General features: G+C 41.3%; 4 protein-coding genes and 1 long non-coding RNA gene across 8 annotated transcripts; 2 read left to right on the plus strand and 3 right to left on the minus strand.

Moving 5' to 3' along the window:
• Positions 1-3,005: 3,005 nt before the first annotated feature.
• On the minus strand, positions 3,006-71,795 carry LOC128460227 (uncharacterized). The gene is made up of 4 exons (XR_008342188.1): positions 71,688-71,795; positions 68,456-68,579; positions 20,342-20,431; positions 3,006-3,073 (listed from the first exon to the last, which is right to left on the minus strand). It is a non-coding gene; the product is annotated as an uncharacterized LOC128460227 (long non-coding RNA).
• On the plus strand, positions 9,386-18,307 carry tbx18 (T-box transcription factor 18). The gene is made up of 8 exons (XM_053445306.1): positions 9,386-9,620; positions 11,029-11,191; positions 11,514-11,615; positions 13,003-13,174; positions 13,542-13,709; positions 14,542-14,606; positions 15,945-16,039; positions 16,438-18,307. The coding sequence occupies exons 1-8, from the start codon at positions 9,386-9,388 to the stop codon at positions 16,974-16,976; spliced, it is 1,539 nt and encodes a 512-aa protein (XP_053301281.1). The 3' UTR covers positions 16,977-18,307.
• A 485-nt stretch (positions 71,796-72,280) lies between the features above and the next one.
• irak1bp1 (interleukin-1 receptor-associated kinase 1 binding protein 1) lies at positions 72,281-77,067 on the plus strand. Its single transcript, XM_053444547.1, has 4 exons — positions 72,281-72,594; positions 73,567-73,648; positions 75,410-75,540; positions 75,643-77,067. Exons 1-4 carry the CDS (start codon positions 72,320-72,322, stop codon positions 75,878-75,880), a joined length of 726 nt encoding a protein of 241 aa, XP_053300522.1. The 5' UTR covers positions 72,281-72,319; the 3' UTR covers positions 75,881-77,067.
• si:dkey-261l7.2 (uncharacterized protein LOC569751 homolog) lies at positions 75,922-78,520 on the minus strand. 3 transcript variants are annotated; one of them, XM_053444549.1, is made up of 7 exons: positions 78,363-78,520; positions 78,019-78,258; positions 77,782-77,871; positions 77,379-77,467; positions 76,668-76,828; positions 76,436-76,552; positions 75,922-76,340 (listed from the first exon to the last, which is right to left on the minus strand). In XM_053444549.1, exons 2-7 carry the CDS (start codon positions 78,141-78,143, stop codon positions 76,230-76,232), a joined length of 693 nt encoding a protein of 230 aa, XP_053300524.1. In that variant the 5' UTR covers positions 78,144-78,258; positions 78,363-78,520; the 3' UTR covers positions 75,922-76,229. The 3 variants fall into 3 exon arrangements, with proteins under 3 accessions (XP_053300524.1, XP_053300523.1, XP_053300525.1); XM_053444548.1 differs by having other exon boundaries at positions 78,019-78,261; positions 78,363-78,519; XM_053444550.1 differs by lacking the exon at positions 78,363-78,520 and having other exon boundaries at positions 78,019-78,281.
• Positions 78,521-79,402: 882 nt separating this feature from the next.
• phip (pleckstrin homology domain interacting protein) lies at positions 79,403-120,183 on the minus strand. Of its 2 annotated transcripts, none has more exons than XM_053444546.1 (40): positions 120,029-120,183; positions 119,848-119,906; positions 119,730-119,759; positions 119,512-119,571; positions 116,062-116,212; positions 115,711-115,809; positions 115,260-115,420; positions 107,907-108,128; positions 106,165-106,265; positions 105,654-105,724; positions 105,030-105,130; positions 104,555-104,595; positions 103,998-104,096; positions 102,470-102,626; positions 101,491-101,625; positions 98,921-99,049; positions 98,527-98,752; positions 97,526-97,672; positions 95,680-95,863; positions 95,452-95,554; positions 94,910-95,047; positions 94,662-94,759; positions 94,317-94,524; positions 93,498-93,608; positions 93,097-93,204; positions 90,816-90,940; positions 89,944-90,026; positions 89,719-89,830; positions 88,248-88,309; positions 87,980-88,135; positions 87,087-87,207; positions 86,847-86,972; positions 86,533-86,608; positions 85,588-85,647; positions 85,341-85,493; positions 84,895-85,047; positions 84,579-84,787; positions 84,264-84,487; positions 83,937-84,083; positions 79,403-83,819 (listed from the first exon to the last, which is right to left on the minus strand). In XM_053444546.1, the coding sequence occupies exons 1-40, from the start codon at positions 120,168-120,170 to the stop codon at positions 83,104-83,106; spliced, it is 5,604 nt and encodes a 1,867-aa protein (XP_053300521.1). In that variant the 5' UTR covers positions 120,171-120,183; the 3' UTR covers positions 79,403-83,103. The 2 variants fall into 2 exon arrangements, with proteins under 2 accessions (XP_053300521.1, XP_053300520.1); XM_053444545.1 differs by having other exon boundaries at positions 89,719-89,857.
• Positions 120,184-123,425: the final 3,242 nt, after the last annotated feature.

The raw sequence follows: 123,425 nt of genomic DNA on the forward strand, positions 1-123,425 counted from the left end.
TGTATAAAACACATACACACATGTGCACTCGCTACGAGGCTGTAATATGTTTGGACAGAGCAGGATGCCAGGCATTGCCCGTTAAAGGCTCTAATGTGGCAGTGGTTTCATGGTGGTTGGCACAGATCAGCAGGAAGAGGGCAAAAAGAGGGATATAAAAAAAACGAGGGAGTGATGGGGTAAGAGGGAGGGAGGTCTGGAAATGGAAGGGAAAGAGCAAGAGCAAGCTAAAGAAAGAGGGCTATAGTTACAGAGGCACACCGCAGGCATCAAACAGCGGTAGATGTATGAATTCTCTTTCTCTCTCACTCGCGCTGTGTCCTCACTTCATCCCTCTCTTTCTCCCCCCTTTCTCTCCCTCTGGGGGAACGGCCCATTCACAGTATGGTCCCAGGATAATCAGAGTGGACCCTGCCCTCTCTCGCTCTGCCGTCACTCTCTCCTGCTCTTTCATCCTGTCTTTTCCTGATGGATCAAAACAGTCGTACTTCCGCAGAACTCGCCTTTTATTAATCAGACCTCAGCGCAGTGTGTTAGGGGGGAGAGTGACGCACGGGGGTTTGTGAGTGTAAAATGTGCTTAGTGAACAGACACACATGCACATGAGTAAAGGAGCAAGAAAATGCAACTGACCGCTGACAAATGCCTAAGGGTGTTTCATATTTCCTTTTCTGCAGAGCAGGCCATCGCATGAAAGGCCAGTATCGTGTCTGAGTATGTGTCAAAGAGAAAGAGAGAGAGAATAATGGAAGAGAAAAATAAATTAGCGAGACAAACGATTTGACTGTACCACACAACCTCCTTTTCTCGATCATTCATAAAGCCTCTCTCCTCCTCCCATCTCCCTCTCCCTCACACACACACACATACACACACCGGTTCACAAGCAGAGCGGAGCGGATATTCTGGGTGGTGTTATTCCAGGTGTGGAGTCGTTGAGGTCTCCATGCTGTGACCCTGTTATCCTGGGAAGAAGGAGAGTATTAGAGGCATGCCGGGAGAGGAAGAGACTCTATATCAAAAACACATTTTGCCCCGAGGCTGTATCACTGCAGCTATATGACTACAAACACAGGCATGTGCTCATGCAGATATAAAAGTATATATACATATATATATATATACACAAACACGCACAGATGTTTGTACTTCAAAGCAGACAGGCACTTGAAATACATACAATACACAAATATAAATACTGTATATGAGTATAACAGGTTGACATTACATTAAAAACTCAAAACATTACATTAAAAACTCAAAATACACAGAAAATTGTTTGTTGAAAGTCGTACGGTTCTATTTGCCGCCTTAAAGTTATATTCTATTAAGCAAGTTACTTGTCACTTTAAAATTTGAAAGCCTGTTCTCTTCTCTGTCGAACAGAAACAGAACAAACCACGTGTACTGAAATTATTGTATTAAATATAATAACTGTTCATAATAACTAATACATTATCTGAATCTGACGGATGTTTTAACATTTGCGTCAACTTGATGTAACATTTCATTATTTGGAAATTTCTCAGCAGAACAAATACCAAGTCTAAAACTGCTAACTAACATCCATAGTATTTATGGCATCATCAAGTTAGTCTTATTTTTGTATCCATTCCAGTAAATGCATTTTATGTTTTAATCCATACCTGTATATTATAAATTATATTTCCTTGATCATTTAAAATGTCCATTGCCACCACAACTATTAAGGATTCCTGTGGGCTCAATGGAATTAAAAAAAATGCATTTAAGAAGCAGAATAACACCATGTAAAAAAAAAAGGAATAAATTAAACAGTCAGGAACATGTAGGATAAATCCTTGATTCTGTATTTCCTGCTCTAGACGTTGTGATTGTCCTTTGAACAGTTACTAATTTATATAAGACCACCAACAAATGGTCTATGGTGTCATATACTGTGTCAATGGTTGTGTATTATTGTGAATCATTTTGCTAAATGCTTCCTAAAAGCTTTGATATCCTAACTCCAGATTTAGAGTTGGTTCTTTCTCTCCGTAATTAAAACAAAGTGATTTCAACCAATTAAAAGCTCAGAAAGGCAAAAAAAAAATTGTGACTGGCACCAGTGAGGACACAGATATACTGAAACATTTTCATAATAGGGTATATAACGAAATAATTGTCATATAATGTACATATATATGTTTTGTGCATTCTTTAACACAGCCATTCCTTAAATAGAGAAATATAACAACATTCCTCAAATCTGCACTAAATGCTAGTTGGCGCTGGCTGGACGTTGAATGTAGGCAGGGAGGAAAGACGGGCTTTCTGGACGCCTTCACCGCTAAATTCTAACGACTTCGTTCTTTGATTAAAAAAAACGCCTAAACGATTCCAGTTGAGCCAGAGAGAAAGAGAAAAGAAATAAAACTCCGACATCTAAGAGATGAAAATAACCGTTGTTCTCCAGTTTTAAGAGGCACGTGTGCTGGGGTTGGCCTGAGACTTCAGTTACGAGCTGCAGATGTTTGTATGGTTTTTTATGATTGTTGTTATTTTCAAATTGCGGCGTTTCCGTGATGAGTTTGCACTCGTTAGGAGAGTGTGTGCGCTTGCATGTTAGTGTGGATGAATGAGACAGAAACATCTGAGGAAGAGGTCTGGAGAACTTAATTAACCATAGTTCTTTTGTCTGTGCTTTTAGCAGGTCATCATGCAGTCTGATCACAGGAAATACAGCGGCTATTATCACAATGATAGACTACACACTCACATACACAAACACACACACTCACCTGCGAATTGAAGAATTGTCTGGCCGTGAACAATAGAGGGTGATCAAAACCTCCGTGCACACAATCCTGCTTTTTAATGACCTCATGCACAAACTCACAAACACACACACGCACACACACACACACACACACACACGCACACACACACGCACACGCACACACACACACACAGCCTAGACCGACTCTTCATGTGGTTTCAAGGGTTATGAGAGGAGAAAATGTTTTCACCTCTCCTTCGCTGGATAAAGAAAGCCATAAAAACAACACCTGCTTGCTTGTTCTCTGTCCATCATGTCTGCCACTCCTCCTTCTGTCTTTGAAGAGAGAGAGAGAAAAAAAGAGGAGGTGAGGTAATGAGATAAGTTGTTTTGTTGTGGTGTCACAAAATGAAACACATCACACAGGCATTTTTAGCCCGTTCTCACCAATAGCATCTTGGGTGTAATGCTTGGGTCTATTCCGCCAAGTCCAAGCAGCCTTAACCAGTATAGGCCACCCTGCAACTTTATCTCCAAATCATCCAGATGATGAGGTGATGACACTGATAGTGGAGCATCTTCTGGGCACAGAACTGGTTTTACAGTGTGTTCACTGCCAACCAATGTATACTACACTTCTGCATATTGACTCCGCGTTGTAATTAATGGAGCTTTAGACCAGCGTGACAAAATGTAAGGGTGTCTCCTGCTGCTTCGGGTACATGTAGCTGGAGCCAGACCGGCAGAGTGTTTGACCTCTGCTGACCTAAGTTCAAAGTTAATTATTTACAACACTGCTGCATAAAGCATTGGAGAGATTATCAGGAAAGACTCCTAACATCGTTAATTTTCCTCATTTATATACAAAACCCAACCCTGGGTAGTCCTTTTGGTTCCTCAGCCAATATAAACACTGGAGATTAATTTGCCCTAAATCAAAAGACATATTCTTAATTTAAACTAAACTTATTTTGACCATAAAGGCACCTTTTTTTACCTTATACATCTGCTAAGGTAATGTTTTCACGCCTTTCAGTTCATTTATTAGTGGGTTTGTATATTTGTTTGATTGAATGCACTTGTTAGGAGAGTGTGTGCGCTTGCATGTTAGTGTGGGTGAATGAGTCAGAAACCTCTGGACTGGAGAACTTAATTAACCATAGTTCTATTGTCTGTGCTTTAAGCAGCTCATCATGCAGTCTGATCAAAGAAAACTACAGCGGCTATTATCACACTGATAGACTACACACCCATATACACAAACACACACACTTACCTGTAAATTGAAGAATTGTCTGGCAGTGAACAATACGGGGTGATCAATCCTGCTTTCTAATGACCTCATGCACACACACACAAACACACACACGGCTTAGATTGACTCTTCATGTGGTTTCAAGGGTTATGAGAGGAGAAAATGTTTTTCTTCTTCGCTGGATGGAGAAAGCAATAAAAACAACACCTGCTTGCTTGTTCATTTGTTGGTTGGTTGTATATGTGTATTTGTATATTTGTTGGATTGAATACAAGATTACGCCAAACAACTGAACGGATTTAAATGCAACTTGTTAAAAGGATGTGGTATGGGTCAGGGAAGAACATGTTTGTTTTTGGTGCCGATTTATCTACAGCATTGTGAGATCTTCAGATATTTCCCAGGGAGTAATGAATGGATCTTGATGACATAAAATCATTCAAATATATATCTGAGTGTATACAAAATGTTGTGACTTGATTTGATTCAAGGGGTCTTGGGCTGTGGTGGAGGTATGAGCCACTAAGTCCCACTCTGTGATACAAACTGCAACCTCCAAAATGATGATATGATATATGACTTGTTTTCTATTGGATTGCATTAGTTTCAGCCAGATGTACCTATTAAATTGTCAACTGAGTGTACACCTATGCAGAGTAAAAGCTTGTAAAAGAGGGTGAATGGTTCCTGCCTACGCCAACCCTTAACTCTAATGACTCCTATAAACACTTTACTTCGCAATAGTTAACTATGACAAGAAATACTTGATCCGTGAAATTCATAAAGTGGTGAGAGAGAAAAAAAGAGTATCACTTTCTTTAAATGTTTCTTATTCTCCACAATGAAACAGCATATACCTGTTAAGTGACTTGTGAATGAACATGTTTCATCATCAGATATTGGTCAGCCGTTCTTCCCGTTTTACCTTACAGCCGTCACCTATAGTGTATCTAAACATTTATGGATAGAGGAGAAGTATCCTATGCATTGATCAGACATATATCTGCAGTGAATAGTAGAATCAATCATCCTAAATGTATTTCAGTTTGATCTCTTCAAAATAATGATGAGATATGGGCCATGGAATTACAGGCAACAACCTGGCTTGGCTCAGCAAAGCATTTTTGATCGGGGAATAAGAGGATGAATCCAACGTCCAGTGCTTACAGGCTGTAACTCAGAGCTGCACCAAGCTTGATTCATCTGTGTGTCTCCCTCTCTGTCTGTGTATGTCTTTGTGCATAAGTGTGCATGTATGTGCATGCGCTCATGTGTAGAAGACATACTATGGCAGCCAGTGCAGGAGTTCAACTTGAATAACATCCGCGGCGCAAAGAGGCCCGAATAAACGGCGTCAAGACCAGAACCGGCTCGTAAAAGATTCAATAAATGTCTTAGATCCATCAATTTCTATCAAGCATGTCAGTAAATACCAGGTTTCCAATGGAAGGTTAACTTTATGAAAGGGAGCAGGGGTCACTTCACTTGGATGATGAGTGACTCTCAGCCAGCATAAGCAGGATATGCTCATTTGCTCTGCAGCGCTGGCACAACTGCAGATCGGCATGGAGTTCAAGTTATGATTTTCCCCAGCGGAGCCATAGGGAGGATCCGGCGGTTCTGGTCTGGGATTCACCCTCCCAGGACAAGCAGCCAGGGGCCCTGAGGGACTCCTGAATCTGCAGCGAGGCAGATGGACGAAGCTGGAGAAAGTCCGGAGAAAGTATGTACACAATTGTGCGGACATGCTCCCTGGAGTTCAAGTCTGAAAACAGCTCTAGATGCTTTCCCCAGGTTTGCCTCAGGAAATATCAAATCAAACAATGCAAGGAATCAATCCTAAAATCCCCAAAAAAAAACGTAAATACTATGTAACTATTGAATGTAGGTCTCTCTCTCTCTCTCTCTCTCTCTCTCTCTCTCTCTCTCACACTCACACTCACACACACAAACACACACACATACTCACAAACATACACACACACCCCTTCATGCCACTTCCGCCATAAAAGCCCTGGCAGTGATCCACGTGCCCATTAGCACGCGCTAAATAACTGTTAACAATGTATTACCCAGACTCCCCTGCACCGCCACTTCTCCCCTGCCCCGCGTCCCTTCAAAGCTCCCAGGCAATTATGTCAAAGGTTTTTAATAAACAGCCTATTCAGTGCGCAGTGGGTTACGCCTCCTTCACTGTTACTAAATGAGAGTTTTGAAACGACACTCGTTCAGAGGAACTGGCCTCCGATTGGTTGAATTACGAACAAAGCTGTGGGAAAAAAGCCAACGCGCAGGTAAACGCGCACACGTGGATGCATCATTAAGGCTGATTCAAAACTAATGCTCCTCGCTTTTATGGAGAATCTATCGTTTGAGTAAATTATACAAGATGTTATTATTATTGCTTTTTTTCCAATTGGATTTATGCTTTATTATTCAATATCCCAACATGTGTGGTTTAAGACTACGCGCCGTTTCAAATAGGGTGCTCGCACTGGCAAAATTTGTACAGTAATTTCATAAAACAAAAATAGCTACTTAAAAAAATTCAGTGCAATATTAAATGCTGCGGGCTTTTGCCGAGCTTTACGGTTTTCAGAGTTAAAGACAACGTGGCAAGAAATAACAGAATAATGTGATAAATAAAACACATTCAAGGCCCGAGAATTGTTTTCTGCTTCTTTTGTTTTCATTACGAGCTGCCAGACATTCAACAGAGTTTCCCACTTTTCTTTTTTTTTTTTACAGCCAATGCATGTGCACAGTCAGACTGTGAGTCATGGCCTGAAAGACAGAAAGAAATAAAACAAATAGCCTCTGTGTTTTACAGATACACTTATTCCACAATCCCGCTGCTGCTGAAGGCTTTGACTTCCTCGGACACGAGCCGTTCAACTTAGTTTGTTTCATGAAGTCAGGGGTGTGAGGCAACTTACAATTGGAGTCATTATTGAAGTTTTCCACATTTTAGCAAGTCAAATTGATTTTCTTTTATGTTTATATTCTGTACCAATATTTCCGGACGGTTACACTGTGGTTGTTGATATTTACTTAGGTTAAGAGATATTAAAGAGGCTTAACCAACGGCAGATGGCACAGGGATCTCTAAGATGCACGGACTATTGCACCTGCTAACGAAGAGATTAGAGAATTACAATAAAAACGGTGTCATTCACAAATAGCCTGTAAATGTTTCTGCAACCAAGATGTATTTATAGATGACGACTGATTATAATGTTAATTATATTTATATGAATTCCTATTCCTATTATTGTTATTATTATTGTTTTATTAATGAAACAGTGCCAAATAATATCTATGAGGTTATACAGGCCTGTGTGTTCATCTGCAGATACCATTTATCCAGATGATTAAAAGGCAATGATAGATAAAAGTTCATGCAATATTAGATCATTATTGTACGCCATTTATTAGTTGATGTATGTTAGTTAATTGCAAAACAATTTGTTTTATTAATATTATCATATGAGACACTTTTGAATTGATTTTATTTGATATTATACAAATCCTAATAAATCAAAAAATGTTATCTTAATTTCATCTAATAATAATGATGGTCCATACAGCAATTTATTTTTTTGAAACTATCAAATATGACGGAACACCAGATAACAATGATGCTTTCAACTCAACCTTTTCCACATTGATTGTGTGTTGAAATAAAGCTAATTAACTAAAATAGTATTCAATTGTGTTAAAAGTGGCCCTCGGTGTGCAGGCTTATTGTAAAACAGAAATTGTTGAAATGTCATTTAAAAAAAGACAATATAAAAACCCACGGGAAACACATGTCTTTTGATCTGATAACTCAAGCGGAGCATCGCTTACTGAGTTCACACCAATAACCGATGGCGACGGACAAACCACAAGAGGCCTTCAGCTTTACACAGAGGTCTGAGTGGAGGAGGTGGTCACCGAGGCAACAAGGAACCTTTAAAAACACAATCAAATTTTGAGTGTTAAAATTGAGGTTCCAGCAGGTTAATTAATTCACTTCTTATTAATGATGCAAATGTTGCATATTAAACTCATATTAAACGCATATTAGCACGAACGCACTGTCTTGTTTATTTAGCTTCTCCTCCTCCGTGTGTTCCAGCCTACACACGCACGCTCCCACACCTACACGCATTCCCCGAGTCCACAATGCTATTTAGCTGCCATGAAAGTGCACAGGATCATTTCCAAACGTGCACAGAGGAGAAATCCAGCTCATCCCTTAATTCACATTCATCATATCTGTATAGATTATGTATTGAGTCAAGCGGATTGAGGTCGATCTATCGCAGGCTTATTTACAGACTGTATTACGCTAAAACAACAGAGAGAATATAGGTCTTTAATGACAAGTGTATTATCATCTAATTTATATCTAATGTATTTACATTAGCCTAAATGTTCCTTAGGCCTTTTTAACATTGCATGGCTTCAGATTTTTTTCTAGAAAACATTTGTCTTATTGCGGTGAAACAGCTGGAATGGGTTTGAGCACAACTTCCAATGCACTTGTAGCATCAATAATGTTATAATGTATAATTTAATAAATGTTTGTATTAATAATTTGATTATGATTTATTCCTTGTTGCTTTATCATAAAGCAGAGATTATGTTATAGGGGAATGGGTCTGCTGTTTAAATATTGAGATTCTGACATTGGAATGGCAGATGTTTCGTGAAAACGTTTGGATAATACATTACTCATTTAGTTCAAATATTAGAAATCAGAAAAATATACAAAAAGTAAAACTAACACAAAATGTACGTTTTCCTTGTAGGCCGAGTACCAGCAGCCTATTAAATATGTTGGTAACGCCCAGTCTAATGGTGATCGCATGCACGAACACATTTTGAGGTCAGTCACTCTTGATGTTGCAGGATGATGGCTGCAGCGGGGACTCGTGTAAAGCATGTAGGGTCGCTGTGTGAAAATGCGCACAATGCCACAGAGGGATGCTCCTCGCGCTCCTCAGCCTGAAGACATGATTCATTCTCGAGCTCCACTTTGACCACATAAGGCGGCACGAGCGGGCCCCACAGCAGGCGGGACCAGGGGGATAGTTCCGGGGGGCTGTGACCACTTGTGATTGGTTCCCCCTTGCTGTGATTGACAGGTCGCCTACCCCGGCGATCCTCTAAACTCCAAGTAGTTGACACTCTCCAAAAGTGCGCACGGCTCTCACGGATAACGGAGACAGCGATACATCTCCCGGCTCCCCGCGCTCCCTCTGCTGTCCCGGCCGGAGGACGGTGACGCAGACCCGCACAGAGCTCCAGGCTGTCCCCGTGGATTCTCTTATTTTTCCGTTTTGAACTTTTCTTGCTCCCTGAAAACTCGTGACGCCGTCTCGCTCTGTCACAACCAAGAGAGAGACATGGCAGAGAAGCGGCGGTCCCCGTGCGCACTGAGCGTCAAGGCGCACGCCTTCTCCGTGGAGGCGCTAATCGGAGCGGAGAAGAGGCGCAGGACGGACGGAGAAGATGCTGTGTCCCCCGGCTACGAGGACGGGACCGATGTCTCTGATCTGACCGGGAGCCCGGTGCCGAGGGTTGACCGAGCGTGCACCAAGGAGCAGGGCAGCGAGGCCGAGTGTGCGAGTGACGGATCCCGTAAGTAAACATCAACAAATAAAAACAATTGTAGCAAACAGAATTATTAAAATGGGTTCGCTAACTGGTTGAAATTGGCCTTTAAATAAGGCAACATTACCAAATCAGTTGAAATCACTAAAATGGTCAAATAAATATTTTAAAAATGTTTATCTGTTAGAACAAATTATGTAACTTGCCAATATGAGCTGTGGCTTTGTATGTCTTACCTTTCAAATTAGACAATGCACATTTGCTGTCATATTCTTATTCTTATGGGGAAAATAAACTTGCATTTATAGCAACTTGCACATTTACCTTCCAAAATGAGAAGCACAGTTCTTTGTGGCAGGCTTGCGCACTTTCCTCTGTTTGCAGCCCATGGAAACCTCAGTACTAATCGTGGCTGAAAAGATGCAGATCATGTAGTAAAACAAGGACAGGCTACATGGTCAGAGCCGCACAGTGGAAATGTGATATCATATCACGGCCCTGCTCTTGTAAATATGAGTGTGACAAATGTGAGACGCTTTATGAGTTGTGTTGCAATCATAAACACGGCAATTAGCAGCGTATAAAGGCAGAGAGACTCCCCCGGTAAGAGGATCTTGAGAGGTCTGCAGCAGAGGGTAAACCGACTGGCCCTGACGAATTAGGATTTAAAAAAATCCGTTGCAAATTGTAAAAATGCCCCTTGGCTGGGGGGTTTGCCTCTGTGTTACAGTTTGGCTCGTTAGGCCCAAGTCTAATGTGCATAAATTTCCATTACTCTGTGAGGCCATGTGTTGAGCAGCCCAAATAACAAAAGCAGTGAGACACATAAACTCTAGTGGAGTGTCTAAACGTGCTCTCTCTTTATTAAAACTGATTTTAACCCAAGGACTTCATTATGAAAATCATTATGAAAACCATTGCTGTGCTGTGACGGATGCAGCTATATTTCTAATATATGATGGTGTATATATTCAGTAATAAGTGCAGAGTACCTTAGTCTTAAGAGACATATATTTTCTTTCAGCCTTTTAGGGCACCAGAATTCAACATGAACACAATTATAGGTCTACTTAAAACATTTCACCTGCTTGAAGTAATGACTGTGAAATAAATTGTGTAGTAAAATTTGTCGTTTTCTTCGTATTGCTGCTGAAAATAGTCATTGCAAAAATGACCGTTGCAATAACTCCTATTCATATATAGACTATAGGCCTAAATGTGAATTGATGGAGTTTAAAACATCTTCTGTCCAGTATATATATCATAGCCCTGCTGTAATGTGTGTGTTTACAATGTTATGCATTCAAACTTGTTTTTTTCTACGAATCACACAACAACAGCACGTTCACCTTGACGGAGAATAATTCTTGGCTCTGGGTGATTTGTTGTGTTTGTATCCAAACGTGTCATAATCTCTCGCCTCTTTCCGGTGCAGCGGAGAGCGAGGACGCGCTGCTGGAGAGCCCGCAGCCCGCCGCTGTGTGCACGGCGCCGGTCACAGCCACCGGAGACGAGGCCCGCGTGGACCTGCAGGGATCCGACCTGTGGAAACGGTTCCACGAGATTGGCACGGAGATGATCATCACCAAGGCTGGACGGTGAGAAGGAGATCATATTGAAATGGGTTGTTTAATGGCCGAAGATGCTCAGACATGAAATTAGATTTATAAAGAATAATGTTATTATACTGAGGGAAATTAAAATATGCCTACAGTAAAAGTGATATATAATCATTATAAATATTAAACAAATAGTTTGAATTGACAATAATATAAGAGTTATAAGTAAGCCAAATCGACTGGATTGGCAAAATTGATAGTAAAATAATGATTAAATAATCAACATTTTTACCGTTGTTAAATGATTGTAGTTTAGTAAAAACCTCGTGTTTATAGATGATTTATTTGCTTTCTTTGTCAGGCGGATGTTCCCCGCAATGCGCGTGAAGATCACGGGCTTGGACCCACACCAGCAGTATTACATAGCCATGGATATAATCCCCGTGGACAACAAACGATACAGGTAAGAGAGCACGCGCGCTCACACTGCACAGTGCGAGCCAATGCAAACAAGGATGACAGAAACATGCACTCTGTCACTTTCAGGGCTTTAAAATTGACATTTAAATGGCTGCAGCTGCAAGTAAATATCATGAAGCTTTTATTGGTGGCAGATAACTTCACATGCACGTCCTGCAGCAACGGGGATGTTGCGTTAATGTTCGTCTTAATTTAGACTCACGCACGCTGCTGCTGCATGGGACAACCCTTTTTTTCCCTTTCAAATGTGCAACCCCAGCTCTCCCTCTCCCTCCCTCCACAAATGGCGCCTGGCACCGGTGCTTTGTCACGGTGGTTTTGTCGTCCCTTTTGGAAAAGGCCTTTTGGAGGACTCGCATCTCCAACCTCGAAGGTCAAACCAACAAATGTTATAATGCACAAGTAAACAAGCGCGCAACTGCGATGGCACAAATGCAGCCAAGTCTTCGCATGCCATACACAGTGGCTCTATCATTTGTAAAGGCGTTTTTAGCCGTATGGTGGAGTAACAGCCTTTCATAGGAACATGCAGTCGCTCTGATAAGATATTTCATCTGAGCATAAAGGTTTGTGCGCACACAGTTCAGAGGAGGAAGAGTCTGGAGCTTTAATCCCGACACAGCAGGTGATGATAGGTAAAGGTCATTGAAGATATAACCTATAACCTGCGATGTGCATGTTACATCGTTTGAATTATTCAATGACAAATATCCGTTGTAAAAAGGGATTGGACTGTACTTGAGAAATGCACGATTTAGGGATTTGGCAGGAACATTTTTTTTTTATATCTTAAAATAAATGTTGTGATAAGTGTTGCAAAAGAGAAAAGATGTTTAATTGATTGATGTTTATTATTCCCCTTTTAATAGGGCTTTTTTTGTTATTTTTTTCTGACTCTTGTTGAGGGTTAAGGAGAGGGGAAGTCCCACCTTGTATAGCCCTATGAGACAAAATGTGATTTGTGAATATGGGCTATGCAAATCAAATGGGATTGAATTTTATCTTTTAACTATATTCAAGGGATTTATCTGTGTAACTATTAGCATTATTATGTATGTACTTCCTTCTGTATTTAACCAATTGTTTTCTGGTTGTGCAGCACTTTGTACTTTTTGTACTTTTGTACTTTCAGATAGGTTGTCTGCAGTCAAATTAGATAAGGGCAATCAGATATCAAACAAGAGTTAAATAGTCTCAATCTTTAAAAATCGCTTATATGGATTACCTATAATTATAATTGATGAAAATTTGTCATGTTTCTTGTCAAATCCTGCTGTTGTGTGAAGTTAAACGAGCAGCTATAAAATTGTAACCGTGTGACATTATGCTCATTTTAAATGCCTGTGTGTTTTTTTGTGTGCATTGGGAAGGTATGTGTACCACAGCTCCAAGTGGATGGTAGCGGGGAATGCGGACTCCCCTGTGCCGCCCAGAGTGTACATTCACCCGGACTCCCCGGCCTCAGGAGAGACGTGGATGCGTCAGGTGGTCAGCTTCGACAAACTCAAACTGACCAACAATGAGCTCGATGACCAGGGACACGTAAGTGCCACGAAAGAGCCTTCAAACGTATCCCTTTGTTATTATAGGCTATGTTTATAATATTCATATTTTCACACTTTAATCTTTCCTCAATTTCCAGACATGCTCTTTTTATTATCAACAGAAAATCGAATTTTACAAGACAATAAAAGACGCCACCTCTATTTTGGTGCAGCATTTTCCTAATGATTGCACGTACAATATATTAAAGTAAAAAGTGTGTGTGTTTCTATGTTTGTACATGCATCTAGCATCTCTGTTTCCCACTTATGTTCATTAACCAATAATCATGTTTTATAGTTGTAAATTATCTTAAATTGATGTTAAAGTAATTTCAAATTAAGAGTAATTTTCTCTTCTTGTTCAGATCATTCTACACTCCATGCACAAGTACCAGCCGCGGGTCCACGTGATCCGAAAAGAGTGTGGAGAGGAGCTCTCCCCAGTGAGAAGCGTTCCTGCTGGGGAAGGCACTCGCACCCTCTCCTTCCCCGAGACTGTGTTCACCACAGTCACAGCATATCAGAATCAACAGGTAGCACAACCCACGTCAACATGACTTACATTTCCCCTTAAAAGCAAAACTTAAATCATTGTTGTATAGTTTTGTGGTTGCTTCCTCCAGCAACGTCTCATAAGGTTGACAATACACTTCTCACACTGTTCTCTTTAGCTATACTTTCCAGACAGAACAGGACTACCCAATTTAGAATAAGAAATAGTTTCAATTTCTGCATGATGTTAATTTTATGATTTTCACCTTGGTCGGGTTTGCATTTTAAGAACAGTCCACAAACATGACTGTGTTTGTGTGTGTGTGTGGGTGTGGGTTTGCTTATTACACAACACAGGCCTCCAGTTCATTAATTTGTTCAAGAGGCAGTTCTACTGACCAACTGTTTCATATTTTCTGGATTTTCCCTACAAATTTGTTTTTAGAATCATTGTCTTCATCTCTGGGAAAATAAAGTGTTTGTATTCTTGCACTGGACCAGTCAAAATAAGCTTTGAGTTAGTTAGTTGGGATTGTCTGACCCTACAATGATGGCGGGAGTCGGAACATGGTGGCGATGCCTATAAAAGTCCCTTTGGACATGGGTCACAGAGCTGGGCCTTAAACACCACCCACAGCCTGAGCAGCCCCACAGACATTAACCGACACGAATACTCATTCACAAATTCACATGTAAGTGTAGGAAAATACTAGAACACATGCAAACATGTGGCACAATAAAGAGCTAACTATGCCCATGAATGTATTTATTGATAGACTTGATGAAAAATTATGATTTCCACTCCACTGTTACAATGGAATTTGTGCAAACTAAATGTTTGGAAATAATCAAGACTTTTATTTTGCCTTTCAGATAACAAGGCTGAAAATTGACAGAAACCCATTTGCCAAAGGCTTCAGAGACTCTGGCAGAAACCGGTGAGTTAATTTCGACCATAGAGATTTTCACATTATCTACTGCATTAAGGATTATATGGGATGCATGGCTGCATTATATTCTGGCTTCTCTGTGGTTTTTGTCACGGATATTTCAGTGTTTTAATGGGGAGCAAAGGTTTTTTTTTTTTTTATGGAAAATATGCTATGGCTTCCCATTAAATCTGTGCTAACTGGCAGAAAAGAAAAATACTTATGTGGCATATATTATTATGGTTTCATCGTATTAATTGGTGATGCATTTTCTTTTAAATGTGCTAACTTTAAAGCCACGTTAATTCCTACAATCGCATAGTTAGAGGAACATGCTCTGACGGGGAAAAATCTAACCTCAACTGCAAACCTAAATGGAGCGTCAGATTCCAGCCTGCCTCGAAACATAAACATCAACAGCAAAATAATAAAAGTCAAGAGTCTCCTGAAGAAAATCTGTATAAACACATTTCTAAATATATATAAACACAGCATTAAAACAACACGGCAGTAAAACTCTCCAAAACAGTCTCCAAACAGCTACTCCCCTGAGGCCTCATAGAAATCATTAGAGAGGAGAGGAGAGCAATGGGGGAGAGCAGGAGAGAGGGGAGGAGACGGAACGTATGAGACAGAGCGTTAGGAAGGTAAAGAACGGCCAACGGGACAACCGAGGGACCGTGACAGCTGACCCTATAAAAGTAAACCTCAGGAAGGCCGAAAAAAATCTTCCCCTTAAATATTACAGGAAGAGTTAAACAGTTTGCTAAATAAACTTCGGCTCTGATAGGCTACTCCAATGCACACCAGAGTCGCTCCGGGCAGCTTGTCTAAATTATCACCGTGGCTACAACCCTGCGGGGGGGAGGACTTTTATCCTCACGCTAACGAGGGGTAACAGAGCACTTGCATTACTCCGCCACAGCAACCTTCTGCCCCACCTAGAGGAGGAGGGCGACGCAGATTTTGGGGGAAGGGGAGTCCCACCTCATAAATCCTTGCTGCGGCTTCCTGCTCCTTCGTCCTGATTCGCCCGTAAAAGCCGTGTGAAAGCAATTACCTCAGAGCACCCGGCTGGCGGCAGCCAATCGCAACACAGCGTTTATGCTCCTCATTACCTGCAGTCTCCATGGAGATGGAGAGTGAGGCCCCACAGACTAAGATGGCCGCCAGGTGTTGGGCGTAATGTAAGACCCAGAAAACATGTTGGGAACAAGCAGCTGCAGCTGCATCAGTGACTGATCACAGAGTGCAGGACTGGAATTTCCGATCCAAAGGATTCTGTGATGATTTGTCTGTATTTCTGATGTACGTGTGTTAACGAGTGCATTTGTGTGTGTTCTGCAGGATGGGTCTGGAGGCTTTGGTCGAGTCTTATGCCTTCTGGCGTCCTTCTCTGCGAACGCTCACATTTGAAGACATCCCTGGCATGGCCAAGCAAGGTAGAGTGAAGTAACACTAGTGTTCTAGATACTGAGGACAAGTCAACTCATACAAGGAACTCAAGCTATTTAGGGACATTGCGTAATCAACATTACCATCTGCAATCTGATGCCTAACCAACAGAAAATGTTCCAGCAATCGCATTAGAGGGGTGTGATTTACGTGTTTAATCATCCAGTCTGACCCTAGATCTTATAAAAATGTAAATGGCCATTTATAGGAAAACGGTTCCTCACTCGATATGCTAATACCTCATCTCAGGGCATAATTTCATTCTAACTGTTGATTCCTGTATCTGTAGTTGATTTAAGCATTGGGAGCAACGACCAACTCTGAGTGGTTGATGTGGTGGATGAGTTGATTTCATTCTTCTGTTTCTCTGGCTCTGTTTCTGTAGGAATCCCAGGAGCTCATGGAGGGCTCGGAGCAACATCTCACTTGCTCTCCGCGTCCCCATGCTCCTCACCTTTCCAAGTTTGCCCTCTCAGCCCACCTGAATACACCTGCAGTCGACCTACACACCCCCTCCATCGGTTCAGCAGCGGCCCCGAGCCATACCCCCATCCCAGAGGTCCATCGGCGTATGACAGTGAAGGATTCTGTACCCTGCCTCTTCCTGCTTCTCAACTTGGCTATCTATCCAACCACAACCCGCAGGGTTACGCTGGTCTTCGCCTCCATTCACCGCCCTACAGCCTGTATGGTTACACATTCCCTCCGTCACCGCGCCTCGCTGCCAGCCCTGATAAAATGGCTGCTGCAACTGCCAATCATCAGAGTCCCTTCCTTGGCTCGTCTCCTAGTGGGACTCTAACGGACAGTCTGGGTATGCTCAGTGGAGGACAGCAGGGTTTTTTGTTTGACTCTCGGACTTTAGGACTAGCAGGTACTCAACCAGGAGGTGGGGCCTCACAGGTCACTGCCCACATGGGTTGAATTTGATACTGGATGTCTAGGTTGTCGCGAAAAACTAAATGACACCCTGGAATGGGTGTAAGTTGCTTTTGGTTGAGACAGTTCTACAAATGAATCATCCATGTGCTGAACAGGCATTGAGCTGGGGTGGACTAAGAGAAGATTGACATATCAAGCTATCGTTTCTGTGATCATGCAAGCTTGTCAAAGCTTCTTTAACTGCATGTGCAGCTGCAGTGTTCACTAAACGAAGAAATATCCTGCAGCTTTGATTAAGGAGTCCAAGCAATGCAACTCAGAGACTGAACTGGGACTGAATATGGATAGGGCCGACAGAGAGCTGGCCCAGACACTCAAAGCAAGCACTTCAACCCCTGGCAGGAGGCCCTGAAGCAGTATTATACTCACACAGCATTCTGCACGGCCTCTATGATCTCCCCTTCTTTGAAAGGAGTAACTGAACACTATTTTTTTACTTTCTTTTTAAAGGGATATTTCGACTGATTTCCTTTAGCCAATTAAATTATCTGTCTCAGTAAATGCCTGCCAGTGTTCTTGATCAATTCTTTGAATTAATCAAATGTCCACTTAGTAATATGCACTACAGCCAGGGTCTTTTCACCACTCAGACTGAGGCAAACACAAAACTTTTACAAACATCACCAGTAGCCTGTCACATACTAACACGATGACATCACTGCCATAAGAAATCAAGGGAGATATGTCAGTGACAGTTATGGTCTGACAAGGTTAAAGCTGTGGGAGAGCGACCGATGACGGACCGATCTATAAATTCTATGTCTGGTTGGACAGATGATGCAGCTGTTTGGAAGTCAGGCTGAAGAACGTCTTTCCGTATGTGACACAGATGTAACTGCACATGATGGCTCTGTATATAGCGGGTTGGAGAGGAGAGATGTGTATATAAAAGGCTGTGTGACCCTTCGCACTTAAAAACCCCAACGCACCTGCTTCTGCTCTTTAGACTGGGTCAGGTACATCCAGCCCTGAACCTGACTGAAAAGCTTTTTTGTTTCTTTGCAAATATGGGAGATATCGGCACGCTGTTTGGCCGAGGACATTAACGTGATCTTTGACCTTCTTGAGCCAAATAAAATATATCTATTCATAAGACAATGTTTATATGTAGCCTGATCAATATTTTCTAACTTAACTGATTTCAGATGCTGTAGTGATGATTATAAGTGTATGTGAATTTTTGGCACATATTGTTTCACTAAAGTTATCACAATATTTACATATGAAACAACATATGCTCATGTATTTGCTGGGTTGCGTTTTGTTAGTGTGTGTTTGTCTGCGTGTGTGTGACGCTATAGATGCCAGACAAATGAAAAAATACCACAGGGGACAAAAACAGTTCCCAGGCACACGTAAACACACACACACACACACTCACACACACACACAAACCAACCGATTTTTAAAAAATATTTCATCATCTTTATGTGTAATGGCCATACAAATTAAACTTATAAGTACACATCCGCTGAATTGACTGGTCACATGATTTACATGACACGTTTTGGTTTGGTTAGCCAACACAATTATTTGGTGGTTAAGAATTGGTTTTAAGGTCAGAAATAGATGTATGTTGTTAGGAATTTTCATGATCAGGACATTTAAACGTGATGTTTAAGGTTAGGTAATTATATCAATTAGTGTCCTCAAAACCATATAAAGACTAGCATGCACGTGTGTGGTGTGTGTATGTGTGTGTGTGGCAACAGGTGGTTGAGTTGTCAGCGAGTGTGTGACCTCACAGTCTCAAAGTTCATGTCGATCCCTGAGAATGGACCCCCCCGCACCCTCCTTGACCCAATTTCATACTACTCTGCTGAAAGCATAAGCCAAGACTTTTCAGAGAGCTGCCACTCAAACTTTGTAATTTGAACCTATTTTAACACCTGAACAAGCACACTCACCAAAGTCTACGAAAAAAAAACATAAGAGAAACAGAGAGAAACCTCTGGATCCGTCAAAACCATTTCTTCTGTACATTGGTTCTCGAAATCGGATATGAAAATGATAAATCATGCACAACACACTGGCTACTATCATATTTGGTATTAAAGGGGCTTTGTAGTAAACCTACTAATACAAGGATGAAATATAACAGAAGACTGCACATATTTAAATCACAACTGGAATGGAAGCTATGGGGTTCAAAATACAGTTTTGGATGTAAAGGTGAAATCACTTTTGTCTGAACAGAGGCCATTTTACACTCTATGAAGCCGCTATATAAGTCTCAGTAATTAATTTCCGATAAACTCAAAACAAAACACATTAACAGTCCTGGAGCCGACAAACACAGTAGTTAGTGTCCTCAGTTAGTTTGGGACCACCATTACAAAAATAGGCCACTTTCTGTCTTGATCCAAATATATATGGTGGCACGTCAAAATATGAAACTGAATCTTCTGCATTTTAAAGATGCAGGTCATTTTTTCTTGTGGGCACTGCGCAATTCAAATTCTCATGACACGAATCTTGATATACATTCCAACGTGGTGGAGCTGCCCTTGTTCTTAAATTTCCCCTCGACTGCAAAGTAGATCTGTTGATCTGCAGCTCCTAACTGATTTCTCACGAACAGATTATTCACCTTCCCCAATTATTCATCTCAATATTTGCTGAGTCCTCTCTCCTGCCCCCCACCCTCAGGTGTCTACTAAGGAGAGGAACACATGTGAGGAGGGAGAGGAGGGGAGAGAGGACGGAAGCGGGGGGAGGAGAGCTTATTTTAGAACCCAGGAATGATTGGCTTGTTGTTTCTGAGTGACAGGGGATGGGACCCCTGCCTGGTGCATCCGTACCACACACACAGACACACACACAGTGCAATGGAGACAGAAACATGCACATTTTAACACCAAAGCACAAATGGCTCAGTGTCCTTCTCACTTTTACATCCTTTAAAAACTTGGTAGACGTTCTAACTGAAAGATAAAAGTTTGAACTGCTGAACAGACATGCCCATATATTCACGCGACACACTCCAGCATGGTGTCAGTGTTGCAGTGATTCCCGGCTGAGGTGGGGACATTAACACTTGTGTACGACCAGGTGCCGACGTGACAGAACTGTCACGCTATCCTTCTGGAGGGGGAGGACGGGAGGAGTTGGAAAAGGAGAGCAGGGAGCAGAGAGCAGGAGCAGCATGTGCGTGTTCAGGATTTGTACAACGGTTGTTTTCCTATTAGTGACTCTGGGCATTTTTAGGATGATATTCAAGCTTAAATCAGAATTAACATGTTCCCTCAAACAAGAGTCTTCCTTATGGGTTACCACTAATCCAAACTGGCAGAAGCATATGGATGTCAGTGCCATGGGTAATATTTCAGTGCATCTGTCACACTAACCTCGGAATTTATGTAGAGATGGAAACTTTGGTGTGAAGGTGGCGAAAGAGAAAAGGTCAGTAGGTCGCCACAGTCAGCGCAATGCATCCCCTGGAGACGAGAAAGATTCCCATCACATTTAATGTCAACCTTACCATGACGTGGCTGTACTATAGCTTATAAACAACTTGGCCTGGCTTTTGAGGGGAATCTAAACATTACATTATATAATAATAATTAAATAAATAATCAGCCTACAGCAAAAGTGAGTATTTATTGTATAACTCAAAATGTATCAAAATAGTGGACAAACAAACCCCCCTAAGGCCTCATCATCTTCCATACATCCATACACTTATATACCACCTACACCACTGTCCTTTTCAAAATACTTTTTTATACATGTAAATTTATTAACAAAAATTAACAAAGAGATACAACGTTAATCCCAAACAACAAACAACAAAAACTTGATCATCTAAAAAGGGCCTCTTTCTAATGCAGGACATTCATCCACTTTAAATGTAAAATGATGCATTGCTGAATTGCATCGTGGTTCTGTCATGATGCGTTGCTTACACTCTGTACGGCAGCAGTTGAGAAGACCTCAAATCTCAATGCGGCAACATAGGCACCAGCCAATTAAAACGGGTTTAAGCAAATACTCAAGCACAGGCGCTAGCCAATCAAATCGAAAGAGGAGGCAGACAGCTGCCTAATGTGTGTTCATCTGGTTATGGATTTTATTTCCCTGCATACTTCTCTTTAGCGTTGAATTAATAGCTAGCAAGGCATGTTAGCCTTAGGCCAGCTATGTTATATGTACCACGCATGGCACTGGGGTTTTTGTCATTATTAGGTTCGTACCAGCACCAAGCATCAGGCGCGCCAAAGTGTTACTGCGGCGCATACAAATGATTCCAGCATAATGGACAAAAGAAAGATTATATCTGACACACAACCAGAACTATTAGGTAAAGCAGTTCTTCAAACAGTTGTGTTCATTTACAGCCTTTTTGCACAAAAATATTTTGCTTGAAATGTAATGCCACTGAAATTTTGTTTAGTTTTCTCATCAGCATATTAAACAAAATATTTCCACAGCAAAAATAAAAAGCAGGACCCCCCTGTGGTAAGTAAAGCTCTCTTAGGATAAGTAGATGCCATTTGGCAATACTAAAACTACAACCTAGCAGCAACACTATGTTTTAAGATACAGTTTGTCTAAGGTTAGGCCACAGAAGACTTGGTTTAGCGAAAGATGTTTATTTTTGTTACTGAAAAAGTTAAGGGTGATTTAAAGCAAGAGCTGCGGTGCGAACATGGTTCCACAGTATAGAAGTCAAACTCCTCAATCAACTCTCTGGAGAAGAGAGCGGGGTTTGGCTGATAACCTAAAGGCATTTTTGTTTGTTGACTGGTATTTTAATGTGTCATCACAATGGATGTCATAGTAATATGAATCACTATGTTTCGGGTCTCATCTTTACATGTAATGTCTATTATTATCTAAAGTAGACTATGTTGATTCACCGTTAACATTAGCTGCATATAAATACACATTTGGCCGCGCTGCATTCAGGACACTGAATATTCCCAAAGCTCGGAGGCATCAAATGTAAGCTGAAAGATATCGGGCTTAATGATAGATGTGTTTGCATGTGTGTATTTTCAAGCCAGCTCAGGCTTACAAATGTAGACGTACACTATTAAATTAATGAGTGAGAGCCAGCGAAGGAGAATGTTCGGGGGTGCACTGGATCATGTACACACACACCAGGGCTTTGCCTCGTTGCATTGTTAGAACATGAAGTCTTTTATTTTGCTCTTGTTGCTTGGCACTGATTATTACAAGCAGCAGCACTTCTGACCTTTCCTTCCACAGTGTTTACACAAACAGTAACAGTTCACACATTAACTCCACAAACCATCATGAAGGGCACCGCACTTTAATATGATAATACTGTACAAATTTGGATTAAAAGACTGTGTGCTACGTTAATTATGAGCTCTAAGGGGAAAACAAATGTAAGGAATAACGCTGCTAAGTTGGAAAAACTGCTTTAAAATGTTTACCATGTCCAGTATGGTCTGTATTGCATTCTCAAAGACTGAGCCTTGGCAAGTGGAATAAACCTATTTACCATTTCTTTCTCCAACACCCGCCTCCCCCATTCCTCCCCCTCGGGGACAGGCAACCCCGAGCACAGAAGTTAGCATTTGCATAGAGGCCAGTTATGTGGTTTTAGAGTCCTATGTGATTGAAGCAAGCATTAACATAACGGCCAGCGGCATGACCACGTGGTTTAGCGTGCTCAGAAGGGAGTTATGGCGTGCTGTACGTGACAGAGCATAATAAACCAGGGAGTCCACAGGTGAGGTCATATTGGGCAGTTCCCTGCAGCACAGAAGGAAAAGGCAAAGAGACCTGCAACCGTCAGAGGCAAAAATGCATCAGATGAGCAGCATATTAGAATTACAAATGGCGGTTTAGAAGAGCCTATCATGAAATAAATGAAACATTTTCTGATTGAAAAAATGGACTTTCATAGCCTTTTCTAAAACTGAATCTTGTGATAAGCTTATAATATAATAGTCAAACACTTTTTTTTGACTATTTTTCACTTTAAGGAGCCAGATATTTACTGGGGACTAAATATTGGGGCAATGAGGCTCCTGTGCCCTTGCTGCTGTTCCAGTCATTGCACCTGTGCTGCGGGGGGCTTCAGCAGGTGCTGTGTGCTGATGATGTTGCAGGCTCGGCTCAGCTACGCCTGCGTGACCTGTTAATGGCCTTGTGGGTATTTGATGACAGTTGCAAGACTCTGAGGCTCAGGGTGTCCTTTACAGCCGTTAAATCTTTGTCATCAAATCTGCCCGCACTGAGCTGATTTATGGTCTGCTCCGCAGGGCATGTATCTCAGTACCCCCTATTAGACACCCCGTGAACTCTGATCTATGAAGGGGGGTGTTGAGAAATAATTATGACACAATATTTCCCTGTAATCGTTCCATGTCAACAATGAGGACATGAGGGCCTCCAATGACTCTCTCTTCAGTTCTGTAGCACACCGTAAAAACACACACACACACACACACACGCACACGCACACACACACAGTGTAACTCATGCAAATACACATGTAGACTTCAGTTAGTATGTAACGCTATGTACTTATGTCAGAAAGTGAGAAGGTCTGATAGACTGAGTGTCGAGCCAAAAGGAAAGGAGAGGCTGTGCAGTGTCTTGTAAATGTCTGTCAGTTCTTTAACCATGTGATCTGTGACTTTGTATAAGTAATCCAGCCAACGAAATTGCAAAATGCAGGACAGATATTCACAGCTGCCTTAGCCGGCCAGTTTTAAAGGCTGAAGACGTTTTGGAAACTTGAATTGACACTTGACCCAAGCACCTTTCACCATAAGAGAAATTTAACCTCTGTAAACTTAAAATTAAAAAGTATATTTTGTTCTATAAGTAAAAACTAATTTGTCCTGTTCCAGATGTGGGTGACATTGGTAATAATGAAAACTATTCAAATCCAGTCGTGCATGATAACATAAGCAACAGTTTGCCATGCAATTTAATTGATTTGTCTACATTACACCTATACACACTTTACATTAATGTAAGGTGTGTGTGTGTGGATGGTTATTGACTGCATCTGATTTTCACGCAGGAGATTAGAGATGCATAAACTGCTTTATTTTTCGTTCAGGGAATAAAAAAAAAGTGACATTAGACAGGAAAAACATTGTCATTTGAGGTTTGTGCAGAAACATCGGACATCAACATTCCTGTGATAGGGTTGGACAAATAACTTTACAGGTTAAAGGTCACCAATTTGAACAAATGACACATGTCAAGTAGTCCACACAAAATATAGCAACAACAAAAAATGGACCGCCAAATCCTGTTGACCTTTTCGGATAAATATATATAAATACATATATATATATATTTATATATAATATATGGATAATATAGGAACAATGAGTTAATTTAGTGTAAATTTAGTGGATGATGCATGTGTTGCATTGTGCTGATTGTTGATTGTATTTTAAGACAAAATTTAAGCTAGACTACGTACTTTTTACACACTTAAAATCGCAAATAATCTCTTTACCATAAAGTGAATATTTAAAGCATGAGATCAAAATTATGCACGATCAGCAATTTAAACCTTGCTGAAATAGTCTGTGTTCCAGTAGTAATTAAACTGTAAGACTTTAAGGCAGTGTGCTGGTTACTGATCCACAGCAGACACTGCTGGAGGTGACTTACAGGGTCATGCCTGTGTGTGTGTGTATATGTTTTGTATGTGTGTGTGTGTGTGTGTGTATGTGTCCATGTAACAAAAATACTGCCCCTTCCTAGGGCCCATCTCTCATATTCTGCTGCTAATAGGAAAAGTGCGTGCGAGTGTCCGTGTGTGTCTCTGTTTGTGTGTGTAGCCCTTGCCTGACCGTGGCCCTGTCCAGGACTTAGCATGCTCATTTATAGCCAAGCAGCCCATCAATCTTAATAGAGTAGAGAAGTGCAAAGAGCCGATGAAACGCCAGACATGATCACTATTCACTCAATGGGGGCGTAGAGAGAGGGAGGTGCAGGAGCAGGGAGTTGCAGGGAAAGATGAGAGGAGGGGTAGATGAAGGACGCGGGGTGAGGGAGCACGCAGGGAGTGAAAGTGAGGAGGAAGGGAGTGGGGAAGAAGGATGGGGTGAGAAAGAGCGAGGAGGCGAGTTGTTTATCCCTGTAGGTGATAATAATGATCCGATCGTCTCTCTCTTCTGTCTGCGTCTCTTTGTTTGAGTGACGGCCAGCAGAGCCACGTGAAAATTGCCCAACAGGACAAAGTCAGGGAAACATGGGAAGCACACACTTTTATACAGAATCGTTGTCTTCTTTATGCTTTGACCTTTGACCACTAAAAGCCCCCAAAGAAGGTTGTTTTTTGAGCACCACATAGTATGCTGTTGGTGGTGTCGGACAGGTCACACGCCAAGAATAAGATCATACTGTGCTCTGTGGACGTGGTGTGGCCATAGTGAGACCTGGTCGGGAATGGGCTGGTGTGTGTGTGTGTATGTGTGTGTGTGTGTGTGTGTGTGTGTGTGTGTGTGTGTGTGTGTGTGTGTGTGTGTGTGTGTGTGTGTGTCAGTGGAGGTAGCAGGTCTGCTGAGAGGTGGGGAATGGCGAGAGGATATTTGGCGAATATGTGCTGCGAGACTCTGCTGACACAGGACACTGCGTCTTCATACAACAGAGCTGTCCCACTCTCGGGCACGAGGGGCCTGAGGGATTCAGTAAGTCAATATTAACAGATTGACACCGGCCATGTTTACCTGCTAACATCTTGATACAAGAAGTGAAATATTGCAAGTGAGGTCGAGCTAATAAGCATTATTCTCAGAGTCACAGATACATTTACATAAGTTTGTTACATAATATGTGTGAATATCACCTCTATTATTAGACTCCAAACACGACACCTGCAACCTATATCGCACAAAGTTCAAACAGCGTGATATTTGCAGGCAAAGGATTTTGGCAAGGAAAGAATTTGTGACAATAAGACAATTCAACTTGCTTTAAATTAAGATATTATAGGAAGAAGTCAGTTCAAAAGGACACATTCACAGAATTAAGAAAGAGTAAAATAAAGTTTCACACATAACCTTTTCTAACACTGCAACTTCAGAGCTAAGCTAAGCAAACTGGCTGCTGGCCATGGCTGTGTCCCAAATGCACGGCCCCCAGTCTTTGATGGACTTGGTCTATGAAAGCGCTGCTTGACCTCCATAGACAGATCAGTCTGAAGACCAGGCTGAAATGAGCCAGTGTAGTCTACAGAGGATTTCAAATTTGCATCGGCAGCTTGTCTACATCGTTAGCTACTTCACTTATTGCAGCTCAGCCTCCCAGATAGCTAGCGTATTAGCTTTGTCACTGGTGTGCAATGAATACTGGGATAGGTTGGCCCAACAGGGATCCACCTGTTGGATCCACAAGCTGAAGTATTATAGGAGGGACGCAATTCTATACAATCTGATTTGACCCACCTTCATGAAACCTGAGCGCAACATTCTTACATTTCATTTTAGACAAATCAACTACAGAACAATACATGTGTAAACATGACTGAAGCAGAATCATTGGGATTGTGTCTATATAAGACCCTTAACTGGACTTTTGCCTATCTCACTTTAGTGTATTACTGCACACATATACATGACAACATAAGATTTAATTAAGAATTACAAAATGCCCTGTACAGCCAGTAGACCCCATACCCTATTTAGCTTATTCTTGCATGAGATCTGTTCACTTGTTGGAATAATTGGCAAGATGAAACAAGCACACATCAAAGCAGTTCAAATATTTAAAAACCCGATTCATGTTTTGTATATTTTGCCTGCAGGTCTGTAAGCCAGGAGCACAGAGGGCAGAGCGATGAGGTGAACCTAGGAAAGCCTGCAACAGCTGTGAGAAACCATCAGATCTGCCATTCCTCACACTTCAACAGCCAACAAGACAGCGATTTATGACGGCCAGAGAGCGAGGGAAAGAGGCGGAGAGGAAGAAGGACAGAGAAAAAAAATTGTTGAGCAGAGAAAAAGAAGTAGAAAGAGTGAAATAAACAGAGAAAAGAATACAGACAGAAAAAAAATAAAGGATGCGATAAAGAAAGCAAGACGACAGGAAAGAAAGATAAATAAAAAGGTGAAAGGGTGATGGATTGAGATACTAAAAGAACAAGATCTGACAAGGAACAAGAAATCGAGGGACCCCAAATCATAGCTTTTAAAAATGTTAATATGACAGTTAAACTGCGACACATGTACTACACACACAGAGAGAGTGAGACCACAAAATCAACACAGTCCCATCAAACACAAACTCATCCAAATATTACTTTAAATGTTCATCACACCAAACACGATAACATATTTTGACTACATGCAAAGTCAATGCAAAGACTCGAATAGAAGTTTAATTTTGTATCACTTAGAAACGTATATAATATTTGTGTGACGCAATTTCTTGATCAGCGCGGAGAAGGAAGCTGACTGGGGACAGATCTTGGCGCCGACCTGAGCTAAAAGGTCATCAAACCAGTCACTGGTCAGGATCAGGCAGAAATGGCATTCTTTCAGTAGCAGCTCCTGGACAAGATGGACAAATTCCACTAGCTATCCGTATTGCTCATACAAGCACAGAGAATAAAAAAAACTATCATGGGGCCAAGCTTGTGCCAGCGACATGAAAAGTTACTTTGGGTTTGGCACGCAAATGTAGCAGAGGAAACTCTTCGCCTTTTGTTCTCTTCCATTCAGTGTGGGCAAGGGGGCCGAGCAAATCTGCAGTGTGGCTTCATGGGGAGTTCAACTTTAGTGAACTTTTACCCATGACATTCGCACTGAGCTCACATATGTGCGACCGTGCCCTTAAGCACACACCAGCTCCAATGTCATGCGTCTTACACTGAGTGATAAGACAAGTAGGACAGCTGAGGGAAAGCAACACCCTGCTGAAGTCAAGAGACATGGCTGGCAGTCTGATGACCGGCTTAGAGCCTCTTATATCAGTGTCTTGATGCTTTGATTGAAACGAATAAAACTACCGCCCCACGACAAAGTCAAAGGTCAGGTAAATGATAGGATGATGCTCCTGGAGTTGTCTGTGTCAAGAACGCTTCACTTTCACAGATGGGCTTCAACTATTTCCCATATGTCCTCCAGGTGAGGAAAAGTCTCCATAAACTCCTAAAACAACCTGCTGCCCCAAGAAATTAAAGATATATCCTTATACAGGTCCCTAACCCCCCCCCCCTCCCCCCGGGCCCACACCCACACACTTTTCCTCCTGTCGCGTTCTGGATTTCTGTCTGCTTGTCTTGTCTGCAGTGGGTTAGTGGTGCAGAAAGCTTAGTTTATTTGGTCTTTTAATACAAGCTGACCCCTGTCCCCTGGTGTGTGTTTTGTGGTTGTGTGTGTGTGTGTGCGTGTGTGTGTGTGCATGTATGTCCAGAGAGCACTCTCCCATGACAACCACGTCAACGACCCAGAGACGGTGTCGAAAGAAGACCAAACCACACGGGGAGAACACACACATTAACTCAACACAAGTTAACACACACATGCACACTCACGTGCACACAAATAAACCTTAACAAATATACACTCGTATTCAACAAAGCAGTACGGCACGTAGAAGAATATATATGTGTGAGTGTTTATGTGTGTTTTGGTCTTGAGGAAATCTTCAGCATGTGTTAGATGAATCCCCGGGGCGCTCACTCGACTCTGATTGGCTACTCGGCTCACTGTGTTTGTTTCCAAAGCGACTGAGCTGTCACTGCCTCCTACCACCCAGGTAGAGTTGTCAATCACACTGGCCCTCGGCCAACCACACGTAGGCCTCACCACAACCAATCCTAATGCCAATCCTGTATTTAACAAATTACAAATCAACCAATAATGATGCTCTTTGTAATAAATTAGGATAGAGTTATAATCTCAATTATTAATACAACGTCTGCTTTACAACACTGAGACAACAGTGGTTAGAAAATTGATTTAGGGACAAAAAAAATTGGTTTTGATTTTGAGATAAATACTTCAGTGCTAAAATTCAAAATAGCAATTGTTTAACCGGAACATAGGCCTACAGACCAGTTTTAGCATTAGTGTGTTATTAGAAATCTTTGTTTCCCGTTATTGACCTAATTCTTCATTGTGCTTCCCACTACTGCTGAGATTGAATGTTAGTCTGTGGGAAATTAATCGTCAATATTCCTGTGCTTAATAACAATTTCAAACGTGATCATTGTTTATTTTATTTTATTTTTAATTTTTTTTTGATAAAACTACTCACATCCCTAATCTTAACAAATATCAATCCAGGAAAAAAAAAATCAGCTCACTTACTCAATCAGATCTACATTTAGCTTTTAGTCGATCTTTAGTTAGTCCGCTTCACACAGGGTAGATCTCTAACAAAGGCTAAATAGAATGGTCATAACATTTAAATAAAGAGCCTTTTCTATTTTGGAGTTGAGGCCCATACTGTATGTAGGTGATGAAAAGATGAATGTAACACAATCTATAAGTCAGGGTCTTGCACCACAGTGCGACAGAACCAGGGCCGTCACATAAATAGACGAGCACACACAGGAAGCTGCGTGACAGAAAGTCACACTAATGTCACTGTTGCAAAAGCTTTTACAGATTTCAAGAGGAGCATTTGTGTTTGTTGTTTTGGGGTCAGTGGGGTCCAAATGTCTGTACTCCTGAGAGAGGTCAATTTTAAACCACTTTGGTCTTTTAAAAAAAAGAAAGAAGCCCTTTGCTATTGCAGTCAGGCGACTCAACAAGCTATTTAATCTCAGTTTAAATCTGGCACAGTGCTCACACACAGACCAACACCACATACCTTAATCTGAGATAGACTGTTCATAACGGTTGGTATTAGACTCCTGGACCCCACTCCAGTTATGACCTGAGATTAAATTGCTTGTTGAGTCGCCTGACTACAAAAGCAGAAGAATATATCTTTTTTTATTTCTCTCAGGAGTAATTTGGGGTTTGGCGTCTTGCTCGGGGACAACCATGTGGACAGGAGGAGACAGGGATCAAACCCTCAACGCTGTTATTATTGGGCAATCAGGTCTGCTGATGAAAATTTCATGTGCTTCAGGGCAAATTCGAACATGCGACCTAGGGATTTCTATTCTTGGGCAGGACTGTCCTCTGCTTTATCGTAGAGGTTGCAGTGCCCTCAGTATGTAAATGAGAAGAGCATAATTGTAAGATCTTCTGTATTGAACCATAGTCTCAGTGATCATTGAGAGCCAGAGGCTGCAGAATGGAGGTCCAGATGTCTTCCGTAACGTATTATTATTGCAATATTTTCTTATTCCATTTGTCGACCAAAAAGATTTTCCTACTGTTCCTACTGTGCTGGCATTGTAGCGTAGACGGAGACCTGACCTGAATACAGTAATGGGAACATACACTTGCATACATTAAACAGTATTCCCTAAATGACCCCAGTCTCAGAAGCCTCCCCACTTGATGGCAGAATATTTCATGGCTGATGTGTTTTTTGGTCATTGACTGAATCTTTGTGAATGTGTTTGCTTGTGTTGAGTGTGTAATCCTTGTCCTTGCTCAACAGTCACACCCACTGCTGTACATACACATGGCACTTTGTCCCCTGTGGGCGACAGTAGCTCCTCCAGTGCTTATTCTGCCTCTGCTCAGTTGTATACAGTAAAGCCTTTTCACTGTAATCGCTGATCAATAATAGTGATCAGAGGACACTCATCAATACTATTCCATCTGCTACCATTCGACCTGAGTAAATAACACACAGCAGGCTTTAAATCAGACGCTTGCAGCTGCTGTGTGGTGTTTCAATAGGGATAAATTACGATTACAACATATAAGTACATAATAACAGTACAAACGTAATATATCATCTGCATGAACAGATAACACACACACTCCACTCCACTCCCTCCAACCCACACACACAGCTCTACAGTATGAGCCCATCATTAATGCGTTGAGCCGGATGTTGCTGTGACCTTTCTCTTTTTAGGCGTGACCCCAGGAGATGACCCTGGAGAGGGATTAGTGCCTGATACGCCTAATTAACCCCACAGCACACTGCTGCGGCTGGAACAGCAGCTACTCAGCCACACAACAACACCCACCCGGGCCCTGCTATATTTACACTTTCTTTCCATCCTTCTTTCATTTGGTTGGAGTTCACCGGAAGCCCCCACTCAGCTTTTATTTTCCTTTCAAATTGAAAATAGATAAGAAGGAGAAGAAAAATGTCCTCAGATACTTTGTGTCTCAAACCAGCAAACTCCAACAAAGACAGCCTAATCTTAAAAACTGCCATCATTCCGCATCTAAACGCCCTTTCAAATAGTTTTGCAGACACCCCTCCACCTTGACCTGTTCACTAACACTAGCTAAACTCAGTCTAATCCCTGTGAAGCCTAAACAAGTGTATTTTGACTGTGGGGTCTGCAGAGAGGAAGCAGAGGTTTGATTTCCACAGGTGTTTGAAACCGCTAAAAACATCAACACTGGAATCTAAGGAAATGAGCCAACTAACATAACACACATGAGCCTGAAGAGGTGAGAACACTCAGCAATCCACCGTTTACCCAAAAAGTGAATAAGAATTTAATGAGTCATTTAAAGTGTCTTAATGGGGTCCTAGCTGATAATGGCCCATTAAAATACCCTACTTTGTAATTAACAAAATTAATTACATGGTGTCTTGGTTTATGTGCAAAGTAAGACTTTGAATTTGTGCTAAAATGCTTGGGCTCCAACATATTGTCTGTGTGTTTGAATAATCAAATTTGAGTGGAGTTTCATATGTCCTATTTTCAAATTTCACACTTTGTGACACTTCACATCAGATTAACAGCCACACACATTTGTAAAGACACACACAGCTGACTATGATTATAGTCGCAGGCACACACACACACACACACGGTACAGTATGTAAGGTATCCTGGGTAGGGTTCAGACGACGCAACACGACACCCGGCTACGAAGCAGTTGTACGGTAACAGACACTCTATTTAGGAGGTTACCAAGCAACACCTCTACAGGATTTGATTTTTATTAGACTGTAGTAAATAGCACCGATATCCTCACTTTTTATTTGGGTGGCTTAGGTTGCTATTATTCTATCTATAGAATTATGTGACATATGCTAAGTACGATCCTGTTCACACCTCTCTTGCTCTGTATGTATATGTATGGCATTTTTGAGTTGGTGTTTGCACAACACATTTGTATTTATTATCTGTGTTTGTCAGTTTTTTTTGGTGTAGTTGAATTAGGTACAGTGTTGTAGGGTATGAATGGGTGTAATATAATGTAACTTAATGGCCAGTGAACCATCAAGAGCGCATACACAAACACACACACACAGATGCACACACATGATCTTGCAGTATTTCAAAGGAAGAAAGCATCTACAGCAACACACAGGAAACTTGTCCTTCGAACATAAGTTTCAGAGTGTGCGCATGTGTGTGTGTGTGTGTGTGTGTGTGTGTGTGTGTTTTATGGGTACCTCCCTACAGCTGCAACTTTTCCCCACCTGTGTCCTTTTGCATGGTAGCGAATGCCCGTCTTTGTCTCCTTTACTGTATGTACAGCCTATATAGTGTGTATCTCTGTGTGTTTCTGTCACACACTGGTGTGAGGGTGTGAGTAAAATAAAATAAACTGCCTCTAAAAACTGTTTAATATTCAACCACTCACAGCATCACATCACATGTACACACACACCTATGGCTTAATATAGCAGTGTTTCAGTGATATTTAAACACACACACCTACAGCTAATGTTGCTGTGTTTCAACTTGAGAACAATCAACTTGGAAAGGTTCTGCAGATGAAGTTTGAGTTTCTGCAATTGAACAACTTTTATTTGAGGATCACTCTCGTGAGCTCAGTGTGAGGGTCTGTCATGGGGGAGGGCAGAGGGAGCAGATGGGGGTAACTAGTTATTACAAGCATCCAGAGAGCAGAACAGATGGTTGGACACTGGTCAGGGTTATACAGCAAAAGGCTATAAAACAGATATGGGAAAACCATGTGTCTGTGTCACTTAGGAACGCACAGAGACTCACACAGGGATGAACACTTGTGTAAACCAGGTATGTTAAGATGCAATGATTCACAGCAGAGCACTGGTTCAAACAATTTTCCCGATTCAAAATATGTGCACTGAATACAATTTAAGATGAACTCATGTGCATAGCTTCTAACATATCTGCATCAGTAATATAAACAATTTTATCAAATTATTTATAAGTAGAGGCCCTCCAATATATATGTGGCTACTTTATTACTCTTCAAATGGGATGGACAATTTGACGAGTTGAACAGAATATGCAAGAAGAGAATAAGCATAACTCCTGAGTTAATCTACTTGCCTTCATGTTTGAAAAGTGTTCTTGAGAGGTAAAGAGACAGCATTGGGAAATCTTTATATTTACTGTCTCATCAATGACAGATTCATGCTCATACTCATCATGGTACTTAACCAACATTTGGACATAAAGCATGTTTTTAATAATGTCCCAAAGCTGTTGGTTGAAACCTGTCTAAGGTGTTATACTGAGGAAAGAAAATATTTTAACAATGGCAACTTCCACTCTGAGTTTAAAACCTAAAATCCAGCTGAGAACTATAGAGGACTAGAGCTGCACTGTTTTCTATTTCAAAACACAGACAAGAATTCCCAGAACAAGAAAACAGCTAAATAACTTCAAGTAGCATCAACAACCTCTTTTCCCCTGCTTGGCTGTCAGCACCCTCAGGATCCGGGTGACACATCAGTTCACTGGAACCACAGACAGGCGCCAAGGGCAATTCTAATCTGCTAACTCATCTCTCCCTCGCTCTGCTTTAGTCGCTCTCTCTCTCTGTCTCTCCCTGGATTCTCTTCAGTCACACCCAAGCTTACATTTACACCTGCAGTGAGGCGAGACTATCCCAGTCGAGATCATCACAGAGGCAGGGAGATAGATGAGAGCGGCTGGGAGAGGAAGCTTCATCTGTTTCATCTTTAACCACTGGTCACTGTTAGTTTCTGGCTGTTCCCCGCTCAGACACGTATGCGGCCTGTATTTGTGTGTGTGTTTGTTTAGAGTTGTGGTCGTCTCTGTGATGCTGTGTTAGCATCAGGGCATATTAAATTGCCAAAACCGCTCTGTGTTATCTGGGCAGCAGAGGTAACTGCCAGGTCAGGATCATTTCAATCAACTCTACCACAATTATACGAAAATTGACGAAAAGTAAAAACATCCTTCTGTTGGAAGACAGATTTGCTTCTTATTGAATTCTTAAAGGAGAATTGTTACCCTCATATTCAGTTTCCTCATTTTTTGGAGTATTACTTGAAAAGGTTTACATGCTCAACTTTCCAGAAAACAAAAACACTTTTCCTCATACTGTACGTTGCTACAGCTCCTCTTTTCAGCCTCTGCCTGAAACGGTTTTGGTTTTTGCTCCGGTTTCTTGATGGCCCCCGTCCCAGTGAAGCCCTGTCTGCTTTGATTGGCCAGCTGACCCTCTATGTTGTGATTGGTCAACAGAATCCAGCATGTATAGAATATGTCAGCCTCAGCTCTGCTCTACCTGGCTTTGTTGGGGGGGGCGTGTCAGGCTAGCTGCTACATATCATCCAGCGCGGTCACAATCCATTCTTGTGTTACAAAAAAACATATATCCTATATCCTGTTGTCTCTATCAACCTCACAAACAATAGAGAGAAAAGATATAAGGAGTAGAGACAGGCCTGGTTGAATTTAGTCTCCTCTCAATGCCTTGCCTGTCAGCCACCTCGTCTGAGCGTGCTCCGTTCCCACGACCAACCCACAACAGGAGACGCTGCTGGGAAGGACACGGCAGTCGGACGCTAATGTAGCATGAGCTCCTCTCCCAGTAAGACCATACTACCGATGGTCGCACATGTATGTGTGTGTGAAATTATGATATCATCTCCCAGTGCTGCTATTACCCACACCTTCCCATCCGGTTTAGACCCATGACCAAATAAACACCATTCACACTCCATCTCAATGTAACTTACACACACACAAATGTGCCCACACACTAGGCCTTGGGTATGTAATTGAAATAAAATGGAATGTGAACAGAGGTTATGACCTGGTAGATCTGGTGATGCGTTATAAACCCTGTTCAGCCAAAAGAGATACAGTCTCTCTCTCTCTCTCTCTCTCTCTCTCTCTCTCTCTCTCAAAGACACACAACCGCACAGCTTCTTTTCATACATGAATTCACCTCTCTGACATCTAAAGAAAATATGTCTCTTTCCATGTTTAAAAGAGGATTTCTTATGAACCATAAAATTCACCCTTTTCACTTCAGCACTTGAGGGTGAGGTGTGTGTGGGTCAACAAAATGGAAATGGATGTGTTTTAAGCATTGACTTCAATTGTATTGTATTCTGCAACAAACAACGTTTTAATGGACTGAAACACTTCACCCACCCTTCCATCAGCATAGTGCTGAGTAGATAATGAGTCAATTTAAATTTTTCTGAGAACTATCCCTGTATATCACGGATCAGACTCTCCATGGACAACTTACCTGAAAATATACTTGATGTGTTTTTGACCATCTCCAAGTCAGGTTTCAGATTGGGATTCAGAAGTGACCTGGCTATACAGATATAGACGTATGTAGAATAATAGGTTTAATCCCCTCCTCTTCACCTCTCATAACCTAGAATAAAATCTCAACAAACACAAAGTGGATAGAACTGAGTGCAGTTTCTACAGAAATCATGTTTGTCACTTTACAACCCCCTTCTTCTTATTTGTTTTCTCTCAAAGCTAATCTAAATTCCTCATGAACACCTTCCATCACACATCTGATGATCCGTGCAGAGCGCCCTCCCTGACCAGACCGTTTCATCACTCCTCCAGTGCACACAGATACCCACACACAATACACACTGTACGGTGTTCCTGGCATTGACCTTTGACCCTATCTCCCATGATTCTCCCGTTTTTTGGATCCCACACACACTGGTGTCTGAGCACTAACAGATAAATCATGTGAACTTTCACCAACACAAACGAAAGAAAAACACACACATACACAAATTGTATTCATGTGTGCATGTGAATGGGTATATATATCTGTCTTTCTGCACATTGCCTTATAATATTAAAAGCAATGCTAGCACGCTGTCAGTGCGTGTGTGGCCATGAGTGTTGGACCACTCTGAGAGTTGTATTCAATTAGAAGCGCAGCTAAGACTCCCTTGACTGCTGTAGGCGTCACGCTTTGTAACGCCGCAGGGGCCTGCGGAGCAAAGAGAGGGAAGGAGAGTGAGAAGAAACTAGTCACGCAACTTTTGAAATTCCATAAAAAAAACAAAAGCAGAGGAGGAGGTATATGGCTCAGAAGATAAAGCGGGTCTCCCAGTATCCACATGTATAAGTGTCCTTTGGCCAGATCCTGAACAGCGTGTGAGAAATCAGTGATGTATGATGTAAAAAGTGCTGCACAAAGAAGTATGAATGTGTGTGTGAATGGGTGTACCGTAGAGCACTTTGAGTTCAATATAAATACTGTCTATTTACCATTTATTCAAGTTGGGCTGCCTGGAGGTTTCACCTCAATATCTAACAATTACTGAAACCTGAAGTTAAGGAGTTTGAATGAATCAATAGTGAATTCAGATTCCCTGAAATGTTATAATTATACTTTCTAGTTAATCTCTTTTGTCGTCTCCTTACGTGACCTGAAGGAGGAGAAGGAACAAACTGAGCAAACTACTTTCCATACTGATGATGGAGCAACTTGTAAAGATCCAATTATGCTCTTTATAGTGCGGCGACACAAATTATTCAATGTTGTGGAGAATGATGGTCTTTACATTATATGGTCAGACATCTAAAATTATGCTCCAACTTATTCCAAAAGGCAACAACCAGGCCACAGACACGCTGGAATTTGGGTGAATGTCCTCATGTTGCCGTGTGAGGACGTGCACCACCTCACCTCAAATCTAATTATAACAACAGAAATGTGTAGTTTGCGTGTGTTGCATGCATTTGGGCTGTATGCATGGATATATACACAACACAAGGTCTGTGTGGCTGTGTATGTGTTTGCATCTGCTGCCTCTCGGCCTATATGAGCACAGCATGTCTAAACAGGGACGTGTCTCAGTCTTGTAAACACTAAACATAGTGGGCTGTGACCAGCGTGCTGCCGTGCTGCTTGTGATTAGCAGGTTACAGCAGAGTGATCAGAGCTAGTCAGGCGAGCGGAAACCAGAGAATGTGTTTTATGTGGAGCTTATTTTAGTATATATTTCCCTGAATTAGCTCCACTGTGGCAGAGCTAATTTCAGATATGGGCACGTAAAAGCTAAATATAAAACATAGCAAACATTCAACAGATGCAAAGAAAGAAACTAATAAAATGCAAGGGCTTCTTTGCTAAGTTAGCACACAAACATGCATTGCTGTGGCGCACATAGATATCCACCCAAAAGGCCAATGGAGCAGATGTGTGCTATATGGGCTGCCTGTAAATTTTTCTCAGAAAAGAAACTTCTAAAAAGATCAACATCATAAACAAAAACAAGCCACCCAAAATACAAGCTTATGTAGAAAGTAAGGAAAAGTCTATTTGTGTCTGTGCAACAGTGGAAGCTAAAAATCAGTCTGGAGAAAAGGTCTATGGTGTCTCATTATCAAGTTCAGAAAGCAGATGTCTTTGCACACAACACTTCCACACTGAGGTGGTGTGGAGGAATCAAAAGAGACCCGGTCCGAGCAGCTCATTAGCGCCATAAACAACCACCAACACGCACACAAGTCTACAAGTCCCCTCTCAACCCCGGGTTGCCCTGTTGTTCATGTCTGTCAGCAACCTCCCCTACACGCACACAGACACACACACAGACACACACAGAAGCACCCCTGCACAGGCAGTCAAAACAAAGAAGTCAAAATAAAGTTATCTAGAGGTAAACATCCCCAAGCCCTGAATCCTAGACATCTGTATTTGAAATAGGAGGAAAGTCTACATTGACAAGTCAAAACCCTGTAACTTGTAAAAAGCACCATCAGGCATATTAGAGGCCCAAACACTCTCCAGGTAATCACAAGTTGGGGCAGATAAAGTGTGTGTGTGTGTGTGTATGTGTGTGTGTGTGTGTGTGTGTGTGTGTTGAAACAACAGTTAGTGAGGCGCAGAGGTGACGCGGTACATCTCAAACACTGATCAGTGAACACAAACACACAGGCACACAGTCCTGCACTTCGTGTGTACGTGTGCTTCTCTGTGTGTGTGTCTGTTTCGTATAAAGCCATCAGAGGTTGTGGCAGGAAAGGCCAAATCACTAACATATTTTAAAGACAGTGAGGGAAGGGAAAAAAAAGAGGAAATGAGTGGAAGGGTCTAATAAGAGCTGAGTGTCGGTGTGTGAGTGTGTTAGGGTGACAGCATTTTGGCAACACCTCTGGAATTAACACCTTATTATTCACACATATATCATTGTGTGTGCGTTTATGAACGTTTGCCTAGTTTAAAGGCAGAGACACAGAGCAGTGAATGTATATATTTATAATATGGGACATTAGTCATCTATCTACTATTTCTACAAATGTATGTCTGTCTATTACCAACGTATCTCGAGAAATGTTCCGCTTATCAGCTTCACACTTGGAATGAGTATTGTTAAGGGTACAAGGGAGTGCATTGTTGAAGTTGATGCTATTTGGACATATGTTTAATATTAATAAACAGGTGACCAGCGCTCTGTAGCAGCGCCGGCTGGGACACATCAATGTAAGTGACATTGTCAATCACTGGGGAGAATTCATGGCAACGAAAACTTAGCCTCATCAGTGGAACACACTCCTGTGATCTGTATCCGCTCTGTGAAAACAAAAATCGACACATAATGCAATGCAGTTGATTTATTGGTATTAATTCAAACAAAAAATAGATGCAGACATGCACTGTATTTAATCTCGTAATGGACATGCTATCATCCATATACATCATGTTGTGATTATTTTTGGATGAATGATATTTTTTATCTTGCTTAATGAATAAATAAAAAAAATCCTTACTAAAACCAGTTGAGTATCATTTAAGGTTTATGATAATAAGTATGTCATGATTGATAAGGTTCTCTTGTTCCGAAAAAAAATACTTTCTTAGTATTTCAGTATGTTTTAGTGATCCAAACACATGAGTAAGGTTCAACTGTATGCAATGCTTTGTTTGCTCCATATGATCCGTGCCAAATATACATAACATTCCACATGATGTTTGACCATTACATTCAGATTTATGATGCATGATATACAAAAATACAGGAATCACAGATAATTTAATAAAACCTTTCCTCCATGGCATGTGGGGGCACATGAGAAGGGCTACTGAATTCTTTATGGAGCACAGCGACTCTGCACGGTTGCTGACCAGTCCAGGAAACTGGAGGTGGACCATGGACTCACCATCCACCCAAAAACTTCCTCTGTGACTAGACCTCATCATCACACACAGCTCAGAGTTGTGTGCAGTTTCCGCTGGAGTATGAACACATCCATGAGTGAGTCTGTTCTGGCACACAAACTAAAACCACTATTAGATTAAAACATGTGGTAGATGGGCTGAAGGTAACACACAGACAGCTCCAATATTCATCTGGATAGACTGCTGACACAACTGCATCAGTAGTGCATACCTCTGCCACTTGTCCACTCATGAAACCACATAAAATTTAAACATAAAACATAAACACCAAAGTGCAAACATTCATAAATATCAGTTCCCTAAACATGTGTAATGTTTTTCATCAAGATCAACAAATTATCCTACAAATGCAGATGAAAACAATATGGAAGTCAGAAGATGCACATTCCTCTAGTAAGGCCCAACAGTCCCCGTTTGAAACTACATTTAAATTCACTATATCTAAATTTCTATTTGAATCTGCACCAAATTGCAACCTCTTAGATATATTAGTCCCCTAAACATGCTTGATTCATTCATCAACACCTGTGAACTATTCACTGAGTAATTATTGAAAATGTTGAAAAAAATTATATCTCACAATAAATAAATCCTGGAGGATTCAGATGGAGGTTACAGTTACAAAAGATCCAAAGCAATAACCAGAGTGGTAACAAACTTGCCTATTTTTCAGGGAAACAGAAAAACACATGATTTCATTAATTATCACAGTAATAAATATCAGTAGAGTTGAAAACCGTCTGCAAGTTGGGATCAGAGGTTATGATACTGACCTCCTGCCACTTCCTCTCACCCTGAAAGTCATTCATAACAGCAACTCAACAGTTCCCTCACTTTGAATCATCTCCTCCCCCTCATCTCCCAGACTCCCCTCTTCCGTACCTCCCTCCTCCTATCTACGTCTTCCCCTCCACCTCCCTATCACCTCTCTCTGCTCCTCCTGACTCTACAAGTGTGTGTGTGTGTATCACTTCAACCTTCATAAGCTGAGAAGATAAGCGATAAGTGTGCCCCATGTGTGTGTGTGTGTTTGTGTGTGTAAATAATGAGCGTGCGGGGGTGAGGACATTCCGTCAGACGGCTGTCTCCATCAGTAATCAGTCATTACTGTAGAAACACAGAAACTAACCAGATTTTCATTGAAACAACATACACACAAACTTGGACAGAGGAAGACAAGCTGCCACCCTCCTTGTTGCAACATTTATACTACCGCTGACCTTTTAATTACACACAGTTACTAAGACAAATGCACACATTTATCTTCTTCATGGCTTTCCTCTCTCTGATATCACACAGTGACTCCTGCGTCTTTGCTATCCACAGTTATTACCCCTAAATTCTGTTATTGCTCTCTCACTCTTTGTAGTCAGTTGGCTCTGTCCGGTTGCTGTCTGGTCGGCAAGGCCGTGGTTATTTATCACCCGCCGGTGAAATGGAGGGGGCTTGCCAGGCGCCCAGACCTTATTAGTGAGATTTACAGTGTGCAGGAAAATCTCTCAGGGGGGAAACTCTGCTATAAGCACCATCAGTTGTTCATCAGATAACACCCACATGGCTACACCACTCCACGGTCAATAAGTAGAGCAGAAACATGCTAAACTCCCAAAGGGTTCAAGACATCCACTGTCTCTAGTGGTATCTGAGTAGAAGGTTCAACTTTTCAGCTTTTCCTTCTATGAACCTTCACATTGCAGTGAAATAAATGAATCTGAAGTGCAAATATTTCATTGAGATTTCTGTAGTGGTTTGGAGAACATGCTATATACCCTTTTGGGGACAGAGACTTGCGTTCATTTCCTTGAGACTTAGCCTAACCCTAACCATTTCCACTACTTGCTAACCCTAACCATTAATCTATTACCTACATCATTTAACCTAAATGGTTGCGGGGGAAGCTGGAGCGAAACCCAGCTGCCATTGGGTGAGAGGCAGGGAACAACCTGGACAGGTCGCCAGTGTATCACAGGGGCAACATACAGAGACAAAAAACCTTTCACACCCACTTCTACAGACAATTTAGAGTTACACTGGTTAACCCAACCACAATGTGCATGTCTGGACTAAGGGAGGAAGCTGGATTCTTGGAGAAATCCCTCACAGACCCAGGAGGAACATGCCAATTTACTGTTCTTTAGTCTCAAATTTGTCCCCACACAGTGAACTAGTATACATACACACACACACACACACACACACACACACACACACACACACACACACACACACACACACACACACACACACACACACACACACACACACACACACACACACACACACACACACACACACACACACACACACACACACCTTAAAGGTTGGACACTCAACATGTCCTAATGTGAACGTGAGCCTTGGGCCCTTGTTGTTACAGGCCTGTTTCCAAAGTGTATCTACCTCACTTCCAGACGCACAAATAGCCTTTACACTTCCACACTAATGTACTGGAGTCAGCAACGTCTGACAGTCACACCTCATGCAGAGCCTCTAACCGACCTTACACATTGTAAGCGTTAAAGTTGAATGTGTGCTTGTCATGTAGCATGTCTCTAAGCGGTATAGGCCAGCATGCTCTTATCGAGCTCTTAGTGCTGGAGAGGGTGAGAAAAGATGAACCAGGTCTCTGTGGTGTGTCTTTGTCACGGGTCTGGTCTGATAGCACCCGGCAGTATCATCGCTGCACTTACTGCTAGTGTAAGCGTTGTTTGACGGACAGATACTGATGCAGACATACATTTATGCACTAGTGTGCACAACATGTTACCACCACACTGTCACTTCCTAGCTTCAAAACCTCTAGAAATGTTGTAAATCATGAAACAATATATTATCACATACATGAGCATGAACACATACTAACATTTTGAGTGACTAAGAGACAAGCCTTTGACCTTTAACCCTAACCCTTGTCTTTAGCTGTGATGTTATATGTGTGAACCCACTTAAGAGATCTTGAGGAACACTTTCACTTTCATCCATATGCAGAAGCTTCTTCCTTCCTCCCGGGCAGCGGCGGCTATGAGCTGGATGCTCCTGCTGGACGCCCTTCCTCAGAAGCCAAAGAGACTGGAGTGATTTCCTAAGTTGTTTTCTTGGCCTATGCTATGAGTACAACAAAAGTGTTATTATGTGAGTCAGGGAGTCTTTTGTGTGCGTGTGTGTGTGTGTGTGTGTGTGTGTGTGGGTGGGGGGGGGGGGGGTTATGCATGTGTAAATATGATAAATATGATGGAGGTTATTTTAGACTCAGTTCCTCTGCTCCGCTGAGGCTAACAAAGAGACACAAGGGCAGGATGATAGACCACAGAGAGAAAACCGCAGAGGAAGAGAGTGAGTGTGTGTGTGTGTGTGTGTGTGTGTGTGTGTGTGTGTGTGTGTGTGTGTGTATAAGGCCCAAATATACATGGCAAAAGTTCATTGCTGCTCTTTGAAGTGGGGAGTATCAGTGTCTTAAGAAAACACAGTGAGGAAGGGGCAGTTGACTGTGTGTTTGTGGGTGTGAGGGAGAGAAGGAGAGAATAGCAGAGCATGGGAAAGAGATGAAACCATTAATGCCTTCTTTATCGCAGAGGTCCCTCCTCGCCTTCATGTCCACCTCCTCCTCCCTCCATCCGTCCTTGCCTCTCTCAATCTCACCGTCAGCCTTTCTTTCACTACTTGTCTCATAGCAGCAGAATGATGGGGCTTGGTGACTCCAGCCCTCATAAATTTGATAATGAGTCTCTTCATTAATGTGATACTGTCCTCACTCTTATCTTCTACAAAGCCAAGGCTCCTCAGAGAGGGAGAATATTATGTGTATAAGAAACAGGTGGAGGGAAAAAAAGAGCAGAAGATAAATGAGAGGATGATTAAATGCAACAAGATGAAAGTTGGAACTTTGTGTAGTTTACTTATTCACTGGTGGATCTCTATTTATATGCAATTACACCCTTACAACACTAGTTGGCAGTGGTTATTCTATGCCATTGGGCTCATATGTAAATATAAAGAATGATAAAGTTCATCCCTGATAAACTGCTATTTAACATTAAGCTTTTAAACAAGCCTTTGGGTGAAATTTTACAGATTATTGTGCATATTCAACAAACGAAATGACACAAGAAAAATTGGCAAAACACCTAACCATCCAAATCTATCTTCAGTCTTCAAGCTATTTGCTTGGGGCCAAACCACAGTGGTTTGGACCAATCAGCAACTACTGGCAGCTAGAGTCATGTTTTAAGTTTAAGAGGGAAGAAACTGTTCATTAACAACAAAGCTGACTCCTAAAGAGGTCAGCATAGACGATGTATCAAGTACTTCAGAACTGGAAAAGAGGTTTTCCCTCTCCTCCCGACTGGCTTCACTTACTGTTTATTGTGATAAATAGATAATTCATCTGTATTTTTTCCATCAAAACCTTGATTCTGTGTAACTGGGGCACCAGGTTACGATACATCTGAACAGTCTTATTCAAGGGAAAGTGACTAATTTTAAATTTGATCTCCCTATCATTTCACACATGGCTGGTTCATAGAGGATGTTTTGTACATCTCAGCAGAAACGAGCATGGGCAAATAGATTTTTATCAATGCTAGAATATGTTTGAAAAAGGGGTAGATAAATGTTTTTTATGTGTACACTTTATTTAGTACATTACAGCTCACAGTTGCAACTTAACTGATGTTGGCATATTGGAAATATTACTTTTTGACTGGAATTAAGAATATTTACAGTGGCTTCTACCAATCAAGCTGCTCACCACTCGGGCTGTCCCTCCAACCAAAGACCCGTCACCCTTCACCCCCCGACCTTCACGTCATCCAAAAAGATCGGCTGTAAAATCTTTTAACGGGCAGCATGTGAGCCCTCAGATGTTGTTACCCTAAGATCATATTTTCTTACCTTTGTCCGTTAACAGACACAAAGACACACGCCTGTCCAACTACACACAACATGTGCGCACAGGTTTTACTAACTTTAAACTGTCTCGTAATATTTTTTTATTGGAAGCGAGTGGGAAACAGAGAAAGCTTGTGAGATAGAGTCAGAGGGAGACGGACAGATGGAGACAGAAGTGGGGAGTTTGTTCCATCGCTACCATGTCTAAAGGAGCTTGTGTCTCCAGATAAAATAATCTGGTTATTCTCAGCTGCACCGGGAGGAGACGTGCCTCTTACATGATGTGGCTGTGTGAGTGTGTGACTGCATGTGTATTAATCCACAGGGGAGAAGTTACAATACATTATTTCAAACTCCTTTATGTCAGATTAAACAGGGCTGCAGAGTTGCTATGTACTGGAACAGTATCATGTGGTCAACTAACAACAGAATTGGTTTTAAACTAAAGCACCAAGTTTACGATGTTATCAAATACAATACACTTGATACCCTCTAATTTCCATGAAGTTGAAACTAAATCTATGAGATAAACGTTCTGTTTGTGTGCAGATCAAAATCTGGTTAACCTCCTGTTGGCCTGGACGAGTATCACTGTCCCTGAAAAGTCCCTGGAAAGTATTGATATTTTATATTGTATTGTGTCGTTTTTATTATGATCATGTATTTTTGAGTATTTTCTGTTGGATTATAAATTCAAGGTTTCCAGTTTAACTCAGACCACAGAGGAAACACACAATGCAGTGCCTTTTGGTTTAAGAGAAACGAGTGCAAGTTATTTCTGGTTATGTTTAGGGTTTATCCCAAAATTATCTTTTCATTCCCTCAACTTAAAATGAACTGGCAGCAAAACGTCTGGTTTGATGAACAGTGAAGCTTTCACCCTCTGAAGTGATTTGATTGTTGATTGCGTCGGACCAAACTACAAAATGTATACAAATCCTTGAACAGCATGAAAGGGATTAAATTCAGCAAACGGATTTGTGATGTCCATATCTCCTGGGAACTACTAGCAATATCGTATACTCTGTAAATGTTCAAATATGTATTGCAATGGGATCAGCTTTTTTTCCAGCTTTATTCCGATAGAGGGTGTTGTAGGATTTACGAATTAAAAAGCCTTTTATGGAAAATTGTTGTTTAATTATGATGATGGGAAATCTAAATAAAATTGATTTGACTTGCCAAATGATTATCTCAGCTTTAAACAGCTCTCTCTCATGTTCCCTTAGAACATAGTGTATCAATGACATAACTAATAAACAAGGCTTAGATGGTTTCACCAAGATAAATTTAAGACTATTTTAGACCTTTTTAAGACAATAATGAATTAAATCTAAGACCCATGTCAAGTATGACGGATATGAAGGACTTTCCGCGTCACATATTTATTAGTTAGTATTACAATGATTGAGGATAATGTGATGTAGCCTAGAAGAGAATAAGACTTGAAAAGCCCTGTTATCTCGCAAACTACAGGTTCAAATCTGTATCATTGATAAAGAAACTATGCACAACGCCAAAACGATTGTCTTACAAAATTCCTAATTCTAAAGTATGATGGAAGTAGAGTTTAATGAACCTTCATATTATTGTGATCAGCCTAAATGTATTTAAGACCTAGAGCATTTTTCTGGGGGGATCTGCAAAAACCCAGATTAAAGTCATGTTTTAGTAACATTAATGTCGAAACTATTCTAATTAGGAATGACTCAAGTAACAGACCAGAAAGTATACTAGACTAAAATCAGAAAGCTTTTATAATGAAGTCGCATAATTATTGGTATTGATCAAATCCTGAATTATTCATCATCATCTGCTGTTTTGTAATTATGTTAATCTTCCTTAATGTTATTTTAAAGGCATGAATAATGCTGAAACTAAAACTTACAGCACAATTAGCTCTCTCATGTTCCTTTGAAATGTCTGGGGTTACAACGGTAACAGTCTAGTTGATACTGTATATATCTATTATTTAACCATCTCAGCTGAAAATAACACTTAAATAACAGCTTACTCAAACACACATGCACAGACAGGACCTGTGGTGTGTCAACGCTGGCTGATACTTTTACCAACAGTGAACGCACGGTGGTCATCAGACCTCCGCTACACTCATGAGGTGACATTCCATTCACTTCTGCTCAAAGTTACCACTCACACACTATCAGGACTTAGTGACTGTATTTGACGACGTTCATACGACATTAAGTCGTTCAAGGTTTCTCTCTGCTCAGGACTCAGATGAAGCCGTGGCTGCGATCGTTACGCGGAGAACGACCAGTGTAAAAAGGGCCTGTACCTTATTGTGGGTGCTGATCCATAGTTAAAGTAACCAGTGTCATTGACAGCATTCAACAGGTCTATTTCCAACTGTTTTAGTGGCTCAATTTTCACAGCCCCATTACAAACATATTGTGGGATTAAGGCCAGGAAAATAGTCATAGGCTGCAGTTGTATCCAAACGTTTTAGAGTGCAGAAGTTTTGAGAGGGTCAAACTCGTTAATACGCCACTTCTTCACACATAAATTCAAAATTCAAAAGGGTTTTGTTACTATTTCAGTAAAATGGCTCCACCAAGAAAGCAAAAATAGATCACTATAAACTTTTTTATGCTATTATATAGGCTGTTATTAATGGGACCCTTTTCTCTACTACACACTTTTTCTGTATCGTCACCACACAGATCGCATCGTAATGGAAAATGTTCTCATGCAACCCTGATAGAGAGAAAAAAATGAAAAGATGAAACACAAAGAACAAAATCTAAAAATATTGTATTGATGACAGACGTACATATACAATTATCTTTGCTTTTTTTTCTCGGGGAATCAATCAGATTAGCTCCACTGGGCCAAGAACCCTGCAGGAGAGTGGGAGGTATGTGGGTTTTTTGCTCCCTCGCCATTTGTCTGTAGAAAGCGTGTTTGTGTCTGCAAATGTGTGTGAGGGTGAATGTATGACTGGTTTTATCATCAGATATCTTATAACTCTCCTCTCTTACTGGGACGGTCATCAAAGCCTAACCCTAAGCTACCCATCTACATCTGGCCAATCACAATTTACCACTCGCTTTCACAATCCCAATCAGAGTCGTCTTATGTCGTCAGTGTCGACCCGCATTCATCAAGGTGGTGCAGCTTTCCCGAGACCAACTGTTTGGGGTTACAGGCGGAGAAGGATGAATTACAGAAACTTCCTGCAGCTTCAGATGTGCAGACATGAAAGCTACGCAACTGAGCAAACTACTGCCTCTGGTGTTGAAATACTTTCAACTGCACCTCTGGGAGTCAGAGCTGTTGAGGTCATGGTGTCAAGTTGGTTGAAACACAGCAGAGGCATATTTTCCCAAAGCGGGGAGGATAAGTAACCAGATAACTGAACATTATCATTAAATACCTTGTAAGACATGTCTCAACTTGGGTAGCACATTACTGGTCCTATCAAACTGATAAGTAGCATTGGCCACTTTAACACACAGACTGCATCTATCAAGTGTCCTTAAACCAATATATGCCTGTTCACTCCCTGAAAGTCACTGCAAGATAAGAGCTTGCCCCAAATTCTGAAACTGTAATTTGAAATATGAGGCCAAACGTCAGTTATTTCAATTAGATTTCAGAATTACTGATAAAAACAAAAATGATGGAAGGAATGAAGAACAGGGATCATAAACAGCCATGAGTCCATTGTTATACCTGCTGAGATTTAATAAAACTGTACATGAGAACTGTTCTACATTCTTTCCATTAGAGACTGCTAAGTCATGTCATGAACCTACAAACTATGTTAGGGTTAAGTGCCCTTGCACAGCTATTAAGTTATAACACGTACATCTGCCAGGTGTATGTGTGTGCGTGTGTGTTGAAATAAAACATACAGTTAGCTTATTGATATGTTTTACCAGAATCATAGCACAATAAATGCACATAAAACTGAAGGTGAATATTCAGAAGTTTGTCCTGCATGGTTTTTCCATTACAAAGCTGATCAGAACTGGCACATGCAAATGTGAAACTCACTTTCTCTTGTTCCCTCTCATGCACACACGCAAACCACAAACCCTCAAAAACCTGTAAGTGCTAGTCCTTAAGCATTAAAACACACAGAGGCCCCGGGGAAGGACAGAGGAGGGAGGAATGACACGTCCGTCAACTCAGCTCCAAAAATATGACACGAGGCCCGAGCAGAGAGAAGGGCCAAAAGATTTTAAAATTGCGCAATAGAAGTTTTCTCTGATAATACATATATTTATTCATATTGTCCATAAAAACTTGATCCTAGCCTAAAATCGTAAGGATCATCTCATCATTTATCCCATCTTCTTTGATGTATAGTATTTAAAAAGTTTTTAGATTATAAAGACGAGCAACGTCATTAAAATGGGTCATTCTCCACAGAAAGATAAAAACAGTGAAAGATGTATGTGGAATGGGGGAGATTAGAGCTGAGATACATTAACCCATATCTGGAAATAAAACCTGTGGTTTTTGGTAATGAGACATTCTGGAACTATTTCTTGAGAAACAGCAGCCAAACTGATGAGCACTGACTTCACACAGCATCATTGAGTTTTCACATGACAGCGGCGTTTGTCAAGTTTGGCCCCAACATGCACCTACATAGAACATTATACTGAAACCTGGGGGTGGGCAATATCAATTTAATAAGTTAAATTATATGTAATTATGATCAACATAAATTTGATAAATTCTACCTAAAAGTGATCATATCAGTCAATATCAATAGTTATATAAAGTCTTTTAAGTCCAGTGAGAAATTCTGTATTTTAAACTCTTCTTTATGGATTAAATGTATTAAATTATATATTGAAATTTTGTTATACTGTTATAGATTAAAATTATATGCGATAATTGATATTGTTTTATCAACCAACCGTACCAAACCTTATACTTAGCAACCAACCAGCAACTTACACCGTGAAGCGGTTAAGAACGGTTTCATCTAATTCTTCTAATATGACAAATTGTCATTGTTGCATTTTTATTTCTGTAAAGGTTACAATTGATATGTTAGTTACTAAGCTACAAATGCTTGATTCTTTAATTTGGAGCCAATAGAGCCAATGAAGTACAGGGTGTATCCTCGGTCCACCATGAGTGGCAGACAAATGTGTTTCCCTTTGTTCAAGGTGGTAATGCAAGCAGAGGAATGCACTTTGTTTAATCATCTGCAAACAAAAGTTCACAAAATAAACAGATTTGAAGTCGACAAAAGAGCAAAGTGAAAATCATTACTTCGGCTGAACCACATGAAACAATAGCGATTAAGTCATTCTCCTGCCCTCTTAAAATCCATAATATGTCGAGTCTGTTGATCGTTTCCTCACTGGATAGGGACGTGCTGAAATGTGCTGACAATCAAAATAACTTTTGGTTTATTTTCTCTCCTCATGGTTACCCTGCATACATAAAACATTAAATACAACTCATGGTACTGGCCTCAGTACCCTGCCAAGCAATGCCTCTGTGTGTGTGTGTGTGTGTGTGTGTGTGTGTGCGTGTGTGTGCGTGTGTGTGTGTGTGTGTGTGTGTGTGTGTGTGTGTGTGTGTGTGTGAGAGTGGGTTCAGATTCATCTTGATTGTTTCCTTCCACGTCTCTCTCCAGTTTTCATGTTTCTCGAGGTTGAAACTTTATGTCGACTGTGGTCTCAGGGTTTGGTTATTTTTTAAAGCAAATGTGGAGGAAATATCCCAAACATTTTAACGGCCTTTCTTCAAAGGGAGTTTACTCTCTGTTGAATTTAATTAACAGACAGAATTGAGATTGGCCCTAAATAGCTTGGGTTTTTTACTGTGCTCTTCATAAGTAAAACATAAAACCACATTTAGCAGTCATCAAGTCTGCGAATCACCACCCTGGTTTATTTAAGTACGAAATTAGGCAAAAAGGGGAGAAATCTTAATAAACATAGCAGGACATTTCGAGGACAAGCTTGACTTGACTGTAGCCATTCACACCCAAGATGCTGCCTGTTTTTTTTAACAGTTTATATCAGTGCGACACAGCTGTAATGTAATGCTTTTTGGAGAACAAATGTTTTTGGCATTTTTTGCTAAATTAGATATACAATTTCAGGGTAGTGGAATAGGGATCATGTTTAGATTAAAATCCCAGGCTCCATCTTGAATAGGGGACATAACAATTACACTATCAGTGGTTTAAACCCCGAGGCCACCTGTGTGCCCCTTATAACATACTTTTAAACACGTATTTTGATACAAAACTTCCAAAAAAACTGTAACATAGTTTTCATCCTTTGAAAACCAAAACTTTTGAGGTGGATAAGAACAACATATTGCAGCTGTGTCAAATCATTTAGCACTAGGAGGTTTTTAAATGGTTTAACTTGAACATTAACTCTGCAACTTTTAATCTTTTAAATCTTTGGATGACTATATTCACATCCTTACTGCATAGTGTACAAAGATAAGGCCAAGCTTGTGCAGCTGCTTCAACTCCTATCTATTCAATATGAGTCAGAGCTCCCCCCGGAGGCCAGCCTCAGTACGACGAGGCATTTTCCCTAAGATTAACCTCTGCTTTAAGGAAGGACGAAAGGAAGAAAGGAAGCGAGGAGTGATCCAGATTTGTAGGATTAGAATGGACGGAGTGTGAAAGCAGGTAAATTGAGAGGGCTCGTTCATGTGATGTCTTCATTGGTCCACTGCAGCACAGACAAGGCAGTCGTGTGTGAGTATGTATAATGTCTTTGTGCTGGTCCCAATGCGCTGTAGATTTTAACAGAGCATGGATCACAATTACTGTTCCTCAGAGGCAGAACAGCATAGAGGGATCTGAAAGCTCTCACACACACACACACATGCATCTGCTTTGTTCCTTTGCTCCAGCAGCTGAAATTCCCATCAGAACTTTTACATCGTAAAGCCCGATCATCATCATCATCATCATCACTGCCTCTCTTTGGTTTTCTCCTTTGTTCTTCTGTCTTTCCCTCCATTCCTTCATCCATAGGTCACACACTATTCTCTTACAGTATGTATAAAACAGAACAAAATAGCGTTTGCTTTCATTTTTTTAATGAAAAAAGTGGAGCCAACTCTCCACAGCGAATGTAAGTTTCACGACAACCAAAAGTTTGGGGCATATTTGCATCAGTGTGTGTGTGTGAGCGGGACTCAGCACTGAAACCACCAGCTAGTTTGAAGTTTGTCCCCTAAAGGCTCCAAACAAGAACAAAGACTGTAAAAAGTTTCACACTTAAAGACACGATGGAGAGTGTATGTTATGAAAAATAGAAGCATCAAAAACACACAATCTTTTCATCAGTGGAGGTTTTGCACATGCTTGTTCAGGATTGTCACAGAGGTGACAGCACTGATGACTTAAGCACAAGTCCCATCAGTTCCTGACACAGGGACACACACACAGCACCTCTGAAGCCACATCTTGCCAGCTCGTTACATTTACTTAGACACTGGCCTTTAACACTGTACCACCTAGAGAGCGGTACAGCCCCCCCACACTGCAGCATCACCCAGATGCACCACAAAACATTAGGAGAGACATTTGTAACTTTCCACATCCAACAAACCGAAGAGGTGAAGTGACGCAGGACAACAGAAAATTGTAGCTCCGTATTACTTTTAAATATGATTTAATACCCATTATGACCCAAAGTATTCTTCATGGTGCTTTTGTTTTAAAAGGAATCAAGTCAGCTGACCTAAATTATCCTATGGTCACACACACTTTCTAAATATAGCGAAAAGTAAGGACAGGCTCACAACAGGTTGAGCTGTTAATGACTTTGTTCCTTTTGAAACGCCGACTGTTTATTGCCTCCAACTAAAATAAGATGAAGCGATCATTTGAAGGTCTTGTGCATAACATGATTATCCCTACGGCATGCCACTGTCCTGAGTGAGGGGTCAGAGGTCGCAGGTCAGGGTTTGACATGACATGCTGCTGACTTCTCCTTCAGCCAATCATCGGTTTACGTCGTCAGGCAGCGTAACTGCAGCTATCAGCTCTGTCAGCAGCTGGTCGAGAGGCAGAGGGAGCAGTGTGTGTGTGTGTGTGTGTGCCGGTTTGTGTGTGTGTGTGTGTGTGTGTGTGTGTGTGTGTGTGTGTACATTCCAACTCCTGAAGTGGCACGAGGGTCAGGGGTGAGCTGTATGTAGCCCATCATCAGCTCTCCTTGTGGGGCTGCCCTCACTGACACACACACAGAGTAGATGCACACTTGTTGACTACTTACTCTATTTAAGTGGCACAAGTGAGCTGAAGGACAGAGCGATGATAAAAGTCAAAGTATCCGCACAGCCACACAGTGAATCAAAGGCATCCACTGCAGTTTGACAGTGAGCCTGTGACCGACAACAGTCCCAGGCTGCTCAGAGTCAAACAAAAACAACTTTTATATTCTTTCCCAGACCAAGGGCATAACTTTTCATTGAACAATCAATAACTTAACAATCAGATTTGCTCCACTGGGCCAAGAACCCTGCAGGAGAGTGGGAGGTATGTGGGTTTTTGCTCCCTCGCCGTTTGTCCCTTAGAAAGCAAGTTTGTGTCTGCAAATGTGTGTGAGGGTGAATGTATGACTGGTTCTATCATCAGATATCTCAGAACACTCCTCTCTTACTCAATAACAATCACTTCATACATCATACTTGGCAGACAACACCATCTAACTAGAATAGCTAAATAAGCGATAATCGGATTTAAAAAATATTCTTGGTTTATGGCTCGAATTATATTCAATCAATGAAAGAAACATTCTTTATATTTTTGTAAATTACAGCTAGCCCCACATAACCAGTGCAGGCTTGGTTTCATGTATAATGTGCTGTGATGCTGTTCAAAACTTTCTCAATGTTTTTACAACCTCATTTTTTGTTGACTTTCACTTCAGTCACAAGATAAGACAACAGTGTTTAATTATATAGGGCTTAACGAGGTGTGAAATCCTCTCTCTATCTCTCTCTCTCTCTCTCTCTCTCTCTCTCTCTCTCAATTTATGTGTTTTGTGCATAATCTAAGATAATACAAAAGTTAGGGGTGGACTGCTAAAAAAATTAAAAGCGGAAAAATTTGTAAAACTGTTCAAATATCTTTTACCTTAAAGCTTTCTGCAGCAATATAAGTAAATGAAGTTGATACAAACAACCTTTTTTTCTGACAAACCCTATGTACAAAGGCAGTGTTGGAACAAACCGTTCCCGACAACCTCTGAGCACTGATAAGTCAAAACTATTAAATTAATACATTTCATGTTTCCTATTTATTCTCAATCATTTATTTGTTCTATGATTTAATTTGCAGAGTTCAGTCGAACATGAATCATTTCATATTCTGTAACAACTTTAAAATGATTAAAGTTAGATTTCATTCTCACAGCATAAGTCAAAATGATTGCGCTCCATGTAGACATTTTAATTCAAAGAAAAAAAAAAGGTTGGGGTCCATACAAAGTCTGATGCTTTTGGCCATTAGTATTTAAGTTATTGTGTATCAGGGTGTGTCAGTGTGTGCCTTCAGTGAAAACATAATATCCATGTGGATGCCCCGGAGTGAAATGTCCACCTGCATCTCTCTGCTCTCATTCAATTGACTTTTGCTCACATTTCCTTCTTTCATCCTGTATTTGACTGAACACACACACACACACACAGAACACGCCCACATATAGGTTCCTGGCTCCCCTCCGCTCTGCTTTAAAGTGCTGCCTATCCAAACAGGAAAGTGGCCTCTGCCCCGGCAGCAGTTGAGGGCACAGCAGTGGAGATTTCATTAGTCACAGCTAACAGGCTAATTATCCGCTTCAGCGCACCTGTAAAACTTTACTGTGTGTCAATCTCACACAGTCACAGACACTGCGTATAGGTGTGTGTGTGGGTGGGTTGCTGGACATGTGGGTCTGTGGCTGGGTGTGAACTGGCAGGCGTGCAACGAACCCGTCTGTTTCTGTGTTAATATGTGAACTGTGTGTCAATCAGGCCTCTGTGGGCATGTGAGTGTTTTATGTGCAGCAGTACGACTGGCGATCAGAAGCCAGAGGCTATTTATTTTAAAAGGTACATGAAACTCAAAATGAAATGAAGGAAGTTTGTGGTCTTGCCATCCGCTCCTAGAAATGTCATCAGTTGCTGTTAACTGCTCCCATGTTGTTTTTGACTTAATTTTAACATCTTTACTTTGTATTATGAAACTTTTAAAACAAGCAGGCAGTGTTTCATTGCACCAAAGAAACGTTCCAAAAGAAAGAAAAGGGATATTTGTGTGAAGTGCAAATTCGGTGAGAGCTACACACAAAAAGTGAGCTGGTAAATTAATTAAGGGAATGATACAGTGGGTCCGTACAGTAACTCAGCAACAGGTAAGCTTATTTAGTTAATGGGAAATTTGCATTGAGAATAGAATCATTACGTTCACATATTTTGCGGGCGTGTGGTTCAGCCCTGTGCAAATGTTCCCTGCTGCCATTGTTTAACTCTTGCTTCTTTCTACATCAAAAACACAATGAAGTACAGCGCTTTTTTTTATCATCGGTGGGGTTGTTGTTGTTTTAATACAGTGAAACAACATTTTTTAAGTAATAATGATATGGATTAAATAACTGCATATTGGCCAGTAGTCTTTAGGTTTTTATTTAAATATACTTTATAATTTCTACAATTTCCTGTTACTTATTAGCCGACATATATACTGACCCCAGTGTAGCAGCTATAAGCTAATTCCTTGCAATACAGTGACCCAGCAAATTTATCAGGCTGAACAAACAATAAATAAACGGATCCACTTAGTCTAAAGAGACTTGTGAACATTCAACTCAAACTTTCCATTAGGTTTCTTGTTAGATTTTATATTTTTAAGCAAGTTAATAATACAAAGAACAAATTATTCTACTGTAGCCGGACGCCCTTTGACACGATTTAGCTTGGAAAAGAGGAAGAGGAGGAGTAGTAGAAGTAAGAAAAGCAGATTGCAATAATCAAATGCCCCTTTTCCCCTGTTTGAGGGTTTGGGGTTTCTGTGTTTAAAATAGCCCAAAATAGGGAGATGAAGGAAAACACGGGCAACTGATGTCTACACTCTTTGAGGTTGAGGGAATTTCTCACTATTTTCCTGCAAGCGCCAAAAACCCGCATCCTGCCCCATGAATAGAGCTGGAGACACACACAGAAACACACACATAGGCACCAGTACCCCCTACCTGGCAGCCTCTTTGTAGCCATGTTGTGATTGTATCGGATGTGGAGCGATAGAGGTTAGGAGTATGGGGGTGTTCAGTAGGGGGATGTGTGAATTTGTAATGTGCTTATGCTGGAACCGCAAAGACAGGAGATAGGGGCTCTAAAGCGGTGCTACACTCCCACACACTCACACACTGTAGGGAGTGGAACTGAACCTCTTTCATCCTTCTGAAGGTGGAAGTGAGCACAGGGTTTCCTGGAGTCACAGCGAGATTCAACACTCTCCATATCCTACGCAAAACTATTGCCTGCTGCCAGTGTGTGTGTGTGTGTGTGTGTGTGTGTGTGTTCACGAAGTTCAAAAGGCTCAGAGTGCAGAGTATTGAGGTCATCTATCAGTGTGTGGTCTCTGATGCTATATGTAAAACACATCAACTGTTGAAATTATTGCATTAGTGCATATTGCACCGTTAATAAAGCGACTCTGCAGAAGTGAGGAAATAGACCAGGCAGAGGTTTTTAAGATTTACTTTGCTATACTGATTTCAAGTCAAGATTTTGGTCACTCTGAAGTACAGGCCAACAAATGCAGGGACTTTAAAGAGGACATCTTTGGGCCTCCATGTGTGGTGGTGGGCGGCTGAGGTCCTGGAAGGTCACTGGAAGTTAAGGAATGAGCAGCAAGAAGTGTCACTTCCCTTTATGCCAGGTTAGAGGTCAAAGGGGAGCCACACTGGACAGATAGTGTGACAGCATACCTACAGCACACTGTACTGGTATGAGAAGTCACGGTAGTTGGTCAATTATCTAAAGAACAGATTTCACGTTCTTTCTTAATAAACCTCTGGTCATTTTATAGAGAGATGAGACTGACTGGACTGAAAAACATTCGCTCATATATATTACATCATTATCTTATTATGTAATGTTAAATATATGCTTAATCTAGAGTTTCATATTTGATCACATAATGAGACAAAACATTTTTGGACTGATAATTATAAAATGGTTGATATACTTTTTAGGACACTAAAATATCGACTGATGCACACAATTAATTTCTTTCAGTTACCACAATGAGCCATTTACACTCAGCTTGTAATTCATAATGTACCCTCACCATTATTATTCTCCGTTTTGGCTGGTAAAGAAAGTAAATGAGCAAAACACATTTTTAAAGAAGTTTTCAATGTCTCCGCTTATTAGAGGCTTTATTTTATACCCTAAACCCACTAAATGACACACCCTTAACCAAATACTAACTGTACACACTTAATATATGGTTGTGTCTCTAAAGCTGGGGACACGCTAATGACCGATCTCCTTTTTCAAATATGAACAAAATGTATGATGTTTACTCGAAATTGTTTTTACTCATGATGTCTTTTTTACTTAACTTTGCTCAACAGAGTCTGAGCAAACAATACGTAGGCGCTACACGTTGAGAGCAGACACTCCCCCCTCTCCATGACAGCTTGCTTTGAGACCATTCAGAATGACCACATCTGATTTCTGATATTGTTGGATAACATATTTCAGGATAATAATCAGAGGATCATTTGTGAAATCATAGATGTCACTGAAATTTTGAAGAAAATTCTGAAGTCCCACTTTCTACACTACTGCCACCAAGTCCTGGACATGACATGTTGACAGGCATGCACGCACACACACACACACACACACACACTCATACCAAGATCTGAGGATTTTCACTTGCTCAGTGTGGCCGTGTGCATGTGTGGGTACCTTATGGCACACTGCTATGGCTGGACAACTCAGCAGGGATTAGGAGAGTGTTTACATACGTTTACCACCACACACACACAAAGACACACACACACACACACACACACACACACACACACACACACACACACACACACACACACACACACACACACACACACACACACACACACACACACACACACACACACACACACACACACACACACACACACACACACACACACACAGTGCTGGATCCCGTCCCCCTCTTCTCCATATAATATATCAAAGCATCTTTGGGTGTCTATGGCTCCTAGAAAATCCGCCCTGACTTCCTCAGCCGACAAACTCTCTTTACCTCTCTCTCATGCCGTCTCTCTCTCTCTCTCTCTCTCCCTCACACACATACACACATACAGGCACACACCATGTGTGGTGATGAAGGATGTTACCTCTCCTCTCTCCGGTCTCCAGCTGATGTACATACACCATTCCTTACAAAACACCTGGAATAACACCACAAACACACATGCACATACACAGTGGCTGAATTCACTGCACCGCTGCTGTGCCAAGACAACCAAGAAGCAGAAATCACACAACTGATCTGCTCCATTACACATGACTGTGGTATCATTATGCTAATAATTGAAAAAGATACGTAAACTTCATAGTGCAGCACTGTCTTTTTACTGTATGACATTTCTACCAAGGATCCTAGCAGGGCAATCACCAAATAAACTCCCATGATGCATTAGCTTTGAGTTTGTAGATGATATCACGTCAGCAACTTTCCTGTCGCAGAAAATAATTTGAATTGTTTTTATAAGATTACATTATTCATGTGACCTTAGTTTAACTTGCTCGACTGTTCTCTCTGCCAAATGGCAGACACAATGCTTCAGAGGGGAAGGCTGAGCTGGGGGACACAAGGGAACAAATGGTCTGAACCAAGCCAGATAAAGAAAGAGAGAGAGAATGCGAGAGACGTAGAGAAATAAACAGAGTGTGGGTGTTCAAGGTTGTGAAGAAATGTGTCTCACAAGCACATTTATATCTAAATGTGTGTCTATGCATATGTAAACTGGAGAGTGAGAGGAGACGTCTATCTATGATGATACAGTCTGACTCAGTTCACTTCCTGGTCAGGAGGAGGAGGAGGAAGAGGAGCTGGAGGAATAAAAAGATAAGAGAAGAACAGTGGAGCCATTCATGGAGCAGGGTCCTCTGGGTCTTTGTACAGAAGGGAGATGTGTGTGTTTGAGAAAGGAACTTCAGGATCAACCTAAAGTGGTAGAATAGGTGCAAGAATCAAATATGTCAAAAAAAGTAAGTGTTCTTGATCTATATGCATAGAAACAGTAATTCAGTGCGGCATGCGTGTAGTCTCGTCCTGTTTAGGAGGGAGAGGGACCACTGTTTCCTTTGGCTCTGAACGCGCTGTTGTGACTATATTACAGCCCCTCCTTATCCACCCCAGCTACATATGTCGGCCATACTAGACCAAGAGGGTTTCGTATATATAGGCCCAAAACCAGAGTGCACATGAGCAGAGTTAAACCAGAGGCTGTTAACAGTCACCTCTGTAGCTTTTAATTAGTTACTTTACAGTTTTAGGAAACACATGGTAAATATAGTGATGCTTTGCTGTGATTATATCACTCGAACAGATCAGGTGACACTGCAGATTGTATGGTTTACAAATGTTGATGACAAGCTGTTTAGGTCAGTTCAGCGTAAAGACTGAGGCAGTATTAATCACAAGGGTCGTTTGGGTTTTTTCCAATACCACTGCTAAATCAATAAAGGGGCCTAATCGGTGACATTTTAAAGCACAAAACAACGATCGATATTAAGAACAGCATTTCTATTGGTGAGGCAAAGTAGTATTCATCTACTCATCTAGAAAGAAAGTAAATAAGTGCAGTTCCGAGAAAGTTGGAGCCATTTTCAGAGAGGAACAGAAGCTTTTTCAATGCAAAATAACATCTCAGTCTGACATGATCATGTCAAACTAAGAGGATATAGGTTATAGAAAGAGGAAACCTGGAGCAAATTTCTTCATGTTTACTCAAAATATACAGAGCCCAATTCCCTTCTTCCAAGCTCAGCGCTGACAAATCCGCCAACCGCTTATCAAATTAAACCCCCATTAGCAGCATAAACACACAGCCTCACACACTTCCCCAAACAACCTATTAGCAGCACAAATATGCTGGAGCCTCACAGATGTTTAGCTACCCTTCCTGCACCAAGTGTGTCACAGCCTCTCAAGCCCGGACACAAAACTAGAGACGTCTCCACACCCAGCTGAACGGCTCTGCATGTCATGAACTGCCCCGAACAGTTTGTGCTCACCGCTCCTGACCTGTGACGTCAACTGTCAGCGGCTGTCACTCTACGTGTCTCGAGGCATGTGCCGGTTCACGCCTGATGGGACACGGCACCCGGTCCACAGTGTAATTCTTTCCATGCGCGCTTGTTAACATGTAGCATTTTCTTTGCAACAACCATAAAAAGAAGTGTGTGCAGGTAACACAGCCTTGTGCAACTTCACACCGGGGGGCAGCTGCTAGAGGGATTTACCTCAAAATGTAGTCATGTAAACCGTAAAAGTAAGACATCGCCGTAAAAAGGACAATTTCATCCATCTTCCTTCCTCTTCCTGTGTGGCCCCCTTGGGACGGCCGGCCCGGTAGCAGAGAGCGAGAGATTCTGGGAAGTGGAGACTAAATGGAACACTAAATATGCACTCCATCAGCATAAACCAATCATCGGATGATTGTCAGCTAGACAGTGGTGTTTAGATGAACATGACAAGGTGCGTTTATTTGCCGTGACCTCGGAACGTACAAAGGTGGAAAACCCGGGAGAGCGCAGAGATGTTTCAATGTTGGCAACCAAGACCCAAACTAAGAATGTACATGAAAGCTCTTGAGAAGACAGTTTACAGATGGTCAACAGAGGTAATGATTTTACCTCTGTTAGTTTGTGTCAATAGCTAATGAATGGATATCCAACAAACCTGTAATGATGGGACATGAGCAAGGAAAGAACTCTGTATTTATAAGGGATCCGGACAATTGGATGGATCTAGAAAATGTTTACAACTTTTTTTTTATTATGGAATACCGCACCATTTATTTTACCAATTTCCCGATAATGAATTCCTAATACTGCCCGGATCCTGTTCGGGTAAAAATCTGGCATATTTAGGGGACTGATATCTGCAGAGAGACTGTGAGAACTAAAATGTCAGCGTGAGCGGCTCCATACTTGCTCCTGCTAGTCCTCTAGTAAAAATTCTGGATGATGTCCGAGAGAGCCCATGTGTGAAAACAGCAGTAGATCCTCTGGAGGATTCACCACCAACAAGCGGGCAAACATTTTAAACAAATCAAAACAAAACAAATATATAGGGATGAGAAGGAGGAGCTATACCTAAAGAACATGTGATGAAAGTGGCAGGAGATGTTTTGGTGATAAGGGCCAATGCCAGTATTGACATGCTGTAAACAAAAACCTGTGATCTCCACAGTGGAATGAATATGTTACGTCTTGCCTCTGCCTCCTGTGCTACCCCTCACCTCAACACTCCAGGTTTGTGTTGTCATGAATGTGTCTGAGCGGAGAACGTCCTCCAGAGTTCATTAAAAATGGCTTGTGTGTGTTAAATTTGGTGCAGCTTAATTGAATTAAAGGGGACTGTCACAGAGTGCTCTACTGAGTGTCATTCTCGTCAGGCAATGTGACTGATAATCCCTCTACACATTTAACTAATCCTGCATGCAGCACTCAGCCTTATAATGTAGCTCAATGACATGAAGTTACCAACTTAAACATTAAAGAAAGCACATCAGAAATATGTTTTCCACACTTCCCTCTTATTAAACTGATACTTTTCGAGGTCTTTGTAAATGGATGACTGCTTTGCCAGAACTTCTTTCACACATCCACAGGAGTATGAGTTATTTCAGAGGCCTATGGAAATAGAGGTAACTCGTGAAGCCGCTTCAGCATTTGGTCTCGTTTGTAAAAAAAAAGTTTATAGTCGTTTGCTGAAACATGCTGAAGAGCCATTCTGCTGCTGGTGAAATGATTTCTAAAAGCAGGCCCACGTTGGGATTACATTTAATACTCTAAGTGAAATTACATTACTTCACGTTGCTTTTATTGTCTGGTGCATTCTTACCACCGTATAAAGCATCCAATCACATCTATTTAAATATGCTTGCTCATAAAAAGTGGATCAAGAAGCTATTTTCATTATTTGTGTTTCATAAAGATGCAGTCAGTGGTTCTTAAATGTCCTGAAATGAATCCAAGCAGAAACCTTATAGTTCTGCCTCTTTCTTTCCTCCTCCTCCTTTTCCTCTTCTTCCTCCTCTCTGGAATTCTACTCTCTCTTTTCTAATAAATCTGAAGGGGCCTTTTCCACTTTTACAGGAACAGCAACTCATTAAATGGTTGATTTCAGATGGAAAAGAGTGTGAATGTTTTGAGTTAACTTTATTGATCTGTGAGTGGGTCTGCGGGCCCGAGAGGAACGGACATCCCCTTCGGCACATGGGCAGTAGATTTACACCTCCGCCATTCAAAGACACCTTTTAAACCCAGATGGCCAGTGGCCCACTCTCTCCTGTGCTGCCCTGGCACAGAGACTGTGGCTGTCACTCCTGCACACATGCTCAAATAAAGTCAGCAGAAGTGCCTCAGAAAAAAAGGTTATTTAATTCATTTACCTGGATGGATACATCTCTCTCCTCCGATGGCTGTAGTGAATCGTGTGTGCCTGTGAGTTCATGCCTGGTTTACTTCAGAGTCCTTGGAACTTCAACTGTAGCATATAAAGAGTGTTTTTTCAAATGAATAACCGGTTTGACTTTTAAATGACTGTTTGTGGCGATTTTTCTGTTTTATTAGACACTATATAATAAAGAAAAATTGCAGAGACCAGACTGATTGCAAGAAAGGGAGCGTTGAGGAACACTGCAAATTTTAACCCATAACACAAAATAATGGCACACAACTTAAACCGATGAACCACGTGCCACGTTATATTTTTAAATCTATGAAATGTTTTAGAAGATGGCGATGCCTACATTGAGTTCTTTGAGCATGAAGTAACAAGAACTCAGGGGAATATGAAGGGCCTGAGAGAAATCACAGTTCAGCATAGATGAGGAGTCTTTAGCATTTTTGATCTTGCGGCTCATATTTGTCCTCCCTTCACCGTATCAGTCCGGGAGAGCTTGGTCTGTCTCCTATGTATGACATCACTCCCAGTGTATGAACCGTTTCCCATAAACCTCTGTGTTCCCCATGGTTTCCCACCCATGAGATCAGTGAATAGTCAGGGTGATTACAACGACCACTATTAATTCAGTTAATTTTTATCTTGTCTGTGTTTCTTAAACCAACAAACGGGCTCCTGTAAGATTCAAATATGCAGGACGTCATTCATTCATTTGTTCCTCCGTTCTGTTTTGTATCTGTTTAGACTCTCTGATCCCCCTCTCTCCCTCTCCCTCTCTCTCTGTATTTGTCTCGCTCTCACCCTCAGGGCTGAAACCAGCGAGGCTGTAAGGTCCCTCTCTTCCCACAACTGCTCTCAATCGCCCCTGTGACTGTTCTGCTGTCAATCACTTCAACATCAGACCCACACTGAGTAGATCAAGCCTGTTGGCAATGACACGCACACACACATATATATTCATTTATACACATATACAGAGAAAACAGGGTTTCGAGGGGGAGTGAAGAGATGAAGGGGGTCCTGTCAGCACCTGCTGGGCCTTACCGGAGAATCTGTGAGGACATAGATACACCCCCCGCACACAGACACACACCGCAGGGCACTAGTTGTGAGTGTACCACATCGTATTTACTCAGCCTCCCTCTATGCTGCCTCCAACCAGGCTGTCCCGCAGGGTCAGTATGAGCTGCTCTGCCCTTAAAGCACTTGGCAGCTGAGAACCACATCGCAAGTACAGAGAGAGGTCTGAGGTCATACGGTTTGTCAGACACACGTGTAAAGACACACCAACATTTCAACACACACCTGAAGTCAGGTATTTTATACATGCAACACAATCTCTAAGAAATACACAGACTCAATTTTGGAGGTCCCTTCTTATGAACGCAAAGCCTCTCAATTAATCTCATCTGTTTCAGCCCAAAACCACACACACACACACACACACACACATTCACACACACACACACATACACACACACACACACAGATGTAACGCATGCACACAAACATACACACAGAGTCCATTAGGCCCATGTGTTGGGCCCAAACCACGGCCCAGAGTGCTCTTTCATGGCTCCATCATTACATCAATAAGTCCTCACATTAATCTCAGCACAGCACACAGGCTATTACCAGAGCACCGCTGCACCACAGAGGCTCGCTCCAATGCAGACATGGGCAGAATAGTTGTCAAATATATTCTTAATGTTTGAAAAACATACAAGGCGTGCTTCGGTTTGTCTCCCTCGCGAGGGATGGGTCCTGGTAATAACATAATTTACGTACATAGAGTAGTTCAATTGCATGAAAGCATATCGAGATCTATTTGGCCATGTGTGCTCGGAAAAGCCCTCAAAAGGACCTAAGAGTTTTTCTGTAGTGTGATGATTTAATACAGAGCACAAATTATTTTAGAGAAGCTGGTTTCAATAGTGACTAACAGGAATCTTTCGCCAAAGCCTTTTCAGATCTGTGTAACATAAGAGCATGCCCTTTTAATGAAGCTCTTGAGAGTAGTCTGTAAAAAAAAAAAAAAAACACGGTAACGTTTCAGAGATTAGCTTACTCTTTTGCGTTATTAAATCAGCCTTTCAGTCGGCAGTTGAGAGCTCCTGTGAGAAAAGGGCTGCTTGGCTAATAATCGCTAGGATGAGCTAAGGCAGCTAAGCCGAGGTTGCCATTACACACACTGCATCAATCACAATCAAAAACACACACAAAAATGCAGTACAATGAATACCAAGCTCAGATAGAGAGAAACCATGAGAGAAGGGGGGAGCAGGAGAAACAAGGAAGAAAGGAAAGGAGTGGAAGTGAGAGGAGGGGTGTTTGGCCCTCGTCTGTCTGGACAGGAAATGGGGTTCTTTAACCCTTGACCCAGGTCCACCAGGCAACTGTGAGTGCGTATGTGTGTTTATCCATTGCATTTACTTAGGACAGGTTCTTTCAGTCACTGGTTTGACGGACAGATGGTCCTTGTTGTCATGGTAGCCCATGCAGGTGCGTCTGTATGGAGTTTCCTGCCCCAAGGTGCAGGGCGGCCGTGGGTTGGGGTGTTTATTATCCACATTGCCAACAGGCAGCAGACTCCGGCCGCTCCCAAGAGGTAAGAAGAATGATGGAGGGGAAGGAAGAGAGGGGGAGAGTGAGGGACGATGGGTCTGAATGGCGAAAGGGAAGGAGTGAGAGTGGTAAGCCGTAAAGTTTTGAAGCATTCACTTTTATCGCCCTGGATCTGTTCTTGGATAAAAAGAAGCTGTGAAGTATGCTTTTCACTCGTCCCTGATTCTCTGCCATAATGAAAGAATAAAAAGAATATTGCCTCAGAAACCTCTGCTGTTCCCGGAAAGGCAGCCTCAGCTCAAATGACCTCAGATATTGTTCCATTGTATTCTTTTATTCTCCTTTCAACATTTCGGACCACAGACGAGAGACAGGAGAAGAGAGAAGGTATCAGGAAGAGGGGAGTTGGAGAATGGAGGGAGCTGTGAGTTGGGGGCCAAGGGTCACTGATGGAGATTCTCCCCTGAAGGCAGGTCCCCTGCAAACGGGTAAATAATAAACGTTTGGCGTTTTGAGTTTCTGAACCCCATTACCCTGCCCCTCTGGCCTGAGTCCATCAGCTTCAGCTTCTGTTCCAAACACACACTTACACACATCTGAATTAGTAATGAGATCTTGAAATTGTTGTGAATTGTAAAACGCTTAACCAAAATTCTCTTATCCGGATTTGAAACACATTAAAAAATAACTATGTGGGGTATATGTAGTTTTGTAATTGGGTCATTATGTTACAGATTTGTTCGGCCCTGTGACCGTGCAGGAAGTACCATCATTGTTATTGCCAAGCTCGGTTCAAAACCAGTCATGAGAAAATGTCTTATTCGGGGTCATCTGGAGCTGCAGTAACTTTGCTAAATTCTGTGGAATCTACTCCCCTTTATTTTTGCAGCTTTAAACCAAATAATCGTAACTTTGAATGAGTTAAGGATACGCTGAAAACAAAATTGCTGTCTGTCTATTTTATAACAATCTTGATTTGCAATGAGCAGCATCTAACATCTGCTTTCTGAATGTAATTATATTATACTATACTTACTATCAAAAGCAAATAAAATTGAGTAAGAGAATACACTGCAAAGTATATTTTCTAAAAAAATAAAAAAAAAACAGCAAAGTCCCAACAAAGTAATTTAAATCATAAAAACTAAACCTAAGAGTAAGTCAAATCACCCCTAGCACACACACACACTAACACACACACACACACAGAGCTTGGCATGTGGAAATATGTCTATACCACCAGTCTAATCCCAGGCCTTGCAGTCTGGGCTGTTTGTTTTTGTGTTTACTCTGGAATGTCAGACATCCCCGGACACGGCGGAGGGGAAGGTCAAACCCGGCAGAACTCCAAAGACTCAACAAACATTATTAAATTCTAATTTGTTATAAAAGGTTCGTGGAAAGTGGTGTTGTGAAACCATTAACGAATTCTCTGGTTATTTTCTTGTCTGTAAAGGTCTCTATGCACTGTGGGAGCATGTCCACGTTAAAGCTAGAGTATACATACACTTGACAACTAAGAAACGCAGACAAGAACAGAGGGTCGGCACGTCATATAGGATCACAGGCACACAGTATGTGTAAGAAATTTGATAACGGTAAGTGATGTGGGGCCATAAAGAGTGGGACATGAAATCAAGACGCAAGTGAGGAAGTGAGGAAGTGAGGGCTTACAGGTATAAAAGAGTGTTACTGCGACAGTCACAGTGTGACAAAGTGTGAACAAACCATACATAAACAAATTATGAATTTATTAAAAAATATATATATTTAAATGTATTTGTCAAAAGCCTCATTAATTGAACTAGGTATTTTTGTAATCAGGGATGTATGTATATGTATGCAAGTATATGTGGCATGCTCCCCAACCTCTAAATACAAAGAAAAACATAAAAAACGTAAATATAACTGGCTGTCAGAGAGAGCTGATGTTGATGGTATTATAAAATCACATTTCCCAGTTCATCTGTCAGGAAGGCAGTGTGATGTGTTGTTTGGAAGAGAGGAGAGGGAGAAGTGAAAAGAGGGGAACAAACGGGGACAGGGTGCTGAAAGGATTGTTAAATCTGTGATAGATCTTTGGCACTCAAAAGGACACGGATCCTGCAGTAACAACGGACTTTGTGGGGAATGTCGCTGCGGCCTCCATGAGGGGAACATGTGTTGTTGTGTGTGTGAGTGTGGGTAAAAGTATTTTCTGTGTGTGTGTATGCTGTGCACTCATTAGTGAAAAGCCTCAGCGCAGACTAGCTCCAGTTACAGTAGTAAACGCTGCCTTTGAACTTTTAATGGAGCCCTGAAACTCAACCAGGCCTTAAAAAACACAGATCTCCAGGAAAAGACAAACTGGGAGCGAAAGAGGTGGAAATGGTCGAGATTAGGATGCATAAAATGTATTTAAACGAGGGAAACGAAAAGATATAGTAAGACGGAGAGAAGCATAAGAGGTTGCTTTTTAATTATCAGCCACCACAACACAACTGTAATACAAACAAAGCTAATGAAACACAATCAACACACACCTGTTGACCTGGCTGAGATCAGAAACATGCAAAAGCATCACCAATACATCAAGGATCTAAAAATCACTTGTTTCTGCAACTCACATACACATCTCATTATTATTGTTTGGGGCACTTCCTCGCGTTGGCACCTGCGTGTATGCCTGGACACAGTAATTAAAATTGGCAGACCTCTCTTTGCATGTGTTTAAGTGGGTGGGTATTTATCTGGGTGGGTGTCTGAGCTGCAGAATCTTCTGGCATGCATTGCAATAAACAGATGTTGAGACTTTATGAGGTCTTTACAACAGGTTCAGCCCCAAGTGGTTCTGTGCAGCGGGTGTGTGGATGTATATGCACATATATGTAGGCCTAACATAGAAACCTCTCATCAGTGAACCATAAAAGAGACCACAAATGGATTTAAACAGGAAAGGTGCGGCATTCATCATAAATGCTGAGAAATGTAATCATTTCATTAATGCTGTTATAACGTTGCCAGTTGCTGTTGTTAAAAAACTATTCTAATCTACACACATGACAGGTCAGAATGTGGGCTGGTACAAAGTGTTCACTGATGGGAGCAGAGGGGGACTGTGGACACGACTGTTTATTTGACTATGAGCTGTTTACAGAGATGGACGCTGTGGAGTTGAGTGACAGCATGAGAAAATACATCTGATAATATACTGACATGCAGAGAAGTCAGCAGCGAACTGGCCTCATCGCTCATCTCTCAGGACCTATGAGCATCTACTCTGTATACTCATTAGTCACTTATTTGTAATGAAGGGTTTTATGAATCATACAATCCCATCCAATAATATCTAAACAAGAATCTATTTAAGGTATTTTGCTCATATGGCTCTTAGCGTCATCATGTAATTATCTGAGTAAAAGTAATTTTCAAATCAAGTACAAAATTTGAGGGAATACTCAAAAACTACACTGTGACGTTATGACCTTGGACTAATTATGATTTGTTAGCCTATTCAACTATTCAATGTGTCACCATCCTATTCAAAGCTGGAAACACATCATAAGACCATCACATGGGTAAAACAATAGAGCGAAATATAATTACCTCTGCCAAGGTTATTTTCACCACTGTCTGGGCTTCCCCTGGTTTATTTGTTTGTTTGTCAGCAGGATTACACAGAAACTACTGAACACGTTTCCATGAAAAAGGATTGGACATCGGCCAAGAAAGAACCCATTAAATCTTGGTATGGATCCTAACAGAAGGAATTCTTATTTACTTTAACATTGTGAGATCAGGCGTTTTTGGATATTTTCCCTGGTCTCCCAGAGAAAAATGCATGGATCTAAATCAAACTGAATTTTCAAAATCAGGCATTTTTAATTCAAGGGGACTGTTGGGCCATTCTGGTTTAACACTATTTTACCTAAAAGGTTTGAAGAAGTCAGACTTACCTGAGAGCATTGAGAGGTGAACTTGAAACCCTAGGATTTCCTCAATCCCGCAGTCAGAATAGAGTTGCAGTCATGGGCCATGCTCAACATCACCTTGACAGGCTTATTCATCCACACTCCCTCCCTGCACATAGGGACACAAAGGGACACAAATATGCAACTATGACACCATCATGTTTGGTGTAATTCTTCCTTTTTCCACCCTAGTGTGCTGGTTGTGCAGGAATGGTTATGACCCTTCCCATGACTTGTTTTACACAGTTGTTCCAACTTCTCTTCAAACCTTGAAGGTAACGCCAACATAAGATGATGACAAAGTAAAAGATTAATACAGGAGAATATGAATAAAATGTTCCATCCGAAGTTGTGAGTTGACCGAGCTCATAAATTCAGATTACCTCCTGCTGATGAAGCAATGATCACCACCTGAGCTCATTGTTAAACCCAGCTGAAAACTGTTGCTTTTATAACCTATAAAACTGTTCATCAGAAAAGTCTGGAGACATAAACAATGACAATCTACATTTAAAGTTTTCTCTCATTTCTATCAGCATCTGTTTTTAAACATGGAGGGAGAATTGTGAAGGGGAAATTAAGGAAAAAAATGAAACTTGACTTTTTTCCCTTTCACAATAAAGTCTAAGACAGATGACAGCTGCGGACACACAGAGTGCATGCTGCATGTTTTATCGCCTTCACCCATAAATAAAAAACGCAGAGTGGAAGAAATACAGTCAAGATATACGATTTATGGCAACGGGCGCAGGAGGGAGTCTGGAGATTTCTTGGACAATATGAAAATAAAACTGCAATAAAACTGCACGGGCCTTGATTGTGGTCTATGGAGAGACATGGAGGGCCTCCAACACGGCTAACTTTATTACTTCATCTGAGAGAGCAAGAGAGAGGGAGAGACACATCAACAGATTTGGAGACCATTACAGTCAAATCTTTTTCCCCTAAGTGGCCACAGTCTCCATCTGTGGGGCCCCAGACCCTTTTCACCCAACAACCAGGGACACAACGGAGGCCAAATGCTCCTAAATTCAGATTACCCATCTTTTTATTTACACAACCAACTGCTTTTTGGGGTTTGCATAAATCTTTATAACATTATTTCATGGCAGACATCACAGTCAGTATTATATAAACACTGGGCGAAAAAGAAGAATTAACGCTTTTAATACGTAAATGAATTTCTGTTTATGTATGTGGTCACTAACCTTGTGAGGATAAAAAAAACTGAGCAAATAACATGCTGCCATTTTCATTAACCACATCACAGCGAGCAGCTATGTCTCTGTAAGGATCTGAAATCGTTTTGAGTGTGAGAAATTGGAGAGATGGAGCGGGAGAAACGGTGATTAAAGCAACAGATCGCTGGAAGATGGGTGAAAATGGGCTGCTGGTTTGTAGGCCAATGAAGGAAAATGGTCTGGACTTCCTGGGAGATTAGAGCACTAAAGGTCTCCTTATCGTCCTCAGTCTCCCCCGTATGAAAATAAGTCTATTGTAGGGCGCTGCATCTTTCTTGGCCGAAGCGGCGCATCAGATCTAGGGTTTCACAGAGCATACCGGGGGACCGGCGAAACCAGAGACAATAACAACAAATACTGCCTTGTATTTTTAGGTTGTGATTATAAAGCACATTTCACAGTTTAAGACTCCAGGGAGACCAAACAAACTTTAGCGTTTGAAGAAACCACCGTCCAGAATTGGATCAAATCTCTGCTGTTCCCAAATGTCCTTGAAAAATGAAAGAATGGTACACATGCGAGGTTCCCGGTACAGAGACAGACTGGCCTACACACTGCCTTAATAGATTCTAAAGAGATACACCATCTAATGATGCAATGTAATAATTCATTTCGTCTTTCCCACAAGGAAAACAAATATTTTCAAGATAAACTTTATACCCTTAAAAGTATTTTTCTTTTGTATCTCTGGTATTTCATTTGACTACTATGCCACTTTTATTTATCCATTGCTAAAGCTCTTAAAAAGTATGCTCACTAATCGTGAAATATTCATTTAAAATATATATATATATATAAAAATTGTGCAAACTGATATTGTAGTTACCTCATATACACTTTAAGTAATTGTTAGCCAAAAGCCAAATACACAAATTATTACCAGAATATTCAGAGTATCTTCTTCTTGCTGCAAGAAATATTTTAATTCGATTTTTTGATAATCATAGTTAAAATTCTAGAAATTCTTGATTGATTATGTCAAACACATTTAAATAACATAACTGGGAGTCTGTTCTGTCTTTGCAGGCCCCATCCCTGATATGCTGCCAGTTTTATCCCTGTTATACTTTGTCGCCACCTACTGACCAAACAGAGAAACTGACTTACGCTACTTAAATTATACTTGAGAAATACCCAATTCACACAACTGTGCATAAAATTGAAAGATCTTTTCTTAATTTGCACGTGTCTTTTCTATTTGCCGAGCGTGGATCTCTCTCAGCCCCAGTATGGAAGTGCAGAAAGGTTTTATGAAGGGCTGGGAGTCTATTAGGACAGGTTACAGGCAGAACTCAATTAAATTAAACTAAAGGCATCTGCTACCACCATACATCCTCTGAATACTCACCAAAAGTCCATATTTGAATTAAAATTGATAGTATTTATAGGAAGGCTACATGTTTACTGCGAGGTTGGAGATACAGTGCGTTCAGTTAGGCACACACATGGAGTTTGGTGTCACTGTATGACATAATCTGTTCCTTTAAGACCACACCAAAAACAAAAAAATTCAATTCAATTGTTCACAACAATTTGAGACTTTAGTCTGTATAGATGGCACAAGCCATTAAACTGGCAGGATTCAACTTCTAGAGAATCATGTAAATTAAATCTACTTTGTGAATAAGCAGAATAAAAAACGTAATTCTAACCATAACTTTGACTTGTCAGAGTAAATAACTAATAACATAAGTGACGACATCATTCAGATTAAACGGCCAGTGAGTCATACCAATGAGTAAACCTGTATAACTAGTAGTACTGTTAACTAGTGATGCAGCTCTTATGTGTTGTTACAGCTGTGTGTGGTTAGCATTGTGTGTCTTGAGCAGGTGTAATTAGCTACTTAGCTCCTGCACTAGCATGCCGAATTAATCTAGCAGCTGGAGAAAAGCTACAGACAAAAGCGAGGTGCTGAAGTACTGACGTCAACCTATGCAGTCAAATAATTTATTATTTGAAACGGGCAACTTTACCTGTGACTGCAATTTAAATGCCACGACGAAATGGCGGAACTGTGTTAGATTTTCACTGTAAAACTTTGGCAGCACTCAGAGAGACATTCACTTCGCGCGAGCGTGATGACGCAGTAGTCAGAATAACGTGACACAGGTGAGACTAACCACGTGATCACGAGCGCCACATCCAGGGTTCATCAAAGAAATAAATATATACACACGAGAAATGAAACTGAATAAAATAATAATTATAATCCTGTATAAATGTAAACTCACAAACATGTATTTTTTTGTTTAATTTTATTTATTTATTAGTGATATTCATGAACATAACACAGGAATATGAAATTATACACATTAAAGACATTTAGGGGGAAAAAATAGTCTTGACGTAAATTTGACACATTAAAAAGAGTCTCAATCACTCACAATTGAGTACAATGCTGTACACAATCATAATTAATTTTTTTAATATATTGATAACATAACATTATTATTGTTGTTGTTGTTGGTGGTGCTGCTGTTTTTGCTCAAAACTTGTGCTGAAGTATAAACCCTCTGTAGTTCTTTGGCGGAAGTGGCCTACATATCCCAACGGGCATTTCGTCCATTGCCATAGCAGCGGGAAGTTGGTTGTCCTGTCTCCAACCATGGACAATCTGAACCGAGGCTTCGCAGCGGTACAACCGGCTGCAGGTCGTGATTTTGCCGGTAACGAGAAGGAGCAGGGGCCGGATGTACGAACAGTGAACCGACAGAGTCCCGGTACCCGTGTGAGGGAGCTCCAGGTGACCGGGACAGCGGAGGTGTGTTGCCCGGCGGACAGAGCCTCTGTCCGGGTGAGTGTGGGCAGCACCAAGGAGTCAGTGACCGAGGTGACCAACAGCGTGTCACGGAGACTCGAGTACATTTTACAGTCTCTCAGGTAAAAACACTACAGTTACAAGTACAAGTAATGGGTCACACGAGGCTAATGCTAGCTAGCTGCTACATGTAGTTTACACAGAGGCTACATGGCTGACAGATGGTGACGTGTTAGCTGTGGTAGCAGCAGAATCACAGTAAGAGCTAACTCATCCATCTTTGAAGTTGATTGAGCTGTTGTGATGCTCTATTTATTAAATGTAGGCTAATTCTAACAGTGCAGTAGTCATAGCCAGTGATGGTAGAAGTTATTAACAAATTGTGAGAGTACTGTAGTTGAGTATAAGTACTTTCCACCACAGGTAGTGCCAGTACTCAGTAGTACTCGACTCTCCTCAGTAATAGATGTCCACGGAAGCATCAAATCGCCTGTAATTAGTCACTGATGTAATAATTGGCCTCTCTAGTTACAGGGGGACTATATTACTCAAGTACAATCAAAATAGTTCAAGAACTTGAGTTTGGGGGGTCAGGGTACACACTAACTGGACTGGTAGTTAACGTGTATGTCCTCCTCATTATTTGTTTGAAAGGTTTTTTCCTTTATTTTAATATTGAGGTGCAGAAGCTAAATGTCACGTTCATATTTATTATGAGTTATAGAACTTTTGTGATTAAAAACTATTCTTAATGAGCAGAGAATAACAAACACAAATCTGAGGTAGATCCTTTATGTGTTATACCTCCTCTCTGTGCTTACACAACGCATAATCAGTATATTTATATATATATACATATACACACATATATATGTATGTATATACACACAACTTTTGTAATATTGTTATTGGTGAAACTTATTTTGAAATTACTATTGTTATATTGCCCTGCTATTATTTCTAGGAAAAGTAGTTGTACTAAAGTTTTTCAGATTTTGAAGTGCAGCAGCTCATTTCCCCTACTTCTTAGCATACAGGTTTATTAGTACATCAGTATATTATATAATATATTTATCTTTATTTATTCTGCTCAGGCAACATGGCATCAGTGAGACAGATGATTCAGTGAGGAGGTTTCTCTCCAGAGAGGAGGACCTGTATCGCCTGGATGCAGAGGTGCAGTATTTAGTATTAGTATTGGCCACTAATGATTAAAAATGTGCTATGGTGCTGTTAATTTATAATTGACCCAACAGCATATGTTGTTTGTTTGTTAAGTTGTACAGTGCCTTGCATAAGTATTCACCCCCTTTGGACTTTTCTACATTTTGTCATGGTATAACCACAGATTACAATTTATTTCATCGTGAGTTTATGTAATGGACCAACACAAAATAGAGCATCATTTGGAAGTGGGGGGAAATATTACATGGATTTCACAATTATTTACAAATAAAAATCTGAAAAGTGTTGAGTGCATATGTATTCACCCCCTTTACTGTGAAACCCCTAACAAAGATCTGGTGCGACCAATTGAATTCACAAGTCACATTTGCAAGTCACATAATTAGTAAATAGGGTCCACCTGTCTGCAATTTAATCTCAGTATAAATACACCTGTTCTGTGACAGACTCAGAGTTTGTTGGAGATCATTACTGAACAAACAGCATCATGAAGACCAAGGAGCTCACCAAACAGGTCAGGGATAAAGTTGTGGAGAAATATGAAGCAGGGTTAGATTATAAAAAAATATCCAGAGCTTAGAACATCTCTCTGAGCACCATAAAATCCATCATAAGAAAATGGAAAGAATATGGCACAACCACAAACCTACCAAGAGGAGGCCGTCCACCCAAACTGAAGAGTCGGACAAGGAGAAAATGAATCAGAGAAGCAACCAGGAGGCCCATGGTTACTCTGGAGGAGTTGCAGAGATCCACAGCTGAGGTGGGAGAATCTGTCCACAGGACAACTATTAGTCGTCTACTCCACAAATCTGGCCTTTATGGAAGAGTGGCAAGAAGAAAGCCATTGTTGAAAGGGATCCATAACAAATCCCGTTTGGAGTTTGCCAGAAGTCATGTGGGAGACACAGCAAACATGTGGAAGAAGGTTCTCTGGTCAGATGAGACCAAAATTGAACTTTTTGGCCTCAATGCAAAACGCTATGTGTGGCGAAAACCCAACACTGCCCATCACCCTGAGCACACCATCCCAACAGTGAAACATGGTGGTGGTAGCATCATGCTGTGGGGATGCTTCTCTTCAGCAGGTACAGGGAAACTGGTCAGAATAGAGGGAAAGATGGATGGAGCCAAATACAGGGAAATCCTTGAAGAAAATCTGATGCAGTCTGCAAAAGACTTGAGACTGGGGCGGAGGTTCATCTTCCAGCAGGACAATGACCCTAAACATACAGCCAGAGCTACAAAGGAATGGTTTGGATTAAAGAATGTTAATGTCTTAAAATGGCCCAGTCAAAGCCCAGACCTCAATCCAATAGAGAATCTATGGCAAGACTTGAAGATTGCGGTTCACAGACGGTCTCCATCCAATCTGACTGAGCTTCATCTTTTTTGCCAAGAAGAATGGACAAACCTTTCCATCTCTAGATGTGCAAAGCTGGTAGAGACATACCCCAAAAGACTTGCAGCTGTAATTGCAGCGAAAAGGGGGTTCTACCAAGTATTGACACAGGGGGGTGAATACTTATGCACCCAACAGATGTCAACTGTTTTGTTCTCATTATTGTTTGTGTCACAATAAAATGTATTTTGCATCTCCAAAGTACTATGCATGTTTTGTTGATCAAACGGGAAAAAGTTTATTTAAGTCTATTTGAATTCCAGTTAGTAACAGTACATAATGGGAAAAAGTCCAAGGGGGGTGAATACTTATGCAAGGCACTGTATCTGAGTTGTATCTGACATCCATAGGTAGTGGTCACCTTCTCAGACTTTGAGAAGATGGAGCAGTTTTGCAGTGTCCTGCTGGAGAAGCTGGACAAGAGTGTCTGTGTGGGAACGCCAAAGTTCTACCACAGTGCAGAGTGCCTGGGTCAACTGAGGTAGGAAAGAACACGGCACACGTCTCCTCAGCACCTCTAAGACTTCTTGAATGCATAACATTAGCTTGTTGCATTAGAAGTGTGAATTTGTCTGTGTTTCAGGAAGCAAGTGTGTGTATCCGCAGTTGAAAATGCTCAGCAGAAGGCCAGGGAAATCAGTCAGCTGCTGGGACAAATGCTGGGAAACCCTGTGCTGGTCAGAGAGGACGAGACAAGGGAGTGGAGGATTGAGGATGAGGAGAATGGAGGCAGAGGACACAGCGCTCTACCCACAATCACAGCCTCCTCGCGGGTGTCCGTCTACTTCAGCCTCAAAGACAGAAGCAGGAAAAACTTCTAAAAGACACTTGTCATTCACTCATGAAACCAAAGAGCTCACTGTCACACTTTAACACTTTTTATTGCATAGTTGCAGTAGATTCAAGGTGCAGTAGTCAACACTGTCATGTACATTGGAAAAAATATATATACAGCTGATTTTCTAAATAATTGGTCACATCTCAAGTATTTATCACCAGTATCTTTTACCTTTAACACGCCAAACATTCAATTATGTATTTTCAAAACCAACGAAAGAGATTTAAATTCTACATTTGATCATAACACCTGAACACAACCTCTGTGATTGGCCTCAGAAGGAAGGAAATGAAAGCCTCAGCTGGATGGATCAGATCTTTGAGAGCAAGCAGTCAGACATCGCTGACCTCGTCTTCAGGGAAGAGCTCTCTAAGCCAGGGCTGCATGATGAACCGCTCACCATCAAAATCTGTGAAATAATTCTCCAAGGTGGGGACGTCCGGCTGGAAACATCCAACAGTGAGTCCAGGACAAAGTTAGGTGTGTCTGATTGTGTGTTTTGTGTTGTAAATTCCAGTAACGTGTTTCCAGTACTTACCTTCATCCCAGTGATACGCTCCAGTTGTGTCTGAGGCAAATATGCAATTAGCAGAGAGGTGGGTCCAGGTCCGCTGAACAGTACCTTGTAATGGGGTGTCCTCTCTGCTGTGATGCCCTGCACACACACGCACACGCATTCACAGAACTCCTTGAACTGGCTGAGTTTTAGGTTCTCAACAAAGTGTGTGTCCAACATAACATCGTGGAGAGTAAAAGTTTCAGCGGCTAACCTCAAGACCAGAATACATCCTCTTGATCCACTCTGCAGGGGCTCGCAGTTCAGGGTCCCAGCTCACCACCACCCCGACCATGTGACCCTTCCTCTCCATCACCACCTCGCCCACTCGTAGAAACACAAACGGAGGCCGGGGGCTGCGCACTGTCGTGGATGCTGTAGAAATGAAGACAAAAAAAAAAAGAGAGAATGGTGTGAGACAAATTTTCACTTGAACATAGGAGATAATTAAAAAATGTTCTTGAAGATAGTCAGGGTAGCATTGCATCAGATGTGTTTTAGATTTTTGTATGTTTATTATGTATTTTTTCTTTTGTTACAAACTAAGAGGTTTTGCACAATTCATAGTTTTGTATGAGCTATAAGACTAAATAAAGCCTATTTTTAAATACAAATACACACAAACTTCTGCTACTGAGGTTCGTTTTTACCGTTTAGTGGTTTGTTTGTGTAAGATGGTGTCAAAGTACTGAGCGGATTCACACTAAACTTGGTGAAGAAATGTGGCTTAGGCAAGGAAACACCACTGCACATATCAGATCCAGGATTTATGTTAAATCATTACATCCACATAGCATCATTCCAAATTGTCTTTTGTTTATTGATGCTAATAAGATTTAAGATGACATGTGATTCATCGTAGACTCTCTGAATATTTCTACAAACCCTAATTTGCCAAATACTGTATAAACATCTACAGACAAACCTCCAAAGAAGCCCTGGTCGTTGCCATAAAGCAGACTCTCTACTGGAGGCGGGGCACTTGTTTCCTCCTGTTCCAAACCAACCAGAGACCTTTAGGAAAAGCAGAAATATCTCAGTCAGTCTCAGCATGAAAACAAGTTGAGTGTTGGTTTCCCTGTTTGACTCCTACAATAACTTGAAAGATTAGAGTTCACACCATGCTTGAATGAAAACACAAACAGAGAATAAAGATCAATGTTTACTTTAATATCATTCAGGCAACACACAACAAAAGAAAGTTGCATCCTGCTCACCAATTTAAATTAGAATGCTAAGGGTTCCTACGTCAGTATAAAAGCTATCTCTAAAGTAAAAAATAAATAAACAGCACATGTCTGAGCATGGATCACAGCTGCTACACTCACATGACATAAGACATGTGTTGGTTTGCCCAGTCCATCCACTCAGTGCCATTGAGGTACGAGCCTCTCCACTCTTTCCAAATCCTAAGCAACCTGAAAAGTGAAACCACAGAATCAGGGACACCACAGTTTGATGTTTCCTTCACATGTCCTCACATCACAGTTGTGCAGTGACATCACAGTGCAGCTGACTGACGCACGGAGGGGACCTGTTTCTCTCTGCGGCGGGATCACACCTACCGCGTAGTGGCGTGGTAGCGCTGCACCGCAGACGAGCCGCTCCACTGGGAGATGAGGTATTGCGCGGGCACGGCGGAAAGCAAGAGCGCGATCTGCAGCACTGTGGCGGTCGACATCTGGGGCATGGTGAGCGCGCTCACGACACACGGCCACGCGCGTCAGGAGGATGGGGGGCCGAGCTGAATGAGCTGAGACCCTCCTGTGAATGACAGCTCCTACCGGCGTGAAGGGGCAACACGTCTGCTGATGATCAACATGGAGGTTTCAAAGTAGACAAACAACACGTGCTGCTGCAAAAACTTAGAGGAAATAAACCAGGAAGCATCCGTAATCGTGTCTCTTACCTCGTGTTAAATCCAGTGTTTCCTCCGTCTACCCTCCACACATTATGGCACAGGAAGCTGAACAAACACTTTCACTCCTCTTGTTATTTACATAAACCTCCACCTGTTTATCTAGATTTCTGTCCACATCACGCGCCGGTGCTTTCTGTCCAATCACAGCAGCCCACGGGCCCACTTGCGGACCTTTAGCGGCACGACACGTCAGGAAGGAGTCGAACCCACGACTGTTTGTGCCCAAGTGGCGCTTTGATAACACTAGATGGCAGAGTTTATAGTTAATGAAGTCTGTTGATTTTTTTTAAATAAGGTCTGTAATAGCACTGCTACATTTAAATTTATTTTATGTTGAACAAAATCTTCTTTTCTTTACAGATCAAAATTTTAACTTTTAATCCTAGAATTGTTTCAGTTTACATATTGTTTTCCTGACATCAATATGAGGTCACCATGTTCCTTTGGCCTCTGAAATTGAATGAGTTAGTCAAATTGAGAAAATATGAAGAAACTCCCTCAATGCAAACTTGAGAAATCATCTTTAAGAGGCCAAAAATAAGTTAATAGTTGTGCAAAATTGGAAAAAAAAAAACGTTCCCTCCGGGTGTTCTTGTGAAGTTGCATTCACATGATCAAAAATGTGTTTTATAGGATCACTGTAACTTTTGACCTTTGACCACCAGTTTATCCATGGATCCAAGTGAGCATCCGTACCAAACTTTCAATGATTTCCTGAAGGGTTTCCTGAGATGTCATGTTCTCAAGTCAAAAAGTGGTCACAGCGACTTTTTCCTTTCCCACCAAAATCTGATTAGTACATCCATGAGTCCAAATAGATGTTTAAAAAAAATCCCTGACAGCATTCTCAAGATATCATGTTCTCGGAGAGAAAACCTGAAAACCCAATGCCTCAAACCACTCACTGTCGTCAGTCGGAAGGCGGAGCAACATTTTTGCCTTTGCTTATTTAAATAAAATGAATTTATATCTTAGAAAATATGTATTTTTGAAATGATCTCAAAAAATAAACAGGAAGTAAAAGTAGATATGGAAACACAACTTTTTATTTACTTAAAATATTGGTATTAACTAACAGGACAGCAGTACTCTCCTACACATACATTCTAGCTTTATGCTTCTTTTTTGCATGAATTCTTTTATATATAAAAAGTATCCAAACTGACAAAGACATCCTGGTCACTCAGTTTGTGTGAAATAGACCCCTTCCCTTCCTGTTCTCTTCTTTTCCAGCCCACGTCCCTTTAAAACTTAAAAAAACGTCCCAAAAATGCTTCCCAGTGGCTCACATGCAACCACTTCATACACACACACACACACACACACACATATGCACACACACTATAACCTTTAACCTCTGACCTAAGACTCTGGGGCTTGGTCAGAGGCCAGAAACTGCACAACTCTGCCACACATTTAGCATAGGCCCGAGGTGAATGGATGCATGTGTACATTAGCATCAAAACACAGCTGGGGGGGGGTCTGGTAAAAGTAAGAGAGCTGATCTGAGGAGCTAAGTCAAGGTTGAAAACACTGACACCAAAACTTAATGAGGTCCACTCTGTGAAGGACTACAGACTACATGTGTGTCTGAGAGCATAAGAATAAATTAATAAAACATTTCTGGCTAATAACCAGGAACTTGATTTTAAGGCCCCTTTGTAATGATTAGAGGTTTTACATAATCACTAACATGGTTCAGGTCACCTGACCAGCAACACTCAATCAGCTCTTTTAGTTTTACTTTTCAAAAAATACAGGCAATGTGGGCGCTTTGATTCAAAGGAGCAGACGGCAGTAGACTAAAAAAGTACAATGTCCATTTTCATATGATGAACTCTTTCATAATTTGACTGAATTTCATTGGGATTTAGCAGATAAATACTGCTCATCCCTCCTTATCTCATTATTAACATGGGATACATTTTCTTACATAGCAGGCCAAAGCCAAAACAAATCATGGCTAATTACTTAATGTCTAGATACTTGTCAATATCCTCAAACATCTGGGATTCTCATGAGCTGTGTTTATAAACTGCAGACCTGCGCATGTAAACATGTTTACAAGTGAGCTCATATTTCAGCTTTGAGAAGCCTGTGTAGAAAATTTTGTTCCAAACTCTAATCATCATGATAAATTCTGCATATATCTTATTTACCTATGAGGAGACAATAGATCGATTTTATGATGACAGTCATTAACGAACACTTAAAATCAACAAAATTACTGCCCACAAAGGAAATACTTTTATGGGCAAATTGATTAGCTTCCTAAATTAAAAAACAAAAAAACAAAAACAATAATAACATTAACTTTGATGTAAAGAGTCATGGGAGACAATGTCTCCGTTGTAGGTCATGGAATAAAGCTCTTCATATACACAATATAAACAAAGTGTCAGTGAAACGTGACCGGAAAATAATAAAATGTAAGTTTTGAACGTCAGATAATTGCTGCAGAGTGTAGAACAACCAGTCCAGCGGTATCAATCCACAGATCCAGCCACTTCAACATTGTCCTCTATGGAGTGGACACAGTCGAAGAAACCTTTGACACACGAGCTCGACACAATCACAGTAGAGACAGTTAAACTAAAAACATTCAAAAGCCTTGTTCTAAAAGTTCAGTGCCCAAACACAGAATTTGGCATCAACAGAAACAATGATAAGCAGATGAGATATACGTTGAATAATATGTGACAGGGAAGACGTGAAATGAATCAGATGTGTGGAGATGCTACCACCAAGTTTCCCCCAGTCAACCCCCACAAGTGTCACATTTCAGCATTCACTTGTTCTGTGCTGGGGAGGAAACAGAAATTATGTTACAAGTGGAGCAGATGAAGCCATCTGTAGAAATTCAGTCCATTCAGTGTCCACAGAGAGAGAGAGAGAGACATAATATGTTTGTCTCCTGTATGACTGTTCATTTTTCTGACTTTCCTCCGCCTCCTACACCTGCCTGCAGGTCCAGTGTGATTCACTGAACCCGGCAACGAGCGGAACCGGGAAGTCCGGGGGGGGGGAGAGAATTACGAAAGCAAAGACAAAAAGGCCCCAAAAAGGAGAAAGCGAGGATATTATGCCAGAGTAGCGAAGGCACACCATCAGAAAGATGCAAGACTTGTCTTTCTCTCTCTCTTTCTCTCTCTCTTTCCATCCAAATTCAGTCCACATCGGTTCGATCTGGCTCCATCCAGTTGATGAGAAAGTGCTAAAACATGCGAGACATAATTGTGTGTGTGTGTGTGTGTATGTGTGTGTGTGTGTGTGCACGCACGTGTGTGATCACCATAGAGACATATCAACCTTTTAAAAAGTTATTTTTTATATGTTAACAGTTTTAAAATACACAGGGTTACTCACTCCCTATGACTGCATTGATAACCGCTCTGTGGTAAGTGCATCTCAAAGCTAGTCACCCAAAGCTCCGCTCACTGTACCTTAGGTATAAACTGACAATAGGTTGGTTATAGGATAATATACTGACATGAATAATGGTATGTTCACAACAAGAGTAAAGTCTTCTTTTTTTTCAAACTGCTATACATTTTCTTTGAGAGGTTTCACAACGATCAAATTGTATGCCACTGTTTGTACACTGAAGGTGGAAGTGACACACTCAGTTGTGTTATAGAAACACACACTCCTTCAGTTGCGCACACACCATAGGTTCACACACATACAGGGACATGTACTTTGCAGGTCAGAGGCCAAGCACGCTCATACACACACGCACACACGCACGCACACACTCCAAAGACATAAAGGCACAAGGTATTGCTAATGTTGAGGACGCATTGAAACGTGATCTAAAATGAACCCTTTCACCCTTGCATCCTTATTCACCTCCTCACAGTAAAAACAGCTTCTGGGAAAAAAAGTGATGCCTCCTCTTTCTAACATGCAAAACAAGACTCACACACACACACCCCAATAGTAAACAGAGCCTGCGGATCTACAGTACCTATGCAGGTACACCATTTGGTATTTTAGCACAGACAGACACGCTCAGGTCAGCCGATGTGTAAGACTTCCAAAACAGAGAGCCGATCGTTACGTACAAATCTTAGAAAAAGCCAAGAAAGGGTTGTATAAAAGAAAAAAAAGAACAGGAACAATGATGACAGGGCCGAAAGATGTTGTCAGCCGGTGCTCGGTCTGTCGTCCATCACAGACCGAACAATTTGAATTCAGCAGGCGACTTTTTTTCCTCCTGGCTGAGACACTTGAAAAGTTTCTCTGAAATAGTAAAGAGACGAGACGCATCCATCGCTTCGAGACCTTTTCAAGTACTAAACTCCGTCCAGTCCGTTACACCCACAAGTGTTTCAGGTGAGACCGGGGCAAAGAGTCGATCACTGGACAGAGGCAGGTCACAGCTCCACCGACACGGGAGTCGACGAGCGTCTTATCAGATCCAACATGGACCAGTAACGTCAGAGGAGCTCGACCAGAAGAACATGCTGAAAGCAACTGGTTGCCATAACGATGTGCTCACTGGGCTGAGAGGAAGTAGAATTGGACAGACCACTGTGCTGTTGTGTCTCTCCGAGTCACAGCTTCAAATAGCAGCAGCTGAGCCAGTGGCCGTTCAGATACACACACACACGTACGTGCACAGAAATGCATACAACAGCAACGTGACTTCCTAGATAGCCCCCTACTCATCAACTGCAAAGACGTCATGGCAGTCGGCCTCCTCCTCACATCCTGCATGTGTGTTCTGTTACCAGCCAATCAGGTTGGCTTTGGCCTTCTCTGTCAGCTTGCGGACGCGTCCCTTCGAGGAGGTGCCGAAGGTGATCGACGAGTCCTCAAACAGCAGCTGCCTCTGCTCCTCCTCAGAGTCCTCCTCCATGTAAAAGGCTGACCGCCGCCCCTGGTTACGTGTGCGCATGGACCCGCCTTCACCATCACCATCACCTTCCTCCTCCTTTGGAGACTCCCTGCGATTGGATCGTTGAGGGGCGGTCTGTGGAGGAGCGGTCACCTCCTCATTGGCTCTTCTGCTGCTCCTCCTCAGTGGTGAGGGCTCCGGTGACTCTGTGGGAGGAGTTGATCCATCAGTTCGTACCAATCGGGGACGGCCGCGCCGTCTAGGCGCCGATGGCACGCCAGAGTCTGACACCACAGATGTTTCCTGTGCAGAAGAGGCCCCGCCTTCGTCTTCTGTGGAGTTGTCGAGCTCCTCATCGGGGGTGGAGCTCCTGCGGTTACTGCTCTTTCTCATCTCCTCCAGCTCCTGCTTGCTCTTCCGGCCTCGCTTCTTGCCAGGGGAGCGATCTTGAGGTCTAGAGGGGCTCGCCGGAGTTGTGACCTCTGGAGGACTCACCGGTGGGTCTATTCTGGACTTCCGCCCTCTCTTCCCCATGCCAAGGGTCACATGACTACTGTGACCATTCAGGTGGGTTGTGTTCTGAGATGAAGGGCTGACAATAGAGCCTGAGGGAAGGGCATTCAGACACAGAACAAAGGAATTAGTAATAGGCAGGTGACACTAAATATAATTTTTTTTGCATTAATCATAGCGCTTCAGACCTAAGAGGAACCATCTCTTACCAGGCGTGTGTCGTACAGGTGTCCTGAGTTTCCGCCGGGTGCTTCCTCCAATGCTACCTTCTGCAGCTGGAGTGGGAGTCGCCTTTTCAGAGACCGGTGGCGTTGAAGCTGACACGGAGTGGTGAGTCCTCAGCGAACGCGTTGACTCTGAAGGTGGAAGAGAGATATATAATATTTTAAGTAAATTTCATTATGAGTTATGATAAATTCTTGATTTGATATTTGTGGAAAATGTCCTGTTATCCTTCACAAACGACATTTCTCAGCAGCCCCGGGTTTATCACATAATGTTACTCCAAGCTCTGCGCTATTACAGTACGCTCTCACCTGTTTTGTTGCTCGTGGAATTATGCGATGAGGAGGCAGCGGGCGGAGAATGGCGTGCTGCGCTGCGTGTTCGCCCGGCAGCCTGTGTATCCGGCTTCCCGTTGACCAGCTGGGGCGGCTGCTTCTGTGGAACGCTCTGTCTCAGGGAGGAGCTGCGTGGTGGAGGTGGTGACGGCTCCCTTTTTGCCGTCACCCTAGACGATACACGTCTCTTCCTTTCTGGGCTAAACGCAGCAGGAGAGGAGAGAAGAGAAACTATCAAATCCAATGCACCGAAAGAGCTACACTCAAAGAGATACATGTCCTTCCTACTACCTGGATGCAGTGCTGCTTGTGGGAGACTCGCTCCTCCTCCTCCTCTTCATGACGTGCCTCGTCTGTCTGTCTGTCGTGTGTCGCGTCTGTCTGTCCGTGCCCTGTCTGGTCAGTTTTCCTGTCAGGCCGTGGATGGCCTTGTAGTCGGCCAAGATGGAGCTGACATGCTCCTCAAACAGAGCAGAAAGCCTCAGACTCATGCTGTAGATCTGAAGAGGCAGTAAATGATGAATCAATTGTTGAACTTGTAAAGCAGAAATGTGTGAATTGTGTGTGTTTGTGTGTGTTTGTGTGTGCTTGCGTGCGCATGTCTCACCCGTGACTTCTTACTGGGCGTATACGCTTTGGAATTGCTGAAAATGAGCCGCACGTCTTTGCAGAGCTGGATGGGAGACTGGTACTTTCCTTCTGATAGCGTGTTGATTACGGTTCCGAAGTCCATTGGAGACTCAACTATTTGCAGGTAATCCTGAGAGAAGCAGTGATGTGAAAAAAACGACCAGCAAAGGAATTGCACCCTTCTTCTGTGAATAAGAAAACTACTCCACTCAATGGGTTTTCATTTCAGTTGAAGAAAGGAGAAGCTGTTTTACACTTCTTTACACCAAACTCTCATTTCACCTCAAATACCAGCACTCTGGGAGGGAAAATGCAAATTCAGCTCAAGTGTGATCATAGCCAAAAGGGTTTTGTTTTGTTTGTTGAGTTCCCATGTCTGCGCCATAATAAAGCAATTTAAAGGACTACTGTTGCGTTATGTACCGGGTATTCCTGTAGGTCGACTGGTTCTCTGAAGGGCTCCGAGTCTTCACACTGAAAGAGCAGGTCCAGCAGCTCCTTACAGCGCCCCCTCCATGCATGAGGGTCGTAGGAAGGAGGTCGGGTTCGCAGTCGGCGCTGCATCGGTGGACGTCCCTACAGAGAGAATGACAAAACACAATGAAGTAGCTGGTTTTCAGAAAGCAGGATGGAATATATAGGATCGTGCAGATGCTGTGAGATACTCTACCTTATAGTTTCGTGTGGACGTTCCAGGAGTATTAGAATCTTCATCCTCCTCCTCCTCATCCTACACAAGAAAAAGGGAAAATGACCATGTGACCAATTTTATTTGATTATCGGCTGCTCTGGAATAAAAGACAGCATATAATTATTTCATAAACCAGCCAGGAGACTTGGAACTGCCAAAGTAAATCTACTGAAAGCTCAAATCACATTATGTGTTCTGTCCTCTTCAATGAAGCCAAAAACCAGTTACTAATATTTGGTCAGAACTGACAATCGGGTCCAGACTTTCTCAAGAATTTGCCTTTCACATATAAAAAGATTGTCCAGTTCACAAAAATAAGCTAATCCCTGGTTCAGTTTTGCCTCTGACGCTTGTCAGTAACATCATCAACGTGCCCATAACCTCTTGGGGAATTCTGTGCACATAACACTGCTGTATTCTGCTCAACTCCAACATTATCGGGACTTTTTATACGGGGGCTGGCAGGAAAATCTCCAGAGCCTCTGACTCTGTGATTTACCTTTTCACATCTATTTCCTCCTGATAATTTCAAGGGAATATCTGGAGTTTAATGCATGTCTGAAAGCAGCTCGAGTCAAAACCAACCAGGGAAACAACCAAAACAACCCATTAGTGAAGAAATAGTCAAATAAAAAGTAGGGATTTACTACGTGTATGTCGTCTCTAAAACCAAGCTCCTAAAAGTAGGAGCAGAAGTTGTACATGCAGGGGGGACGTTGAGTGATGAGCAGGACTTTGTTTTGATATGTTCTCGATAACACGAAGGGTCTAAAGATCCATTTAAGATAAACACCGTCCAAGACTCTTAGGGACATAAAGGTTGAAGGAGTGACAGCTCATCAGCTGCCGAAACCCAGGATTGAACCGGGGACCTTTAGATCTTCAGTCTAAAGATAAAAAAACTATGTTCATCCGACAACACACCTCGTCTTCAGAGTCAGAGAAAGTTGCCTTCTTCATAGTTCTGTACAGGGGCATGAGGTCGGTCAGACTTTGATCCCTGAATAAGAGAAAAAAAGAGAGGAAATTCTCAACTGACAGATAAAATGTTGTGCGACATGGAAAATTGTTCAGAAAATAAATTATGACTTATAGCATTTTTCTTTTTCTTTTTAACAGATAAGCATTTGGTTGATCGACTCTGGGCAGAGAACGTTTCCCCCTTATTTGTCGATAACATTTTCTTCTGAATCAAAATGCAGGGTTGTGAGTGAAAGATACACATTTAACACACTCACTTAATAAATTGCAGCATGAGGTCAGAGACGAACTTGGCGGTAGTGACGATGAAGGATCCAGGCTCGTTGAAGGTTTGCGCGTTGTGTTCAATGTAACGAACCTCCCACATCAGAGAGGAGAGTCGCCTGAGAGGAAAACACACATTTGCAGAGCGTGTTTACAATTCTCTTTCTCCCATAATCAAAGTCTGTCTATCTTCTGCCGTCTCATTGATTAAGACACATCTTGATGAATGTTACCTGTAGAAGCGGTTCACCAGCCTTTCGCGCATAGTGCTGAGGTCAGTGACATAGGCCACTACTGTGCAGTACGTGGGGTAGGCCTGGTGGTCCACTGGAAAGGCAAATGGCGCCGCTACATCTGAGGGTTGGCAAGTGAGGTATGTGGAGAAAACACAGGTGAAGAGACGATTATTACTGGGAAACATCAGCTGTAACTGCTGAGTTTACAATATAAACCAGATCAGGACTAGAGTGGTGCTAAGAGAGCTCATAACTCCACCAAGGCCCAACAGTCCCCTTGTAAAGCTACACTTAATCAGCAACAAATTGCACACACACATAAATATCAGTCCCCTAAATAAGCAAGATTTTCATCTAGATCTATGAATTACTCTCAGACACTACAATAGCAATGTTAACTTTTATCATCATCATTTTTACAATTTTCCTGCCTTTTTTAAATATTCCTACCTTAAATTTTGATGTTCAAAATGCATCTAAATTATTATCATGCCTGTGCCAGCTGCAGCAGGAGGCACATGGGTAACAGAGAGAGATCTAGAAGGATTACTTGTTCCAAATGTTCGCAATCGTATGTCTTTTCCCCAGGCCATCACTAGAGGGAGCCCTCAGACCAGCTTTCTTCCATTGGGAGGTTGGTCACACTTGAGGCTGTGCCCAATTTGACATTACATCACTTAACAGGTTTGAGCAAGCGCCTCAGTACCTGGCTCAATGTGCTAGCAGCTTATTCCTTTTAACGTATCGTGATCTGAGGCTCTGTTGATGAGCTCAGAGTCATGACTCATGTTGTGAGGAGTAACCTCTTTACGAGAAATGGGCCCTGTGGCTTCACTTCCCATCCCTATAAGCAGACCGTTGAAATTGCAGGGCACTTGGCGACATCATACCGAGCGTGCAGAGCTGGTCGATGGCTTTGATGATGCGTTCACACTCCTCTATGCGTGTGTGTGAGCCCCATTCTCCTTCCATAGGGACGTAAAGCAGCTCCTTCTGCTCGTCTTCTACCAGGGGGACGCTCAGGCCCAACTCGTCGGGGAACGTGGCTACAAAAAGAAGATTGTAAACCTTTCAGAATTTAATTTTTTTAGGTAAGAAATTCTTTAGATTAGTTTGTATTGTGCGTATGTCTGTGTTGGTGTGTTTTAGATAACCCACCGTCATCAGGGATCATCTCCATATCCCAGGGACTCATCTTCTCCGTGTCTCCATTGTCCCAGCTGGATGAGAAATAGTTTTGATGTGAATCAACAAAATTCACATCTTTGTCTTGTCATTTCTTAACCATATCTTACTAAACGTGCTGTGTTTTAAAGCATCGACGTTCCTCTCCCACAAGCTAAAGTGGATTTCATTGTCTGACAAGGTTTTTCAAATAATCTGTGATCAGCATTGAGGGAGAAAAAAAACAACTCTCAACAGATAACATGGCGATAAATGTTTCAATTTGGAACGTCTTGCAACTTTCAGTGAAAGTCGATCAATGCAAAGCAAAGGGCAGCGTTAGTTAGCGTCATTGTAGGTATCAACAATTTAAAAGTGTTGTGCAGGATCTACAAAGAGCTACAAAGTGTTTATACAGATAATGAGGGAAGTAATGACGGCAACATCACAGGCAGCTATTTGTCTGCATTCTAATGGATTTGTTCAAGCAGACTGTTAAATGTAAAACATTTTAATGAGATGTCTTCTTGCATTAGTCCTTTGTGGAAAGTCAGGCCTTGAAATCAAGACAGTCTTTGTACCCAGAAACCCCCTGGTCACTGGGCAAAGGTGGAGCTGAGACAAAATGATTCCTACAAAATATTCTCACCAAATTTCAGCAGCAATTTCAAAGGATTTTAAAGTCATGGGACCTTGGAGTAATTCTATTATTAGGTTTCTAATTTAACAAATTAATGCCGCTTCAGTGTGCATAAAACAAGAATAATGAATGTATCACTAAAAGATTCAAATTCAAGATTTCTATCCATATTTATGTTATTTTTTTCCCTGTTCACACCTGGTATTAACATCCGTCCTGAGACATCTGACCACAAGGAGACAGTGTTAAGTACGTGTGTTCACACCTGATCATAACAGGAATGTGTCTCCTGTGACCACTTGTGATCGGATCTCACTGCTCTGCTTGGTTTGCTAAGACCAGAATGATGTTGGTTTTACCCAGTGAGTTTACAGAGGTGTCCGATGTGTATGCATGTGTGTCAGTGTGTGTCGTTTTGATTATTGTGTGGATTGCCCTGACCACTTGTGATCCGAGCACTCTGGACGGATGTTAATACCAGGTCTGAACGGGGACTACGAGTGCATTTACATTTTCATCACATCGCATTTTATTGTGTTGTTTCCACAGGCTGAAAACTTTTTTTTTTGCAATAATTTGCAGGGCTGCAACTATGTCAAAAATCTATATCATTATCACTCTTAAAGGCAAAACACAAGTTGACACTGTAAATTATTTTTCCTTACCCCTTCTGCCTATGGTTGTCATGTGGGGGTAAAGCAGTCGAACAGATGCTTGGTTTGATGTTATTGAAATGGCAAAAAGGTTGTGTTCTATACTTTTAATTGGATTTTACCTGAAACCCCACGGTAAATAGAGTGAAACCATCCCCGGATGTGTACATACCAGACATTATAGCACTGGAACAGGCTGTCAGGATACTGGGTCTGGTAGGGCTCCTGGCTCTCAATGGTCCCAAACCACCAGGCATCATCTATCACTGACCGAAACCTGTCACCTACACAGACATCACAGGGATGTTTAGCTGTTTGCAGAAGAGAAAGTGAGTTTATGTTTTAAATAATGAACATTTCTCTGGTTTTTCATGGCGCAGAGACAAAAGCTGCTTACCTATACTCCACTGTCTATTTCTGGCATTGTCATACTGCGGCCGCAACACCAGGAAGTCGATTACATCAGGCATGTCGTGGTATCTGAAGAGAAATGTTCACAAATTACTAAGAGAAAGCAATGACAACATCCGTATTAACAGTGTACAAGAGATCAGGAACACAGAGTTTATAGAAGAATAGTTAACATTCTCAAACATTCTGTATTTAACAAGGTCAAATTAGTGGATTCAATGTTTTAATGTTTAATGAGACCTGTCTTTTCTTGAATCAAGAGTAGAGCCTGACTTATATATTAGTTAAACGATAATATCAGCCGATAACAGCCTTTCACTGACATGTGGTTATCAGCGTTTATGTTTGCTGATACGCACTGATATGAAAACTTTTATTCTACAAAATAAACAATGCAGGAAAATGTGAATGTTGTTATTGTAGTTCTATGTTATAAGGTTTTGATAATGACATCTTTCGAATTATTCCCAAATTCTTTTGTAATAAATATACACATTAGCTGATATATTGGTATCAAGAACTCTTTTTCCAAACTAATATCCGTATCAGTTTGGGCTGTAGTCAAGATGATAATCAATTTAGGAAATTATGTAATATTTAAACAAAACAGAACACTTAGAACAGGTTAGCTTTGAACTCTGAGCACTGAAAATATGAGTTTTAGACAAATTGTCAAACTGTGTGAATTGAGAAGTTTATATAAGTACGGGATATGGCACACAGTGGACCAGCATATGTGCCGTCTAACAAGTGTTATCCCTTCATGTTAAAATTCCAGATGTGTCTCCTGCTTGATTTGCAGTGTCATTAAACAACTGAGGCCTAGGCTCTTGTGTGGAGACAAAGCGAGATGCTTACTTCAATGAGAAGGATCCTCCGGTGAGTTTGCCGGTGTCAGGGTCCAGGAAGGAAAGTTTAAGACAGCACAGTGTGGGTAGGCCAACCTCGTACTTGATGCCAACTATCTTCATCAACTCCTGCTCCTGAAAACCACAAGTAAAAAGAACAAATAGAGCAAATGAACACAAACAGTTTCCTCTTAAGAAAGATGTAGTATATAACCTGCTGGAAGCTGCTAGGGTCACCATAGTTCAATGCACTACTTCTCACCTTCTATTTTATCAGATACAGGCTCGATTACTGCACTGCACTTTACTCCGATATCAGCAAGCTAAACATTCAAAGATTACAGCTTTAATAAAACTCTGCTGCCAGGCTTTTAACATGCGCCAACGGAAGTGACCACATGAAACCAATCATTGATCCTTGTCACTGCTTATCTGTGAGTTTTAGAACTGATTTTAAGACTTTACTATAATTGGAGAGTTTCTATCCTCCATTCCTCTTCAAAATTTCTTCAAAAAAGGTTCAGGGGATTAGCATTTTCATATGATCTTTGTCACCTGTGTTTCTTTTCATTTAATTTTTGATATCAAATAAACATACTGTGCCATACTTATTTTTTTTGTCCAATCTTTTACCTTAAAACCCGAAAATATCAAACACCACCGGGAAAAATAACAGAGGAAAAAGATGACAAACATCAGTCGAAGACATAATCATCAGTGCACATTCTGTCTAATCACTGTCTGCAAGGTGTGATGCCAAACACACCAGATTAGAGCACAGTTGGGAATACTAACAATCCTCTAGTTATCATTGTTATTGATAGATTGTAGTATTAGTGTCGTTTCTGTTGGTTAATGCTACGTTTCCAGGTCTTCCCAGCTGAGAAAGGTGATACAGGTGACATGTGATTTGCCGTGTTGTTAAAACCACCATAAAAGAATGATATAGAAGAGAATGCTGCATTTCACAAGCTACAGGCCACACAATCCCGAAGATGCACACTGTGCCTGCGATGCTTTGAGGTCTGGCCATCTGCACTGAAATTGCTATTTCTCCTTCTCGTGGAAAAGAAATGAACAAAACAACAAGGATAACACAATCCGATAAGTTGTTGCCTTAAAAAAAAGTGTTCAATGGTGTTTCAGAGACAGTTTCACCTACAGGGATGAAACTGGCTGTACTCAGCAGACATTTCTCTTTTAGTGTAAACACATTTTTAGGACAGAAAAAGGATTCAAGTCCATGTGAGAGTGAAACTAGACAAGTGTCTGGGATACGTAAGAAGTACTAGTACGAGTTTGTATCTGTGTGAGGACATTTTTTATAAAGATGGACAATATAAATTCTCCCATAGTGTAAAGACAACCTTGTGGCTGGCTTCAGTATACGCCTAGTCACCTCCATGTTAGCAGATGGGACATCAGCCAAACTGAGAAGTCAAAGTATATGTAAACTGACATTTTCCCAAATATGGTTTTGATTATTTAAGGTAGTGCTTAACACTAGCTTAGTTGATTCAAGCTGTTATATTTCTGGTATAGTATTTTATTATTATATTATAAATGCTATAAAAACGGGGTGAAATGTCATTATAGACAGCTAAGAGTGACCCAAGACTGTTCAAGCGCTTGTATCGATGAGACCTGTGTACCGAACCTCCATCCCTAAAACACAAGTGCTCAGACAGGATGTTTTTTGCTTCATATCTGGATGGTGGGAGGAGGTGGAGACACGTCGGCCATCTTTATATACAGGCTTTGATTAGACCTAACAAAGTGAGGACATTTTAATGTGTAGGTTTGAATGATCATTAGAATTGGGTCTATGCAGTTGTGATGGTTATGATTAAGGCAGGGGCAAGAAGGTTGCAGCTACGTATTACCACTGGTATTTCTATTCATTATTTTGGAAATTCAGAAGCCCTACAAAAGAAATGTCACCGACAATACTACCAAACCTGAATGCCACATCAAGAAAACCGGATCCAACATCAAATATTTGCTGCATATCTATCAGACAGGTTTTCAAGATTCAGTTTCAAGTTTTTTTCTGTGATCTTTACTTTTGTGTTCTTAATGAGTGACATTGTTATCGTCTTAACTGTCCAAGTATAGTTGCTCTGTGTGAAGCCTGGAGTGATTTTTGCACTGTGATGTTTATTATAAACTCCTCCTCAGTGGTTGTTGGTAGACGAGTAAAGAGACACTATAAATCTACAGATACATAAGATGTAAGAGCGGCGTCTCTCTTCAGAGACTCTTATATCCGTCTCTGTCAAACTGCTCCTTACCCGAAGCTCCATCTTATGCCACGCCTGCTTCTTAGGATTGATGCTGTAAATCTTCTTCTGTTTGGCCATCTCCACATAGGCTTCATGTCCCTGTCGGAAGTAGTATATCTGCACACACACACACAAGCTGCTTTCAGACATGAAATGACGCCCAGAAATTTTACTGAATTTCCGCAGAGGGGCTATTCATAATATAAAACAAATGGCAACATATTTGAGATGTTTTAGCTCCTGGGCATGGCAATGTCAGGCCCCCAACATGTCATGACCATCATAGCCTCATGGGGGCACTGCCTTTGCTGTACACTTATAATCTTGTTATTATGTAAAACATGAGCCTGTGTTTTTGGTGTGAGCAAACATGAGTCGAGGACATTGTAACAGAGACTGGCTGCGTGTACCTCGTCTCCCATCTGGGGTATGTAAGGACATCTCCGGGGGACCGTGTCTGTGATCCAAGCAGAGGGAAGCCACTCCTCCAGCGTCAGGCCCTGCTCCTCGGACTCAGTCCTCTGAAAGACAAACGTATGTGATAAATACCCAATAACAGATCATTCAAAAAAAAATTTTTATACATTCTATACATTACTAAATACTTCTTGTTATACATAAATACTATATTAATTTCTGCGTCTTGCCAATACATCTTGGATACAAGACAAACATAAATCTTACCATATTACATATACAAATGTGGACAAAAAAGGAAATAGAGAAGTCTCTCAAACACAAACACACACCAAACGATAATAATAAATGAATAAATAATGAAACTAAAACTGTAGAGTTTGGTCTGGAACCAGGTCGACCAGCTATGACATGTATAGTGAAAATAAACCATAAGATTCAGAACAAAAAAGTTGGAAAGGGGAAAACAGTTAAAGGTACATGACTGTGTACAAGTGAAGAAACGACACATACCATAAACTATTGAGATTCACCCCTTTCCAAGCACTTCCATTGTGTTTCTTCTTGAATTGAACCTTATAGTTAATTTAGTTTTGCGATACATTGCAGTAAGTGTTTTGTAAGTATGTATATATGGTATAGAGTTTAGTAACCTACTAGAATAACACTGGATGGTCCGATCGTAGTCAACAAATATCTTCAAAATAAGTTTTAGTTAAAACAGTTACTGGCTCAAAGCTGACGGCTCTTTATTGTATCACACACGTATTCTTCCTGTTGCCAGAAGGAGGAAAACAACATTTTGTTCGAACCTTTCTCTTTTCCTTTGGCTGCTTCTTCTTTGGTAACGCGTCGTCTTTGTCTGGTTTGTCTTTCTTCCTCTCCTTCTTCCCATCCCTCTTCTTCTCTCCGTCCTCCTCAGAGCTGCTGCTCTTCTTTTTTACCCTAACGCTCTTCTTGGGCGGTTCAAGGTTGATGCCCGCATCTGCCGTCCAGTCCGAGTAATCGCTGGAGTAGTCGCTGCAAAAACATCACAGGACAAAGATAAAACAACCTGATGTATATGCTTGTGTTTTTATCATTTGCAGATGGAACTTGCATGTCTGTAGGAGATAGATGATATGATAAATCTGTGTGATATTCCATATGTGTCTTACCTTGAACTACTGTGGTCATCTGGCCAGGGCTCTTTTGGCTCCTCCTCCTTCTCCTCCTCTGAGGAATGGCCGTTGATTTGACGTACCTCACCCTCTCCCTGGAAAAACACACAATCATTTAACTTTAATAGATCTAATAAAACACTTAACACATACTAGAATGATCAGTTTTGTAGTAAACAAACAGTTAGAATTTGAGACAGTTTAACCACAGATCCCAAACCAGGCGGTCGCAGCAGTGTTTCTACCTCTGAGGTGCTGTCATCGTCGTCTGCGCCCTCAGCGCTCTGCCGACTCGTCTCCTCCATGGCAGCACGGGTTTGATAACCATGGTTACCCTGACTCTTCCTCCCCTCGTCTACGACACACTCAGATGTGGGATGAACCTGCACAACGGAGAACAGGGAAGACAGGAAAAACAATAACTCAGTTGATTTTATACAGCTCATATTAGAATAATTCTTCTGTGACAGAGGTGTGCAAGAACTGAAGGAAATAATCAAACTTGATTAAAACTATATTGAGGTTATGTATTTGCATAGATATATTTTTAAAATAAACATTTGGCTGTATGCAAATGTGCTAATGGTCCGGTACTTGAACTGGACCATAGTCTGGACTGAAACTGACTTTGCTGAAATTCTGTGTTTCAGAGAAGTGAAGCCATCAATAAAATGTTTTAAGGAGAAAAACTAAAATTTGATTAAAAAACTATTTGTAAAACAAAAACGTCTGTGTGTGTGTGTGTGTGTGTGTATGCTTGCGTGTGAGAATGTGATAATTCACTTACCCTGCTCTCCTTGGGGAGAGAGTGGATGGTGCGTCTCCTCCTCTCTGACTGATAAATATTGATTTCCTCCTCCCCTTTAGCCTCACGCCAGGTTATCTGCCTCCTGCATAATCACACACACACAGGTTTGATGGGCATGAAAGCTACAACCACCACGGAACGCATGAGGCGTTCAACCCCCCCATAGTCTGACTTTTTGAGTATTGTATGCATCTGTGTGCGTTTTACCCGACAGAAGCGTCCTCCAGCTCAGGTACCAGCACCCTGCGGCTCCAGGCCACCAGGTCTCCCTCTGTGGCCATCTGGCTGCGCGGGGCGTTGCTGTGCATCTGGCGTACACCCTCGATCTGGCCGCTGCGCCGTAGACCCACGTTGGGTGGGGAGTGCACCTCCATCGGCGAACCCACCGATCCTGTGGAAAAGTCATGTCAACGGAAGAGAAAAGCCCTGATTTAGTTTGTTCATCTGGAAAAATTATTAAAAGAAGAACTCTTCTTTTCTGGCATGTTTCCATCGTTATAAAGGATTCGTTTTTGGATGATGTTTCGAGTAGGTACAGCATTGATAGAACTTCATTGTAATAAATAATAATAGAGAACTCATATCTACTACAAATACATCTAAAGATTGTGTAAATGGATATTTTTAGCTCCACATCGGGTCGCCTTGGCCTGAAACAAATGATTTATCATTTTCGATTAATCATATGCTTATAAAATGTCAGACAATAGTGTAAAATATGAGTTTTTCCTCAAGCAAAGCAAAATAGTAACCCTATGATATTCAGGTTACAATCACGTAAAACTGAGAAAAGCAATAAATCCTTGCATTTGAGAAGATGGAACCAGGAACTATTTTGTAGTTGCTTGACAAAGACAGGGGTCACTTTCACTCATACCTGGACCCTAACCCTAACCCTAACCCTAACCCTTTTTTTGTTTAGTCTGAGCCACAATAACAGGTGTGAAAGGTGTCTAGAACCAAAGTCTAGATCAAAGTACCAAAAAAGGTGGTCTCAGCCCAAATTAGATGGAACCATGTCTTGGTTTGTTTGCAGTGTTAAAACACTTTTTTAGTTAATTCATTACAATGTAGAACCGAAAATAACTTGATCACATGTAAATTATGAATCCAAGGCATGAACCTTGTTTTGGACCTTCAGGTGTGAAAAGGCCCAAACACCATTAATCATTAAACCAGATAGTTATTGTTCACTCTTCTGTTGATTGACTTGTCAGTAATGGATTCTCTCTTTCAGCACTAGCAGAGACTGAGAGAGAGACACAAAGAAAGATGAGAAAAAGAATGATTCTAAACAAAATACAGAGTCAATAAAGATATTTGTGATTTTATCACTAATAAGACAGTCTCTCTCTTTTAAATTAAGTCAGCTAAATGTATTTACTTCACATTGTGTCTGTGAGTGATCCTCGGGGTTGATGCACTTATTGTAAGTCGCTTTGGATAAAAGCGTCAGCTAAATGAAATGTAATGTAATGTAATGAGTGTGTGAGATTTGGATGAACAGAGCCACAGACACATGGGTGACTTTAATCAACAGTATGTTTGTATGTGCGTTAGCCAACATTGAAGCAAATCCCAAACACTCAGTTCTCTGTGTTCACCAACTCTGTTCAAATGTGTCTCACCGAACTTTTCAGGTTTCCTGTGTTAATCACAATGCATGTTTTGTTCAATTGGCTTTTGCATATTTCATAGGAAAAAACTTTTTAATTTGACAACACACTAATTATAAAAAAAAGGGTTGGAAAGCAATTATAAAGTATGACTATGATAAATAAGTGGATATTATAAATGTTTTAAGTCGTGTTATTTTTATGCAGTTAATTGTACAAATTAATCATATCTGGATGTACATAGCACTTGCTTGATATTAACCGGTGTGTATACAGCTACAACAGTTTTACCCCAACTAGGACAATGAATTGCCTTAAATTATAACTTTGCTATTCCAAAGAGGTGAAAAATTCTCATTTGTATTGCACGTAAATCGCATTAAACCCTGCTCACACTACAAACAACATGACCTTCCCATCATGACCATAGCTCCCACCTCTACTGGCCATGCTGTTCACAGCACCCGGAGCAGGGGCATCATTTGTTCCCCGTCTTTGGTCTTGTTCCTGCTGCAGCCTCTGAATCATCGTGTCCAGAGGACTTGAACCATCCACCGCCTGCTCGCTCACCACCTGGTTCAGGCCTGACAGACAGGAATGGAGGAAGAGACGTTAAAAGGTGAAAGAGAAACAGAGAGCGAGAGGAATTTGCTCAAATCAGATAAGTATTACAGTCAAGGGAAGTAGGGTTTTCTGCATTTCATTAAGTCCTTTCCTTTTTGTTTATATCCCTGCCAATATTTCTACCTAACATTAATTCTGGTTTGAATTGTTGATTCTAGTGTCTCATTAAGAACTGATAACATTCTGAGCTACAAGTAAGCCGTATGATCTGCTATGAAGTTTCTCTGACCTCGTTCCAGTCTGGTATTCCACCACATTCGTCCTGAGTGATCCTACCACAAGTGGGCAGCACTAAGTACAGGTGTGAACGCACCCAAATGTGGCCTGAACGCATCCTGAGATCTTATCAAACCACATTAGCTGGTGGTCTGGGCCACATTTTTAGCTTTGGGAACACAAATGCATCCTGTGCCACATATAAAGGATCACCTACTCTAACCCACTATATATCTATCTATATCTCTCTAACATGACTGGGTAGGAGCAACAGCACTTTGTGAACATGAATGAGTACATGATTTTTTTGCAAATAGAGCTGGGAAATAAGATCTGATCACAAGTGGCCACAGGACGCACGTTGAGGTATGAAAAGACAAACTTAGGGTTGATCACTCTCAGGTGATTCAATCTCTCAAGACAGATGTTAATATCAGGTTTGAACGGGGACTTTGACGAGCTGGTAGGCATGCTGTGATAAGCCGTCTATGTAAAGATCTGATCTGAAGCGTAGAGGAAAGCGAATACCAAATCCCACTTCATGACCCTAGAACATGTAGACACGATATTCCTGAGGGTCCGATTTCAGCCGCCGTACCTGAGGAAGTGACACCCATCTGTGGGATCAGATGTTCGTTCCTGCAGCCCTCTCTGCCGGGCACCAGCCGCTGGTATCTAGGGGGGTGGGGGTTTCCATCTACGTCCACCAGGAAGGGAGGGGGCATTAAGTGTGGGGCCTGCTGTGTCTGCTCATCCAGGACGTAATTGTTGGCGTCTCGGATCAACGGCCGATAGTCGGTATGGAAGAACATCTGGTCCGCGATCTGAGGCAAAGGTGACGAGTAAAAGGTCAATTTAGGCAGCACGTTTTATAGCTAATCACGTCATTGACGATCTGTCCATGTCTGATCTGAGGGCATCTGTCAGTGCTTGAGTTGTTGTTAAAGATCAGGTATAGGTTCATCTTTATGTTTGTGATCCTGTCGCCTTACCTTGTCGTACTTGCTGCTGGAGCCAAAGCCAAAGATGAGCAGGTGTCCATGGGAGTCTGTGGCTGCGAAATGCTGCCCATCTGGACTACATTTACAGTCAAACAATGCCCCGTGTCCTTGGCCCTCAATCTATCCACAGAGAGACAGTGGGAAGGGGAGAAGAAGATATAGTGCTCATTGTAAATCACAGTATTTCACTTCAATTCATACAAAAAAATCAGGTGAAACTAACTGTTCAGACCATGAACTGCCTGATGCTTTTAGTGTAACTGTGGTTTTTTCCTTCTCTTATATTCAACAGCTCCATTCAAACACAAGATGAAAACATCTTTGTCCCGTACTCATGAAACAGACTCTGCATGTGCCAAACCTGAAAGACTGAACTTTCAATCCCCTTCTACCGCAGCTGAACAGATACAGCAGTGTTTCAAAGAATAAGCAGTGTATGCTCACTTAAACAGTATTCCTTATTGCAGGAGGTGTGTTGAATACAGGATGCAGTGGGCAGGCTATGCGCCGATAAAGGAAGAGTTCTGCATTTTTGGAAAGGCACTTACTTGCTGCGTGTTAGAAAAGAAGACAACAACCACTCTCACGTCTGTCAGTGTAATATACAACCTACCAGCGCTTACTTCACTAGCACCAACAGTATTTTATTACATTAGTTTTATTTTATATATTTATTTTAGTTTTTATAATCTATATTTTTTGTTGCTTGTGTGGTTTTCTGTCTAAATATTTTGTGCATTGTAAGAGGGAGCCTGTGACCTGAGAATTCCATTGCTAACAACTGCTGTATGTAATTGTTCTGCACATGACAAATAAAGTCGTGTAGTCCATAGCTCACTATGTACGAAATGGTTTGGCACATAGAGCCTCTCAAACCAAAAACATATTTTCTCATCATTACAGCTGAGAGGGGCTGGTGGATTCATTTTTTAAGGTGGATCCATATGGATCTACCCCCACTGTTTGGAACTAATGTGAACAGAGGAGGAATTGGACAAGTCCGACCCCCATCACTTAAATGTGGGATTGGTATGTTCCTAAAATGCTTTTTATCCTATTTTTTTTAACTCTTCCCATCAATAAATAAAGTTGTGAGGCCCTGCACGCTCATGTGTTTTTTTCAAGGCATGGCTTTGCAGAGAGGGCTGATGGGAGGAGGCGGGATGTATCGCTTACACTTAAGTCACATGTATTGGAGCTTTTTGGCTTCCTGGTTAAATATACTGATGACGGAAGGAGGGTGGATGACAAAACTGTTGGGGTATGTGGCCACGAGAAACACATCCAGCATGGCCACACTTTTGAAGCAACATCACACTAATTTGTCTGGAAGAGAAATACACACACAAAGGCAATTTTTTAATCACTAATGTCAATTTAACCAGTAAATATCAATTATTTTCGTTTAGAACTTTATTTAAACATTGAACATCTGAAATGTTGCAACGGTCACTTGCTTAATTGTTCTTCAAGTTCTTTAGTAAATAGAAAGCAAAGTTATATTTGTCTCCCTTTCTTTGCCGAAACAAATGATTGACTAACGACCATGATCTCACCCGAACCATGAGTTTTATGATCCGTTGCAAACCTCGAGCACACTATATATTTTTTTGTCTGAAGCAAATAAGGTTATTTCCTTAAATGCAACACTATTTCTTTAAGTTTAAGAAATCACACGGGAAGAGGCCGTTCACTGTCTGTGATCGTCACCAGGATTTGGGCGACTGACCAGCTCAGAGTGACTCACTTTTTTTGAGGCTGTGATTAATGCCGGCCTTGGTTACCATAGAGACACAAGCAGGAAATACAGCGGTGGCATTGATAATTAACACACTAGATAAATATGCACAGCGGCATATATGAGTGTGGTGGGATGATTTCACTCATGCCCATGGCCACGCATAATGAATTAAATGACGAAGAAAATGCCATAACGAAGGTGAGAAAGTGAGACGGCAGAGAGAGAAAGAGAAAGCACAGAGGGGTGGGGGGGGTGAGAAGGAAGGAATGTGAGACAAAGAGTGACGCTGGGAAACAAACGGAAAAGAATGTGTGTTGGGAAAGAAGCAAATACGGAAGGAATATTTTTGATTAAAAGCACATATCTCTGCAATCCAGAGAACATAAAATCAAACAAGGATAACCTGAGTTTCTTTTTGCTAATTAACTGCATAAGAAAACATGATAACATTTCACACAAGAGAGGGAACCTGGACAGAAAACCCTCTAACATCTGGCTTCTGTCTTAAGCAGGAAAGGGTGCAATCGAAATTCAATCCCAGGTTAAATAACTTTTGAAAAACATGGATAATTTACAGCTCCGGATCTAAGTCATCAGTGATGAAACCTGGTGAGACACAGTAGTATTCAACCTCTTTAGACATGATGCCATGACGCACGTCAAAGCTGAAATATTCAGTGTTGTTGTTTTTCCCCTCTATGAGAAAACTATGCTACATTGTGGTGTTTATATGCTCTAACTTTGGTGTAGAAAGTACTTTTTACCTTCAGTGTGAATAGCCAAGGAGAATGGAGAAAGACACTGACAGTGAGAATCTTACCATGTTGAAGTAGGACCGGATCTTGGCCCCTTTGGCCAGGTCCCACACAATACAGTTCCCATCATGCCCCGCTGAGAACAGGATTCTGGGATCAAAGGGGTGTGGCTCCAGAACGAACACCTCATCCTCGTGACCCTGTCAATAAACAACAACAATGTCCGGATTAACACAATTGTAAAACATAAAGATGATTCAAGAGGAATCAATAGCGTTTTTATAATAAAGGACTGTGACTTAATATGATTTAGCCCATTAACACTTGTGCAACACTTAAGCATAATTTGTTTCACCTGCTTGACTCTCTCTGTTAAAGTGCATTTTGACATCCAATAATTCACAGTCAGCTACAAGTGCGTTAATGTAAGAAAGAACAGAATCCATAGGATTTTTTACCGATGTCCCCTACTGCTGTTCGTTATTCCTTCTAGATGAATATGCAATGTTTTCTGGGTAACAATCACATGTCCCATGTCTTTGAAAGCAGCACTGTGTAGAGTGTCCCACAGTCGCTGCTAATAACTGCATTACCATCCAATAATAAGATAATTGAATAACTTGACAAATAAAAGTGGACAAATATTTAGGGTACCCATTTTTACTTTCAAGGTAAGAAATCAGTTTAAAAATCCACAATATATTCCTAAATGATAAGCTATAATCATATAACACTGTTACATGGGTGGTTGGAGTGCAGCACGTGCAAAAGATTATGTGATGGCATCAGTGATGACACTGCAGACTAGCGAGCATGTTTGCTGCCGAGAGACATAAAAGTGAATTACTACTCAAACAAGTCAAATCTAATTTCAGCAGTAACACATGGAAAGCATAAGTGAACTGTACGAAGGAAGTAAAACTTGTTAGATTGACAGATAACACTGCGGTTATGCAGTTAATCTTAAATTCATGCTTGTGTTTACTTTTATCCTGTTCCTTGTGTGTCTCTGTTTGTGTTTGAATGTGTTTAGTTGCTGCATACCATAAGGACATGGACCAGGTTTCCCGTTGTGGAGTTCCACACCTTCAGCGTCAGATTGTTGGCTGCTGTGATCACCGTGCCGTCGTGGCGATCCCACGCTACCATGGTGACCTTCAGCTTGGTCACCTTGTCTTCCAGTGGAGGAGGGTTGTACTTCCTGAGGGTTGGATGTTGATGGCATGTTTTTGAGTTGAGATCAGTTTTGCTTACGCTACACGCAGAAATCAAATTAGCAAATCAAAGATATTAGTCAAACGGTTAAACTGACATGAGGGATTCACCTGTTCATTCCTTTTTTAACATAATTCATCCGGAGCAAGCCAATCATGACAGCTAAACCTTTTCTACAAGATAAACTCATAACGTCAGCTGCTACATAAAGCTATAAACTGTGAACATCAGAATATAAGGGCATACAAGAGCCATATTTAAAAAAATTAAATCTTGAGATTTTATTTTAAGAATGAATGTTATTCATTCTTAAATACATTATGAAAATAGAGCTGTAATTTAATGAGGAAAACAGTCAAAATATTATTTCCAATCCTTCTGGATCCAAAATCTTGAACCAATCTCATAAGTTATTGAGAAAGAATAAACCCCCTTCGAATATCATGCAGTTGTAACCAACCATAACCTCCCAGTCGACCACTACCTATCATTTCCTCCTCCACAACAGAAGGCGATTTTCTACAAGTCTAAGTGGTTTCTTACACAATCTTTTCAAAGTCCTGATACTTGTGAAAATGTGATGCTGATAAGCCAGAAGATAAAGTATTTTATTTGTGAAACCTATGCCAAGGTTTAAATTAACAAGATAATTCAAATTCATTTTAATGCAGATAACACGTATCCTAAAATTAAAACTTTATTCTGGTAATATATCTTAATCTTCTGTACTTTAAGTCTTTCCAGATGAAACTGTGCCTGAATGTATTTTTCACTTATTATTAAATGAGCTCACCTTGATTACAACTATCACATCCCAGCTACAGATTCATATACCATAAAAAAACAGGTTATCTGCATTAATTATCATAGACTCACGCTAATTGAGTTCATTCACGCACTAAAAGATTTAAATAGAGTTGGTGTCGTCTCCATTTTTTCAGTCAGTGATGCCTTCAGTAAATCTATAGTGTGTCTGGAAGCTATCTGGTAATCAATCACTTTCACACCACGTGCCACAGGTGTGAATATTCTGTTTTTCATTACTCGATTATTTATTCTATTGAATTAAAACATTCAGATGTAATTGAAAGAAAAACGTTTGTGGCACAAAGGGATTTAAGTCTTGTGTAACTATTACTAAATTAATGTTTTTACTTCAAAGCAGTGCGTTCAGCTTGGATTCCTCGAATACAATAGGTCTGGTTTAAAAAAATTGGTCTGGCGTTGTAACCCGGAGGACCATCCCATTCCACGGCTCTGAGCTCCAAGCACAACAGCACTGGTGGAAGAGCCACACTCTGACAGCCACACAAACACACACACACACACACACACACACACACACACACACACGTACCCGGGTAATTTGGTCTGCATGTCCAGCAGAATGCTTCTCCAGCCCTGAGGCTGCAGCTGCCAGATTCGTGCTGTACCATCCCTGCTGCCGCTCACAAACCTACAACACACACACACAGATTTGTGAAAACATAATCATGCAGCAAATAAACTGTAAAAATAACACTTGGTTCTATTTTAGCTTTCTGCTGTACAATGGCTGCTTTCATGTGCACACATCAGTGTACACTAATTGTACGCTCCCCCCCTCCACTGCTCCCCTCTGCATAGACAGTCTACCTCCCTCACTGCTGAGATTACAGCAGCCCATGGGAATTAAAGCTGAGCTTGTTTTTCTGCAACTCCACACAGGCCCACAGATTTACACTCAGTGACTGCATGATATATTCAAGAGTATTTGTGTGTCAGTGTGAGAGAGAGAAACATGTATTAGAGCATGCAGTGAATAGTAAGTGGTATTTCTGCTGATCAATCAAGTTACATTCTTACAGCCAAAGTTTCCATTAAAACAAACACACAAAAATGGCTCACGCTAACGCACAACCTTCGCAAACCTACCTGTCACTGCAATGTGAAAACTGGATGCTGTCGACTTTGTCCTAGGTGAGAAAAAAAACAAGAAAAAAGTCAAAACAACAAAAAGATTTCTAATTGATGGTGTGTTAAATATAAACGTCTTTTTACAAGCTTTTTGATCACGAGATACAGTTCAAAATACTGTACCTACACCTACAGTGATTTTCATTAGAATTTATTCGCACAATTAGAATGTATCATGACTTTTGGGTACTTATACAATTTGTCATGTAATTTTCTATTTGTTTGTACATCTATAAAATGGACTTCTATAACCTTCATAATAAATGTAAAAGGGGAAAGACATAAATTAATACAAATTAGGTCACTTAAAAAGAGAAAATATCAGGCATTTTGACGAAAAACAGAGGTACTATATTATTAAAACAAAAACCGGTTGTGTACAAGACCAATGGATAGAACGAAGCTTTAGACATAAGTTTTAAATTAAACTTACTGTATGCGACTCAAGTTCAGAGATCTTCTCTGGCTGGCCTGAGCCAAAGTAGTACACCCTGATGATGTGATCCGTGCTTCCTGTGGAGAGGAACATCCCACCTGGATACACATACAGGAGATTTGTTAGGCTGTTGCACATATTCATTAATTTACAATTCTGTAAAAACAATCCTTTCACTCGTTATTTCTGTATCTTCGCTTCTTTTCTGTTTAATGCCTGTGGCTCAGGAGCATCAAAGAGAACATACATTCCAGCTTTTTATTATATTTAATGGATTTATGATTAATAAAAGAATACACAATAGTTATTATACACTTCAAGGATGAGTAACGGCAATGTTTCATGTATTTTCAAGGGCAAACCCTGCAAACCTTGAGGCCATTAATCAGGCGTTTCAAGGTCAATAACATTCTAAGACATAAATATACTCCCTACAACTGTGAAGGACACTTATTCTACATTTACTGACAAGCAGCACACATCACTCGGGTGTGGCTGTGTGCTGTGGCAGCTCTTCCTTTAATCTGGGCTAATTGTGCACTTTTGGTCCACTTCTGCTTCCCCCTGTGTTGCTGCTGTGTTGAGGCATGTGCGGTGAAGATCAGAGTGTGTAGTGTTAACCTGCACTGAAGGAGGAGCAGATCATCTGGACACCAGGCCTGGAGCGCTCCGTGAATTTACTGGGTCTCTGGCTGCACGTGCACACAAGAACAGAAACAGGGAAAAGGGTCCATCAGAAAGGCTGTTTACATTGCATTGTCTCTTTCAGACTTTTGTTTTAATCAGGTTAAAATTGGAATATCAGTGTCCATGTAGACGTAGTCTCTGTGGCTACTTGGCATATTAAGTTAATTTACACACTAGATGTTATGACAAGATGTCGGAGTCAAATCCAACATAACAGAAGGTTAAAAGTGAATGTGAAAGTAGTCATGTAGCAAAGCGCAAAAACATCTCAAATCCATTCACAGTTGAGATTAATACAAACTAAAGAATGGACTGAATACACAGGATTATAAAGTAAGTAAGTAATAGTATGTTTTCACCAAGTAACAAACATGCTGTCATTTTAAAAGGTGTGAATAGCACTTGTACAGGTGTGACTTTGTAAAAGGACGCTTGCGTTTCTCACCCGAACTTGAGCGTGCGCGCGTCCCACTGCCAGAAGCAGATGGTTCCGTCAGCTCCGGTGGACGACAGGTAACGCTTGGAGCCACAACAGAGAGGAGAGAACTGCAAACAGAAGCAATGAGAGGTTACAGTCGATCATTGTCGATACTCTAATGATGCGCCATACACTACAGCAGAAAAACGAAAAAGGACAACTAACCCACATGAGGTTAAAAAGCATTTTAACAATGTCGGGATAAAGAGAGTGAGAGAGCGACCAAAGTGAGGCCATCCCATCTCTGCGAGGGAAAAAACAGCATCAATTCACAGGACAAGGCTGACTATGTTTTGACAATATCTATAAAAGGACCAAAGACTAACAACCAATCCTAATGGGAAGTACTCACTGTTTATCCTAAGACTAACATAGCTTTTTACAATTTACCATAGATTTCCATCGGCAGCCAAAAAGTGACATATTAGCATGTATTCAGAAAAATACTCTATTTACTGTTGAGTTAGAGTTAGAGTCCTGCTTCGGGTAGGTTCACAAAAAACTATGTAACAGGTATCACATATTTTCATAAAAAGGAATAGGTACGGGCACAGATGCAAATTAAATGAACATGCTCAGGCAGCCGGTGAGGACTTAAGTATGTTTTTTGTGGAGAAATTAGAAATGAAAACGATGCAGTATTTTTAACATCTAAATCGGCTTATATGAAGCCTTGTCAGCCACGAGGATTTGTTTTTATGGTGAAAGCCTATGACACCACCTCTGACCCCCTCTGCTCAACTCTCTGCTCACTACTGACAGCGAACGAACTAGTACATCAACGTGGGTGCTATAAAGACAAATATAGCCAGTGGTGAATATGTTCTCAGTGTCTTTGCAGCTTGTAAAATGTGTTAGCTTTTGATAGCCACAAGCTAGGCATGTCGTCGGTGAGAAACTAAATTAACAGCTGCAGGTGCTGCGAAAATCACAGATTCTTTTCCAAGACCACAACAATTGCACCATAACGGGAGGACAAGGAAGCCATAAGGCATTTAATGTGCGTGAGTTTGTTTGTAGCATAAGTGTTCAATCATGGTTCACCGGTCGGGTCACGGTTAGCCGTTCCGGACGGGTTCGGATTTGACTAGGAGATAAATCCGGATAATGGGTCAGGTCTGGCACGGAGATTGATGGGTGCTGGTTAGCGAATATGAATTTCATGCATGTATTTCCGGAAATGGCTTAACCTTCAAAAAATGGCTGCTGAATAATACACTGAACCAATGTCTGGTTACGTTTTAACAGGAATATTGACAATAAACAACACCTGCCTTATCCATTAACAACATACACAATCTTTTAACAGCATTATGTTCCCATATGGCACAGTAGTCTGCTCCCAGAAATAACACTGGATATCAGCCATCAGTCATTTCATCAATCGCCCATATGTTGGAGTTTTGTTCTTCACCTCATCTACGTAATATTCAAAAGCGACTGTGGACTGCAGTAAGGTTTCATATGCTCATAATCTAAAAACAATTTTAGTGGCTCTCTATATTACAAAGCTCTTTTGGCAGCAAAAAATCAACCAACATGCAAAATGCTGACAAAAGAAGTTTCATTAAATGTCGATCCAAACTGGAGGGATGAGAGCATGAGGGCAAAAACCACCGTCTGTAGCTTTCAAATCCTCTTTTTGTACAAACAAACAAACACACAGATAAGCACACATGCAAAATCGTATCCTCTGTCAATCGTCATACCTGTAGTGAGGTGATAGATGCTGCATGTCCCTCCAGGACGGCCAAAGGGGCACAGGTCTGTAAGCACCACACTCTGATGGTCTTGTCACAGGAACCTGCGGCGATCATGGTGTTCTCGTAGCTCACGGCCATGTCGGAGATCTCGGCGGCGTGGCCACGCAGCGTCGCCAGCAGACGTCCGCTGTCTGTCCCCCAGATCTTCACAAGGCAGTCGTCTGAGCCCTGGGAAAGATTAGTAATAATATGTATTAGTATTTTTAATATTGAGATGTGGCGTGTATGCTTCTGAGAGACACACTTCTTGTAACACAGATGAAAGCATGTTGAGATCAAAAAGACTTTTAAAACGAATTGGAGCAGGTGGCCGCTCGGGGCTGCAGATTAGGAACCCGAACACAAACCCAAGAGATTTGGACTTTTCAGATACACAAATAGAGAAATAATTATAAATAAATAGTGTTTGTCTATGGTGCTACAACAAAGGACAATAGACATGAGGGCACCAGATTATCAAACCATTAGACTGATACGATTAACACCAGTAAAGGGAGTTACACTGCAACTGTCATGTAAACACCTTCAATGCATAATCTAATAAGTAACACTAGAATGGCACTCAGTAGAGCACATACCTCCAATTAGGCCCAACGGTCCTCCTTAAATTCAATCAAGCTCCACCAAATTCCACACACCCCTACATATCTTCTATCAATCTAATAATTCCAGAAATCTCTCTCTGTCTCACTGTGCGACGTAAATATCGGGAACCATTCATCTTATCAGCTTCACATTTAACATATGTGTTGTTTAGAGACCAAGGAAGTGCATTGTCGAATGTGGGGCGATTTGAACACATGATGCGCTCACTATTAATAAACAACAACGCGCTGCAACAGCAGCAACTGGGAGCCATCAAAGAGTACTGTTGTCGATCGTGACAGCAGCCCTTTCACTATAACAGCAACTGGATTCTGCACTTGAGCTTCACCGAACTTCAAATATACAAGTTAACAGCTGTTTGTGCAGCAGCGGTGGCGCAGTTTGAGGATCTTTACCTGCCACCGCTCAATTACTGCAGGTCACTTTCACAGTGTTAGAAAGAAAGATGCAACCAGCCTCACCACATGCCAGGAAAACAGCCCATTCCAAACAGGCAGGTTTACAATGCACTAGCCACTGCTCTTAATGTTCCTGATTTCTTTTATCAAGATCAATGAATTATTCCCATGAAAAACCTCTTGCGATCCACATGGTAAAAATAGTCATAAAATCAATTTCAGTTTCCTTGTAATTGATCCAGCAGTTTTTGCATAATCCTGCCAAGTAATAAACAAGAAAACGATATAACACTAATGAAACCATAACCTCCATGGTAGAGGTAATTAAAGGGCAAGTCACTACCTTGATGTGAGTATAATGTGTTTAATTCCGTAGATGCATTTACAAAGATGCAGTCACAAAGTCACATTTCTACACACTATGAGTAACTAAGCTCATCTGTGGTGGAAAGTTAAATTCAATACATTAACGATTTAAACTAACACCACATACTTACACTGTTTTATATTTGATTTCTCCCTATTGGCTTGAACACAGGATACAAATTACGTAAATTTGGTTTAACAGGGAATCAAATTCTTCCAACCACGTAAATGTTTCATCAACCTCGACCTATCATTTAGTTTTTTAACAATGACGAAGTTGCAGTGTGCAGGTGAGCACACTGAATGTCTTTCACCATTTAAACACACACGCACACAAACATCACTAAAAGCCAACCGCCTGACTCACTACAGAGAAACAGATATTTTTCACATCGCTGTGAGACAGACAGGCCAGCGCAGAGCTACACTGAAGAAGATAAGAGACTGGAGAGAAAGACTAATGTGTATTGGCGGAGGGTTCAGGAGAGAACTCACAAGATGTCTCATTCTCTACAAAAGCTGCTGTGGGGTGCTAGCTATAAGGAACTTTTAGAGGGGAAAGTCATCTCAGTAGAATATTTATATGTAGTAATATGTCATGAAAAGCAATGCAGGAACAGAAGGGAGAACAAAAGCAACGCATTCCAAAACCAAGGCGACAAATACATGATAAAACATTGTGTAAAACCTAAAAGTGATTTTGTGTTGGGGCAGCTCCTGAAATATTCATTAATCTAGACGGAAGATTTTTACCCACGATCAAATAAATAGAAATAGAAAACAGCCATCAGGGACTAAGAGTACAGACTCAAGTATTTCTGGCTGTGATCCAGTTCACCAGGAGTTAAAGTGTTTGTGATTCCACAGAACCATCAGTGTCTTGATTAATAGCTCAAAATAACTTCTCAAACCAACAGGTAACAAGTATCAAGTAGGGTCACCACAGGGTTCTTTTATCATGATTAAAGTATGTTTTATTATCCTCCAATAATTAATGAATTAATTATTCACATAATCTACTAAAATAAAAATACTAATAACAAACTGTAAGAGTACTCGATTACAAGCAAAAGTCCTGCATGGAAAATATTAAGTATAACTATATATATGTATAAATCAAATTAATGTATAATTGATATACAGTGCCTTGCATAAGTATTCACCCCCCTTGGACTTTTTCCCATTATGTACTGTTACTAACTGGAATTCAAATAGACTTAAATAGACTTTTTCCCGTTTGATCAACAAAACATGCATAGTACTTTGGAGGTGCAAAATAAATTTTATTGTGACACAAACAATAATGAGAACAAAAAAGTTGACATCTGTTGGGTGCATAAGTAATCACCCCCCTGTGTCAATACTTGGTAGAACCCCCTTTCGCTGCAATTACAGCTGCAAGTCTTTTGGGGTATGTCTCTACCAGCTTTGCACATCTAGAGATGGAAAGGTTTGTCCATTCTTCTTGGCAAAAAAGATGAAGCTCAGTCAGATTGGATGGAGACCGTCTGTGAACCGCAATCTTCAAGTCTTGCCATAGATTCTCTATTGGATTGAGGTCTGGGCTTTGACTGGGCCATTTTAAGACATTAACATTCTTTAATCCAAACCATTCCTTTTAGCTCTGGCTGTATGTTTAGGGTCATTGTCCTGCTGGAAGATGAACCTCCGCCCCAGTCTCAAGTCTTTTGCAGACTGCATCAGATTTTCTTCAAGGATTTCCCTGTATTTGGCTCCATCCATCTTTCCCTCTATTCTGACCAGTTTCCCTGTACCTGCTGAAGAGAAGCATCCCCACAGCATGATGCTACCACCACCATGTTTCACTGTTGGGATGGTGTGCTCAGGGTGATGGGCAGTGTTGGGTTTTCGCCACACATAGCGTTTTGCATTGAGGCCAAAAAGTTCAATTTTGGTCTCATCTGACCAGAGCACCTTCTTCCACATGTTTGCTGTGTCTCCCACATGGCTTCTGGCAAACTCCAAACGGGATTTTTTATGGATCCCTTTCAACAATGGCTTTCTTCTTGCCACTCTTCCATAAAGGCCAGATTTGTGGAGTAGACGACTAATAGTTGTCCTGTGGACAGATTCTCCCACCTCAGCTGTGGATCTCTGCAACTCCTCCAGAGTAACCATGGGCCTCCTGGTTGTTTCTCTGATTAATTTTCTCCTTGTCCGACTCTTCAGTTTGGGTGGACGGCCTCCTCTTGGTAGGTTTGCGGTTGTGCCATATTCTTTCCATTTTCTTATGATGGATTTTATGGTGCTCAGAGAGATGTTCAAAGCTCTGGATATTTTTTTATAACCTAACCCTGCTTCATATTTCTCCACAACTTTATCCCTGACCTGTTTGGTGAGCTCCTTGGTCTTCATGATGCTGTTTGTTCAGTAATGATCTCCAACAAACTCTGAGTCCGTCACAGAACAGGTGTATTTATACTGAGATTAAATTGCAGACAGGTGGACCCTATTTACTAATTATGTGACTTGCAAATGTGACTTGTGAATGCAATTGGTCGCACCAGATCTTTGTTAGGGGTTTCACAGTAAAGGGGGTGAATACATATGCACTCAACACTTTTCAGATTTTTATTTGTAAATAATTGTGAAATCCATTTAATATTTCCCCCCACTTCCAAATGATGCACTATTTTGTGTTGGTCCATTACATAAACTCACGATGAAATAAATTTTAATCTGTGGTTATACCATGACAAAATGTAGAAAAGTCCAAAGGGGGTGAATACTTATGCAAGGCACTGTATATGTTTGTCCTCTGTGACTATCATTGGATTATTATAACTAATTAATGAAATGTAAAAGCAGGATTTTGTGTAGGACTGCCAGTAATGATTGTTTTCATTATGGATTAATCTGCTGATATTTTCTCCATTGAACATTGACTGTGTGGTTTGTAAAAGTTCTGAAAATGGTGAGAAATGCGATCATAACTGGTCAGTACAATTTACAAAGGAGTCGCCACTTTACTGTGTGGGCACTACAGCCGAGCCAGAACACACACACCACACACACACACACACACACACACACACACTCACTCAGCCCCCAGGACAATTTGAAGCCAGGAGCCAGTATGTGGAAAATAATTTCTTAACAGCATAGTATGAGTGAAGTTTAACCGTTCACACAGTTTTTCGTCAGGGACGTGTAACCCTGTACAGAGGGACGTTTTTTAGCAAACAAGTTTGACTTGTTTCCTCCTTTGGCAGTCACTTTGCAGCCACATTTTTTTTACACTGGATATCTTTCATCGAAGACAACCCCCATGTTGTTTTTTTGGACTACCAAAAGTAACCGGAGTACAGTTTACAGCTATATATAAAAATCCATACATGTGCAAAAGCTTTCCATCAAAATCAATAATTTTAGACAAATCAAAAGATCAGGCTCTAATGAGACCATCAGCTTAGATAACAGCTATTTGGTTACAGAACATGCCAACACATGCATCCTTTTATATCTGCAAAACATTTTAAAAGACAGGCCCTGCTTTCAGCAGCATCCTCGTGGATAATAAATCTAATCATATCAGATTTTTGTATTAAGCGCAGAGTGTGACTGGAGCTGTTATTTAATGGACTGATTACAACAACAAGCAATTCAGAGAAATCCCAAGGACAAACTAAAGCTGTGCCAAGATGGACGAAACCTGACATGGTCAAATGAGAGCCAGGCATGAGAGGTGTATGATATGGAAAAAAATAAAGACTTTACAGCAACTTTCCTTGTTGCGTTGAATGTGAAGTTGTGTTAGTTGGACAAAAAAATCCACAACAGCTTGTCTAATATGTCCTTTCACTGTGGCTGTGATAATGAGCTCCGAGCATTTCTAGAGCTATATTACTCAAATCAATATGGCTATTTGCCATTCAATTGTTTAAACAAACCTATATGCATTGATCACATATGATCACAGAGAATGTTTCAGCTAAACTACATAATCAATTACCAACCATGGCCACTGCAGCAAAGCCTGATGGAAGAGATCCAAAAATAAAGAAACTATATAAATAAAAATGATCTTGTGATGAAAGGAGACAGCGAGAAAGAGAGAGAGAGAAAAAAACGAGCTGAGAGGAGAAAAAGAAAAGGGAGAAGGAGAAAGTGAGGGAGACTAAGAACGAATTTTAATTCTGGCACTTAGCCAGCGCCTCAGAGGAAACATTTTCTCCAGTTATGATGAGAAATAGCAAAGAGAAGAAGAGGAGGAGGGGAGAGAGAGAGAGAGAGAGAGAGAGAGAGAGAGAGAGAGAGAGAGAGAGAGAGAGAGAGAGAGAGAGAGGAACAAAGGAAAAGCAGTGCAGAAAAAAGCAAGGGGGAGAGAAAAAAGAAAGAGAGATAAAGAGAAAAGAGAGACAGGGAGAGTCAATCGACCCCCCCCCACACACACCACCACCACGCTCCCTCTCAGCAGACAGCCATTTTTAGAGATTTAAGAAGTGAATGCTGAAAACGGTGTATAACAGCAGGCAGTGTTTGACTCAAGAACCCAAACAGAAGGAGGGAAACATCAAATCAAGATTATCTCATTGTTTGTTGGATAGTTAATATGTGGGCCGGTCCGTATCATAAACACGACCGCACGGAGAGGGAAATACAGCGTCTACCAGAGGCATCCAGAGGGCAAAGGTCAGCCTCCCCCACTTTCAGTTCCTCAAAACACGATCATTATCATAAAGTTACTTGAACTCTCTTCGGCAGGCTGCGTTCAGTTGAAGCTGTGAGTCACTGAGCAAAAGTGTCTCCACCCCGGTGAGGTAAACAGTAATTACATGCTGCCAGAGCTGTTACAACAGGGACCACAGGTGCTTGGTCATCTCGGTAAGCAAAAGACAGCTTGTAACAATCAGGCGCGTACACATAACGCACAAGAGGTGAGTCTAAACAAGCACAGAGCCGATCGCACAACAGTGTCAGGGAAGTCCCTTTGAACAGGTAGAACACACAGAAGTCCCTTTCCACTGGTCCAAAGACCCAATAACATCTGACTTTTGTCTGCGATGGGAATGGATACAACCAGCATTCACTCCCGGGTCAAATGACTCTGCAATAGAAAAAGGTTTTTAACGGCTCCAACCGGCAGTGATGGAAACAAGACACCTGGGTTAACACTTCCTACCCTTTATATTTTGACAGTCTAGGCGCAACATCATGACGCAACATCATGACGCACATTGAGCTTGTGTGCGTCGGCGCATAAAAGGCCTTGAACCTTGAAGACTTTCTCTATGTCTTATTCATTCACAACTCTCTTTCACTCTCTTTCTGTTGGATGTTTACTGAAATCGAATCAGATGTTGCTACGATCTCCATCAGCCAATCGGGTCATTGCTGTCAAACTTTAAATTTGTTCTGTCATATCAGTGATTTGCTGGGAATCCCCTCCTCCCCACTCCCCCCCAGTCTCCATATCCAGAGCCCTGGTCAAGTCCAACTGAGACCACTAATCTCATCAGATCCTCAACATTTTCTAGATCCCACCAACCACCACCACTGTTTAGGCCTGTATTACTTGATGAAATCACAAGGGGTGTGGACTCTCATTTGTATCACATAATTTTCGGTTCTCGTTGTGCATACGTGGCAATAAATTTGTTCATTCTCAAAATGAGATTGAACAAATGACATCTTGGGAACAACGTGCAACCAATTTTTTTTCTTTATATCGCACAAGATGCAACACTGACAAGAAAGTTAGATTTCTGTTGCATTGGTGACGTCAAACATGACTCAGAACATTTTTTTTAAATAGAAAGGGAAACTCCTCCACTGGCAATAAGAAAAGACTCAACCTCCCTTTTTAACTGCATTTAAAATCCTGTGTAGATCTGCCAATTTTCGTGTGTAACAGACATCCCACCAGCGCACACACACACACACAGGCAAAAAAATACTGCAGCCTTACCGTGAAGATGCGTCGTCCCGTCCTGTCGAAGGTGACACAGTACACGGACGACAGGTGTCCCAGGATCCTCTTGTGCATCTTCATGTGCTGGTACACGGCAGTGGGCAACAGCTGCCGGAGACGGTAGGATCCGTTTAGTCGACGGCTGAAGCTTGTCTCCACTGGATGCCGAGAGAAGATATGAACATCAGTGAGGGTGACAATTAGACATTATAAAAGGAGTGTGCCCAATGCAAAGCTTGTTTGTTTAATAGAAGAAAAAGAGAATAAGCAAAAACACACTGTGAACACAGTTAGGAGGCAAATGCCGCCGTCAGACAAGACCTGGGCAAGCGAAGATACAACATAGTATGTAAAGATCTGACAAACAGGAGTTAAAATAAACAAAGATTGGAGACAATGGATGAATGTTATTTTTTCTTAAATTAAATTAAAGGTTTCTCTTATTTACCAATATTAGGTGGGCTTCCATAGATAATTGGCGGCTCCGGTGGTCGTCCGCAGTGAAGGGCAGCCAGTGCTGAGCCCTTCCACACAACATGCTTGCAACCTGGAGAGAGGAAAAGTATAAATAAACTAATCATATACATTAAACACACACATTATACAGATTCTTATTTGTCTCATAGCCTGTGGGATCTTTTCTGTATGCAGCTCCATTTATATTTTCCGCCGCACATGAAAGATTGCATCCGTTTGTCTATTCAAATATGTGGTACGATAATATCTGCCTGAGAGAGGGGGATTAACATGTGTGTTTGTGAAAGCCTCTCAGGTGCACGTGGACTGTAAAGACGCTTACTCTTGCTGGTGCGGAGCAGATTCTGCCTGCCGGCTCCCAGAAGGCTGATGAGTCCGGGCACGCTGGCAGGGACCTCCCCCTCCAGCAGCGGACAAACTCGAGAGCAGACCTGCAGCAGGTGCTCTGGACTGATGTGTTGGTTGAGCTTCACCTGAGCGAGAAACACACACGTGTCATCGTTTGGAGCAAAATCACCAGTCAGTGGTGAGCAACACAGTGTTTTAAAAGAGAAAATGAAAAAAAATGTACAAGCTATATGCAGCCCGACACTAACAGCTCTATACTTTTTGTGTTGCTCAGCAGTGACTCTGACATACAGTTGCAAGGAATAGAAAAGCTCACAATGAGAATTAATATGAAGCCACATAATTACACTAACTCTAAAAATCGAAATAACCATCTAACACTTTTTCAGTAGGTGTTATCTTAAAATAAAATAAAACAAAAAAGAATAGTTAGAGTAGATTAGAGTGGATTTTCTTATATTTAATTAAAAAAAACATTGAAACACTACAAATAAGAATATACAGTGCAGAGGGAGGCAGAGAACCCAGTGGTCTTGTTTTTAACCTCCACCTTGATATTGTTAAAATTTCACAAAATCAGAAAACATACAATTAACATGAAGATAATAATATGACTACATATGACAATCAACAATTAACAATAATGTGTATAGCCTGGTAAAAACAACAACACAATATAAAAGCAAAAGATGTGTGTAAAGGATTAGTGTGCAGACACATTCAAATGCTCCCCTGAGAGTGTGTGGGGGTATCATTTTGTACAAATGCATTGACTCCTGAGTAATAGTAATCAATGGTAAAAACAAATCATATCTCCCTCTATAGTTAAGGATAGCATTCAGTGTTAAATGCTAAATTGCCTTTTTTTCCCAGCATTATTAAAAGAAGCAAAAAGAAAAGAAGCGAGGTCACAACCTCATTCTAACACAAATAAACCAAGCAGGAATAATTTAGAAAAATTCAAATTGCATACTTTTTCACTCAATTAAAAATGCAAATTTAATCTGGAACAAAAAAAAAAAGCTGACATGCCACGATTCAGCTGTATAGTTTGTCTTTTAAATGTACATGGACACGTTTTAATAACAGTGCAGTACAGCAGCAGAGGAGGGGGGCGTGGCATGCAACATAAGCATAAAGCAGAATGAAAGAAACACTCTTATAAACACAGAGTGTGTGTGTGTGTGTGAAACATATTAATGTTTATTACTATTAATATTATTATTATATTAATACTAATATGACTATTTAAATGTAATAACTTAAATTAGACATGTGGAAATCCGCTTTGTTTCAGACATATCTGATTTTAATATCCGAACTGGGTCAAATAGCTTGAAATTAAACAATTAGTCCTCTCTTACACACACACACACACACACACACACACACACACACACACACACACACACACACACACACACACACACACACACACACACACACACACACACACACTTTCCCCATCCCTTTATCTGAGCACTGACACACACACACACACACACACACACACACACACACACACACACACACACACACACAATTAATGACCCCTTAATTGCTTTCAACATCCTTGCTGGTTCAGAGACGTGATCAGTGTTTCTAATCACATCAGCGCACCCACCGTCTCTCAGGTACACACAGCCATGACACACACAGACACACACACACACACACAAACATCACCAGAGTAATGTGCAACAACAATTTGCTCCATTTTACTTGCTTTAGAGGGGTAATAGATAACACCCATCCAATCCAACCTCCCCCAACCCCCTCTCAAGCCACAACAACAGGACCACCAGAACGCACATGGCCCTACACACACCGTACAACTATCACCTCACATTTCTATAACACCGTTTTAAAATCCGTATATTTCAACTAAAACCTTATTTTCAGTTATATAGATTCATAACACACACAAAAAATCACAAAATTGTTGACTTTTGCTAATAATTAATATTCTAATTAATTGATTAATATTAATATATTTATTGTCATTATGATGACAGGTTTTTGTGTCATTCAGTAATAGGCCTACGTTCGCGTGTGTGCTCCTGCATGATTTTACATGCAAAATGCAAATAATAATATATCTAATTAATCCGCCTTAATTAATTAGCCACAATTAATACTGTTAATTATAAAAAATATCACTGAGTCCTCCTGGCTGCCCAGGCCCCTTCTGAGACAGCCCCATATATATAACCCCCACACGAGCTCACACGCAACCACTGCAGCCTCCAAACACTCCCTTCCTATTCTGATTGTCTTCAAATGTCTTCTAATAATTAAAACAAAAATCCACCGCAGTATTTTTTTCTATTAAAGGGAATTACGCACAATGGACAGGAGGCCGGCAGAACGGCTGGGGATGGGAGGAGGAGGAGGAGTGAGCCAAGCAGGAAGAGAGCGAGAGAAAACACACACGCACACAAGCATAAAGACACTGTCGATCATTTCTTAAAATATAGATTTACATCAACACACACTGCAAGCAATGATCATCCGTCTGCCTTTTGGGATGAGGAAGGACAAATCCATGAAAACAATGGTCTGTGCGGATTAAATAGGCCCTATGTGGTTCTTTTTATATAACTGCTATAATTAAACTTATTAAATATCTAAACAAACATGGGAAACTATACGTTCACACAGGCTGAGGGATAAATATATACGCCGTGATTAATTCTCTCCACGCCCCCATGCGTAAAAACGGCGCTTTGAGGCGAGCCCCGTTTGTTTACATGACAATTAGCAGCGTCACTTAAAACACATCAGCTCCACGTTACCTCCTCACATCAGCGGCTCTCCCTGAGCTCTCCACTCCGATCTAAACACCTCAAAACACCCCATCGCCAAAGAAACACAGCAGCAGCTTCTCCAAGAAAAGGCTGGACTCCACGGCGGATCATCCTCATGCAAACAGCAGCTGCAGCCTCACTGCACATGCTGCTCATACTCTCCTCCGAGAAAAAGAACAACACACACAAAGTGCTGTTTTCTAACTCTTTGCCCCCCCTGTGTGTTGTCAGCCCATGCACACAAATGATGGCTCTTGCAGGACAAGCGCGCCTCCATCTCTTCTCCTCTCTCTGGCTAGTGGCGCAGGGAGTCCCTCCTCCGGATCCTGGCGCTCCTTACACCACAACACTCATGACGTATCACACATTTCACACAACACACTTTGCACACGCACAACTACCACAACCTTTGGGGGGTATGCATGGCAAAAAACTTCGTGCACATGAGGCTGGGACCCCTCTGTGCAACCTCCCCCTTGCACTTGCAGCCAGCTCACCCTGCAAAGACCTACCCATCTTCTTCTTCTTCCTCCACCACCTGATTTAAAAATTGCGGGAAATTCAATTTCTATTTTGCTCTCTAAAAACTTTTCTCCTCCGTTATAGAGCAGCCTTACCAATTTTTCGTAGGTCCCGGGGTGCTCCTGCCCCGTCCAGTCCAGTCTTTTGGGCAGCAGCTGGGGGGGGGAACACAGGCATTAGCGCGATCGTCCGGTTCGTGAATGTGTCGTGTGTTATTTTTGCGAGGAATAAACGAGAAATGAAGAGGAACAGCAACATGACAAAGTACAGTGCAGGGGAGGACGCGTCTCTCCCCGCGCTGCTGGCTGCTTACCTCCTTCTCCTCCACCTCCCTGATCAGGGTCTGAAAACAGCACACAAACACACAAATCACACCCCCGTGACAATGTAGGACACGTTATAAATGATCCACAAAATGCGAAAACACCAACCTCGGCCGCTTTCTGACACGGTCCAGCCTCTAGGAACCGGGCTATTAGGAAGTACAGCTCTGGTGTGGAGGGAGAAGAAGAGGACGGGGAGCTGCGTTAGAAGAGGGCGCCGAGGAAATTGGAGGAGGAGGGGGAATTAAAAACCAACCGTGACACGTTGTTTGCGATCTCCTCTACTCACCAGAAGTCAACTGCGCGGTGTGTGCACTGTCTGAAGCCATTTTGGTGTTGTTTGCCAGGGCAGCGCCAGAGCCTGTGCGCTGGGTCTCGGTGGCTGCCCTGTAGCTGTCACTGTTTATCCACCAGGAAGAGGCTGCCTCCATTCAGCTGCGCTCTCACCGAGTCCCGGCTGTGCGTCGAGCTGTGCCTCCGCCGAGCGGCAAGTAGTGCGCGCCGTGCGAGCCAACCCAACGAGACGAGCCCGCTTTCCTTTTCACGAATAACTCACGGCCATTGCATCCACACGTTCACTGCGCCTCTTTGTGAATTTTAGCGGCGGTCAGAGTCTCGCTGGAGCCATATTCGCCTAAATCCCCCCTCCCCCTCAAACGAAAAAAAGCGCAAGCCCTCTGCGGAGGAACACGCGCTGTGTGTGTGTCAGTGCTCCGCGTGTGGAGGGGAGGTAGAAATGGCAGCCTGCTAAAGGAGCGCACACGCTGCTGCTGCTGCAGAATGGCCGCTGCTTCACATCTGGACATTTAACACGTTTATTAATTACACCTATATCTGCACACACTTTATTTAGCCGCGGGTTGACGCGAGGCTAATTCCGCCGGCCTCCATTTCCTGTTTTTTAACGCGGATGTCAAACATGGCTCCTGTTCTGAGAGGGATCCATAAGCGACCTCCCCGACTCAGCTCTGTTGTTTTTGATTCAATAACACACCAATCTGTGCTTTTATCTCCGTGTCCTCGCTTTATTCTGTTTGTTATTATTGTGTAACAAGATGTCTTCATCGCTAACACACCCACCCCTCTCGCTCAGGGAGCCGTTCGGTGGGGAAGTCGTCCATTTCTCCTCCAAATACGGCCAGGCAGTAAAATGGGGGAAGGGTTGGAGAAGGAGAAGAAGAAGGGGAATGCAGCCTAATGAATGAAACCTCGTGAGTTACAGGGATTTAATGGCAACGAGACATCTAAGCGAGATGGTCTATCAAGGAGCAGGAAAGAGGAAATGGTGGCATGGCAGCACACTTCCTCTGAGGTCCACGAGACACATTTCAATCAAAGATTATTTTGGACAATCAAATCATATTATGATATCATTAATAATGTGAGGGAGGTGTATGTCTTTAAACAACTATTTCACAAAGAATTTAACCAACTTAAAACAAGCTTATAATCTCTTACTGACCAAGACGGCTTTTTCTTTTTTAAAAGAACACATCAGTGAAGACACAACTAATAATATTCTAATGAATGATTGTTATTACAATATTAGCAGCATCTGTTGAATTCTAAAATTACATTCTCCACCTCACATCTAATTAACGCGACCTGTAACACTTCACTTCAGTTATTACATAGATTTAAAATCAACAACAGCTCAGAAGCTTATTTCATCTGTGGTCCTCTAGAATAACACTCAACACACCACAAGCAGGGGGGGGGGGGACAATCAACATATAAATAGCAAATAATTATTGAAAGGCAGCTCCACATTCTCTCTCTTAATTAAAAAAGTACAGTTGGAAGAGACATCGTAGTGTGTAACAATTTGATCATAACCATGTTAAATTTGCTCTGTGAAACACTCACTTTCAAAAACGTGAGCAGATTATTCCACAATACAGCTATACTGTAGAGAAATTGATCTGCCTATTAGACTGCATTTGGTTATATTTTGCTCCATGAAAAAAAGCTTTTTGAAATGTTCAGGATCAGGATGTGTTCATGTGGATGGACCTTTAATAAAACCCATATAAATAAATTTTGAGCTTTTCATACTGTGCTTTTCACGTGTTGAGTTCAGTACAGGCATGGCCGGGTAATCAAAATGACACTGAGCTTGGGCACCAGTACACTGAGCTTTCGAGAAAGGTGGCTTCGCTGGGTGTAATTCTTGGATTTATGTTGGTGACAGTTTACACTTGTATTCCTATTTTCACCTGTTAGATAATTGATATTGTCTTTACAATTTATGTGGACCTCTCTAACTTTGATCAATCTGGTGACCTTCCTATATGAATTTTAGATTCAAAAATAATATACCGTTTGATCATGTGTGGACATTGTCATCATCAGGCGGAGTGTCCTTAACATCTGTTTTGCCTTTAAATGCTATCCTTAACAGATTATTACTAAATTGTCAGCATATCAAATTTTTTATATATAACAAAATAATGTATAAGACGATTTAATTGAAAACATAAAGGGCCCAATATACTACCATGTAGTGCCCTGTCCAGTGATAGTCAAATGATTTACCATTTACGTCCCAATTCAGGTTAAGTCCACTGAAACCTATGGCATCCTTCATCAACATAGCAAAACTTCCCTCCATCCACTTCTCTTCCAATAAGTCTAATGGATATACAGTAAGCACATTTCAGTAGAGTTATTTATATTTTGGCTTGAAGCGCATTTACCTCCTTTTTCATGGAGTGAAACTACTTTTACCTTTTGTAGTTATCCTGGAATTTTACCTGACTGATAAGTTTTATTGACAATATGACTGATCACTTCTGCAGGATCTGCATTAGTATTCATAGAGTAAGAGCGTGATTTTAATAAGCACTGGGGGGGAAAACATACTGGAAACAGGCCAGTTTGAGGCTGAAAAGATGGTAAAGATGAAAAAAATAAAATTGAGCAGATGACAGGTCAATTCTCGGCCTCTGTCATTTTTGTTAAACAGCTTTGCACAAAAATAAAGTAACTATATGTTGACTTTAATACATCTTTAAGCTTTTATCCTGTGCAATTCTGACACACTTAGGGAATCAGTTAACACTTGCTTTCTGCTCCTCTCATAGAGAACTTTAATTCTGTTTTTTTGAAAGAGCAACAAGATATTAAAATGGCTATTCAATTTACTCATCATACATGTCATACTATGTCTCCTGTTTTGATTAGGTGACAGTTGATCCATGCATCTTAGCAAAATTATTACCGGTGCTGTGTTCGACATAATCTTTGTTGTTGTTATTTACCATTGATTTTTTTGCATTGTATTTATGGGTTAATTTTGTCAGTTACACCCATTAATAACACAGATATTACAACATAAAGGCAGAAACTCTACAGATTATGCGGATCATGATGTAGCAACACCAATTACAATGATCATGTCAAATATGTTGTTTTCTTTGAAAGGAAGCAGAAAGCATTCTCTGGATTTGTTCACGTTCATTAAGTTTACACAAAAACTTAGGTCAACTATGACAAATGTGATAATATCATGTAGAGCTGAATTTGCCACTTTCTGCAATGGAGTTAAGTTGAGGTGTAATCATATATATAATTGACAGACAAAAATGTAATAATAATGAAATCATTTGTTCGTATTTATATATCGTTAACGCTCTGTGAAAGTTCAACCCTTGCAGCAGCCCTCCAGTTGAAGGGAACCACCTGTA

Source organism: Pleuronectes platessa, chromosome 17 (assembly GCF_947347685.1).
Source record: "Pleuronectes platessa chromosome 17, fPlePla1.1, whole genome shotgun sequence".
Lineage (NCBI taxonomy): Eukaryota > Metazoa > Chordata > Actinopteri > Pleuronectiformes > Pleuronectidae > Pleuronectes > Pleuronectes platessa.

Bases quoted from the DNA above. Each gene is read 5' to 3' on its own strand.
- irak1bp1 (XM_053444547.1), top strand. From the start codon at position 72,320: ATGGACAATCTGAACCGAGGCTTCGCAGCGGTACAACCGGCTGCAGGT. The intron at 72,595-73,566 runs GTAAAAACACTA...TATTCTGCTCAG, and splicing joins TACATTTTACAGTCTCTCAG to GCAACATGGCATCAGTGAGA. The intron at 73,649-75,409 runs GTGCAGTATTTA...TGACATCCATAG, and splicing joins TGTATCGCCTGGATGCAGAG to GTAGTGGTCACCTTCTCAGA.
- phip (XM_053444545.1), bottom strand. From the start codon at position 120,170: ATGGAGGCAGCCTCTTCCTGGTGGATAAACAGTGACAGCTACAGGGCA. The intron at 93,609-94,316 runs GTTCGAACAAAA...TTTGTCTTTCAG, and splicing joins AGCCAAAGGAAAAGAGAAAG to AGGACTGAGTCCGAGGAGCA. The intron at 83,820-83,936 runs GTAAGAGATGGT...CCCTTCCCTCAG, and splicing joins ACCTGTACGACACACGCCTG to GCTCTATTGTCAGCCCTTCA.
- tbx18 (XM_053445306.1), top strand. From the start codon at position 9,386: ATGGCAGAGAAGCGGCGGTCCCCGTGCGCACTGAGCGTCAAGGCGCAC. The intron at 11,192-11,513 runs GTGAGAAGGAGA...TTTCTTTGTCAG, and splicing joins ATCATCACCAAGGCTGGACG to GCGGATGTTCCCCGCAATGC. The intron at 14,607-15,944 runs GTGAGTTAATTT...TGTGTTCTGCAG, and splicing joins AGAGACTCTGGCAGAAACCG to GATGGGTCTGGAGGCTTTGG.
- si:dkey-261l7.2 (XM_053444549.1), bottom strand. From the start codon at position 78,143: ATGCCCCAGATGTCGACCGCCACAGTGCTGCAGATCGCGCTCTTGCTT. The intron at 77,468-77,781 runs GTGAGTGTAGCA...CTTTTCCTAAAG, and splicing joins CAACACATGTCTTATGTCAT to GTCTCTGGTTGGTTTGGAAC. The intron at 76,341-76,435 runs GTAAGTACTGGA...GGATGTTTCCAG, and splicing joins AGCGTATCACTGGGATGAAG to CCGGACGTCCCCACCTTGGA.